Source organism: Oryx dammah, unplaced genomic scaffold (assembly GCF_014754425.2).
Source record: "Oryx dammah isolate SB20612 unplaced genomic scaffold, SCBI_Odam_1.1 HiC_scaffold_25, whole genome shotgun sequence".
NCBI lineage: Eukaryota > Metazoa > Chordata > Mammalia > Artiodactyla > Bovidae > Oryx > Oryx dammah.
In genome coordinates this window covers 72,427,985-72,557,126 of record NW_024070209.1, presented here as the reverse complement: position 1 = coordinate 72,557,126, position 129,142 = coordinate 72,427,985, and the positions used below count along the sequence as shown (strand labels likewise).

The window sequence follows — 129,142 nt, the reverse complement described above, 5'->3', positions numbered from 1 at the left end:
TTAATATGTAGTATTGGTGAAAGAAATGTTTGATCCTGTATTGAGGCCTTATTAGTCAATAAATAAAGGTACACATTTATTGACAAGATTATCTCTGCTGGACGGACATAGCAGAGGTTTTCTTATAACTAGTTTTTGGAAGGATCACCTAGAGTGATTTTAAATGCTTCCTTGTTTACCTCTCATCAACACAGAATTTTATGTCTTAAGGTGGAGCCTGTGATTGTGTCTTTGAGATTGGTATAGGGAAAGGACACAGTAGCCTCTGCTGTTAGGTTTACCTTTAAAGCAGAAGGAATTAGTAATCAGGCAAAGGTATACAAGAGTCAAATAGTTGTGGTTTTAAGTGCTGTGTTAATAGAAGAGCAGATTCAATTGGTGAGAATAGTTGGGATGGTTTTTGAAGGAGGAGGCACTGGAGTTGGGTTCTTAGATATGTGGATTGAATGAATGGGCTAAGGGGAGGGTAAGAAGGGATCACAAGCAAATTAGAAACTCGCTTTGCTTGTGTGAGAAACTAGAAATCCAGCTGGACAATGTGTTAGGGGATGGGGAGTCCCTGTGAGCCCTGCAGTGTGTTCGAGGAAAACAAATCTAGATGGGCTGGAAGCAGAGGAACAAGGATTGTAAAGGATAGATACAAGGTTGCTATTTTAATTAAAATTTGAGTTAAGATCCGACTAAAATGATAGCAGAGGGCAGGCAGAGGGCAGGCTTAATGTACGGGGGCTTATGTGAAGGAGTATTTCTTGCCTACCAGGAAATGGACTAGGTATCTGCGGCACTGTTCTAGGTTCTTTGGGTTGTCATCAACAGCCTGGTGAAGTAGTACCCACTTTACAGAATAAATTGTTTCAGGTTAAGTGATTTGCTTAAGGTTGCACAGCTACTTGGTGCTGGAATGGAATTTTGAAACCAAGCTATGGCCCAGCCTACTTTCTTCACCATATCACAGTTTCTCAGGATAATGTCCTAAGCTTTGGTTGTTACACTGATTATAATGGGGGTAATAAATATATGTTAGAGTCGGCAGAAAGAATGCCAGTGTAGCCTTAATCTTATCGAGTTAATGTAGCCATTTAGCCTGACCTTGGTACCTCTCACAAAGAACAATGCCCTTGAAAAGTGCTTAGCTCAGTTTACTGCTTTTCTTCTTTAAAACCTGTATCACTCCTTATTACCAGCTTGTCCGTTTTGTTTCCTCCACACCACCTCTTGGCTGGAAGTAAATGATAATGCAGTTGCTTTTCACAGTTATCTTAATTGGCTTTCTGGGACAATGTACTTTGAAGGGGACTTCTGTTACTGATTAATGGCTGCAGCAGTGAATGGTAGTAATGAAGTAAGTCAAAATATAGGGGAGGAAGGAAAAGGCAGCTGGGTATAGTTTATGCCAATCTCCTAGGTTGATAGATCAATATGACTCCCTAAGATTAAGAGCCACATAGGGGATATGAATGCTTCAAGTGAAAGTGTTTTGCTGGGACATTGAAGTCCTAAACTTCCAGCACCAAGACAAAAAGGTGGTGTGTTCCTGCTGCACGTAGTTAAAGAGAGAATAACAGTTATGAAGGAAAGAAAATCTGTAGCACAGAACTCAGGAACTTCTAACATTAAATGTCATTGAACTACAAAGTGGAAAAGGCTCTAATGCAAGTTAAGAGAAACCCAGATTTTTATGTTTCTTCTGACCAAGAACACAATACTTCCATGCTGAGGCCATGTCCTGCACGCATGCCCGCCCGCCCCCACACCAAAAATCAAATCTCAGTCTGATGAAACTTACCTAGATCTGACTACCAATTTTATAGGAACCCTGACAGGAATATATTAAATTACATCAGTCAACAAAATCCAGACTAGTAAATTTTACAGGACAACTGACCAGTCTTCAATTAAGTTTCACTGAGGGGGAGAGAGAGATGGCAGATTAACGAAAGATGGAAAGGAAGAACAAGCAGAACTAAACAATGTGTTTAGGGAAGTACAGACATACTATAAGGAACATTAAGAAAATGACTAAAAGGCAGGGGTATTCTTAGGGTTGGTTGGTTTAGTCGCTAAGCCATGGAGTTAAAAATCATGGAGGCACACAGCAGGGTTTGGGGGACAGTAAAATCAAATTTTGGTCATGAATGTTGTTTACAAGGGTGTTCGCCTTATTACATATCTGCATGATTGTCAACGTGGGTTTTAAAGTTTGTATTTACCTATAAAGGATGCTGTGTGTGTTTAAAATGGTACACAGTTTGCAGGAACAAGAACGAGTCAGAGGCTGTGCAGCCAAGACCAACACTCACAACCAGGCTTAGCAGAATTGGTCTACCAAGGTGCTACAGTGCCTGCTGCTGAGTATCATACTCCAAGAATTCTCACTGAAACTACAGCTGGCACCAATGCAAAATCTTTGCTCATTTCAGCCTCTGTTTCTTTGTTTCCGCAGCTTTTGCTGCAAAGCCTGATTTGGTTGATGGAACCAGAATTCCAGGCAAGTGGGGGAAAGGGAGTGTCTCTTGTCTTCAGCTTCCAGAGTGGGTGTGGTTTGGTTGTTCAGTTGTGTCCAACTCTTGCAACCCGGTGGGCTGTAGCCTGCCAGGCTCCTCTGTCCATGGGATTCTTGAGGCAAGGATACTGGAGTGGGTTGCTGTTTCCTTCTCCAGCAGATCTTTCCTACCCAGGAATCAAACCCGGGCAGGTCTCCCAAATTGCAGGCAGATGCTTTACCTACCGACTGAGCTACAAGGGTGGGCTGTAACTCAGAGGTGGGGGATTTGGGTGCTGGATGAACGAAAAGGATGATAAATGCCCTGTTTCAGTGCCATTCAAACTCTACTACATATTAGAATATGGGGGGAGTGCTTTTAAAAACACCAATGTCAAAGTTTTACCCCAGGCCAATTAACACAAGATCTCTCTGGTGAGACTGACTGACATGGTTTTTTTGTTTGACTTCCTGTGTGATCGCACGGGCGGCCAAGTTCATGAACCAACCAGTGCCTACACCCTTACAAAGTGTGGTCTTCAGGTCAGCCACCTTGGAATCACCTGGGAGCTTGTTAGAAATGGAGAATCTCAGTTCCAGGTGTGCACAAACACACACCTCACACGCTGGCTGTACTGAATTAAAATCTGCTTTAAAATAGCCCTGGGTGATAACTCATGCACGTACCAGTTTGAGAAGGGCTGTTCTTCCAAGGCCAACTCAAGTCACACCAGTAAGGCTAGTCTGGAGCAGGGAAGTGACCGCCCACTTCTTTCTGTAGCACTTTTGAGTTACATTTCCCCTGGACATGTACTGCAGACTTCCTGGGTTGTGGTTAATTGTTTCCTGTTGGCTCCTCTCCTTCCCAGACTTTAAGCTCTGGTAGGCAGGGACCTTCCTCTCCTTGGTGTCTTCACGGTACTTAGCACACGGCTGCCCACGAGGCAGGAGCTCAGGACGTGTGGTCAGTGAAGCAGTGATTTCCTTCTGCATCTTTCTCCTGTTGCACTGGCCTCCTTGTTCCCACCCCCTTTTTCAGGCATTCACATCTGTATTCCAATTTAAAGGCAACTTCAAATATAACTTTAAAAGAACTTTAAAATTCAAGCCAAGTCTATTCCTGCAACTACCTCCAGATACAGGGTAAGCTGGTTAACTCCCATGGATCTCTGTTGTCTGTAAAAGGAAGTGAAGCCCTCAGAGACGCAGTCCAGTTTAAATATCCTCTGAGTCTGTGGTTCCCTTGTGTCTATGACTGTGAAGAAACTGTAAATTAAATACAGAGTCGCTGGAGCCACCTTGTGACCCTTCCTGGGAACTGCATTTCTTCATTGTGACACCAGAAACTTCCCCCAAGCCCATCAGTCGGAGATCCATTCTCAAGAATTTATGGGAAACGCAGCCGCACAAAACTAAATTCCCTCTCTCAACCCCCAAAAAGATGGGAGTAAAGGAGTTTACAAAGTATAATTCTACAAAGACCGGAAAAAAAAAGGCAATAGATCTCTGAGAACTTAAAAATTTATTTACGCAAAAATTGACCTGTGTTTTAGGTGGGAGATAGAAAACAGCTAACTATTCTAGGGAAGAAATTACAATCTGAGTGTTGGATGTCAATAAAAAGTGAGCAGATTTTTTCTGAATCCCACAAGTTGCAGAATTTAGAGGTACTGGGGACTGCAGAGAAGATAAACGTGGCAATAGGTTAAAAATGGGGATGATTGGGACTTCCCTGCTGGTCCAGTGGTTAAGACTCTCAGCTCCCAATGCAGGGGGCCCAAGTTCGATCCCTGGTCAGGGAACTAGATCCCACATGCAGCAACTAAGACCTGGTGCAGCCAATAAATGAATAAATATTTTTTTTAAAAATGGGGATGATTACAAAGTCTGCATATGAAATAATGGGATCCTGAGGTGTCCATGCTCACCCCTCACAGCCAGGAGTTGCTACCACCCTTCCTAGAGGCTTCGTATGGGCAGAAATGCAGTGACAGAACCTCCAGACTTGAGGACACGGGGTACGGGGAAAAGGGATGAGTCACAGGGTCAAATACCAGGACTTTCGTGAACATCTGCATCTTGAGCGATGAGCTCCTCTCAGATTCTTTCCTTCCTTATCCCTTCCCTCTCCCAGAATTTTGGCAGCCAGGCCGAAAATTAGGAATGTCCTCTCTGGAAACCTGGCCCAAGAGAAAAGACACAAATGCTGTCCGTTGGAGGTTTGCCAACTAAAAGGTAGGCTCATTGCAGATATTCGATGTTGAAGGTCTCCAGTCATCAAGATAGATGGACATAGGTAAAGTTTCTAGTCTACCTAGTATATATGAGATCATTCAAACACAGAAATGTTTAGACAAATCAATAAAAATCCGCAGGCCTGACACTCAGACCTAACAGATATTTGCATTCAATCAGAATATTCAGTTCTTCACGTTGACATAAATGAGAGAATAAAACAACAACAAAACCAAAAAAGGAAATAAAGGGAAAGCAAAGCAGAATATCAAAGAAAAAGCTAAACTCTCTTTAATTAATATTCTTGGATAAGAGATGACATTGAATCCAAAAACCACAAGATGAGGATTCATAAGAAAATGAGATAGGATTCTCTAAAAACTATCAACTGAAAAGATTCAGGAGAATTAGATAAATCAAGGAAATCTCCCCAAATTAAAATATACACATAAAAAAGAGTGATAAATGGAAGCTGAAACTCTAGAAAAAGAAAATAGGAAAACGGAAGGGAAGTGATTATCAGAGAAAGGATATAAGAGAACTTCCCAGAATTGAGGGATTGTAGTCTCCAGATTGGTCTAGCAAAAAACAAAAAATTATCTGCAGTCACCATGACATTTTGAAACTCCAAGGATAAAAGAAAAAAAATTTTTAAATCCAGAAAAAATAAATAGGTCACATATAAAAGAATCAAGAACCTGAATGGATATAAATGTTCCTCAAGTAATATGGAGACCTAGAAAACAACTCTGAGTGAAAGGATATTCTATGTAGAATTCTATACTCATTCAAATTACCTGTCAAATGTAAAGTGATATACCCAAATAGGCAAACAGCTAAATGTTTCCTTCCCTTGTTTGACTTCTCAGGAACCTATTGGAAGACATACTCTGGCAAAAGGAACAAGTGCACTGGGAAAGCGGGAGACCTGAGATCCTGTGGGGCTGTGCCACTGGCCTAGGAAACAACGGATCTCAAGTGGACCCCGAGGATGTGGTTTCCAGAAACACAATGGGAGAAATAACATTGACAGGTGATGGACACTACAGAGCTGATGGTCCATGTGAAGAGTAAGGAGAGCCCTTCTACCACTTAGGGAGCAGGCTCTGAGAGCAGGGATAGAATCTGCCTGGTTTGCCACTGGATCGCCAGTGCCTGACTCTTCCTGGACCATAGTAGCTGCCCAGTAAATCATGCTAAAGGACTGAGTGAATGAATGCATACATGATAACTGATCAAGCTTCACATATGTGCTTTGAGCCAGGCAATACAGCAGACACCTAGAAATGTAGAATAATATTAAATCCACAGCCTGGGACTTCCCTGGTGATCCAGTGGCTAAGATTCTAAGCACTCAATGCAGGAGGCCCAGATTCGATTGCTGGTCACAGAACTAGGTCCCACACGCTGCAACTGGGAGTTTGAGTGCCTCAACTAAGACCTGGTGCAGCCAAATAAATATTAAATAAATGCACAGTCAAATTCTCAAAGCAAGGGCAACTAAGGGACAAATAGGTCAATTAGAAATCATATTGCAGGGCTTTAATTTACACATACCGAGAGAGGCAAAATGGCAGCTCATGATCACACAGCTGATAATAACTGAGTGGGGTTGCAGGGAGCCTGGGTAGCCCTCCTCCCAATCCAGGGTGTTTCCACTTTATCCTGGTGCCTCTCCACTTCCTTGAGAACTAGAAGAACCACGTACAGGGCTGTGACAGCATTAAAACTTCCACTGCTAGACTGTGATAAATCCAGTGAGATGCACAAGGCGGGGGTGAAACAGTCCCTTGAGTTTCCCCTTTTAAACTGGTGACAGTAATTAAAGAGAATAAAACTGACTGGAGAAGTCTGAAAGAAAATGCTGTCTAGAGAAGTGGAAAACTAGAAGAGGGGAAATCTCTTTTCATGTTTCACACCAGAGTAGGGCGAACAACTTGAAACATGCTGGAAGGTTACCCAAAAGCAAAGCGCCCTCCCTTGATTCCAGTCTCCACATCCCTCTCCAGCTCCCGTCCATTTCTCTCTTCCCCTTCTTAGCAAAATTCCCTGAACGGCTGTCTCTACTCGTCTCTGCTCCTTCTCCTTGAGTCAGTTAAGTCAACACTGCATCCCCATCCCCTGTCAGGATAGTTCTTGCTGGGGTGGGTCACAGCAGTGCCGAACCTGAGATGTTGACTCACTCATCTCACTCCTTCCTGAAACATCTTCACTTGGCTCCCAGGACACCACTTCCTCCCTCCCTCCCTTGTCCTCCTCAGACTTGCTGTGTCCTCTTCATCTTCTTGACCTCTAAGTCTTGGAGTGTCTCAGAACTCAGTTCTCGGACCACTTCTCTCTACTTTACCTACACGGATGCCCCAGTGAACTTCATCCAAGTTCATGGCTTTAGACATCCTGATGTCTTGACTCCAACAGCTTCACAACTCCAGACTCATCCAGTGGCCTGTTCAAACACCCGCTGGTGTAACTGTCCTAAAGGAAACTCGGGATTCCCCTGCCCAACCCTTCCACGGCCTTCCCCATTTCAGAAAACAACCAAGTCATAACCTCCAGTTGCTACAGCCATCCTCAAATTCTCCTTCTCTTACATCTCAAACCCAATCCATCATCAAATCCTCCTGGTTGAACCTTGAAAATATACCTAGAACCCCCCTGCCTCCCCTATCACCACAGTTCTACTGAGGCCAGCATCCGTCAGCTCCAGCAGAAAGAAGCCCTGCTTCTCCCCTGCCCATGGGCTCTTCTGAATGCTGTGGATGGTGACCTCTGAAAACATCATGCTTCTTTGCAAAATACTTCAAAGGCTCTGTATCTCACCAGAATAAAAATGCAAATCCTTAAAATCTCCCCCATTGCCCCTCTTCCCATTCTGACCATGTTCTGCCTCAGGACCTTTGCATTTGCTGTTTCTTCTGTTTGAGAAACTCATCTTCCATAAGTCAAAACAGCTTACACCATTTCTTTCTGGTCCCTGCCTGAATGTCCCCTTATCACTCATGCCTTCCCTGGCCACTCTGCACAGAACAGGAACAACTACCCCAGCCCTGGATTCCCTACCCTTTTCTCCTTGCTTTCTGTTTTCTTCCATAGTTCTTCCCAGCACATGACATGTTAGAATTTACTTGTTCAGTAGTTTATAGCCTGTCTCTCCACTGGGCTAGAAGCTCCATATAGGCAGGGACTCATCTTACTCCCTGCTGTGTCGGCAGTACGTAAGTCCCCCCCACACGAATGAGTTCCGTTCCAAGTGCGTGTTTGTAAGTCCAAGCTGTTCGTAAGTCCAACAAGGTTAATAAGGGTACCCAACTAATACAATCAGTTTTATCGTACTGTACTGTTATAGGTTTATAATACTGTTATAGGTTTTCACACAAATAATATGCAAAAAACAGACAAAAAAATGAAAGTATTTTTAATCTTACAGTACAGTGCCTTGAAAAGTACAATAGTACCAGCTACCTCACCCCTGCCTTTATGCTTGCTTCTGGACATCCTGGGTTTGAAATAAAGATACTGCACTACTGTGTTCTATATAGTACTGTACAGTACACAGAAGCTCAACCACTTGTAGAGGATGCACGCATGTGACAACGTATGCCAGACAGGTGAACTAACTTACAATTGGACATGCGGATGCACGTCCACATCTTTGAAAGTTCGCGACTTGAAGGTTCATATGTAGGGAGCTTACTGTACCTTGTGGACTTGGCACGTGGGAGACACTCAGTAAGTATTTGCTGAATGAATGAACCCGATCTCTCGTGCCCCTACTTCCTGCTGGGAAGTTCCCAGTGAGAAAAGGGGACTGCAAAGCAGACATTCTTGTGGCATTTTCTCAGGATCATGGAGGGATTCCTAGGGTCCCCGAAGATGCTAGTTTGAGCCCTCAAAGGGAAAGGACTGGACACAGTGCACCATAATTCCGTGCTATGCCACCCACTTTTTATAATCTGATTTCAGTTCATTCTGACCAAGTGAATAAATATCGAGTTGGCCAAAAAGTTCATTCAGGTTTTTCCATACCATCACATCTTATGCCTAAGTTAAAGTGCTAGTCACTCAGGTGTGCCTGGCTCTTTGTGACCCCATGGACTGTAGCCCACCACACTCCTCTGTCCATGGAATTCTCCAGGCGAGAATACTGGAGTGGGTTGCTATTTCCTTCTCCAGGGGATCTTCCCAACCCAGGGACTGAGCTGGGGTCTCCTACATTGCAGGCAGAAGACCCAGTGAAAGTGTTAGTCACTCAGTCGTGTCCAACTCTTTGTGATCCATGGACTGTCGCCCACCAGGCTCCTCTGTCCATGGAATTCCCCAGGGAAGGATACTGGAGTGGGTTGCCACTTCTTTCTCTAGGGGATCTTCCCAACCTAGGAATTAACTCAATACAAAATTTTGACCAACCCAATACAAATTCAGCAAATTATGCAACTTGTCAGAATCATACTAGCAGAGAGAAAAACTCAGGCCCTATCCCAGGTGGGTCTGATTCCCATGCCTGGAAGTCTATGTCCTAATGGAGGGCACTTTTGCTCCTTGATATCTGTTGTAAAAATACAGCAGTACTTTAGAAAATAATGGGAAATGTGTATATACTATAATATTACCACTGAATATGGGAGTCGACCTTGTACCACATAGAGGTATATTATATACAACTGATTAGAGTTTACAATTCCTTTTTTTAGAACTAATTAAATGTCTTTATTAAAATTTGAATTCCCATAATATTGTAATGAAAAGTGCTCACATAAGTAGCAAATAGAATAGACTCCGGTCATTTATAAATTAGCATTATATGAAACAAGTCTCAATAAATTTTGAAAGATTGAAATAATAAAAGCATCTTCTCTGACCACAATGGAATGAAACTAGAAATCAGTAATAGAAGGGGAACTGGAAATTTTACAAATATATGGAAATTAATGTATTCTGTTTTTAAAATTAAGGTATAACTGATATATAACATAATATTAAGTGTACAACATAATTATTCGATGTATGTATATATTGCAAAACTATTACTACAATAAATCTAGTTAACATCCTATACCAGACATAGCTGCAAGATTTTTTTTCCTTGTGAGCAGAATTTTTAGGATCTACTCTCTTAGCAACTGTTAAATATACAATACAGTATTATTAACCACAGTCATGATCATGTACATTACACCCCTGGACTTATTTTATAACGAGACGTCTGCACCTTTTGACCACCTTCACTCCTTTCACTCTACCTCCCAACCCTCTGGTTCTGGTAACCACCAATCTGTTCTCTGTATCTATGAGCTCTTTTTTCATTTGTCTTAGATTCCACTATTAAGTGAGACCACACAGTATTTCTCACTCAGCATAATGCCTTTCATGTTGAGAATTGCAGGATTTTCTCCTTTTTATGGTTGAATAATACTCCATTGTATTGTACGTGTGTATATGTCTATCATTCTCTTTGTCCATTGATGGACATTGGGGTTACTTCCATGTCTTGGCTATTGTAAATAATATTATAAGGAACATGGGGGTGTAGATACCCTTTCCAGTTAGTGTTATTGTTTCTTTCAGATAAATACTCATGGTGGAATTGCCAGATCATTTGATAGTTCTAGTTAAAATATTTTGAGGAAACTTCATACTGTTTTCCGCAGTGGCTACAGCAATTCATATTTGCACCAACACTGCTTGGGGCTTCTCTTTTCTCCATACCCTGTTAACATTTGTTATTTTTTCTTTTTGATAACAGTAATTCTAATAAGGGTGAGGTGATATCTCACTGTGATTTTTATTTGTATTTCTCTAATGATTAGTGATGTTGAACACTTTTTCATGTACCCATTGGCCACTGATATGTGTTCTTTAGAAAAATGTATATTCAGATCCTCTGCCAATTTTTAAATTGGGTTATTTGGGGTTTTTTGCTATTGAGTTACATGAGTTCTTTGTATATTTTGGATGGTAACCCTTTATCAGATATGTGATTTGCCAAGGTTTTTTCCCATTTGGTAGGCTGAATCTTCCCTTTTGTTGACGTACAGCATAGTGACTATAGTTAATAATACTGTATTATATGTTTGAAAGTTGCTAAGAGACTCCTTACTGCCAAATTCAGACTTAAATTGAAGAAAGTAGGGAAAACCACTAGACCATTCAGGTATGACCTAAATCAAATTCCTTGTGATTATACAGTGGAAGTGAGAAATAGATTTAAAGGACTAGATCTGATAGACAGACTGCCTGATAAACTATGGAGGGAGGTTCGTGACATTGTACAGGAGACAGGGATCAAGACCATTCCCATGGAAAAGAAATGCAAAAAAGTAAAATGGCTGTCTGGGGAGGCCTTACAAATAGCTGTGAAAGGAAGAGAAGTGAAAAGCAAAGGAGAAAAGGAAAGATATAAGCATCTGAATGCAGAGTTCCAAAGAATAGCACAGAGAGATAAGAAAGCCTTCCTCAGTGATTAATGCAAAGAAATAGAGGAAAAGAAGAATGGGAAAGACTAGAGAACTCTTTAAGAAAATTAGAGATACCAAAGGAACATTTCATGCAAAGATGGGCTCAATAAAGGAGAGAAATGGTATGGACCTAACAGAAGCAGAAGATATTAAGAAGAGGTGGCAAGAATACACAAAAGAACTGTGCAAAAAAGATCTTCACGACCAAGAGAATCACGATAGAGCCAGACATCCTGGAATGTGAAGTCAAGTGGGCCTTAGGAAGCATCACTACAAACAAAGCTAGTGGAGGTGATGGAATTCCAGTTGAGCTATTTCAAATCCTGGAAGATGATGCTGTGAAAGTGCTGCACTCAATAGGCCAACAAATTTGGAAAACTCAGCAGTGGCCACAGGACTGGAAAAGGTCAGTTTTCATTCCAATCCCAAAGAAAGGCAATGCCAAAGAATGCTCAAACTACTGCACAAATGCACTCATCTCCAAAATTCTCCAAGCCAGGCTTCAGCAATACGTGAACCGTGAACTTCCAGATGTTCAAGCTGGTTTTAGAAAAGGCAGAGGAACCAGAGGTCAAATTGCCAACATCTACTGGATCATGCAAAAAGGAAGAGAGTTCCAGAAAAACATCTATTTCTGCTTTACTGACTATGCCAAATCCTTTGACTATGTGGATCACAGTAAACTGTGGAAAATTCTGAAAGAGATGGGAATACCAGACCACCTGACCTGCCTCTTGAGAAACCTATATGCAGGTCAAGAAGCAACAGTTAGAACTGGACATGGAATAACAGACAGGAAAAGGAGTACATCAAGGCTGTATATTGTCACCCTGCTTATTTAACTTATATACAGAGTACATCATGAGAAACACTGGGCTGGAAGAAGCACAAGCTGGAATCAAGATTGCCGGGAGAAATATCAATAACCTCAGATATGCAGATGACACCACCCTTATGGCAGAAAGTGAAGAGGAGCTAAAAAGCCTCTTGATGAAAGTGAAAGAGGAGAGTGAAAAAGTTGGCTTAAAGCTCAACATTCAGAAAATGAAGATCATGGCATCTGGTCCCATCACTTCATGGGAAATAGATGGGGAAACAGTGTCAGACTTTATTTTTTTGGGCTCCAAAATCACTGCAGATGGCGACTGCAGCCATGAAATTAAAACACACTTACTCCTTGGAAGAAAAGTTATGACCAACCTAGACAGCATATTAAAAAGCAGAGACATTACTTTGCCAACAAAGGTCCATCTAGTCAAGGCTATGGTTTTTCCAGTGGTTATGTATGTATATGAGAGTTGGACTGTGAAGAAAGCTGAGGGCCAAAGAATTGATGCTTTGAACTGTGGTGTTGGAGAAGACTCCTGAGAGTCCCTTGCACTGCAAGGAGATCCAACCAGTCCATTCTAAAGGAGATCAGTCCTGGGTGTTCTTTGGAAGGAATGATGCTGAAGCTGAAACTCCAGTACATTGGCCACCTCATGCGAAGAGTTGACTCACTGGAAAAGACTCTGAGGCTGGGAGGGATTGGGGGCAGGAGGAGAAGGAGACGACAAAGGATGAGATGGCTGGATGGCATCACCAACTTGATGGACATGAGTTTGGGTGAACTCTGGGAGCTGGTGATGGACAGGAGGCCTGGTGTGCTGTGATTCATGGGGTTGCAAAGAGTTGGACATGACTGAGCGACTGAACTGAACTGAAGAGACTAGACCTTTAAAGTCTTCATCACAAGAAAAAAATACCCATAACTATGTATGGTGATGGATGTTAACTAGACTTATTGTGGTGATCACATAATGTATACAAATATTGAATCATCATGTTATATACCCGAAATTAATAGTGTTATGTGTCAATTATACCTCAATAAAAAAACAAAAACAAAACCATAAAACAATATCGTCTTAGCAGAAAGATAGATGTATAGACTAATGGAACAGAGTAGAGAGCCCAGAAATAAACTCTCACATACATGATCAAAAATTCAACTTACCAAGAAGGCACTGCTACCAGCTTTTCATTCACATTGTGAGTAACTGGGTGGGAGCTCTCCCACAAGTTCTGGAAACTTCTTGGCTTGACCATAAGCCCAGGGCTCTCAGTTGCTGTCTTCCATCCCTGCTGCCCAGTTGGTGGTGAGAAAACTGGCGAAAATGCCAGCAAAGCAGGTGGTAAGGGTAAATTTGTAGTTCGTGATAGGATAACCTGCCTGATTATAAAATATCAACCATGTTGTGTTGCCTTCTTCAAAATGTCAGATCTTAAGTCTGGAGAAGGAAACTCAGGTCTTTCAGAACCGTAAATATTGTCCGGGTTCTACTGCTCTGCCAAGCTCTACTGGCTCTCCTCTTCTACAGGTTCTTTAGTTGTGTATTTTACATTTAGGTCTATGAGGCTATTTTGAGTTAGTTTTTGTGAAGGGTGTAAGGTCTGGGTCTAGGTTCTTTCCTCTCGCATGTGGATGTCCTGTTGTTCTTTGTTGAAAAGACAGTTCTTTCTTTTGCCATGTAATTGCCTTTGCTCATTTGTCAAATATCAGCTGACCATATTTGCCTGTGTCTATTTCTGGGCTTTCTATTCTCTTTCACTGATCTATGTGTCTTATTGCTGGGACTGCAATTTCAGTGGAGTTATTGGACAATCTGTCTCAGCAGACAAAGGCAAAGCTGTCGGAGCCTCAGCTAATTCGTTGACTTGATTCACACAAAAGAGGTTGGGCAGTTTCTACAGTTTTGCTTCATTATTTGCTGTCGCTTGGGCCCAGATGATACCAAGGCCATCTGAAATGTTTATTCAGGCTAGTGTGGTTCTGAATGGTATGAAAGACAAGTAGTACAAAATCTCTCTATTGAATAAAGTAATTTTTAAAGGATTCTGAAGCTTTTCATGTTGTGAACATAAACATCACCATTTAAAAGCAAGAAATGAAAAGGCTAATGAAACTTCAGTTTAAAAACATCTTCGTGACTGTGAAGCTTAATTAGAAGAAATTAACAAAATTTAAAATATGGAATGATGGGACTTCCCTGGAGGTCCAGTGGTTAAGATTGAGCTTCCAATACAGGGGGTGTGGGTTTGATCCCTGGTCAAGAAATGACCATCTCACAAGCCTCTCAGCCAAGAAATCAAAAAACAGAAGCAATGTTGTAGAAAATTCAATAAAGACTTTAAAAATGGTCCACATTAAAAAAATCTTTTAAAAATATGGAATATTGAAAATAACAAAACATGTTATTTCTAACTTTTTTCTTAAGCTTAAAATACTATTTAAAATACCATATTTAGGGCTTTCTTGGTGACTCAGTGGTAAAGAATCTGTCTGCCAAGGCGGGAGACACCAGTTCGATCCCTGATCTGGGAAGATGGCACATTCATGGAGCAGTTAAGCCTGTGTCCCACAACTACTGAGCCCGAGTGCTTCAACCACTGAAGCAGTAGTGTTCAACTCTTCACTCAGTACTCGCCACAGTAGACTGAGCAACTAAGCCCGTGCGCTCTATAGCCCATGCACAGGAACAACCAAAACCTCTGCAATGAGAAGCCTGAACATTGCAGTGAAGAGCAGCTCCCGCTCACTGCAACTAGAGAAAGGCTGCACAGCAACAAAGACCCAGCACAGCCAAAAAGAAAATAAATCAAAATTTTTTAAAAAAGACTATTTGCAGTCAAATGTTTTGTTTTGTATAAACATGCATCATTATTCACTTGAAAACTAAGTGTATCCACTAAAAAAATTAAAAGTCCAAATTATAAGAGGTGTAGCTTGATTTACTGTGTTTACTATTGACCAAAATTTAAAATTCTAGCTTTCTGAAATAAATATTTCATGAGTTATTTATTCTTAGGAAGGAGCACTTCAGGAACAACCTATATAGATAAGGATTGGGTTTCAATTTCTCTTTATCCCTATAATGTTCTCTTCTTTTATGATAAAATATAAATATGCAGTAAAAATCCCCTTGAATAAGTTCCTTTCTAGGTTTCCTTGCCTAATGAACTACAGTAGGTAAATTACAAAAGCCAACCAAATTGTGGTTCTTTCCTACTTCACAGGTTTCTAAGACATTTTATAATTCACGTCACAGAAATAAAAAAGAAAATCTTCAATGAATTCTTAATTATAGAGAACTTAAGAAAATAAACACAATGTTATACCTTGACTAAGTGCTGAAAGTCAACAAATTGAGCTTATTTAAAAAATGGCCTTGGGAATGTCCCAGCCCTTTATAAGAACACATGATGACATATCCATATGATGTTTCAAGTATCAGCAGAAGACTTCCAGTCTGTCCTTTGGTCTGTACAGCCTGCTAACAGATGAATTAAAAACCAGAAGAGTATGCAGTTGATTCTTATATATTGACCTTCAACCTTCTTAAATTCATCTATTTCATTTCAAGATGGGTTTATTCAGGAGTCGGCAAGAATTACAATTTGGGGGACTTCCCTGGTGGTCCAGTGGTTAAGAATCTGCTTGCCAGTGCAGGGGACATGGGTTTGATCCCTGGTCTGCAAAGATTCCACGTGCCACGGGGCAACTAAGCCCATACACCACAACTGCTGAGCCTGTGCCCTAGAGCCCGTGCTCTACAACAAGCGAAGCCACTGCAACGAGAAGCCCATGCACCGCAGCCAGAGAAAGCCCACGTGCAGCAGTGAAGACCCAGTGCGGCCAAAACAATAAATAGATTAATTAGTTTTCTAAAAAAGAAGAATCAACAATTTGGGCTAGGCAGTCTGTAGAACCACAGGCAAGTCTGGAGAAAAAAGGAGAGAAAACTCTTCTATAGAAGAGAAGGGGGAGTTGGGAGGAGCTATTTTAAACAGAATCCACTGGAGGAAACTGGGAATTCAAAGTATAATGACTTTTCATTGGCTGAGTTGTGACAATCTCTCATTGACTAGGCTATTGCCTGGCAGGGAGAAATTCCTCCTTCCTTTGGCCAGGTAGTGAGGTAGTAACCTTCTTCCTATATTGGAGATGTAAAGGTACAGTGTCTTTCTGTTGGATCTGCAGTTGATAGTGGAATGGTAGGACGTGAGAGTTTACCCCTCTGGCCTCCCAGCTCCATTTTAAATGAGGGTTCTGTCTATTAACTTTCACAGCATGATTTCTAATGGATGTGTAGTTCTCCATGGTACATTTGCCTTAGAAATGCCTAATGAAAGCACAGCTGCCCTCAGCCACAGTTCAGAGATGAGATGAGATACAAGTAACAAAATTTATGACTACCACTTATTAAAGTGTGTATCTGAAACCATGCCAAGTGCTTTATGTACATCCTACATGAAGTGGTACTATTTTTATCCCCATTTAACAATGAGAGACAGTGGTGTACTGGTAAATGTTTTATAACCACTCTCTAAGAAAAAAGTCCTGATTCATAGCATTTTCCAACTTCCATGGTATAAATATTCCCACTATGGCCGATTTCAAGCTATCAGCAAGGCATCACTGAGCACAGAGTTGGGGAGAGATGAATAGTTGCAGACCCGTATATAGTTTTTCCACTGTACAGAAACAATAGACAAAAAATAACTGTAGCAGAATAGAAAATAGTAAAATGTAATAAAATAATGAAGTAATGAGTTTAAGTATTTATTATGGTTGTCTAGGGCTTCCCTGGTGGCTCAAAGGCTAAAGCGTCTGCCTGCAATGTGGGAGACCTGGGTTCGATCCCTGGGTCAGGGAGATCCCCTGGAGAAGGAAATGGCAACCCACTCCAGTATTCTTGCCTGGAGAATTCCATGGATGGAGGAGCCTGTTGGGCTACAGTCCACAGGGTCACAAAGAATCGGACACGACTGAGCGACTTCACTTTCCCTTTCCCTGGTGGCTCAGATGGTAAAGCAATCTGCCTGCAGTGCAGGAGACCAGGGTTCTATCTCTGGGTTGGGAATATCCCCTGGAGAAGTGAATGGTTACCCACTCTAGTATTCTTGCCTAGAGAATTCAAAGGACAGAGGAACCTGGTGGGCTACAGTTCATGTGGTTGCAACGAGTCACGACTAACACTTTGACTTTTTACTATGGTTGTCTAATGTAAGTTGTTTATTTGTAACTTTTTATAATTTAATTTTTGATCATAGCTGTGTTTAATAACCCACTTGTGAAATTTCTGTAATTTTGACAATAGGCTCTCACCACTGGAATGAGATTATTTACTTGCATAGCCACTGGACTTCAAATGTCATCCTCTCAGTTTAAGGACCATTTTGCCTTATCTGTTGATGCCCGTTGTAAGGAAGGAAGGAAGGAAGGAAGGAAGGAAGGAAAGTCGCTCAGTCGTGTCCGACTCTTTGCGACCCCATGGACTGTAGCCTGTCTTCTGTCCATGGGATTTTCCAGGCAATGGTACTGGAGTGGATTGCCATTTAAGTCACATAATTATTAGTCCATGTGGAGAATCACATAGGAATAGATTAAATGGGGGCAGTGTGTTTAATAATACAACACAATACATTCTATGGCAGTGGTGTGGTGTGCACACTGAGAAAAGATGAGTCAGTTCTATCTTGGGAAATTAGGTGTTTTAAAGGGAAGGTAACACTTAACAAAGGATCAGAATGGCTGCTGATATGAAATATAGACAACTTGACATTGTGTGTTTCCTGATGGAAGGACCACTATCTCATAGTTATGCCAAAAAAGCAAAACTCAAATAATCTGTATTTGATTTACTACCGACAATCTACTACCAATTTAGAGAAAATTAGAAGATAAAGCAACATATAAAACTATCCTATGGGACTGACTCAACAAAATCTAGACTATAAGAAAACCACAGGACCAATAGTCCTATTTCTCCCATAAATAAACTGCAAGAAAAATATGCATAGATCTTACCGGGAACTAGATTTAAATAAATTGTAAATAAATTCTCCAACCAGACAGTTGGGAAAATATGAACACCAACTAAGTATTTTATGATACTAGGAAAATATTTTTACTACTTGCAGTTAAATTTTGTTAGTTTGTTAGTAAACATTGTTAGTTTATTAGTTGCAGTGAAATTTTATGAAAAAAGTTCCTATCTTTAGAGATACATATTGAAATATTTACATAGATGAAGTGATAAGATGTCTAAGATCTTTTCAAACTTCCATGAGGATATTTATGTTCAGCTGATCTTTGATAAGGGTGCCAAGGCAATTAATTGGGAGAAAGAATAGCCTTTTCAACAAACAGCGTGGGGACAACTGGATATCCACATGCAAAAGAATGAAGCTGGAAAAAAAAAAAAGAATGAAGCTGGACTCCTACCTCATACCACACACAAGAGTTTATCCAAAATAGATCACGAACCTAATACCTAAATGTAAGAGCTAAAACTATAAAATCTGTAGAAGAAAACATGGAGTAAATCTCTGTAGCCTTCAGTTAGACAATGTTTTCTTAGATACGATGCCAAAAGCACAAGCAACAAAAGAACAAAATGGATAAACTGGACTCCATCAAAAGCAAAAACTTCTGTGCTGCCAAAAACTATCAGGTGAAAAGACAACCCACCAAATGGGAGAAAAGATTTGCAAATCATATCTCTGATAAAGGACTTATATCTAGAATGTATAAAGAATGTTTGCAACTCAGCAATAAAAAGACATTTAAATATAGGCAAAGAATTTGAATCTTCATTTCTTCAAAGAAAATATACAAATATCCAATAAGCACATGGAAAAATACCCAGCACTATTAGTCATTAAGGAAAATATATTAATAAATCAAAACCACAGTGAAATACCACTTCAAATCCACTAGTTCAGTTCAGTTCAGTTCAGTTCAGTTGCTCAGTTGTATCCAACTCTTTGCAACCCCATGAATCGCAGCACGCCAGGCCTCCCTGTCCATCACCATCTCCCGGAGTTCACTCAGACTCACGTCCATTGAGTCAGTGACGCCATCCAGCCATCTCATCCTCTGTCGTCCCCTTCTCCTCCCGCCCCCAGTCCCTCCCAGCATCAGAGTCCTTTCCAATGAGTCAACTCTTCTAGAATGGCTATTAAAAAAACAATACACATCAGCAAGAATGCAGAGAAATTGAAACTGTCATATATTGCTGGTGGGAATGTTAAACAGTACAGTCACTCTGGAAAACAGCTTGGCAATTCCTTAAATGTTAAACACAGAGTGGACTTCCCTGGCAATCCAGTGGTCAAGACTCTGTGCTCCCACGCAGGAGGCACAAGTTTAATTCCTGGTCAGGGAACTAAGATCCCACGTTTCACTCAACATGGCCAAAAAAATAAAAATAAACATAGAGTTGCCATCAGTTCAGTTCGGTTCAGTTCATTCGCTCAGTTGTGTCCAACTCTTTGCGACCCCATGAATTGCAGCATGCCAGGCCTCCCTGTCCATCACCAGCTCCCGGAGTTCACTCAAACCCATGTCCATTGAGTCAGAGATGCCATCCAGCCATCTCATCCTCTGTCGTCCCCTTCTCCTCCTGCCCCCAATCCCTCCCAGCATCAGGGTCTTTTCCAATGAGAACTCTTCGCATGAGGTGGCCAAAGTACTGGAGTTTCAGCTTCAGCATCAGTCCTTCCAATGAACACCCAAGACGTCATACGACTCAGCAATTCCACCACAAGGTAGAGAAGTGAACACATATGTCCACACAGAAACGTGTACATAAATGTTCATAGTGGTGTTATTCATGATGCCAAAAAAGTGGAAACAACTCAAATATCCATCAACTTATCAATTAATAAATAAAATGTGGTTATCCATACACTGGAATATTATTCAGCAATAACAGTAATGAAGTACTGAAACATGCTGCAACGTGGGGGAAACTTGAAACTTAATGCTAAGTGAAAGAAGCCAGTCATATTAGACCACACATTTTATTATTCCATTTGTATGAAAATGTAGAGAAACAACAAATTTATAGAGTCAGGAATTAGACTGGAAATTGTCTACAGATGGGGGAGGGCTGGGGAAAGGGACAGACTGCTAATGGTTAGCAATGTCTTTTAGGGAAGGATGATTTGTTTGAAAATTAGATCATGGTGATGGTAGCACAGTATGGTGACTATACTGAAAACACTGAGATCGTTCACTTTAAATAGATGAATTGTATAGTATGTGAATTATGTCTCAATAAAGCTATTTTTAAAAAATTCTATGAGGAGGAAAAATAAATAAGATCAGCCATGGACTGGTAAATGTTGAAGCTGGGAGAGGAGTACAGGGGGATTCATAATACTATTATCTCTAGTTTACAGTTAAAATTTTCCGGGGATTTTCCTGGGGGTTAAGATGTCACCTTCCAATGCAGGGGGTGCAATTTTGATCCCTGGCGGGGGGAACTAAGATTCTACATGCTGTACAACCAAAAAACCAAAACCTAAAACCGAGGCACTATTGTAACAAATTCAGTAAAGGATTTAAAAATGGTGCCCATCAAAAAAATCTTAAAAAATAAAATTTTCTGAAAGAAAAATTGGATACACCATTTCCTAGACTTCTCAGAGGTGCTTAGCCAGATGTTCTCTGCCCTTTTGGAGTTCATGGGCTCAGCGAAGTTCATCAGTCCTTTTAGATGGGGTGGAGTAGAGTTGTTTTACACATAACCCAAGCTGCTACTGCCCACTTTCACCATCTTTCTACTCCACTGACCACTCTGCCCACTCACGGGCAGCTTGGCCAGCCTCTGCCACAGCCTGGCCTCTGGGCCAACAGTGAGCCTCTGCCAGGGCCAGCCCCACTTCCCGGCCTCCTCCTCCAAATCCCTGACCTCCAGTATGTCCTCCTTTCTGCTTGTCACCACCCACCCTGTCGGAGGGGGAACCCGTAGCAGAGCAGCTGGGACCCCAGTGAACCAGCTCTTGCCTCCTCCCCTCAGACCTCTCTGTCCCCTACATAGACTCTCCCAGAGGTGAAACTCAGGCACAGCCTCACACATCATCCAGGCCCCTGGCTCTCACTTCCAGGCCCACTGCCCTCTCTGGCCTCTCTGTGAGTATCCTCCTCCCTCCAGGTGCTTCCCTGCGCTCCGTGCTGCCAGCTGCCTTCCAGCAGTCTCAGCCCAGGGACAGATCTGCGAGAAGCTGAGTTCCTTCCTACATGACTCTTGACCCCTAAACAAATGAAGAGATGTATATGTTTGGGCACTTTGAGGTCCCTGGAGATCTGCCAATGATTAAAAAGCACTAGAAAGGTTCTGGAACATTCTATAACAATTAGAGGGTGGGCAACCAGGTAGCAACCAGTTAGGTAGCTCTGTTTGATGTCTCACACCTGTGTGGTCTCTGATTCGGCCCCAATCCAGAATGACTTCGGTATGAAATACAAAGGGAGGAAAGAAGATCAGAGGAGGAACTGAAGACAGGCTGCAACAGCAGAGTCAGAGAGGAGGAAGGGCCAGAAGCAGAATTGCCAGGACTTGGTGACCAGTTGGATATTAGGACTAAGAAGAGTTCCAGGTGAGGGGAACCAGGTGAACGGTGGTGGCCTTAGTTAGGATAGAAAATAAAAGAGGACCAAATTCAAGTGTGATGGTTGAAATGGAATGCCTGTGAATCACTCTGGTGGGTAGCAGGGCTTAGCTGGAGACTGAGGTCTACAGCTGAAGTGAACCAGCAATGCTGTGATGTGGCATCTACATCAGAGCTCAGAAGCCTCTCTCAGGGATAGGGTGGCCCCGACCCTGCTTTACACTTGCAATCCTGGTTTATGCCTATTGTCTCTGTTAGCACTTCCTTCACTCTCAAAAGGGTCCCAGTTTGGATGACAAACTGTCTTCCAGTCAGAGCTCTGTTTTTTTCCTGCTCTGTGACCTTTGGAACAAAGCATTTCTGCTCTTGGCGTCTCCCGTTTCTTTCCTCTGCAAAAGATGGAGATTGAACAGTGACGCGAAATGTCCTTTCTGGCTGAGAAGTTGTGTCCATTTTATGTGGTGCCATCTTTCTTAGGGTTCAGGTCACCATATGTGGGATGTCAGTCATCTCTGAAGAGAAGGTTTGTGTGTATGTGTTGCAGGGTGGGTACCCAGGCTGAGGACTAGCTTCCATGGAGCCCTTTCAGCACCAGCCTGGGTCTACGCTGGAGTTATCTGGCTCACAGGACTGGTGACAATCAGTGAGAAAGGGCTGAGAACTTGGAAAGTGCTCTTTGGTGAGGGCATTTAAGTCACTTCAGTCATGTCTGACTCTGTGTGACCCCACAGATGGCAGCCCACCAGGTTCCCCCGTCCCTGGGATTCTCCAGGCAAGAACACTGGAGTGGGTTGCCATTTCCTTCTCCAATGCATAAAAGTGAAAAGTGAAAGTGAAGTCACTCAGTCCAGTCTGACTCCTAGAGACCCCATGGACTGCAGTCTACCAGGCTCCTCTGTCCATGGGATTTTTCCAGGAAAGAGTACTGGAGTGGGGTGCCATTGCCTTCTCCGTTGGTGAGGGCAGAGGGGTGGTATTAGGCTTAGGAGACTACCTGGGAAGGCAGTGGGACTTGCACTCAGTCATTTCCAACTCCTTGCAACCCCATAGACTATTCAGTCCGTGGAATTCTCCAGGCCAGAATACTGGAGTGGGTAGCTTTTCCCTTCTCCAGAGGATCTTTCCAACCCAGGGATTGAACCCAGGTCTCCCACATTGCAGGTGGATTCTTTACCAGCTGAGTCATAAGGGAAGCCCAAGAATACTGGAGTGGGTATCCTATCCCTTCTCCAGTGGATCTTCCCTACCCAAGAATCGAACCGGGTCTCCTGCATTGCAGGTGGATTCTTTACCGAGTTATCAAGGAAGCCACTTGTAGTCAAACCTGGCTTCAAATCGAGCTGCCACTTGACCTCTCTGAGTCTCAGTTTGCTCATCAGTAAAATGGGGTTAATAAGACGGCCTTGCCAGGATGTGTGAATCTGGAGGTGATACGAGTGTTGGAGGCAGCAATCACCTTGGAGGTGACACAAGTCTGGGATCGCAGCGGCTGAATTATGGGCAGAAGCTTTAGGAAGCGAAGCCAGACCCGGAGTGGGACGGGAGGCGATTCCCGGAGGCCGAGGGCTCGGACTGGCTCTGCTCGTGGCGGGGAAGCGGGGATCCCAACACGCTGGCCGGGGAAGGGGAGGCCAACCCCGCAGATGCCGCTTCGCGTCCTCGATTACCCTCCGGGCGCCCGCCTGGGGTCGCCGGTCCCCGGCTGTCACCTGGACGCTCGGGGAGGGGACGAGGGAACCGGGCGGGCGGGGAGGCGGGACTTGGAGGCCGGGAGGTGGGGCGAGGGGCGGGTGGCGGGGGCCCGCGCCCCGCGGGGAGGCCGACCACGTGACGCCCGCAGCCCCGGGCCGGGCGGCCAGGCGGGGAGCGCCGCGGCGGCCCCAGGAGGCGGCGGCGGGCACGGGAGCCCGGGCCGCACGGGACCGGTCGTCGGGGCCCCGGGACGGCGACCCCGGGGCTCCCATGCCATGGAGAAGCTGGCGGCCGGGCTGGCCGGCCTGCGCTGGAGCATGGGCGCCTTCCCGCTAGACCTCATCGTCAGCCGCTGCCGCTTGCCCACGCTCGCCTGCCTCGGGCCAGGTACCGGGGGTGCTGGGGAGAGGGGTCGCGGGGGCTCTCCCGGCAGGTGCCAGCGAGGCCGTGAGGATGCGGCCCCTGCCCTCCCGCTCCTCCGCGCGGACCTCGCTCCGTTCCCGGCGCGCCTCCCCGGAGACCCGGGGTCCAGAAACCGAGGGGATGCCTCCTCCCGGGCCCCGCGGACGGGCACAGGGACAGAAACCTGGGACAGGGACTGGAGCCGGGCCCCGGAGAGAGCTCTTCGGCCCCGCTGGACCCCGGAGCCTGGCGGAGTCACCCAGCCCGTCCCGTCGGTGCACCCCCTTCTCTCGCCGCCCTCGGACCCCCGTCCGAGCCGCGCCCCCCTCCGTCTCTTTGTCTCTGGCCTCTCACCTCGATCCTCCCGCATCCCTGGGCCTCGGACTCTTGTCTTCACACTGCCGCCGCCCCCCACCCCTACCCCAGCCCTCCTGGGACTCTTCTCGCACCCTCCTTTCGCGGCCCGGGGGTGGTGGGCAGCCTCCGCCCCCGCGGACCGGCAGGCCACCTCTGGGCCTGAAGGAGCGAGTCCTCCCTCCGGGCGCGCCCCCAAGCCCCCCACCCCCCACCCCCCACCCCCGGCCCTTCCCGCATCTTGTTCCACTTCTCCTTGGGGCCCCGGGGGCCCAGGTTGCTCTGCTGATGCTTGGGGGCCCGAGAGGGGTGCCCGGAGGCTGCCCAGAGCAAGGGGACCGTTTCAGGAAAAGGGGGCCGCTTGGCTGGGGGAGGGGCGGGAGCCGGGGCTGGCAGCCAGGCCGGGGGTTTTGTGTGTGAGAAGAATAGGGGTTTGGCCCGCGTTGGCACACTCGCTTCCCTGAATGCTAATGCGGCCCGCGGCTTCAGGCTCGTCTCCTCTTCGCTGGGGCCAGCAGCCTCTCCGCCGACCCGCGGCGGCCCGGAGTGGGTACAGAGGGTCAGCGTGTCCAGGAGTGGGCCCCGTGAAGCATCTGTGCCCGGGCCGTCGGGCAGAGGTGCCTGGCTGTCTAGTGTCTTGTTCTTGCCCATCATCAGCGTGTGATGCCGATGGCAACAGCAAAGCCGTGTGTGTGTCTGCAATGTGAATGGAATATGCTGGTCCTAGGTCGTGCCTGGCCACTTTCCCACGCATCCTCTTTGGCATCTTCCCCTCCTGGGGGCTTTTTTGAGGACAGGCAGGCCTCCTTTGGGCTCCCTTGACCCCTGGCCCCTTGTCTTGTCTCCTGCTGTGCACCCGTTACAATGGTCAGTTTATTGTCCTCCTACTGGGCTTCGGGCTCCTGGAGGTGGGCATCCTGCCTGACAAAGATTATGGAAGGACTGACTGAATGAAGGGAAGCATGGTGTAATGGCCCAGCCGTCTGTCTGTGGCAGTGGTGGCTATGGCTGTGGTCGCCTTTCGTTGTCAAAATTGTGAGTTGTGAATATGTGATCAAAAGTACGTCTTGGCCCGTGCATTAGTGTGACTGTGAGACTGAGCGGCATCACAGGGGTGACAAGCCCCTATCGCTGTGATCCAGCTGGCTGTGCTGACTCCACTGTTGGTGACCTTGATCTATGATTGGAGTGTGTCCTATGTGGCTGTGGCCTGCATTCCTTGGAAGGGCAGGCTGGGGCTTAAGAGAGCTCTAAGAGGAGGTTACGGAGTAGGAGAACTTTCTCTGCCCCAGGTTGAGGAGTTGAGGAGAAAGCCCCACACCCCCAACCAGATATACACGTACACGTGGTGAGAGCCAGGCCCTCTCTGAAGGTCCTGAACACATCTTCCCCTCCACTCCCCTCCCCGCATCAAATGCACATACTTCAGGGAGTCCCCAACCATCAGAGTAAACCATTTCCCATTTGGTTGGGTGGCAGAAATTTATTAAGTTGTGTTGGAGGGAGCGTTCCCCACCCCCACCCTACCCACCAGCTGCATCCAGGAAACGGCTCCAAGGCCTCCTGGAAGCTGGGCCAGCCTCCTGCTCTCCTGGAAACTGTTGCTGGGGTTGGAGCCTCTGGGGCCCAGGCCCCTCCTAACACCTTTGCCCCGGTTCAGCTTCCCCCAGGACTATCCTCCTCCGCTTCTAAATCCACCCCCCCACTCCTCCCCCAACTCTGGCCTTCATCACTGTGTCCCACAAACTGGGAGGTGAAGGGCTCTGGGAGGGAATGCCAAGAAGCAGCTTCTCTGAGGTGGGGCCAGGGGGTATCTGAGACCCCAAATGTTCCCTCTCCTTTGGGGTCCCTTGGATGAAGGAGCCTGTCTGTGGCAGTGGGCAAGAAGGAAAGGGCTCCCCAAGGGAGCCGTGAATCAGCTCCTCTAAGCTCCACCATTCTCCTGACCCGAGTGACCCCCGCTCTGGGCTCCAAATGCACAACCCCTTCTCAGCCCTCTGGGCCCCCAACAAGACCCTCCTTTCCTGGCCCAGGAGCTGACTCCGGGCTGAGAATTCTGCTGGTGTGAGTTGTGGTTCTGAGGTCCAGCCCAAGTGTCTGCTGCTCAGCACTGTCTTCCATCCTCCCTGCTGCCCCTCTCCCCGCCAACTGGTTTGCTGCCTCTTCTGTGAGAGCTCAGACTGCCTCTATTCAGTGCCTCAAACTGGGCCCATATCCTCTGTTCACATCTCTCCCCACTTCCCGCCCCCTGGGCCTGAGGGCTCCTGGAGGAAGGAGTCCCTGGCTCCAGCACACGCCCTGGGACAGCAGGCAGTCCAGTCGAATGGTAAATGCAGGATGGAGGCTGGGTTGGTTGCTGGGGCCCCTTCGGAAGCTTGAACCCTGAGAGACGGGGCCTGATTCAGCCCCGAGCTCACAGCTGGCAGCGCCCGTCCCTGGAGCATTGCTGGCCTGGACAGGGATCATGGGGAGCTGTCCTCGGGCGGTGTCTCGGTGAGGAGGTCACTCTGTCTCTCTGCCCCTCCTAATGTTCTCTTTTCTCTCCTCCCTTCTCTGTCCTCCTGCCCCCTCCCAGGGGAGTATGCCGAGGGCGTCAGTGAGCGAGACATCCTGCTCATTCATTCCTGCCGCCAGTGGACCACGGTGACAGCCCACACCCTGGAGGAGGGCCACTATGTCATCGGGCCCAAGATTGACATCCCCCTGCAGTACCCAGGTGTGCCCAGGGACAGATGGCACAGAGCCAGTGGGGGATGTAGGCAGGGGGATGGGTGCAGGAAGTCTTGGGCACTGGATGTTGGTGACTGGCTTTTCCTTAGAGCTGCAGGGATGTGCAAGGTCATGGCTGATGAGCGGGGGCGGGGTGGGGGTGGTGGTGACTAAGGTTAGGGTTAGAGTTAGGGTCCAGTGGTTTCAGTACTGTTCTGTGAAGCCCCGGGTTTCTGGTTGCAAACCTTTGATTCCCATTTTAAAGTAGATTTGAAACTAATGATTAAAAAAGTCCACACTCTCCTACCACTACCAGTCAAACCTTAAACTCTGACTAGAGACATTTGGTGTGTACCACAATCTGCCTCATTAACCGTTTTTGTACAGACTCTCAAAGAAAATATCTCCTGCCAGGATTCTCTCAGTATTGCGCAACCCAAAGACATAGAAACAAAGGGATGCCCAGGCTGATTATATGGCTGCATCTGCTAGCGTTAGTCCTGTTTTTCGATGTTTGTGTTAAATTTATTGTTTTCATTGATTGACTTTTTTAAAAAAAGTCCTCATTGAATTTGTTACAATATTGCTTATGTTTCATGTTTTGATTTTTTGGCACCAAGGCATGTGAGATCTAAGTTCCCCATCAGGGATCCCCCTGCATTGGAAGGCGAAGTCTTAACCACTGTGCCACCAGGGAAGTCCCCATTGATTGACTCTTAAGTGAATGCTAAAATTTAAAAACTTAATAAAATTATGCTAGAGACCAGGGCTTCCCTGGTGGCTCAGTAGTAAAGAACCCGACTGCCAGTGCAGGAGACCTAGGAGATGAGTTTGGTCCCTGGGTCGGGAAGATCCCCTGAAGAAGGAAATGGCAACTCACTCCAGTACTCTTGCCTGGGAAATCCCATGGACAGAGGAGCTTGGTGGGCTACAGTCCAGGGGGGTGCAAAGAGCTGGACACAACTTAGCAATTAAACAATAACAATGAATATTTACTTTTATCTATTTTATATGTGATACTGATGTCCTAAAGATTTTTTTTGAAGAAAGGATTCTGCTTCTAAAAAAAGAAGCCCTTTCATTTTACACAGGATGGAACAGAAGGCCTAGGAAGGGAAATGACTTGCCCAGGGTCACACAGCTAGTAAGCAGAAGAGCAAGGGCTAGCACCCAGGCATCTCGATTCTTGGCTGCCACATCAGGGATGCAGGGTTGCTGTTCCCTGAGTGAGAAGGGTGCAAGACTGGTGGCCGTCAGCCCAGAGATGCCCCTATGCAAGCCCAGGAGCCCACAGCTCCTGTGTATCAACGTGTGCTGCTTTCCAGACACTGGGCAGAGCTTTGGAACCATCACAGCCTCACAGCAACCCTCTGAGGAAGTCTTACAGAGCTCCAGGAGTTAGGAGTTAGATCAGTTCTGTGTTTAACTGCTACCCACCCCCAATGAGGGCTTTCCTGGTGGCTCAGATAGTGAGGAATCTGCCTGCAATGAGGGAGACTTGGTTTCATCCCTGGGTTGGGAAGATCCCTGGAGAAGGGAATGGCAACCTACTCTGGTATTGTTGCCTGGAGAATTCCATGGACAGAAGAGCCTGGCAGCTATAATCCATGGGGTTGCAAAGAGTCAAACATGACAGAACGATTTTTACTTTCACTCTGCAACAAAGGTTGGAATCCGTGGAGCTGGGAAGGCTCTTCACAGGTCTGCTGTTCCCCCTCTGGCCCTGCCTGGTTCTCCCCTGAGTCAGTGGGACAGGACCAAACCCTTTACAGGGCTTCTGCTTTTTACAACACCCTGTGGACTTGTATTCCTGTAGTCCCCACACCCCATTTTGAAGATGAGGAAACTCAAGTATCTTTCTGGCCTGGGGTTCTGTCCTGGGGCCCCTGGAAAGGCCTGCCCAAGCTAGAAACTTCCCAGCCTGGTTATTTGGCATTGGTCCAGGGAAAAGTCCCAGGTCATCTCATTGAGACAAAAAAGCAAAGACTGGGGGACTGGTTAAGACTCTTCTCTTCCACTGCAGTGGGCGCGGGTTGTATCCCTGGTCGGGGAATAAGATCCGCTGCCAATAAAAACCAAAACAAATCAGGGAAACCGAGATCCAGAGTCTCCTAGGGAACTGTGGGTCCACGGGGCTCCTGGCTCTTTCCCCCCATGGGTTTTGGTGGCCCCTTGACTGTGTATGGCGGTGATCATGGGGTGACAGCTGGCTAGCCGAGGTTTCGCATCCCTGACCCATCTTTCCGGTGGGCTGCTCTTGCCCCGCCTGGTTGCGGGGGCTGGGGAGGTCGAAGCCCCCTAGGAGGGGGAGAGGCCGCCGGCAGGTTAACGAGGAAGCTCTGAGTGCACAGCCCGACGCTGGTTCCTCCTAATGAATTAGTAATAGCGCGGGCTGGCGGGCGGGCGGGGGCGGAGGCTGCGGACCTTGGAGAAAGCCGCCGCGGTGGGCGGGGTGGGTGGGGGAAGGAGGGGGAAGGAGCGCTCAGGGCGGTGCCTGGCCCCGAGTAGGGTAGTGGGGCGCTGCGGGAGACCCGGGTCTCCAGGCCAAGGTTCACCGCCGGGGGAGGCAGGGAGACCGGCCTTCGGAACCCTGCGCAGCACCGCGTGAGCCAAGTTGTATGCTTCCATTTTACCGATGAGAAAACCGAAGCCTATAGCGATTAAATAATTTGTTCAAGACCATACAGGTGGCAGGTGGCACCAGGTCTGTCCGACTGTCAAGTCTGTGCATTTACCCACCATTCTTCAAGGAGTATCTGCTCTGGGTCAGCTGCTGGCAGGGAGCGTTGACAAACAAGACCCAGCTTCAGGCTGGAAGGGACGGTCAGGACCGCGATAATGTGCTTTGGGAGTCTCGGGCAGGGAGGAGGGGCAGGCCAGGGTGGGGCGGTCCCTGGAGCCGCGGGGGTCGGGGTGGGGGGAAGACCTCTTGTCTCTTGTAGGGGGAAGGCAGGAGAGGAAGCTGCCCCCAGTGGGGCCGCAGAGGGAGGAGAAGGCTTCCAGGGGCCAAAGCATCACTCCCTAGAGGTCTTCTTTCCTTCCTCCCGGCAGTGATGACCGGTGCTGGGCTCAGGCTGCGGCGGAGGGGGTGGTGCTGGCTACCATGGTTACATTGATCTTTCCTGCCACATCCTCCCCCGGCTCTAGCCCTGACTTGGCTCCAGCTCTCCCCACAGGGGGCAGTGGGCATTTCTCCCTGACTGGCTGATTGGAATTGGTGGTGGGGGTGGGGGTGGTTGTGTGTAGTTATGGGGGCGGCGACTGGATGAGGGAAGGGGGCCACTCTTGGATGGTGGCAGACCTGTGATTCCTGACCTGCTCCGTCCCCTCCCCAGGGTATCCCTGCTGCCCTCTAGGGCAGTGGCTCATCTGAGGCCTCTTCCCACCAGGGTCTCAGAGTGGTTGGAGCAGGGTGAGGGTTAGGGATGGGGTGCATTCCCTCTGGCTTTCTCTGGGCATTTCCCCCTCTCTTGATTCTCCTTTTTCCTGCTCTTAGATGTTGACGCTGCAGGCGCTGCCCAGGGCTATCTGCTCTGCACACCCTGCATTAGGACAGGTGTCTCTGTCTGGGTTCTGGTTGGGCTTTGAACCCACCACAACCCCCATGCTGTATATACAATGCTGTGTGTGTTCCTGCTAGGAGTACACTATGGGATTTCTCTAGGAAGGGGGTCCCTGATGGGTTGGGATCCTCTTTTCTTCCTCTTCCCTGAGCTATCTGGCCTGCCCCACAGCTGACACTGCCTCCTCTGGGCCGGTGGTCTGTTACTTCTGACTACACTTCCCCAAGGCCTGCCTGCCCTAGGAGCACTACCTGCAGGGCCTCATTTGGCCTCCCCAGTTTGGCCCATGCTCCTGATAGCATCTGCCTATGATGCGGGAGACCTGGGTTCGATCCCTGGGTCGGGAAAATCCCCTGGAGAAAGAAATGGCAACCCACTCCAGTACTCTTGCCTGGAGAATGCCATGGACGGAGGAGCCTGGTGGGCTACAGTCCACAGGGTTGCAAAGAGTCAGACACGACTGAGTGACTTCACTTCACCTCACTTCCTGATAGCTTACGGTGCATGGTGTCGAATTTGTGATCTCCAAAGATTTAGCTTTGGGACTAGGGACCAGGCTTGATCACTCAAGAGCTTTTGTGTAGCAGAGTTTTATTAAAGTATGAGAAGGGACAGAGAAAGCTTCTGACATAGACATCAGGAGTTATGTAAATTAGTTATTATAATAAATCAAAAGCATGTCTCAAGGTTGTAAAGATCTTACTAGACCCACTCCCATAATTTACATTTTAAGATAACAGGATTAGCCAGGTTTTCAGGAAGGAGAAACTGTCCTCAAGCAGGATACATTGTTGTCATATAATCCTTAGTACAGAGTTTAAACTGAGTTGTTTGTTGTGTAATCATCAGTTCTTAAAGGAAAAAACGTTTTATGTGACTAAGGAACATAGAGGAAAAAAAGAAGTTTGTCCTTTTCTCCTCCTTGAGATCCCCAGACCCCTCTCTCCTTGGGCACCCCCAGATTTCTTATCAACCTGCATAGGAATTGACTCTCTCACTCCCCACTGGTTCCTTACAGGGTCCCAGTTTTGGTTAACAGCTCTGCTGTCTCCATTTCTGACCAGGCTGGTAGCTGCAAGCCCTTCCTCCCTCACCATTCAGCAGTCACCGCAGTCTGATGAGGCTCCCTGCTGGAATCTGTACCCCTTGTTCTGTTTGTTTTTTGCCCTCCCCTCAGCTGATGCCCCTGCTCTTTTCCAGAACTCGTTATTGGGTTATTTACCTAAGTGTCCCTGTTATCTTTATAGAGTTCATCTTTGATCTTGGTCTTTCTTTGCTCAGAACACTCCAGTGGGTTTCATTCTTATCGAATAAAGTCCTACCATATGGCATTCAGAGCTTTTCATAGCCCAGTCGCTGTCTGCTTCACCCCGCCATCACCCCCCTCCAATCCTACTCCCCAGGCACTCACCATGTTGGCAGGCAGTTTGCTTCTGTGACCATGTGTCTTGACTCAAGCCGTTTGTACTGTGTGGAATGTTCACTCTGTAAGGTTCACTGCCAGGCAGATTTCCCCCAACTTGGTGGTCTCCTCGTCTTTTGTTGAGTCTGTTGTAGCCATCCTGCCATCCCATCACACCCTGCTATCACACACTGTATCTGGATTTGGTATCTTGAGGGCAGATCATATCTTACCCAGATCTGCCCCCCTCATTGGGCCTAGGCTAGTGTCTGGCACACAGTAGGTGCTCTATAAAATGCTTGTGGAATGAATAAATGAATGTAATAGGCAGCAACCACCAGAAACACTGCAGAAGTTAGAGTCACCTTGTCTTCTCTCAACCTATACAAGACTCTCTTCCTCCTGTGTAAGGCCTAAAAAGAGGCCGGATGCCAGCCTGGTTCACAGCCTGTCTTTGTGCTCATATAAGTGGGCACGTGGGGCTTCCCAGGTGACTCAGTAGTAAAAAATCTGCTTGCTGATGCAGGAGACACGGATTCCATCCCTGGGTCGGGAAGATCCCCTGGAGGAGGACGTGGCCACCCACTGCAGTATTCTTGCCTGGGAAATCCCATGGACAGAGGCACCTGCTGGGCTACAGTCCCTGGGGTTGCAAAAGAGGTGGGGACGACTTAGCAACTAAACAACAACAAGGTGGGCACATGAAAGGTGTGTGGCCAGTAAGGCCAGACAGTTAACACAGAGGGTTGTCAGCGTTACAGATTAGCATCATTCTTTAAAGCCTGTGTCTTCTGGGGGCATCTGCTGAGCCAGTGGAAACACAGCCTTGGACTGCAGATCGGGAAGACCTCATCTGAGGGAGGCAGCTTGCTGGGCTCAGATCTGAGGCCTCTGGGACAGTGGCGCTGGATGTTGGACCACAGCAGGGTTTGGGAACAGATCAGGAGTCAGAGTGGCTCTCCTTGGGTCTCCAAAGCCTGGAGCTGGGCCCTGGTTTGCCCATTGCATCAGTGTGGGTTAGCAATCTAAAGCTAACACGGGAGGCCAGATTCAGACAGGGCCTGCAAACATCTGCTCCAGCTTCTTCAGATGAGGATTCAAAATCCCTGAGAGGGGAAGGGATTTGTCTGGGTCATAGCAAATCAGAGTTGGGCTGGGACCAAGCTAGGCATCAGCATCCCCATTGCCACACTAATGTTGGTGTTCAAGTGTTTGGGTACCAGTTTGCCCTTGAGTTTCTCTAGGCAAGACAGCTGCTGGCCTTGTCACACAGCCACAAACTCTCCACTGGGTAAGGTAGGAATCTGTGCTCACCTACCTGCTGAGTCTTGAACCAGCTGACCAGCTTCCACTAGTGCAAACCTGCCCTTCTGCCCACTTGAGCCAGAGGGACTGGCTGAGATGAGGGGCAAAAGATGTGGGGACCATGAGGCCTCTCAGGATGCAGACTAGGCTTCCCAGCAAGCAGGCCCACCCTAGCAGCCTGCGTTCTCTCCTGTGCAGGGAAGTTCAAGCTCCTAGAGCAGGCCCGGGATGTTCGGGAGCCAGTGAGATACTTCAGCAGCGTGGAGGAGGTGGCCAGCGTCTTTCCTGATCGCATCTTTGTGATGGAAGCCATCACCTTCAGTGTCAAGGTCAGTCCTTTCTGCACTGGACATGGTGCCTCCAGGTTCCATTATCCTCAGGGGGAAGCCTGACCCTGGTTGGAGGGTTCCCATTAGGTTCTGAGAGGTAGAAATGTCACAGTGTGGCTTCTGGCAGCCCCCTGAAAGTCTTTGGCTAGGTGTATGAACTTCCTGGAACTGGGCCCAAAAACTTCCTGCAAAAGGTGGGGAAGCAGGAAGTGTGTGTGGAGGTTCATGGCTTGACTTGGGAGAACTTTCAGGGCAGCCATCCTAGCATCTACTGGTGGGGGTGGTGGCTGTGGAGACATAGAGTGCAAACAGTCCCCCACTTAATGTACAGATAGCTCTTTACTGTTTACAAACCCTTTTCTTATCCATCAATTCATTCCTCTTCAGAGTAGTCTTATTGAATAGGTGGAGGATTATTATTGCCCAATTGTAAAAAATACAAGCATTGCTGTATATTGAATATTTTCAAAGTATTTCAGTATACATAAAGTTTATTTAGGGCTTTCCTGGTGGCTCAGATAGTAATGAATCTGCCTGCAATGTGGGAGACCCAGTCCTGTCCCTGGAGAAGGAAATGACAACCCACTCCAGTATTCTTGCCTGGGAAATCCCATGGACAGAGGAGCCTGGCAGGCTACAGTTCATGGAGTCACAGAGTCAGACATGGCTGAGCGATTAACACTTTATAGTCTTATTTAATCCTTACAGCAATTCTTACAGCAAATAAAATAATTACGTTTCCAAGAGGTAACTCTGAGGCTGCACCACCGTGACCACGTGGCCTCTACAGAATGCATGTCCTCAGTCCAGTGCTCTTGATCTTGGGAAAGCCCCAGAAGGAGGGTTGCCCTCCTGGGTCCCCGGACTGGCTTTCCCTGGCTGGGGCTAAGGCCTCCCTCTGCTTCTGGGATCCCCAGGTGGTGTCAGGAGAGTTCAGCGAGGATAGCGAGGTGTACAACTTCACGCTGCACGCGGGTGACGAGCTCACTCTCATGGGGCAGGCGGAGATCCTGTGCGCCAAGACCACCAAGGAGCGCTCGCGCTTCACGACCCTGCTGCGCAAGTTGGGCCGGGCCGGAGCGCTGGCCGGGGTGGGCGGCGGCGGTAGCGGCGGCCCGGGGGGCGCGGGGGCCGCGGGTGGCGGCGGGGGCGCCAGGCCCATCAAAGGCAAGATGCCCTGCCTCATCTGCATGAACCACCGCACCAACGAGAGCCTGAGCCTGCCCTTCCAGTGCCAGGGCCGCTTCAGCACGCGCAGCCCGCTGGAGCTGCAGATGCAGGAGGGCGAGCACACGGTGCGCGCCATTATCGAGCGCGTGCGGCTCCCGGTGAACGTGCTGGTGCCCAGCCGGCCACCCCGCAACCCCTACGACCTGCACCCGGTGCGGGAGGGCCACTGCTACAAGCTGGTCAGCATCATCTCCAAGACAGTGGTGCTGGGGCTGGCGCTGCGCCGCGAGGGACCGGCGCCGCTGCACTTCCTGCTGCTCACCAACACGCCGCGCTTCGCGTTGCCGCAGGGCCTCCTGGCCGGGGACCCGCGCGTCGAGCGCCTGGTGCGCGACAGCGCCTCCTACTGCCGCGAGCGCTTCGACCCCGACGAGTACTCGACCGCCGTGCGCGAGGCGCCCGCCGAGCTGGCCGACGACTGCGCCAGCCCGCGCCGCGCGCGCCTCTGCTTGCCCGCGCCCCCGCGCGCCCTCGTGCCCGCCCGCGCCCCCGGCCCTGGCCCACCAGGCGACTGCGACCAGGAGTACGTGATCCCTGATTGGGCCGGCGGGCCGGAGCCCGCCGCGCCGCCCGCGGAGATCCCCTACGAGGAGCTGTGGACGCACCAGGCAGCCGAGGGCCTAGTCGAGGGCAGGACCCGGCCGCTCCCGGGGCCCGACCTCATCTCCTTCGGAGCCGCCGGGCCGCCCCGCCTGGAGCCCGAGGCGGCGCCGCCTCCGGTGCCTCCCAAATCCGAGGCGGTGAGTGGAGGCGGTGAAGGCGAGGAGGGTGGGAGGCCGGGCGCTGAGCTCTGTGGGCCTGGCCTTCCAGGGAGGTGGCCAGCCACGGGGCAGGGTTTGGGTTTGGAAAACTTGTTCTCCTGGGCCCCTGCCTTGGCATCTCGGTCTCCAGCTCCCGAGGTGTGCGACAGAGGGTGGCCAGAGGTGGGGAGGGGGGGAGAAAAAAAAGAGGAAAGAGACGCAGGCGCTTTTGTAGGAAGGGGTACCATGGACGGTGGCCTTGGGAGTTGGGGGACAAAGATACCAGCAGGTCCCTAGCCTCATAGAGTATGGGATAAGCCTAGAACAGCGTTACCCAGAAGGTTCCACAGAACAAAGTCTCCTTTAAATTGTCTGGTGAAAAGAAGGGTCTAAGGTGAAGAAAGTTTAGAGAATATAGTCTGATTCCCAGCTCTCCCCATCCTCACTTTGGAGCCACAGAGTATCCATTGTTTATTATTAGGCTCTGAGAAGTCCTGCAGGTCAGAAACCCATTCATCTGGGTTTAACACAGAAGTTTCCAACAGGACTTGTCCACAGACTATATACAGCACCTATTAATATCCCATGGAGTCCACTTTGAGTGCTTGACCCATAAGAAAGGGATCCAGATGGCAGATGCTTTTCCTTCCCTTCTTCTCATTACACCTTTGTCGTCTTCTTTCTCTCCTTTTCCTTGAGGAAGGAATATGTCTACTTGTTGTTTTCTCTACTTCTCCATTTCTTCTTACATTCAGGATGGATTTCGAAGGCCACAGGGGACAGTTGTGTGTGTTGTGGACTCTCAATGAGTCTGACAGGCTGGAGATGACGAGAAGGGCTGGGGTGGGTGGCTGAGTAGCAAGGCTGACTTTTGGCAAAGTGGGTCAGTCGCAGGCAACCCCCTTGCCCAGCTGCCTGGGGACAGGGGGTGGCATCATGGCCCTGTGCTTGCAGGTGAAGGAGGAGTGTCGCCTGCTCAACGCCCCTCCTGTGCCCCCGCGGGGTGGCAGTGGCCGGCTCTCGGGTAGCCCCCCAGTGCCCCCACGCTTCCCTAAGCTGCAGCCCGTCCACTCCCCCAGCTCCAGCCTCTCGTACTACTCCTCTGGCCTCCAGGATGGGTGAGCCCCTCCCTTCCTTCTCTGGGTCCTGGGCCACCTCAGGTGGATGGAAGCAGGGGAGGGGGACAGGGAGAGGGCGGGGAGGGGAGCCAGTGTGAGGAAGAGGAAGACTGCAGACCCCCGGGTTTGGAGGGTGCATATTGCTGAGCCGAACCTGAGGGAGGGGCCCTTGCGGTCTGGGGCTTCCTGCCTCAGTTGGCTGCTTACCTAAACGATGATGACTTCGTGGGAGTGTGGCTCTCTTTCCTTCCAGACTGAGATCTGCTTTAGGATGGAATACTCCTTGCCATTGAAAATTTTCTGTGTAGTTCAGTTCAGTTTTTCCTGGAGTTCAGGTTGCCAGAGGGAAGAATAGAGCAATCCCAGAGGGTCTCAGGCCTTGGGGCTGGGGGCTGGACGGGCCAGCATGGCTGAGATCTCTGTGACCTGGCGGAATGGTGGTTTGTGGTGGCACAGGTGTGTGCCTATCACGTTTCCCTCTTGCTCTGCTTACCTGTCTGCCTGTGTCTGTGTTTCTGTCTGCAGGGCGGGGTCCCGAAGTGGTAGTGGCTCGCCGTCACCCGATGCCTACTCCCTCTATTGCTACCCCTGCACCTGGGGAGACTGCAAGGTGGGCGAGTCCTCCAGCCGTCCACCCCCAGGCCCCCTGCCGTCGACTACGCAGCCCAGCCAGGCCTCCCGGGCCCTTGTGGAGCCCCTGAGTAGTCGAGCTGCCCCCCTCCTGGGCGCTGACACCCCTGCCAAGACCTACCACAGCTGCCCACCTCCATTCAAGCCCTCCCACTCCCAGAAACGCTTTGCTCCGTTTGGAGCTCTTAACCCCTTTTCCGGGCCTGCCTACCCCACGGGCCCTTCAGCGGCCTCCTCTTCCGGGCCTGCAGCTCCCTCAGGTCCCCTGGCTACCTCCAGCCCCGCTTACTCCCCAGGCCTGGGCTCTCCAGGCCAGGCCTACTCGGCAGCTTCTGCCTCCTCCTGTCCCACCTCCTCCTCCTCCTCCTCTGAGTGGCAGGAACCCTCCCTGGAGCCCTTCGACCCCTTTGAGCTGGGCCGGGGCAGTTCTCCAGAGCCTGAGCTGCTGCGCTGTCAGGAGCCCAGAGCCGTGGGGGCACCTGGGCCCGGCCTCTCGCCACTTGGACCCCCCAAGGCCTTTGAGCCTGAAGGCTTGGTGTTGCGGCAGGGCCCCACCCCACTGTCACCGGTGGCCCCGCAGGGCCCCGAGGCTGGTGGAGCACGACTCCTCACCCAGGGGCGCCTCGAAGGGCCTCCTGCCAGCCCCCGGGATGGGGCCACGGCCTGGGGAGGCCGAGAAGCCACCTCCTGGCAGCCCCCCGCTGACCTCTCTGCACTCTCCCTGGAGGAGGTCTCCCGAAGTCTGCGTTTCATCGGGCTCTCAGAAGACGTGGTCAGCTTCTTTGCCCGAGAGCGCATAGACGGCAGCATCTTCGTGCAGCTCAGTGAGGACATCCTGGCAGATGACTTCCGCCTGACCAAGCTGCAGGTCAAGAAGATCATGCAGTTCATCAAAGGCTGGCGGCCCAAAATCTGACCTTCCGGCTTGGGGCCGCTTGACTGGAATTTTGGCCCAGAAGCCCCCCGGGGGGCCAGCCCTGGCTCTGCAGGGGGACAGCCCTCCTCGGGGCAGGGCCTGCCGCCGGGAGAATCTCTGCCAGGACTGCAGCTGCTCTGCAGTCACGGAGAGTGAATCCAGGGGAGGCGTGCTGGGAAACGGTGTCCTCTCGGCCAGATGCCTGCATGCCTCTTGCCTCTGAGTGTGCAGAGTACATGGGGGAGGGGCTGAAGGCACCAGCGAACAGGGTGCCCAGGGCTGTGATTCCCACGGGGCAGCCAGAAGCTGGCTTTTGTGGTGACCTAACAACTCCCTCCGTCCTGCCGTGGAGCTCCCCAGACAGCTTGCACTCAGTCCACAGCTTGTAGGTGCAGGCCGGAGACGAGGGAAGACGACGGCCCACCACTGAAGCACAGATTCCCCAAGTGCCCGCTGTCCTCTGTGGACTCTGCCCCAAGCTGCCTCAGAGTCGGAGGGCCGATTTCTGTATCTCTGGGATGCCCTCTTTACCTGCTGTCCCCCCTGCTCTACCATGTGCTGGGTCCCTGGCCCCGAACACAGGTCTATCGCGTACAAGCCTGAGCCACCGCGCCGCAGAGCTCCACCTGTGGGCTCTGGTTCTCAGGTGATGCCTTTGGAAGGCCACAGCCCTGCCCTTGACCCACTTACCTGGTGAGGGAGGCAGTTGCTCCCCATGTTTCCAGCATTCTGGCCTCTGCCCTGATCTCGCTGCATCTAGCCCTCCGTCCTGCCTATTGGGTCCAGTCCATGACAACTCTATTTCTATGGAAGGGCAGGTGATTCTAAGGGCAGCTGCACCCTGATTCCGAGGTGGGTGGCCTTCAATCACTGCCACTGGTCTCCTGCCCCATCCCGTGACTCCTGCAACACCTGGTGTCCTTCCCTGGCTTTCTGTCGCTGGTGCAGGTGGCTTGGGAAAATCTACTTTTATCCTCTTGGAGCTGAGCCCTCCTGCACTTGTTCACCTGCATCCGAGCAGGTCTTTGTGCCCTGAAGCCTGAGCATGGCCATGTGCCGGCACTCAGAGCAGGTTGGCTGTCATGTCCAACCGCCTATCCCCTGAGCTCTTCTCTGTCTCACTTACCAGAACACACTAATTCTCCTAGTATCAGGCCCAGGAGTGTCAGCCTTCTCGTCTGCCTTATCTAGATATTTATTTCCTCTGTTTTTCTGTCTTAAGAGTAGAGAAGCCGTGCCAGCGCTCATGCCCTGAGCAGGCTGTCTCAGCACAGAGGGGAGTCAGAGCACAGAGACTGGGATGCTGAGATGTTGGGACCACTTAGTGAGTCCTCGAGGGCTAGTGAAATAAATGCTAGACCACTGAAGAGCAGTGCGGGTGGAACTGTGTTCTTTCAGAGGGCCGTGGGGAATGACTGGCATGCTGTCTGTGCCCTTGGGGAGTGGAGGACCTTGGAAATGGTTATGCACATGGCCCACCTGTTCCTCAGAGGCAGCTGATAGAGCGGCCCTCATTCCTTTCTGAAAACCCCTCACCTGTCCCAAAACTATAAGAACCTTGAATTCCCAGTAATGTTTCAGCGTAATTCAACACACCTCCCTAGGGCTGCTGGGGCTTCCCTGGTAGCTCAACTGGTAAAAAATCTGCCCGCAATGGGTCTGGAAGATCCCCTGGAGAAGGGATAGGCTACCCATACTCCGGTATTGGGCTTCCCTGGTAGCTCAGATGGTAAAGAATCCACCTATAATGCGGGAGACCTGGGCTCGAAAGATCCCCTGGAGAAGGAAATGGATCCACTCCAGTATTCTTGCCTAGGAAATCCCATCGACAGAGGAGCCTGGCGGGCTACATACAGTCCATGGGGTCAGTTGGACACGACTGAGTGACTAAGCACAGCACAGTTAGGGCTGCTGGGTGGAAAGATCCCCATGCTCCTACCCAGGTTTAATTTCCTGTCTTGTCCAAAAGCCTGCCTTGAGGCTGCTCAGACCCTTTCCCTGACACTGCCGCCCCTACTCCCGGAAGCCTGTTATTGGCCTTGGTGTAGAGGATCAGTTCTCTACCTTCTGTGGGTCACCTGAAAACTCCAACTCGGAGATGCCTTGGTGTTAAGAGTCTGGCTTCCTAGCAGCCAACTGTTGAGTGTTGGGTAGAGCTGGGGCTGAACTCCCCACTTGCTGGTCCCCACAGCAGAACTGGGACCAGGGGGGATACTGAAGTGCTCACAGCTGGAGCAGAGGTAGGAGGGATCGGTGACATCTCCAAGTCAGGATGGTGCAGCGTGATGGGACCTAAATTACAATTCTGTACATTCAGTGGATCCTTCTGCCAGACCCAGAGAGGAGCCGCAGAGCTGTTTACCTGAACTGGGCACTGTTTCTGCCAGAATACAAGTGCAGGAACTTACTCCACCAGAGGGCAGGGGGCGGGCAAGAGTGGAGGTGTCAGTCGAATGCAGGCGGTGGTAGGTGTTTGGGCATTGTCTACCTTCTGTGCTCTCGGGCAGCTGAGGTGCAGGAGGCACTGACCAGGAAAGCATTACCTCCTCTGCCTAGCACAGAGGATGAGAGGGTTGGACAGCATCACCGATTCAAAGGACAGGAACTTGGGCAAACTCCGGGAGACAGGGACAGGGAGGCCTGGCATGCTACAGTCTGTGCGGTCACAAAGAGTCGAACACGACTTAGCAACTGAACAACTGCCTAATACCAACGTTCCATAAACATTCTGAGCACGCACGTGAATGAGTTATACCAAGAAAGGAATTGGGTAAAACTGTCCACTGAGGATATACAGTTTGGGAAAAGGAGTCTCTCTCACACGCTGGCCCTCCATACCTCTCCTACTGCTTGGTTTAGCCAGGACTCTTCCCCACTGTAAGCAGAAGCCCAGCCAAAGCCTTTACATGTGCGTGCATGCATGCTAAGTCACTTCAGCTGTGTCCAACTCTTTGCGACCCTATGGATTGTAGCCCACTAGGCTCCTCTGTTCCTAAGGATTCTCCAGGCAAGAATACTGGAGTGAATTGCTGTGCCCTCCCTCCAGGAGATCTTCCAGACCCAGGGATCGAAGGCCATTCTCCATCACCGCAATTTCTCTCTTAAGGTGCTGCTTCAAGCTCCCAACACATTCCTACCCCAGAGCATAGGGCTTTATTCCAGCTTACTCTTTGAAGGAAAGGGGGTTACACCAGAAGGGCAACGTCAAAAAAGAAGGCAATGGGCAGTCAGACTGACGAAAAGTTTGATTTTTATTGTTAAGTATCTGGCTGAGTGCAAACTTGTCCTCACCGCCACTGGCCACCAGTGACCACCACTGGCCTCTTGGGAGGAGCAGGCAAAAAGGATGGCTCCAGAAACACTGCCACCCTAGGCCTCAGGGCTTATAAGTTGGTGCATACAGAGGGTTCCACCTTCCAACAGGAAGTACAAACTACATCACAGCCAGACCTAGCTGGGAGGGAGAGATGTCCTAGCTAAAGGCACTTTGATCAAGGCACATACCCAGTGCCAGAGTTTGTCTTCCTTCTGGTCACTCTGATAAATCTAGACGCCACTCTGTTGAGAAACAGTGCTGCCATGGTCGGTGTTGGTGGGCGAGCGGGCAGGGGACAGGGCCTGCTCATTGGTAGAACTTCTTGTTAGGGTTGTTGGCATGGTCCACAAGCAGCTGACACGGGGTGAACTGTTTTCCATAGGCAGCCTCGTACTTCCGGAGCCGGTCCACTATTTTCTGTGCCCCGTACAGATCCACAAAGTGGAAGGGCCCTGAATGCAGAAAGAGGGTTTTGTTGAAGGAGAAGCGAAACAAGCTCTGGGGTGAAGTAAGCTACCTTTTTAACTTGCAAGACTAACCTCCAAGACACGGGGGGAAGCCAAGCCCAAAGACCGCACCGATGTCTCCCTCTGTGGGCGTGGCCAAGACCCCTTCCTGCAGGCACAGGATGGCTTCGTTCACAAACCTGGTCACTAGGCGGTACTGGATGTCTTCGTCTGAGGAACTGCCAACAAGGAGAGACATTCAGGGAGAGGAAGAGTCAAGGGGAGGATGTAGGGGCCCTGGCACGGAATGGGAGTGAGGGCTGGTGCTACTGGAGCTTGGGTGCTAGTTGCTCAGTCATGTCTAACTCTTTGTGACCCCATGGACTGCCTGGCTCCTCTGTCCATGGGATTCGTGAGGCAAGAATACTGGAGCAGATTGCCATTTCCTTCTCCGCTGGCGCTTGGGGCCAGCCCTAATGAACTTCTGCCTCTAGAGAAGGAGCTGCCCTTGGAAAAGGACAGTGGAGAGCTGCCTGCCCTGATTAACTGGAAACGAGCACAGGCCCTGCAGGGCAGACAGTGTGTCCTGGTATCAGCAGGTACTGACTACAGGTGACAGTGAACGGTGTGCAGGTTGAGCAAGCCCAGGAGAACTTTCTAGTTGCTTTCTGGCACCCTCAGAGGGATGGCTTATCCAGATGTCTTCCCAAGGCTTGGCTGCAGTCCTTACCCTGATGTCTGGTAGAGAATGAGGTGGAATGTGGAAAGGCAGAAAGTGTTAAGAATCAGGAATGTTTTTTTTATGATCACCTATTGTGATCATAAAAAAAAAAAAAAGGACTGCGGAGGGTCCAAGAAGCTTTGGGCTGGTGAGAAACAGACTTCCACACTGATAGCCCCTCAACTGAACTTACACGTCAGGCTGAGAAGGCATCTTCAGACTTGCCAAAATACTGTCCATGTCAGAATTCAAATTCTTATTCTTCACACCCTCCTGGTAAATGTAAAAGCCCTTCCCAGACTTGCGACCTAAAAGAAGCAAGAAAAGGGAGAGTTATGATTTCTCAGAGCTCAGCACTGAGAACTCTCTTCTCTGCTAGTCTACTAGAAAGCCCTAGCCTCTCTTCCACACTCCTGAATTTGTAGATCTAGCCTACTCCAGAAATTAGTATTTGTCAGAAGAGCTGGCAGAGAAGGAAAAAAGAGCTTATGTTTCTCGGAGCTTGGAAATCTGGGTACCTGGGTGGGAAAGGCTGTGTAGGAGAGTGTTAATGTCCACACCTGCAGTACCAGGTCCTCGGACATCCAGGTCCTAGTGTTGATTTTGTTGCTACTTTTCCAAGAGAGAAAGCCACCTCTCCGGTGGGCCTCAATTACATACTCAGAGGTTTACTTTCTCCACACAGGTGGTCAGAGAACATGGAAAGCCTGGGTGCAAGGCTCCTGCAGTACTATGCGTGTAGTAGAGGCTGTGGGTGGGATGAAATGCCTGTCAATCTTGCATTGCGTGGGCAATGGCAGAGCCTCAGGAGGCCAGAGTTCCACCTTTTGTCCATAATCTACAGGCCCAGCCTAAGAAGAGGCTGTCATGAAATCATTTTTAAATTCCCTATGACAGTGGGCTCTGTTGAGAAAATACACTCTTCCACCTGGCCCTCTGTAGCTCTTGGGTTGCAGGGACCGTTACTCATGGTGCTAGTTCCGTTTCTCTGAGGCTACTCACCCAGGAAGCCCTTGGATATCATCTGCTGCAGCATTTCCAGGCTTCCACCTGCAAACCGCTCCCCAAACTCTTTGCCGAGATTTTCTGCCACATGTTTTGCGACATCCACACCAACTTCATCCACCAATGTAGCGGCGCCCACAGGGAAGCCGAAGCTCGTGGTCAGGGAGTCCAGCTTCTTAGGGCCGACTCCTTCCTGGATGGGCAGCAAACCCAGGGCCTCAGGGGAAGGCTGTCCCAGGCTCCCCTAAGGGCACCCTGTGCTGCTCCCAGAATCAGCCTGGTGTAGCACCCACTTCTCTTCTGGGCGCTGCCAGGTCAGACCGAGGACTGGGTACACACAGGGAAGCACAGAGAGGCTGGAGAGCCCCAGGAGAGAGTGTGAGCCTTTCCTAACCTATGGCCTTCAAAGGAAGTCTAGACATGAACAAGTTATTCATTTCTTGTTTGGAATCCTGAATCTCAAGAATACAGAGATTCCATGCCAGATGTGGTAAGGTTCCCTACCCTGAGGAAAGAGACATCACCGAGGAGCAGGGCTGCAGTGGCCTGTGATCCCTGAGTCTAACGGGAGCCTGGCAAGTGTGGCCACGCCCTTTCTGTCACTGACCAACCTGGACGGCTACCAGAGGGGTCTGCGTGTGGCAGAAGCAGGTACAGCACCAACCAGACCAAAACGGGTCCTGTTCTGGATGAGGATGCAGAAACAGCACATAGAGCATGTCGGGAGGCCTCGGGGTGACTGAAGCAGGGAGGACGCTAGGGGAGCAGAGCTAAAATTCTACCCATTTTCGCCCATGATGTCCCAACAGTGGGTGGAATGGAAGGGCAGCAAAAGGTCTTCCTGGAGAAGAGCCAGGAGTTAGTGTATTAGAAGGAAGTCTGCTCTTCGTCTTGACATTACCAGTCTGGAAAACTAGTTTCAGGAGTGGAAGATGCCTCCAACATTCTGAGAGTGATACCAACCTGGAGAATTCTGATGACTTCAGACATCATGGGTGTGAGGCACCTGGTGGTGTAGAAGCCAGGTCCATCCTGCAAAGGGAGAGAACACGAGCTCATGGGCCCCTCGGCTGAGGGCACTGCCTGAGTCTGAAAGCGGCCTCCCTTCCTCAGGAACCATTTCAAAATTCAAGGTGATTTATAATCTCAGTCAGAATCCTTAATATTGAACTGCACAAGCCAGAGCCGGGGGCAGCCTAGTTTGATTCCAAGAGGACAGGAGATAGTTTCACATCACCTGCAAGGTCTGGAATAGTTGGGAGAACCCACTGTGTCCCAGACCCCGAATCAGCAGTAGTCACACCACTGTCCGTACTGTAGATGACCAAGGGGAAATCATATCAAAGAAAGAAAGAAAGTGAAGTCGCTCAGTCATTTCTGACTCTGTGACACCATGGACTGTAGCCTATCAGGCTCCTCTGTCCATGGAATTTTCCAGGCAAGAGTACTGAAGTGGGTTGCCATTTCCTTTTCCAGGGGATCTTCCTGACCCAGGGACCAGAACCTGGGTCTTCTGCATTGCAGGCAGATGCTTTACCATCTGGGCCACCAGGGAAGCCCAGTCATATCAAAGGCTGATCTATTTGACCTGAAGAGTCACCAAGAAGCCTGGACATACATATAAGGAGTTTTCATGGCACTTTTCTGAATCTGCTGCTCTGATCCACAGCTCCTCACCTTAACCACAATGATGACCTTCCCTTGTCTGAGGCCGACATCTACAGCAGAGGCAGTTGTGTCCTTTGACGTCTTCTCAGTTGTGATAACCTCCAGCAGCTGCATCTTGTCCACGGGAGAGAAGTAGTGCATGCCAATGACCTGGCAAGGGGGACAAAACACTGCCATACTTAGAACTCTTGAGAGAGGAAACTTATTAGGGTTCTTTTTTTTTTTTTGCTAGGAAAGCACTGCAGAGAAAGGCTGTTGTAGTAAGGGAATACTGGCTTGATATGGTCAAATGGTTTGGTTTCATGGTTCTTTGATTAAGAGTCCAGTATGTTCATGGGCGAGCTACCCAAAATTCTCTTCCATTTGCTTCTAGGGCTTTTCACTGAGGGCAATGGATCTTATCCACAATTAATGCCAAACCCACAGCTAAAGGCCAAATTTATTGGGAAAGAATGAGTGAGGGTTCCAATTATATTAATGATGATGATGGTTTGGGTGAGAGGGTCCACTTTTTAACGGGTTGGGGGAGACAGGCAGAAGAATTACTTAATATGCTGGACTGTCAGAGATGCATCTAGATTTTACACAGATGGGTCTCACCACCAGGATACTGTCTGCCCTCCCCATTCACAGATTTTGCACATACAGGTTCAGCCAAAATACAATCCAACTGGTTGAATCTGATTCAACCAATTGGTCTGAATCCTTGGATATGAAACCTGAGGATACAGAGGGCCAACTGAATTCCCTGTGCTACACTATTTCCATAAGGGACTTGGGGTTCCAGAACAAATCCCCCAAGGACACAGAGGGATGACTGCCCTGGGTTTAAATAACATTTCTCAACACTCAAATTCCCTCAAGTGTCATTAAACCAGTGATTCTCAAAGTCCAGTACCCGGACCAGCAGCACTAGCATCGCCTGGCAATGTGAGAACTGCGAACTCTCAGGCCCTCCCCAGAGCCACTGAATGCGGTGCTCTAGGGGCAGGGCCCAGGTCTGGGTGTAAGAATCCCTCCAGGTGATTCTGGCACATGCTAAAACTTGACAACAGCCTCAATAATGACAGTTAGGCAGTCTTCCAACTAAATTGCGACAGAAGTCTATCCATCCAAATCTATCCATTAATTCATAGATTTGCCCCGTCCCCTACTTTACCTATAACTAATCTCTACCATTGACTGACTGCTTACTATCCACTGTTCATTAGCACATTTATCATTTATTCTTTACATGTAATCCATTACAACTCTGTGAACTAGTCAGTCTAATTATCTAGATGAGGAAGAAAGCTTAATCAGGAGGTTAGTATTAGTAGCTCAGGGTCAGTTAGTAAACAGCAGGGTGGGACTCCATCAAGGTGGGCCTGTCTCCACAGCCTGCCCATGTCCCATTGTGTGACGCATAGGTCACTGAAATGTCACACCAACTTATCAATCCCAAAGTTGCTTTTAACCTCTAAATTATTCTTCTACTTATGTCTAAAATACTTTAAAAAATAGGACCTGATTCAGACTACACTCCTGAGCAAAAGGAGTTCACCTTTACTATGTGTAATTTATATACAATAAAATGCACAGACCTTAAAAGTGCTCAGTTTGATAAGTTCTGATAACAGTGTATCTACCCATGCAATCACTACCCCAGGCAAAACCTATTTACATCGCTCAAAAAAGTTGTGCCAAAGGTGACCACCTCTGTCCTAGATTTCTGGGACCTGCCCAGGTAGACTACTTCCCAGGTGAAGTACTGGAGGGCCTATGTCCTGGGCACGTCGAGATGGCTGGTCGCCCTGCTTGGGGCGCCATGGCCTTACTCTTACATGAATGACATAGGCAAGCAGATGACAAAAGCTCAAGGTCTCTGGGGGGTGAGGAACGCAAAGTGTGCTGCTTGTTCCGCTCCATGGGGGAGAAAGAGAGGTTAGCATCACAGACACAACATCAGGGTCTCCTCTGCTGCCTCAGTGCTGAGGAGCTGCTATGAATGGTTATGACGTGGCCAGATCTGCCTTGACCCTGTGTCTGGTGTCTTCCCGCAGGGCCACACTCACAGCCGCTACTTCTTCCTGCAACCTCCTCCTGCTATTACTGAGCCTGCCTCTATCAGGCCCACATGACCTCTAATCTGCTGCATGCTGGGAAATAAGATGACCCTGTGTCAGCAAGCTATTAGAACAGCAATCAATAGACTTTTAGGTTTTGAGCACATGGACTTTGTATTAACAGTTATGGCTGTTTAAAGGCCTTTTATATTTCCTGCTGACTTCTGGCTGGTTCTGGTTAGCTGAGGCTAACTGCTATCCTCCGGAGAGGTGAACTGTTTTTTTCTTCTTGAATGACTGCACTTGATTTCTCTGGTAGAGAGCAGAAGCTCAAAGATAAATTTTCAGGTACTGTTTCAAACATTCACAGTGAAGTGCTTCTACATCTACCCCTCTCCTGTCCTGGGGAGAAGCTCTAAGGAAACCTATGTGTGGACACACCCCACTGCACCCCGAGATCTTCCATTTCTGGGTCCCCAGTGGGAACCAAACCCATTCCAGAGTCACCAGAAAATGCTCTGTAACTCAAGTGTTATTTTTGGAGCATCTCTTGTTTTAGAGCCTGGCTTTCAATACCCAACTATGAAAAAAGGTAGCTTTTATAGTCTAAGCCTGAATAATAATCCCATTAAGAATGCAAATCATCTATAAGGTATATTTTAGTTGTACTTTACTTGTTTCTTCATCTCACACTGGTCATGTTACTAGCTTTTCTGTGACCAGTTTCTGGGACTACATCATCACCCTCACCCACTTTATAATCCATACCTCTCCCTCCTCATGTTCTAAGCCTTCATCAGTGAGCCTGAAGCAGCAAAACATTTCAGAATTTTCCTCTGCTCAGAATTTACCTTCTCAGGTCTTTTACTGACAGTAGCAATCTCACCGATTGGAAGAGCAGATGTGTTGCTGGCAAAGACACAGTGATCTGGAATCACCTGCAGGAGAACAGCATTTAAGAATGTGTCAGGTAGGCCCGGGAGGTGAGGACAGCCAAAAGCAAAGTCAGTGAGCGACACCTGGGTTTCTGCCATCCTCATCATTGTAAGAATAAACCATAACGTGCATGCCTACTTCATGTTACCCATGTGATACTCAGAAATGGCACACCACTATAATTATATCTACAGTACAAGAATACTATTAACTTAGCTTTACTGAACTGGAGAATAGTCTCTAATGTAGACTGTCTCAGCATTCTGCCCACTATCTTGACTTATTCACACTTTTATTCAGATGGTTGGATGAAAAACATGGAAGGCACACCTGTCAAACTTGTGCAAATCTGGGCAGGCAGAATCCTAACATCAGAGCTGAGATTCAAGGTTCAAGATACATTTGATACACTGAAACAATGGGTATAAAAAAGACCAATTATAATGAGGATAAAGATAAAGGACTGTATTAGGATTTTATGAAAAAGAAAGAGGAAAAAAATTAGGCATCTAATGGGCAAAACCTGGCTTGGCAGTAAACTTGTGTATAGAGCCCATGATCTTATTTATTTTTTATTATTTTTATTTGGTTGCACTGGGTCTTAGTTGCGGAATGTGGGATCTAGTTCCGTGACAAGGGACTGAACCTGGGCCGCCTGCATTAGGAGTGTGGAGTCTTAGCTGCTGGACCACCGGGGAAGTTCCCCATGATCTAATTTAATCAAAAGAATAATGTAAGTCAAAAGTAGAGCCTGATGGGCAGAAAGCTAACATAGGCTCAAGCTGTGTCATTAGTGGTATAGTGTCTAATGTTGGTGGTAAAATTCTCTATGAAGAGCAAACCAATGTCTCCAAAGATGGCTGGCAACAATATGTTCCTCCTGGTACAAGTGTGTCTCTGTGCATCCAGAAGGGGAGTCTCCTTCCCCTCCCCTGAAGCCTGGCCTGGCCTGTGATGCGCTTTTACCAATGGAAAGCAGCAGAAGTGACTCTGCCAGTTGCAGGGCTCGCCTAGTAAAGCCCAATGGCTTCTGCTCTGCTCTCTTGGACGCCGGCAGCCATGCTGCAGAGAAGTTCTGGTTCAGCCACTAAGTGAGGACAGGCCATGGGGAGAGGGAGGGGCCCCAATAAGCTTTCTGCTGAATGCGGTCTCGCGAGTGTCCCCACTGGGAAGCCACCTGGAATTAAGGGCCAGCCGCCTCTTGGAGCCCTACCCTAACTGCAGAACTGTGAAAAGGTCACGGTGATTTGTGGGGGTCTGTGGTGGTTTCTCACACGCCAAGAGAATGCTGAGACATGATGAAGACAACAGAAGAAATGACCGGGACAGTGAGGGGTCTGGAGATACGGATTATGAAGATATCAAAGGAGGGAGTTTCTTTAGCTCTGTCGAGAGGAAAGAAGTGAAGTTTTGAATCCCTGAAGAATACTCGGTGGACTCAGCTTTACTGTTTGCCTATAAAGAAAGCAGAGCCCAGGATCTGAGGCTCTTCTAAAGGTCTTGCACCTGAAATTCTTTGATGTTCTAAAGATAGCTCTGTTCTGGACCTTGCTCTTTTCTACTCTTTCTGAAGAACTTCTTTGAGTATCTCCTACCTTAGATGATTTCACTAGCTTCACTAAAGAGGTAAAGGCCAGTGATTTACTACATAAATATCCACAACATACATGACATCTTGGACTTTACGTTTGGCAATCATCTTCCTACTCTTTTCTTACTATTGGCTAAAAGTTCATGACTCCCTGAACTCCCTCCCTGCCAGGAGCCAGCGTGAGGAACCCCGCCTGTGGCAAAGGTCATGAGGAAGGAGGCTTGGCATACACAAAGGTGGGATCGAGCCTCAGGGGTCCCCCTGGAAATTCTTGAGCATCTACCCCCAAAACCAGAGTCTGCCTGCTTTACTGTGTTATGCTTTCCACCTACTCTTCTGACATTAACAGGGGGCTGTCCCCCCACCACCTTTTTCTGGAAAAAGTTAATTTAGAGCTTTTAGATAATAAGTGTCCTGGGCATAACAAGAGTGTTTCAACCCAAAAACCCCTCTGATGGCTTTCTAGCCTGCCTGCCGGACTCTTACAGCTGCGCATATGATTGTTTGCAGCCTCCCAACCATGAGAGGCACAGGAAGCTTAAAACATCCTAGGAATGTAGGGGCTTCTGAGGAGTCAAAATCATTAGAATAGGACTGATTAAGGGTTTCATTTGTTGAGCCAATACTTGCTGCCACATTTTCATATCTTTTATTTGTAGACATAGTTGGCATGTAGAAAAAACAGGTAGTAGACCTGGTATTAGCAACATTAGATCTTTGAGTTAAGTACTTTCTTTGTTATAACCCACTGCACCTTTGTTCTACAGGAATGTAACTTTATTTAGTACTTTGAGGGTGATGCAGATTAAAGAAAAAACACTTCTAGGGAGAGTTTTCTGGTTGATAGACATTTATCTAGGAAAAGAGCCATAAAAATGTTAACAGGCCTCCTGGCCAAAAGATGATGTAAAACCACCTGGGGCCTTTTGTATACGGGAAGGTATGCAAAAAGAAAGCCTGGTCTCAATAAGGGTCAGGACTGCTGCCCCTGCATAACTCTGCATATTCCATTATTTCTTTATGTACAACTTGGGGTATATAAGCTGCTTTTGAAAATAAAGTTGTGGGTCTGGCACCGATGCTTGGCTCCCCCGTGTCGTTCTTTTCTCCCTTTTCTGGCTGAATTCCCATCTGGAGCATGGAGGCTCACCACGTCTACTTATTTGCCCTGGCTTCTAAGACCCATGCGAGAGGGAGCCCAAGGTGGGGCGCCCTCCGCTATTCAAGCGGGCACTGGTGGCCTACGTAGATGGTGCAAGTTCCTTGTCTTGGAACTTTATTGGTTTTCCACGTAAACCAAGTTATTCAGCTTCTTTTCTCTACTTATTTTCCTACACTATTTCTTTCTAATCTCTCTCCATATCTTTAATTAAGCAATTAATTCCTCAGACGCCGACGCCATCTCCGCTTCAAATTCCCTGGATCCACCGGTGCTGGACCCCAGCACTTCCCTTTCTTATCTCTGTCTGCTGCCTTTTCCCCGGTGCCTTCCCTCTGTGGCCTGCATGGACACAGGAAACCCCTTCGCTTTTCTCTCTCGTTCCTTTCTCTTCTCCCTTAAGCTTTACACTTTGGCTTGAAGTACTGTATTGATTTGTTTACAGCCTGTATGTCTCCTGATCTTATCCCTCTTTCTTCTTTTCCGTGATCACTGGCTTCCCAACTGCTAACCCTAACAAACTTCTCTACACACAGATCCTCCCAAGCCCTGATTTTCTGGAAGCAAACACCATCATCCCATCAGGTGGCAAATGCTCTTTCAGTGGTGAATGGCTGTGTCTACTTTTGCTGCCCCTCAGCCTTCCCTCCAGTGCCTGCTGGAGTGCCCCCAAAGCCCCAGAAACACTGGATATACATCTCTGGGGCAGGGCCACCTCAGGACAGAGGGGACACGTACCGACCCTGCTCTTCTGAATATTCTCCTGCAGCTGAATCTCCAATGCACTCTGTCTAAAGAGAAGACTTTGGAATATGTGTTTCACAAGTGGAATCGGTCCCAGCTGGAGCTGCTGCTCTTTGGTTTCTAAACCCGCGGTCTTGAGTAGAGCGGACACTGTCCTCAAGTGGCAGGAGTCCTAGGAGCACAGCCCACTACTTGAGACACCTGGCATGTTGCCAAGTCAGTGCTGCTTTATGTACACCATTTACAGACCTCCACTCTGTTTACTTCACTGTAGGCTAGTCCAGGCCCTGGTTCCACCTCTCGCCTGGAGTACTGCCACATCTTCTTTCCTCCTCCTTCATACCACCTGGTTTAAGTATTTGTTTTGTTCATGTCATCCCATCTCAAGAGTTGACTGTGCACAGCATGTGGACTCAAGACCAAAGCAGAATTTTCCACTAAATGAGCATCTGAATCCTGCCTGGATAGTGTTTCTTCCCTATTTCCTCTGCTGCCTAGACCTGAATTAGTTGAGCTGTAGCTTGCAGCCAACCCAAAATGCGAAGACGTTGGGCTACAGTCCATGAGGTTATCTGTGTATGTCTGGGTGACTGAACTCCCACGTCAGCCTAACGAACTCTGTGCTTCAGTTAATAAGATACTTGTGTGTCTTCTCTGAGGACTTTGATTTGATCTTTACACACAGTGTGCACAGGTTCATGTAAAAACTTATGTCTGGGGGGACACAGCTTTGAGGGGCACCTCAAAACTGCTGTGGAGCCTGCTGTATTCCCTTTTGCTTGGCAAAGAAAATAAAGCTACTTTACCTTCTCCCATCCACCCCCTGCAAAGAAACAAACAAAACCCCTTATGTTTGGGCCCTAAGAACAGAACCACGAGTTTCCTGTCATTCTTTTAAAGAACCCCGTGTCCGTGTTCTCCACTCACTGCACAAGGAGTCAGCACCACAGGCCCTGTACTCACCGCTTCTGCCTCCTTCAACACTCTGTGCTTAAGGCTGAGGTCCTCAAAAACGGCTTCAATCACCATGTCGGCCTTTTCAAAACCCCGGTAATCAAGCTGCCCGATCAAGTTGCTGAACATGGCATCCCTTTCAAATGATGTTAGTGTTTTCTTCTTCACTTTATCATTCAGTCTGGAAACAAAACAAAACACATCTCTAGTTGGAGTGGGAGAACAGGAAACTAATATTTACTGAGTGTCCATGGGCCAGAAAGTGTACTGTGTATTTTCTACCAATTCAGCAAGGTTAGCTATGCCCCTCCCATTTTGAGGGGGCTGAGCTGCTCAAAGAAGCTCAGACGGACTTGTTAAGGGAGGGTACTAAGATTCAGACAGGTTGACCCTCACATCCACAGTCTTCCTACTACAAGATGCCTCTAATGCCCAGCCTGCATAAAACAGCTAAATCTGCCAAGAGGAGTAAACATGAACACCAGAATGGCAAACAAAAAAGCAACTTGAGTCACTCTCTACCTATGACAGTGGAGACAGCCAACACGGGTCTGAGACCACATGAGTTTATACTTGCTTCCATATCATTTTGTTATTCTGTAACTGTGATCTACTGGAGGACAGAGACCCTGCATTATGTCTTATATTCTTAATCCATTTCCTGGTCAGTACCTAGTAGCACAGTATATTGATTACATAAAACATTAACTCAACATTTCTTCTTCCCCAGAGAGCTAAACAAGATTCCTGCTACTCAGACACTGAACTGATTGTTTTTATTGCCAAGGAAAACAGGCTCTCTTAGGTTTCACTCTGACCACACTTTCAGAATAAATGACCTAGAGTTTTCCTCTGAATTAAGAATGAAGCTGCAATCCATTCATTAGTTTCCTTAACCAACAGAAAAAGCCATGTGGTAAGTTCAAAGTAGTAGTCAAAGTCTTAAAGTATGGATTCAAATATCCTGGTTTCTGGCAGCTATGTTGGCAGTCAACAAATAAGATGCCTCTGAATGTTCAAAGCATTATTAATTGCTCTAATTCTGATGCCTAATGGAACTATTCCTAAGGGAGGACTGGAGATGTGTATGTCCCGAGTCAACAGTGCGGTAAGAGGCACTCACCAGAGCCTGATGTTTCTAAGGCCAAAAGGGAAACTCAGGACAGCTGGATCCAAAAGAGATCAAGGAGAAAAGGTTACTCTAGAGCAGCAATTTCTCATTTGGGTGACAGAATGAAACGCTGTTTGGGAACACTTGCATGCTGGCCTCAGGGCCAAGCACGTGCCATTTTTGGGCTCTGAATCTCTTTACTACAGCACCTTGCTATCTTGACATTAAGATAGTGGCTATCTGCCAACATGATTAAACCTGCGAGGTGGTGTATGGTATTATGGCAGCAATATATGAGCCTCTCTGCAGAAAAGGGGTAAAAACATGTGTAAGCTACGTAATTCATTTAAGAAACAAAAAGCTCACTCAGCTAAAAGTCACATGTAAGACAGTCAAAGAGCAGCCAGCCTCAGACAGTCCATTACACTGGAGCAGAGAAATGAGCTGAAACCGATTCCCAGTTTTGCCAAGTTTGCTGTTCCACTCTTCCCCTCTGCATTATGAGCCTGGGGGTGGGGTATGAGAAGGGGGAGGGGCAAGAGGGAGAATAATATTCCCCTTTTATTAATTCAGAGGGAAGATGGAGACACAGTCCATAAGATCCAGACACTATGGAGCCAAATCCGTTAACTGCTTCTCCATGGTCATGCCAGGCAAGAAATACGAGCCTCACGAGTGCAGATCCCAGCCCTATCTTCAGGATGCAATTACACGTTTCCTCATACCCCAAATCTCAGTTCTCTCCATAAACACACAGTCATGCTGTTTCAGTATTCTGAAACAATACACCAATTAAAATTCACAAATAGGACAATTTCTAGTCTGATACCAAAGCATAACGTACATATTTAAAAACATCTAATACATAAGGTTTTCTCTTCTGCACTCAAAGACTATAGACCCCAATGATATTAATGATTTATAATAACATTGTCTGCAACAACAGCAAAAATTTTAAAAAAGTGAAAGAAGGAATTAGTGTTTCTCAAAATCAAAGAAATAAGACTTAAATATGGAGTATCCAGTACAGATCATGTTCAGGAAAAAGGAAACTGTGATGGCGAAAATCAAAACACATTCTACTCTCCCAGCAAAGGCAGAGAGAGCAGGCTCACCCTTTGAACACCTGCTGCTGTCCTCGACCCAGCGCGGGCAGGGTAGTGTCCTTAAGTATGGTCTGTAGGCCCTTATCCACGGAGACTTGAGCAATGCCGGCTCCCATCAGCCCTGCACCAAGAACGGCAAGCTGCCTGAAAGGAAAGGATGAAATGACTTTTGATAAAAGCTCTTAATTGAGTAAAAAGTGGGATTGCCCAGGTTGTCATCCAATAAACCAACTAAAGCAGGGACAACAATAAAGTATTTAAAACCATTTGTATCTACAAAGACACCTTTCATAAATGACAGATTTTTAAAGTTAAACGCAAAAATCCAGTAGGTCTAAAAGAATTGGTTTACCTAAAAAGAATTATACTGATTTTCAATCATTCCCGAGATGACTGAAAACAAAACAAAACAACCCAGATTATGCTTAAATTCACGAGTACTTTCCTTCAAACAAAGGCCAACTTGCAGTGATGGGCACAAAGACTAATTCTCTTTTCAACTACTTACTTGTTAGTGATTTTGTCATTTTCCAATCATCTTTCATTTCTCCTGAAATCTGTGCCTTTATCATGCTTTACTTGGATTGGTTCAAAAGCCTTCCCTCAAACACCTCCATACATGTGTCTGCCTTTTCCAGCCCTGAATTCCTCTTGAACTTATCAGAACTGTTTGGCTTATACCACAGTATTCTGGAATGGCTTTCATGTATATTATTTTTGTCTCCTCACTAAATTCTAAGCTTTCTGAGGGACAGAGTTCATGTCTGATGACTCTTTAGTTTTCCATAGTTCTGGAACAATATGCCATTTTCCCATTAGTAACTAAAAAAATTTTCAGAACAACTTCCTTCATAAGAGAAGCCCAAGTTTACAGCACTGCAGATCTAAATTAGACCTGCCTCATTCCTAACAATTCTGATATTCAAAAATCTTATTCAAGACCTGAAAAAAAACCTAATTTCAACTCCAGGGAACATCTTTCAAATGCAGTTTTGTGATAATACACATATTTTACATGATGAGTGTTAAGTAACTGGAGAACATGAGAAAAATAGGGTAGAAAAATATAAAGAATAGGAGCTGAAAAACTTGTTCATATATTTACTGCATTGAAATTAAAAAATTTTCTTGAGAAATGACCCCACAAAAATTAAGACAACCACAGAAGAGGAAGAAATTTGCAACATGCATAGCAGACAAAAGATTGCTGCTACTAGGGAACTATAAAGAACACACGTATCAATAACAATAACCCAATAAAATGGGCCAGGGTTTATACAAAGCAATTCACAAAAGAAGACAGATTGCCAATAAAATGCCCAATCTCCCTAATAATCTGGGAAACGCAAATTAAAACCAGACACTCTCCCCACTAGGTTGGCAAAAGTTTAAAAAGTAAATATGAAGGTAAGGATGTAAAAAAACTGGTTCTTTCATGTGTAGGCGATAGAAGTATGATGGTGGTGGTTTAGTCGCTAAGTATACTTTGCCCTATAGAGGAGGTCAAATGTATTAAAACCAAAAACTGTATCCTCTATGATCCAGTAATTCTACTATCTACTCCAGGGAAATGGACTTATGCATAAGATGATATGCTACCATGAAGAGTCATGTAATGTTTACAATAATGAAAAAATTGGGAACAACCACCAGTCCATCAGTAGGTGATGAAAAGGAACAAGTTAACTGGCATGTAACGATCATACAAAGTCTCTCTCCCAAGTTGTACCACCGACTAAAAAGAGCAAGTTACAGGATCCATAGTGATAGATCCCCTTTCTATTGTTAATAAAACATTCAAATCATAAACACAAAACAGATTCATCTAGTATTTTAAAAGTTTTTTAAAAAAGGATAGTAAGAATGCATTCTTCATATAAAAAATTATTTTTTGAAAAGAGAAAATAGGTAAGGAATTCAAATTACTCCTGGAGGCAAAGAGGAAGAGGCCTAGAGAAACAGAAGTGGAACTATGACTGACAACTAGGGAAGCAGGAAGGGAGATGCCCTTTCTTCAATTTATTAAATTTTCGGTTCAACCTAGTCTGCCTTGCATACCTTATAATTTATTCTTCATTTCTAACATGATATTATCTTTTCCTTCAATTTATTCCCCCAAGTTAGGTCAACTCTTACATCATCCTGTTTTTTTGTCTGTTTAGTTCTGAGTTTTTAAATTTTTGATTCAAAATAATTCTTTTTCTTATCTGCAAATATTTACTTAAGGTCACAGAATTCAAGTCTGAGAGCATTCTGCTACAGTTTTCTTTTGCACTGTGGAGGTTGTGGGGCAGTTTTCATAAGCTTAAGTATTTTGATTCTCATTTGTTTCTTTTTCCATGGGTTTCATATGCATGTTGCCTGTCTTTTCTGTGTACTGGTACACAGTAACAGCTTCTCTGGGTGATATCATATATATTATAACAGTAAGAGTTACACGCAGACCAGAATAGGAGTTTGGAGTGGCTAACTAGGTCTCTTAAAAGTAAGTATTTATAATTTAAAATTTAATGGTAAATTTTTATAGGATGTGTGAAGAAGTACAGATTAAAGCGGCTATCATCATTCCACTGCAACATGGAAGTAACTGCTCTCAGCCACTGAATGTGAGATACTTGCCAACCTTGGTGGTTCACAGGCAGATTGATACAGATTGATAACAGATTGATACCGATCACCATCTATGCTGGACAAGCAGTGAAGATTGTATTTCACATTCTAATTTGGAAATCAGTCCTCTTGGCAAGAATCTGTCTCACCTGGACTTCTTACTGATTTCCTCTTCTGCTTTAGATTTGAATCTCATTAAAGGTGAGAGAAGGTTGTAAAGGAGAAGGAAGTAACATTAGCTGCTTTCACAAACCCCTTTGTGTAATTCAGCTAGACAGTGTTTCTCAATCTTGGCACTACCAGCATTTTGGACTGGTTACTTTGTTTTGTGGCTCTCCTATGTACTGCAGGATGTTGAGCAACATTCCTGGTAACTGACCACCAGATGCCAGTTCCATCCCTTCCCTCTCCAGTTGTGACACCTAAAAATGTCTCCTGACACTGTCAAATGTCCCCTGGTGGCACATGTTGCCCAGGTTGAGAACCACTGAGCAAGAGGGTGAGTTTAGAGACATTATTAAACTTCAGATGCTGGCAACATGTGCCCAGGTTAAGAACCACTGAGCAAAAGGGTGAGTTTAGGGACATTATTAAACTTCAGATGCTGAAGAGCTATTTAGGCAGCATAACATTGAAAGCCTCGCTAAAGAGAATAGATAGGAAACAGGTAAGGGGACTCATATTTAGGCTGCAAGCGAAACAAAGGACAAGGCTTTAGTGGCTAGAATAAGGCTTTATGGTTTTGTTTTGTTTTTTGCTGTGCTGAGGCCTGTGGAATCTTAGTTCCCCAACCAAGGACTGAACCCAGGCACCTGGCAGTGGAAGCTTGGAGTCCTAATCACTGGACCACTAGGGAATTTCTAAGGCTTTATGTTTTTTAATGAGGGAAAAGTATGAATTCCCAGAGATGGTCTCTCAAGTCACAGGGATAGACAAGGTCATCAATCAGAACGCAGTGTGTGTATTTGGTTTAGGAAGGGGGAACCTAAACCAGATTTCTAGGGGACATCAGTGGTGACACAAGAATGCCTCTATAGGAGCCAGTAGAGAAGTCCAGAGAGCTTCCCAGGTGGCTTAGTGGTAAAGAATCCACCTGCTAATGCAGAAGACATGGGTTCGACCCCTCGGTTGGGAAGATCCCCTGGAGAAAGCAATGGCAACCCACTCCAGTATTCTTGCCTAGGGAATCCCATGGACAGAAGAGCCTGGCGGGCTACAGTTCATGGCGTCACAAAAGGGTCAGACATGACTGAGGGACTAAACAACAACATAAAGGTCTGGAGAAAACTCAGCACAAGCACAACTCTGAAAGCCACGAAGTCCATGGTAGCATAGGGGTCTATATCAATCAGGGCAAAAGCTGTTTAGGGCAAGACTGAGGCATCAATGAGCTTAGCATGTGCTGAAATCCACAGGGGCTTCTTAGGCAGAGTTGAACTTACTTAACCTCCTTCTGCGGAGCTCCAAATTTATTCTTCTTGCATTGGGTTTGACCACGGTAAAGTCCCATCAAGGCTTTTGATTCTTTGGTCATTGCGAGCTCTCCAAATCTCTGGAAAGTAAAGAGGAAGAAGAAAAGGTAGAGCTTCCCAGTCTTGGAGACATGGATTCCTTTGGGTCAGTTCCTCTACAGAGTAGGGGCAACATGTGCAAAGCCTCAGGTCCTGAGCTGCAGAAGTCGGTCACCTCCTGCTGAGGGTCTTTCTCTCACTCTCCTCATCTGTACTTCTGATGATTGCTTTGCAAGGTTTTGGATATAACTGAGCTCTCAAGATTCTCTACATCAGAGGTTGTGGCAACTTTTTTCACAGAACTAGAGCGGACCAATTATCTCAACCACCACTCTCATAGATTGGGAAGATGAGGCTCAGAGAAATTAAGTGACCTTGCTCAAAGCTACCCTGCCTCAAAGTGGCAGAAAGTGAACTTGAACCCAGGTATTATGACTCCCAACTTCAGTTCTCTTTCCAAGGTAGTAGGCTGCCCCATGTGATATCTACCACTTTAAATGTATCTTAACATTTACAGAGAACAAGTTTTAAGTTAGTGGATAAGAGCATGAGATTTAGAATCTGTATCTGAAAGAACTGGGTTTAAAGCCTGGCCCTGCCATTTCCCAGTTGTGAAGCTTTCCTCATCATTAAAATGGGAAAAACAATACCTATTTTACAGTATTGTTGTGGGGAGTCAATGAGAGCACTCATAAAATGACTGGGTTTTAGCTATTACCATCATCAACATTACTAGAATTTACTGGTTCAATTACATGGTTAGAAATAGCATTTCAAAGAAGGAATCACTGCTAATAATGCTGCCTTCATGTCTGAATAAAACATGAAACAATGTTCTGCTAGTCTTGTAAAGTAGGTTCTATTCAGTAAGTCAGTGATTTTTCAAACTACAGGCAGAAATCCATCAGTGGACATGAATTTAGTGCATTGTAATAAGTAGAACAGACAGAAAATACTGAGTACAGTGTACAGGCTAATTATTTTGTGAAATATGCTTCAATCTTTGTGTACATATGTGTATGTGTTGTTGTACTTGGTGATAATGTAAAGGAATTCATCAGAGTGCACCGTGGTAAGCAACCCAGGATAAAGAATGTTTTCTCTGGAATTTGTCCTGAGTTCTTCAGATACCTTTTGTGTTACTGAAGAGCAATCATCCAAAGAATAGCAAGGAGAGATAAGAAAGCCCTACTCAGCAATCAATGCAAAGAAATAGAGGAAAATGATAGAATGGGAAAAGACTAGAGATCTCTTCAAGAAAATTAGAGATACCAAGGGAACATTTCATGCAAAGATGGGTTCAAGAAAGGACAGAAATGGTATGGACCTAACAGAAGCAGAAGATATTAAGAAGAGGTGGCAAGAATACACAGAAGAACTGTACAAAAAAGATCTTCACGACCCAGATAATCACGATGGTGTGATCACACACTCACCTAGAGCCAGACATCCTGGAATGTGAAGTCAAGTGGGCCTTAGGAAAGTGAAAGTGAAGTTGCTCAGTCGTGTCTGACTCTTTGTGACCCCATGGACTGTAACCTATCAGGCTCCTCAGTCCATGGAATTTTCCAGGCAAGAGTACTGGAGTGGGTTGCCATTTCCTTCTCCACAGGATCTTCCCGACCCAAGGATCAAACCTGGGTCTCCCACATTGCGGGCAGATGCTTTACCATCTGGAAAATTCTGAAGGAGATGGGAATACCAGACCACCTGACCTTCCTCTTGAGAAACCTGTATGCAGGTCAGGAAGCAACAGTTAGAACTGGACACGGAACTGTAACAGACTGGTTCAAAATAGGAAAAGGAGGACATCAAGGCTGTATGTTGTCACTCTGCTTATTTAACTTATATGCAGAATACATCATGAGAAACGCTGGGCTGGAGGAAGCACAAGCTGGAATCAAGATTGCCAGAAGAAGTATCAATAACCTCAGATATGCAGATGAACCACCCTTACAGCAGAAAGTGAAGAAGAACTAAAGAGCATCTTGATGAAAGTGAAAGAGGAGAGTGAAAAAGTTGGCTTAAAGCTCAACATTCAGAAAACTAAGATCATGGCATCCGGTCCCATCACTTCCTGGGAAATAGATGGGGAAACAGTGGCAACAGTGGCTGACTTTACTTTTTTGGGCTCCAAAATCACTGCAGATGGTGACTGCAGCCATGAAATTAAAAGATGCTTACTCCTTGGAAGGAAAGTTATGACCAACCTAGACAGCATATTAAAAAGCAGAGACATTCCTTTGTCAACAAAGGTCCGTCTAGTCAAGGCTATGGTTTTTCCAGTAGTCATGTATGGATGTGAGAGTTGGACTATAAAGAAAGCTGAGTGACGAAGAATTGATGCTTTTGAACTGTGGTGTTGGAGAAGACTTTTTTTTTTTTGAGAAGACTCTTGAGAGTCCGTTGGACTGCAAGGAGATCCAGCCAGTCCATCCTAAAGGAGACTGGTCCTGGGTGTTCATTGGAAGGACTGATGTTGAAGCTGAAACTCCAATACTTTGACCACCTGATGCGAAGAGCTGACTCATTTGAAAAGACCCTGATGCTGGGAAAGATTGAGGGCAGGAGGAGAAGGGGATGAGAGAGGATGAGATGGTTGGAGGCATCACCGACTCACTGGACATGAGTTTGGGTAGACTCTGGGAGTTGGTGATAGACACGGAGGCCTGGTGTGCTGTGGTTCATGGGGTCGCAAAGAGTCAGATATGACTGAGCGACTGAACTGAACTGAATCATCCTTCAGTGATTGCTTAAAACTTCAAAACAATCGAATCCACTAAAATCTATAATCCACCAACTTGTTAGGAAGTGGAATGGGTGAGGTTGGTTCCTGAGTCACTCTGTTTTCTTGTTTTAGTGGGTGCAAAAAATTTCCCTTCTAGTTTACCAAAGGGAGGCTGGGATTGAGTTTCATCTGTAGGCCTAACAAGTAAGAATCATATTTCCCTACCAGTGTATTCATTATGTCACAGTGAAACCAGCCCATCTACAGAACAAAACGTCGCAACGATTCCTTTTGAAAGGATTATAACTCTGTCTGTGCTTTTCCTAGTTATCCCCTAGTTATTGAGCAAAAGTGAAAAGTGAAAGTCACTCAGTCATGCTCAACTCTTGGCAACCCATGGACTGTATAGTCCATGGAATTCTCCAGGCCAGAATACTGGAGTGGGTAGCCTTTCCCTTATCCAGGGGATCTTCCCAACCCAGGGACTGAACTCAGGTCTCCCGCACTGCAGGCAGATCCTTTACCAGCTGACCACAAGGGAAGTAAGGGAAGCCGTTACTGAGAGCAAGTTCAAATATTGGACTGGCCAAAAAGTTTGTTGGGGTTTTCTCATCTTTTTTAAATGGTTTTAATTTCTTTATATATATATATAATTTATTTTTGGCTGTGCTAGGTCTTTGTTGCAGCACATGGGCTCTCTCTAGTTGCAGTGAGTAGGAGTACTCTCTTGTTGGAGTGCTTGGGGTCCTCACTGCGGGGCTTCTCTTGTTGTGGAGCACAGGCTCTAGGGTATGTGGGTTTCAGCAGTTGCGGCTCATGGGTTCTATAGTGCGTGGGCTCAGCTGCCCCACGGCTTGTGGAATCCTTCTGACTAGGGACTGAACTTGTGTCCTCTGCATCGGCAGGTGGACTCCTAACCACTGGACCACCAGGGAAGTCCTTCCATAACATCTTAACAGAAAAACTGAAATGATTTTTTTTGTCCCAACCCAACATCTAGGGACTACTATGGTTTTCTCAGCATCTACTGGCTCAGTGAGATTAATGTTTTCTACTGGCTCAACCATCAGAAGAAAACATTTTTTTTTTAATTAGACTTTGAATAGTTTTTCTTTTTTCAGTTTTACACACAGCATTTTAGATTTTGGTTTTCCTGTCTCCAATAATAAAACACTGAAAGGAAATAATTTTACCTGAGATTCAGAGAGATAGCCAGCATTACTCCCTTGCTCGATTCCAGTCTTCACTACCTAAAAAACATAGAGAGCACTTGTTCCTTGTTGGAATGGACTGTTGAGATGTACAGTAATGCTGAAAAAAGACTGCTAGTGTTGTTAGTCTTCAAAAAGTAAGTCAGAAGTCTAAACTGAACTGAGAAAGAGAAGAGGATTGAGTGCCTTATTACTTAAGACACTTAATTCTCCATCTCTGAGGCTACTGCTAAACACAGCATAAAATGGGAGGAAATAAAATAGAAGGAAAGAGAATTAAAGTCAGAACATGAAAAGCATACGGAGGTTCCACAGCTCAAATCCTACCTCATCCTTTGAATCCTGTTACTTTGTCAGAGAAAGAGTTGCTGTCACCCCTTTCTGAGTTCAACAATAAGTTTACTGTTTCCTCTTCACTCCCTTCCCTCCTCCTCAAATTATTTGTCCAGCTCCTCTCCTGTTTTTCAAATAAGAGCAGGTCTCCTAAGTTCCACTTTCAGCTCTTTCTCCCTCTATTCATCCGTCCTCAGTAACATCATTTAGTTTACCACGTTAATCGTGATCTCCGTGAAATCCAACTTAACATTTGGGGTTAAGTACTATCCTAAGTACAAAGGCAAGTATAAAAGAAATAACTGTGTACTCGATCACCATAATTTATTGATGATTAAAAAAATAATAAGTAAATCTATATCCTGAACTGACTTCTCTGTCTTAACTTCCTGAAATATCTAACCTCAACACTTCTAAAACTGAACTCTTCTCTTTGGCAAGTCTCTTACTACCCCCGTATTTTCGCTTTTACTATTCTATCTCAGGATCTTATTCAGACTTCAAGTCTGAATTACCAGCATAGTTTCCTAGTTCATTGTTCTTCTTTGTCTATTTCTAATTCATTTTTACTCACCACCATGAAGATGGTTCTCTATGACCTATATAGGACAAAGGTCAAATTTCTTACTTAATCATTATCTTCTAAAATATAGCTTCAGTCTGCCTGCCTGAAGATGTTTCATAATTCTTCCACAAAAACTGATCTCATTCAATGTTTCTTAAAGAGCCTCATGCTTTCCAACTTCTGTAACTTTATTCAAAATGCCCATCCCTACCTGGCACTATTTTCTTTTCATCTACTCTCTGCCTGTTTTTCAGGGCTCAAGTCAAATTCCATGAGGCCCTACCTAATTCTCTGGCTCATAGGAATCGTTCCCTTCTCAGTGAATTTAGCAATTTTCCTCTATCCTGATTATCTGGCATTAACCCCCTGCAGTTGCATACCACCCTTCATCGTGACATCTGCCTTACCACATATATGTGTTCAATCTCCCCAACCCAGACTATCAGGTGAATGAGGGTAGGGGACCATATTTAATAACTAATGTATTTTGGTGTCTTTGGCTCAAAATATATTTGCTGACCAGTTCAGTCTCCAATTCTGAAGTCTTTGATCATATGCTCTTTAAAGCTTAGACTTTCCAGATTGAAGATTTTATAAGTTTTAAAGTCTACCTTTAGACAGAAGTTTCTTCAACTCTGTGATGATTTTAAGTATCCTCTCTTAGCTTTTCCAGAGCTTCTCTATATCATTACATCTTTTTCATAACTGTGGCATTGGAGAGTCTATGAGATATTTTAGGTAATGACCATAGTTTTGACTAAGGACAAAATACAGCCATTAATTTTGTTTCAACTATCTCTTAATTAATGCCTGATATTTTACTGGCCTTATTATACTGATAACACATAGGTTCCATTCCTGGTTTATAACAGGTCGTTTTAAGCTCATCAACTAAAAAGTATGCTGGCACTAATTTCCCCCAAATATCCATTTCTGTAAATCCTCATAGCTTGCTATGCTCATGTGTTATTTTAGTTAAGTGTTTTGACAGCAGCATGAAGAACTTTAGTGCTGGCATGCATGGTGCAGAATGGCAATCAAGAGTACTGCTCTAAACAGAGGGAAGAAACATGAGAGGTGTTGGAGGATGGGGTAAAGACTCACATCAATTATTTTCAGGGGTGCAGGATAAAGGCCTTTGGTCTGCTTTCGTACTTTTTCTTCCACCTTTTTGTAAATCTGTTGTCTGACAAATGGAATACTCAAGGCGTATGACGTCAATTCTGTAAGGTAAAATGCTATTAGCTTCTTACTGGTAAGAGCTCAGCCTCCTTTATTAGTTTGTTCTGTAAAACTCCACAAAAATGCAGTGATTCTAGCTCTCTGAAAGAACTGCTCTTTACTCTGATATACACAATCTAAATTGCAACCTAAGCACTTCTTTAAACTTAGGTTGATAAGTATTAAAGCTGAGTGTTGGGTACATGGTATTTATTACACAATTATATTATTCCATTTTGGTATTACTTTAAATTTTCCAAAATAAAAAGTTTTTTCTGAAAATGTCTTTAACCAATGCAAGGTCCAGGACTAGAGCTTTGAGCAGAGTTATTGCACCCTCTAAGGCTGAGTTTACTCTTAAGAGTAAACAATGCACTTATCTTTTCCTTATTCAAATTTATAGCAAGTCAAATTAAATTCCCTGGAAAGAAGCTGTGACTTTGTTCTTTAAAAATGACACTCACTTTCTACCAATCCCTTGTCTCTCTTTGGAGTGATCTTTTTATCAGCTAGTCCTTTGGCAAAAGTAATTGCAACTTCTTCTAGGTATTCAATTGTCCGTTCCTCTGGAGGTTTTACTCCTGGTCCTGTAAACATGAACACAACAGACTGGAATGTCAGTCAGGCTTGGCGCAGTCCCAGGTGGGCAAAACCCCAGGAAAACCAAAGCCAAAGACTCGTACCCATTTTCAGCACAGTTTTCTAAGTCAAACTAGAAACTGGTGGGTGGCAGTATGGACTCAAAAAGAGAAGTCACACTGAGCAAAGGTGCAACAACCTACTCCAGGGAGAAAACAAATCTTAAGCCCCATAAATCTGGCTTCCACTTCTGAGTAGGATGTATTACGTCTCATGAGACCTGTATTCTCGCTGCAAAACTGGAAAAAAGTCAATTGCAAAATCACATTTGTAAAGATACTAGAGAGCTGTGGAAGCAACAAAGGTTATATAAATAGAATTCCAGAGAGGGAAGAGCCTGTCAGAGGTGAACTGCGAACATTCTCTTTTCTGCAGGCACGTGATGCTTTTGGGCATGGGCTGAGGACTGGATGTGGCTCAGGCAGAAGGATGCTACTGAGAGAACGTGAAATGATCAGAGCTTTTGGTGGTCACATACAATAGGTCAGAACTAGAAAAAATCAAACGCAAAGCTAGTTTTCCCCTATGGAACATCTGTGAAGTTCTAAGGTGGTGCAAGAGGCTGGAAGCTAGAGTGTAACCTCTCATAGTGTCATAATGTTTAGCATAGCAGTACTTCTACAGAGAAAGGAACTTGCCAAAAACATCAACTGATTTTTCTCTTGAGGCCTTTGCCTGACACCAAACTTACTGAATGGAGGAAAATAAAGAGATAGACTCAAAAACCCCAAAGGCTGTTTTTACAGCCTTTGAAAACACACACCCACCAGGCTCTCAATCAAAAGCTTGTAAGAGCCACACTTAAAAACTCTGCCCTATTTTCAGCCTCTGTGGAGGAGACAAAAAATGAACTAAGTTGCTAACTTCCGAATAACAAAAGTGCACAGGGTCCATGGAAGTCATAATGCTGGAATTATGGAAGAATACAGGAGATCAGTTGCTATAGAAAAGAAGCACTTCAGAGATCTACAGAGGGGCCCCTTGAAACTCTGGCCAAGTTATCATTCTGCACATGCATGAGAGGAAACTATCTGAGGTCAGGGAGAGAGCCATCTTAAAGGCATGAAAAAAAAGTAAGAAAAAAATGACCTATAGCTAGGAGACAAACTGACTGATAGAAACAGATGCAGAAATGGAAAGACAGAATAAGCAGATACAAAAAGGTTAGAAAGGTTACTATAAATTCATGCTGTATGTTCAAGAAGATAGAGGAAAACAGAAACATAATAAGGGAAAATTGAAGATTTAACAGTGAATCAAATGTTCCTTCTAAATATGAGAAAAAACAATGCTGAAACAAAAAATACAGGTGATTGGATTAACAGCAAATTATATAGTGAAGAAGAAAAAATCAGGAAACTTGAATATATGGCAAAGAAATATAAACAGACTGAAAAATAAAAACAGAGCTTCTGACATATGTGAGGTTGAGGTCTCAGTAAAAAGATAGGGAAGTGAGGAGACAAAAGATCTATACTCTAAAAACTATAAGATGCTAATGAAAGAAACTGAAGATGATACAAACTGATGGGAAGATATACCATTTTCTTGGATTGGATGAATCAGTATTGTCAAAAAGACTATACTACCCAAGGCAATCTACAGATTCAATGCAATCCCTATCAAATTACCAATGGCTTTTTTCAGAGAACTAGAAGAAAGAAATCTTAAAATTTGCATGGGGACACAAAAGACCCCAATAGTCAAAGCAATCTTGAGAAAGAAAAACAGAGCTAGAGGAATCAGGCCCCTGACTTCAGACTATACTACAAACTACAGTCATCAAAACAGTATGGTACTGGCACAAAAACAGAAATATAGATCAATGGAACAGGACAGAGGGCCCAGAAGTAAATCTGCACACTTATGGTCAAGAAATCTATGACAAAGAAGGCAAATCTACAATGGAGGAAAGAGAAAGAGAGCTTCTTCAATAAGTGGTGCTGGAAAAACTGGACAGTTACATGTAAAAGTATGAAATTAGAATATTTTCTAATACCATACACAAAAATAAACTCAAAATGGATTAAAGACCTAAATGTAAGGCCAGGAACTATAAAACTCTTAGAGAAAAACAGAACTCTCTGACATAAATTGCAGGAAGATCCTCTTTGACTCACCTCTTTGAGTAATGGAAATAAAAAACAAAAGCAAATGAATGGGATCTAATAAAACTTAAAAGCTTTTGCACAGTGAAGGAAATGATTAATATAAACAAGATGAAATGACAACCTTCAGAATGGGAGAAAATAACTGAATACAAAGCAACTGACAAGAAATTAATCTCTAGAATGTACAAGCAGCTCATGTAGGGGCTTCTCTGACAGCTCAGTGAAGAATCTGCCTGCAAAAAAGGAGACCCTGGTTTGATTCCTAGGTCAGGAAGATCCACTGGAGAAGGGATAGGCTACCCACTCCAGTATTCCTGGGCTTCCCTGGTGGCTCAACTGGTAAAGAATCCACTTGCAATGTGGGAGACCTGGGTTCAATCCCTGGGTTGGGAGGATCCTCTGGAGAAAGGAACAGCTTACCCACTCCAGTATTCTGGCCTGCAGAATTCCATGAGGTTGCAAAGAGTCGGACACGACTGAGCGGCTTTCACTTTCACCTTCATACAACTCAATATCAGAAAAGTAAACAACCCAGTCAAAAAGTGGGTGGACGATCTAAATAAGCATTTCTCCAAAGAAGACATACAGCAGATGGCCAATACACACAGGAAAAGATGCTCAATATTGCTCATCAGTAGAGAAATGCAATGACTCATTTTTTAAGTATATGAATTTCACTTTAACCAATATTCAAGATATTAACACTTTTAAGAAAATATATAACTTCATAAGGCTCAATTCTGAGTCATGTTAACACTTACCCAGTGGTTCCACCAGTTGATCAACCAGTCCCATTTTCTTTGCTCTGTCTGCACGAATGCCTCTTCCAGTCAGCATCATGTCAAAAGCAGCAGGTATACCCACCTAACAGGCAAGCAAGGATTCGAGTAGAAGGTGAAAAATATCAGAGTGACAATTACAATTTACAAATCATACAATTGAGCAAAATAATTATTAAAATAAGAAAAGTCAAACCAGATTTTCATACTATATATATCAAATAATGAAATTTTATACACTGATATACATTCAGGTGACTTTTAGTTTTAGAAACCTCCACTTGAAAGTGAAAATGTCTATATATCTTGTTTTAATTCAGTATGTAGGATTTATGTCTTATGGATGGATAAAGTGGAGAAAAAAACTCATGTTTTCTAAAATTGTACAATTACGTCATTTTGAGTTTCTTCTCTATCATTTGTATAATATTTAAAATTCCTACACTGGAATTAGTAGAGACTTTGAGAAACTTCATCGTTTTCAAAATGTCTTTAGAAAGGATCTCAGACTTGGGATTTCCCTGGTGGTCCAGTGGTTAAGACTCTGTACTCTCAACCTATGCAGGGGGCCCAGGTTCGATCCCTGGTAGGGGATGGAAATGACCCCCGCTTCCAACAATAACAAAAGAAACTCGGCTATATTTTTTACACATATATAGGCATATTCATTCTTTCAATAAATCCTCTTGACAATTTCTATGCAGAAATACACACTATTTAATATCAGAATGAATACCATAAGCTTTCCCATTTTTCTGTGTCCAATTCATATCAACTTCTCTCCAAAGAGCATTTCTGTGGAGTGAGTGCTGTTTTCCTGAAGAATCTATAGTGCCAGAAGCTATGAGGTTCAGGTGGTCCTCAGGTTTGATGTTAAGATTGCTCTGCAGCCTCCAGGTCTCACTGTCCTTCCCCTTCTTAATAATTCAAAAGCCGGATGGGCCCTTTTTGGTTTTATAGAATACAATGAGATCATCCAGGGACTTCCCTGGTGGTCCAGTGTTAAGACTGCACTTCCACTGTCGAGGGTTTGATCCCTGGTCAGGGAAATAAGATTCTACATGCTGTGCAGCCAAAAAAAAAAGGTCTGTCTCTTACAGTTATCATGAGATAAGATCCAAGGATCTGAAAAGCTGATAAGATCGTACTGTGCAGAAAAGGAACAAATTAAACTGTAAGTTTCAGAAAGCAAGACATGTATGTTATTTATCTCTTCCCTTCTTTAGGGACTAACAAAGGCCCATGATCAATCATCTTGATTAAGGAATTAAAAAAATAAACAGACATTAATCTCATATATTCATATTTTATTTGGTTTCTAAATTTTACCATGAATACACATACAATACCTTCTGTACAAGAGGAAATAGATCAAATGGATATATAGGACTGAGGATATCAAGTTCACACTGAGATTTTAAACTCACCATCTTGGGCAGCCTTTGTGTGGCTCCTGCTCCTGGTAAGATTCCCAGCAAGACCTCAGGGGAACCCAATACTGTTTTCTTATCTTTTGTTGCTATTCTGTATTGGCATGAAATGGCAAGCTTCAAACAAATGAAGGAAAATTAGAATGTTAAAAAAATGTAGTTTTATAGCATCTTAGGATATGTGAGGGTCTAAAAATTACTTATAAAGCAGGAATGTGCCCACAGAATAAACTGAAATTTCTTAGGCTGGCATTTGATGCTTTCTAGAATTTACCTTTCTGGCTTTCCTTCATTTCTCTTTCCTAAGTTATTAAACTCTTTTAGGGCTGCAGATCCCCTTGAAAATCTGCTGCAAAGTATGGAAATTTTCAATAGAAAAATGCACATACAATTATATAGGTATCTCAGGTTTAGAAGCCCTATATCACTTTCATGCATTGGAGAAGGAAATGGCACCCCACTCCAGTGTTCTTGTCTGGAGAATCCCAGGGACGGGGAGCCTGGTGGGCTGCCATCTATGGGGTCGCACAGAGTCGTACACGACTGAAGTGACTTAGCAACAGCAGCAGCATACCCTATAAAGACTCTTCAGTCAAGCAGGCCTACTTATGGTATCCTAGTTAGGCTTTGTTATCCTTGTTTTTGCTCACATCATGCCACATGTGGAATGTTTTGCCACTGTTTTCTGGTTAATCAAATTCTGCTTATCTTTTAGAACTATATACAGCTTTCCTTGGGAGAAGGCAATGGCAACCCACTCCAGTACTCTTGCCTGGAAAATCCCATGGACAGAGAAGCCTGGTGGACTGCAATCCATGGGGTAGCGAAGAGTCAGACATGACTGAGCAGCTTCACTTTCACTTTTCACTTTCATGCATTGGAGAAGGAAATGGCAACCCACTCTAGTGTTCCTGCCTGGCGACTCTCAGGGATGGAGGAGCCTGGTGGGCTGCCGTCTATGGGGTCGCACAGAGTTGGACACAACTGATGTGACTTAGCAGCAGCAGCACAGCTTTCCTTAATTCATGTGTGAAAGCGGCTAGTATAGAACCCAGCACATGATAAATGTCCAAAAAATGTTCTTTCCCCCGCCCCTCCTTCTTTTCTATCTGTTCCAGTCTGGTAAGTATCTCTTCTCTCTGACCTTATGTTATTTGTCATCTTTACTACACACAGAACTATACGCTATATGCTGTCTCAACTAAAGTAGCTCAAGAGCACGAACTGCACTTCTGAATTTTTGCCTTGCAAACTTGAACAAGGTTTTTTAGAACTGAAAGGGAACTTAGGGATCTAGTTCAACTCTTTTCAATTTATAAATGAAAACGTGCCACTCTGATTTGCTTGCTCAGTGCCATGAGACTAAGACTAAAAACCTATCCAGAAGTTTAATGACTCAGAAAAAGCTGACTCGCCGTCAAGAGCTTTTCTTAAGGCAAAACAGTGGCCCAAAGGTTTGCAGCTGGTGGATCCCAACAATGAGCTGGCCTGCGGTTTGATGACTCTGGAAGAAATCTGTACCTCAAGTCCTCCTCCTAAGCAGGATCCATTGATGGCAGCCACAACAGGCTTTGTGGACTTCTCAAGTTTCTCAAACATTTTCTGTGCTTCTTGTGATATTTGTGTTACTTCTTGAGAGGTCGTACAAGCATTTAACATGCTGCAGTAAACATGAAAACAGAGAACAGAAAAAAAAAAACAAAGATAAAACTATAACTCACGTTGTTTAGTACTTCATCCACCATAACCTTATTGTACCATGTATCAATATTTGGTAGTGAGTCTTCAAATACTCAGAAGTTTAAAAAGAATGATTTTGTCTCAGATAGCACTAATATCAGTGACATCATCTCTCTATAAAATTCAGGGAACATGAACAAAACATGGTGAATAATTTATATCTGCTTTGATAGCAAATCATTAGATTACAAATAATCTTCTGGTAAATATTCTCATGATCAGATTTAACATTTTAATTATCAGTAGCTTTTAGACTGAGCATCAGTGGAAATGATAGAGAAAAAAACTTCTCTTACAACAATGTTTCCTCAACATCCTTTAATTTCAGTTTTCTTCATTTGCTACTTAACTGTTTCTGAACACATTTAAGCTGTGGGTTTTTAATTTTTGATCAAAGATAACTCATTTCCTGTCATTTTGTGTGCTGGGAGTGGCTCAGCTAGCCTCCAGAAGCTGAAAGTATTTTCCTAAGGATTTAGGTGGCTACTATTAGGTACATCAATCTCTTGCTTGGCTGGAATAACCAAGCCAAAAGAAAAAGTCCTTGATGTAGATAACTTTGCTTTTTTCAAAAAATAAACAGAATTTTTTATAAATTTCTAATTACTGTACATAAACAAAGAAGAGTACACAATATTCAGTTCAGTTGTGTCCGACTCTTTGCAACCCCATGAACCACAGCACACCAGGCCTCCCTGTCGATCACCAACTCCCAGAGTCTACCCAAACTCATGTCCATTGAGTCGGTGATGCCATCCAACCATCTCATCCTCTGTCGTCCCCTTTTCCTCCTGCCCTCAATCTTTCCCAGCATTAGGGTCTTTTCAAATGAGTCGGCTCTTTGCATCAGACGGCCAAAGTATGGAAGTTTAAGCTTCAGTATCAGTCCTTCCAATGAACACCCAGGACTGATCTCCTTTAGGATGGACTGGTTGGATCTCCTTGCAGTCCAAGGGACTCTCAAGAGTTCTCCAATACCACAGTTCAAAAGCATCAATTCTTCAGTGCTCGGCTTTCTTTATAGTCCAACCCTCACATCCATATGTGACTACTGGAAAAACCATAGCCTTGACTAGACGGACCTTTGTTGACAAAGGAATGTCTCTGCTTTTTAATATGCTGTCTAGGTTGGTCATAACTTTCCTTTCAAGGAGTAAGCATCTTAATTTCATGGCTGCAATCACCATCTGCAGTGATTTTGGAGCCCAAAAAAGTAGTCAGCCACTGTTTCCCCATCTATTTGCCATGAAGTGATGGGACTGGATGCCATGATCTTAGTTTTCTGAATGTTGAGCTTTAAGCCAACTTTTTCACTCTCCTCTTTCACTTTCATCAAGAGGCTCTTTAGATCTTCTTCACTTTCTGCCATAAGGGTGGTGTCATTTGCATATCTGAGGTGATTGATATTTCTCCTGGCAATCTTGATTCCAGCTTGTGCTTCCTCCAGCCCAGTGTTTCTCATGATGTATTCTGCATATAAGTTAAATGATCAGGGTGACAATATACAGCCTTGACGTCCTCCTTTTCCTATTTGGAACCAGTCTGTTGTTCCATGTCCAGTTCTAACTGTTGCTTCCTGACCTGCATACAGGTTTCTCAAGGGGCAGGTCAGGTGGTCTGGTATTCCCATCTCCTTCAATAATTTTCCACAGATTATTGTGATCCACACAGTCAAAGGCTTTGGCATAGTCAATAAAGCAGAAGTAGATGTTTTTCTGGAACTCTCTTGCTTTTTCGATGATCTAGCAGATGTTGGCAATTTGATCTCTGGTTCCTCTGCCTTTTCTAAAACCAGCTTGAACATCTGGAAGTTCATGGTTCATGTATTGCTGAAGCCTGGCTCGGAGACTTTTGAGCATTAGTTTACTAGCGTGTGAGATGAGTGCAATTGTGTGGTAGTTTGAGCATTCTTTGGCATTGCCTTTCTTTGGGATTGGAATGAAAACTGACCTTTTCCAGTCCTGTGGCCACTGCTGTGTTTTCCAGATTTGCTGACCTATTGAGTGCAGCACTTTCATAGCATCATCTTTTAGGATGTGAAATAGCTCAACTGGAATTCCATTACCTCCACTAGCTTTGTTTGTAGTGATGCTTCCTAAGGCCCACTTGACTTCACATTCCAGGATGTCTGGCTCTAGGTGAGTGATCACACTATTGTGATTATTTGGGTCATGAAGATCTTTTTTGCACAGTTCCTCTGTGTATTCTTGCCACCTCTTCTTAATATCTTCTGCTTCTGTTAGGTCCACACCATTTCTGTCCTTTATTGAGCCCATCTTTGCATGAAATGTTCCCTTGGTATCTCTAATTTTCTTGAAGAGATCTCTAGTCTTTCCCATTCTATTGTTTTCCTCTATTTCTTTGCACTGATCACTGAGTAGGGCTTTCTTATCTCTCTGTGCTATTCTTTGGAACTCTGCATTCAAATGAGTATATCTTTCCTTTTCTCCTTTGCGTTTGCTTCTCTTGTTTTCACAGCTATTTGTACGGCCTCCTCAGACAGCCATTTTGCTTTTCTGCATTTCTTTTTCTTGGGGATGGTCTTGATCCCTGTCTCCTGTACAATGTCATGAACCTCTGTCCATAGTTCATCAGGCACTCTGTCTATCAGATCTAGTCCCTTAAATCTATTTCTCACTTACACTGTATAATCATAAGGAATTTGACTTAGGTCATACCTGAATGGTCTAGTGGTTTTCCCCACTTTCTTCAATTTAAATCTGAATTTGGCAATAAGGAGTTCATGATCTGAGCCACAGTCAGCTCCCGGTCTTGTTTTTGCTGACTGTATAGAGCTTCTCCATCTATGGCCGCAAATATAGTCAATTTGTTTTTAGTGTTGGCCATCTGGTGATGTCCATGTGTAGAGTCTTCTCTTGTGTTGCTGAGAGAGGGTGTTTGCTATGACCAGTGCGTTGTCTTGGGAAAACTTTATTAGCCTTTGCCCTGCTTCATTCTGTACTCCAAGGCCAAATTTGCCTGTTACTCCAGGTGTTTCTTGACTTCCTACTTTTGCGTTCCAGTCTCCTATAATGAAAAGGACATCTTTTTTGGGTGTTAGTTCTAAAAGGTCTTGTAGGTCTTCATAGAACCGTTCAACTTCAGCTTCTTCAGCGTTACTGGTCAGGGCACAGACTTGGATTTCCGTGATATTGAACGATTTGCATTGGAAACGAACAGAGATCATTCTGTTGTTTTTGAGATTGCATCCAAGTACTGCATTTCAGATTCTTTTGTTGACTATAATGGCTACTCCATTTCTTCTAAGGGATTCCTGACCACAATAGTAGATATAATTGCACCAAGTCATTCAAGGCCCTCAGGAAAATTCATGGAGTACAGAATGAAGCAGGGCAAAGGCTAATGAAGTAGTTTGCCATTCCTTTCTCCAGCAGACCACATTCTGTCAGACCTCTCCGCCATGACCGGTCCATCTTAGGTGGCCCCACACAGCATGGCTTAGTTTCATTGAGTTAGACAAGGCTGTGGTCCATGTGATCAGATTGGCTTGTTTTCTGTGATTGTGGTTTCAGTCTGTCTGCTCTCTGATGCCCTCTCTTAGCGCCTACTGTCTTACTTGGGTTTCTCTTACCTTGGAGGTGGGGTATCTTCACAGCTGCTCTAGCAAAGCGCAGCTGCTGCTTCTTACCTTGGATGTGGGGTATCTCCTCATAGCCACATTGAACAAGTTTAAAAATATACAAGTACCTTAAATACAAATTACTAAGCCAATAATGCTGGCTATGATTGCCTAAACTGCAAAGAATCACAAAACAAATACCTATTTTTTATAGAATTAACAACTGTCAACATTTTAACCCGTTAAACAAACATTAAGATATCATCTCTCCTTATTTTTGCTTTAAAGTGCAAAAAAGTTATTATACATATGTTATATCATGAAAAAAAAGAAATAAAATATTAGCTGTATTGGTAAAGTACTCTCTGACCTCCTCAAGTTCTATCAGCTACTTCATTTACCCTGAAATATCCATTATCATATACTTGCAGTACAATCTTCAGACCAACTATGTATTTGTATTCATAAATAATACAGATAAGTATTTTATGTATATAAACTATATACTGTACCAAATATTCTGCAAGTTGCTTTGTTTTTTTACTTTAACATATTTTTGAGTTCTAACATTATGCTGTAGATCTAGTTAGATCCTTTGAATTGTTTTTGTAGCATTTTATCTTAAGAATATTCCACATTTATTTATCTATTTCCCTCATGACTGAGATTTAGTTTGTTTCAAATTCTTCACTATTGTAAATTATACAGGACTGAACATCCTTATGCATGTATGGGTCCTTAAAAACAAAGGATGGGATTTCAGCATACATACCTAGAAGAGGTATCTCTTAATTATATGATACATGTATTTTCAGTTTTACTAAATTTTATCAAATTGTTCTCCAAGGTGGCTATACCAATTTTCAGTCCTGCTAGTAACACTCAACTTTCTCATTTTCCCAAGTCTTTGCTAACATAATATTTTCAAACTTTTAAATGTTTGCTGGTCAGACAGAAAAAAAAGGCATCTCATTGTTAGTTTGGTTTTATAGTAATTTTTTTATTCTGCTCAAATACTGCTCCTTGAAGTACTTTCAATTTCCTTAAAGAAAGGCTGGATTCAGTCTTATAAGGTTTAAGCAACAAGCCTCTCTTTCTTTATCAACTTTATTTATATTCATGAAAATAACACAAAAAGTAACTTTCAGAGAAAATTTACTTCTACTTTCTTTTCAAATGAGAAACGATAAGGCCTAAAAAACATACCATTAGCCAAGATAAAAGGTGATTTCAAATTTTCTGAAACTTACTTCAGATCAGCACCTGCAATGAAGCAGCCTGGCTTTGTTGAGATAAGGACGGCACTTCTGATCTGACTGCTAGACCAGACTTCATTCATTACTTCCATGAACTCTGAATGCAGTTCTTGACTTAGAGTATTCACCTGCCGAAGGGAAATACACATAAATCTAACAGTTTAAATTTGAAGTAGTAGACATACAAATCACCACCCAAAGCTATTTTGATTACAGGAAATATATTTACCCAGGAAAAATATACTGTTAAAAGAAACAGGGAAATAAACAAACCAACAAGCCAGCAGCTGTTTATTCAGGTGCTTTGGCCAGTGCCTCCCTCTAAAAATAGTTCTCCTTAAAGGAGGAACTCATATTCCTAAGAGTTTGAATCATATGCAGGCTATAAAGTAAGTCTACATTTATCAGCATGGAAAAAAATTTGTATAATGTTAAGGGAAAAAAAGAATCAAAATTAGACGAATAGTATGATCTTAATTTTTAGAATACTGTTTGTTGAAACTAAATGTTAAAAGTGGTTATTTTGGGGTTTGGAGTGTGAATGATTGTTATTTTCCTCTTAATTGCTTTCAAATGTCCGACCATAGGCATTTGTTATTTTTGTGTTCAGGAAAAATGCTTAACTTAGAAAATACTGAAAAAATACCGTAAGTCTGAATCACTGCTCAGTAAGTGCCAACTTCACTCTAGGGAGGGGGACTGGCTCTTACTTTCCTTAATTTGTGTTAGTTGTTAATTGCTTGCATCTAGGTCCTCCTACTTCATTTAGGTCTCTGGTAACAAAATTTCTGAAACAGGAGATCTTTACAGCAACTTTAGGCGGCGGGGGGAAAGCATGAGCTCCTCAAACATAGCTTTTCTTGGCAAAAGACTGGATTAATGCTGCATATTTTGTTGAAGTTGCCAAAAACAAATGAAGCCCCACTTTGAGGTGAATTTGATTTCTGATAACGTGAACTGCACCAAGTCATTCAAGGCCCTCAGGAACCTTAATTTAACTCAGTCAACTTACTACGAGTAATGACTCATGTCAGGCAGGTTAAGAAAGTTGACATAAGAACCTCACAGTTAAGAAGGTCAATTTTAATTCTTATAAACAAAGCTTGCACTTGGCTTTTTATCTACTAAACCATTTTATAACTCTACAGTGTAACAGAAGGCATGTATTAATCCTTGATGTTAATCTGACACCTCCACAGTGAACTAGAAAGACTTCTTAAACAAGGATGTCTGCTGCAGAAAACCATCCTGTGGGCAAGTTCTCAAACTCTATCAAAACTGTAAACTCATGAGACAAGATTAGCGCCAAATTGGTGGATTTACTTCTCTGCCATTCAGGAAAGCATTAATGAATGCAGTGAGTAGAAACTGCAGTAAATTAAATTAGGTACCTTTGAATTGGGTGAGTTAATTCGAATAACTGCCACATCCCCTTTGACTCCATAGTTAATATGGGTTCTGGCTAAAAAGAGAAGTAAAACTTATTTGTAAACATATTTATGGCTAAATAAGTATAAAAAGCAATGAAAGCACATCAGTGAGAAATCAAACTTACTCAGCAAAGCAGAGGACCTTGTAAAACTGCGGCAAATATAACCTGTAAGAAAAATGTATTTCACAATTAGTTATTTTCAAAACAGAATTTCTATTTGTTGTTTGTTGTTCAGGTGCTAAGTCGTGTCCAACTCTGTGACCCCCATGGACTGCAGCATGCCAGGCTCCTCTGTCCTCCACTATCCCCTAGAGTTTGTTCAAATTCATGAAATTCATGAATTTCTATAATACCTGCTACATATAACAAAGCTAGAGTTTACAACAACAAGAAAACCAAACTTAGAACAAAGTGTTCCAGATCATTATTGTGACTATTACTGTATCTTTTTTGTTTCAATTATCAGGTCATATGATTATCTGGATACTAAATGTGGTAGTTGGAAGAATGGCCTCTCAAGGATGTCCACGTGCCCAGAAATTGAGTATGTTAGGTTACATGGCAAATGGAGATAAAGGATGCAAATGGAATGAAGGTGGCTAATTAGCTGACCTTAATACAGGGAGATTAGCCTGGATTATTCAGCTATACAGTATAATTATAAAGGAGCAGAAAAAGGCAAAGAACCAGAAGATGGCAGCATGAGAACGCACTCTACTGGGTATGAAGAAGTCAAAAAATGCAGGCAGCCTCTGGAAGCTAGAAAAAGCAAGGAAACGAATTCTCCCTTAGAGTGTCCAGAATGAACTCAGCCCTGCCAATACCTCTGATTTCAGCCCAGTAAGACTCATTTCTGATGTCCGTAACTGTAAGATCATAAATTTGTATTAAGGCAATAAAAAATCTATTGATACAAAGCAATCTGTAATGTCAGTTCCAAATGTATCTCAAGCACATTCTCCAGCCAGGTCCTCTTGCATTTTTATGGAGAGATGGACTTCCCAGTGTCATGAAAAGTAAAATCGAGGCGCATCAGAGACTCTGCGTGTCTCTCCATCCTGCAGTTCTTTAAAGGAGGGGACAAGAAGGCACAGAAAGAAGCAGCTTTGTACTGCCTTAAAGGCCAAATGACGTGCTAGTAAAGAAAGAAAATTGTAGATGGCGCCAGAACCACAGTGGGGTGATCACCAGTCCTGTCTGCATTTTTTTCTTTAGGCAACCCACATGAGTACTCACAGGGCAAAGACAAAGGACCTGAGAGTCCCAAGCCTTGGGTTCAACCATCAAGTTTACCATTCACTTGCTGTATGGCCATGTATAAGTCTCTTAGAGCATTTCAGTGTTCTTACAAAGATAGAAGTGATGTAATGATTGTAACAGTACCTGTATATCAAAGTGCTACACTAAAGTAAATTAAGATAGGAGAAGCCAGCCATTTCCTCAATCTCCAGTGCCTGTATTTCACTAAGGATAAACTTCCTTTTGTTTTTCCATTATTTGCGATCTGTATCATCTGTATTTATCACTCTTCCTCCTTTATATCTGTATCAGTTCAGTTCAGTCGCTCAGTCGTGTCTGACTCTTTGCAACCCCATGAACTGCAACACACCAGGCCTCCCTGTCCATCACCAGCTCCCTGAGTTCACCCAAACCCGTGTCCATTGAGTTGGTGATACCATCCAACCATCTCATCCTCTGTCGTCCCCTTCTCCTCCTGCCTTCAATCTTTCCCAGCGTCAGGGTCTTTTCAAATGAGTCAGCTCTTCTCATCAGGTGGCCAAAGTATTGGAGTTTCAGCTTCAACATCAGTCCCTCCAATGAACACCCAGGACTGATCTTTAGGATGGACTGGTTGGATCTCCTTGCAGTCCAAGGGACTTTCAAGAGTCTTCTCCAACACCACAGTATCACAGTTTCACAAAGCCTTATTTTGAGATTCTGTCTACAACAGTCTTTCCCTTCCCTGTCCCAGTTTTTATCTTTATTACTCACTGTTTGGTTCTCTAATCACTGAATCTGTAGCAGCTGTTTCCCCCAAGTAAACTGCAGTCTCCTCCAACATCATCTCGGAGTCATTCACTGCACAACTACAGTCTAGTGCAGTCTATCAGAACTGCTTTAAGCACCCAGAGTGAGCAGCAAGATAAAAGTCCCTGTCTCTGTGGAGGAGGTGAAAATAGGTTTGGCATGAAAAGAGTTTGCCAATAAAGTAAACATTCTGTGGGAGGGGAGCCAGGTAATAAGCAATTACAACTAGAACAGGGTAAACTGAATTAGTGAGTGTGAACTGATTAGGAATGCAGAGTGGGAGAGATGAGGTGGAAAGATAGACAAAAAACAAGAAACATAAATATGTTAGAAGATATGCACCTAAGAAAAAAAAGAAAATAGAGCAGGTGGAGGGACACGGGTTGTAATTCTGAAGACTAAATATTGGAGACAGCAGGTTTGTGCTCACTAACTTATAAATCATGAACTCTCACCCACTAACCTGCCTTTGTGCCATCCCCTCCACACCCATAGAGACATACACAAAACCTCCTCTAAATCAAGAGACAAAAAAAGAGAAAAATCAGCAAATATACAATCATATCTGAATTGGAAAACAATTCCAAATCACAATAAACTAAATCAAGCTGAAATACAGGGTAGCTTTGCTTTTGGAATACAGCCTTACTCACTAACCTAACTAGGAGAGCTTACTTCAGAGCAGCTGGGTGAACTTTCACCCATATTTCCCATGCCAGCAAAACAGAGAGAACCCTTTACTCTACTTTTTAATCATTTTAACTCAAGAAGATACCTACAAGACCTAAGACTATAGCAGTGGAGAGAGCTGGATTATGCTAATACATATTTCAAATATGAACATGTTATTATGGTTGTAACAATCAACAGTTTTTCTCAATATCTAGTCCTGGTGAAGGGACAGGATTATGTAAGTAAGAGTCAAATTTAAATAAACACCATCTGCTAAGATATCTGCCTTCAATTCATTACCTGAGAAATTATTCTACTACTTATGTAATTAGGAATTTGGATTAGAATAGGAGTGGGGGGCAGAGAATAAGAGTGGGAATTAAGATATTTTGATCAAGATGTGATCTTCATTTGATAGTGATACTCAGAATTATAGCACTCATGCAGGAATGGGTTAAAACTTCAAGAAGTACAAATCACTGTGAAGAATTTTAATAATCTATCATTAAATATCATAGTCTCATTAAAAGTCTGGCACTACCTAGGCACCGACTTTTAATTAGTGTTAGTCTTTTCAGTCTAAATGGCAATCCAGGTGTGCAGGTAATTTTAAATTCACTTTCTAGGCCTTTTTTTCCCAAAATTTATACATTGTTACTAAAAGGGGCTGCTGCTGCTGCTAAGTTGCTTTAGTCCTGTCAGACTCTGTCTGACTCCATGGACTGCAGCCTACCAGGCTCCTCTGTCCATGGGATTTTCCAGGCAAGAGTGCTGGAGTGGCAATAACTAATAAGTCATATTTTCTTTAAGAAAATTTAAATTAATTTTTATTAGAGTATAGTTGATTTATCAACACAATATTGTCTTAGTTTCTGTTGTACAACAAAGTAAATCAGTTATACAAATACATGTATCCACTCTGTTTTAGATTCTATTCTCATATAGGTCACTACAGAGTACTGAGTTCCCTGAGCTTTATAGCAGGTTCTTATTAGTTATCTGTTTTACATATAGTAGCATGTGTATGTCAGTACCAATCCCCCAATTTATCCCTCCCCTCAGCCGTATTTTCTTATAGGTTAAAACAGAATGCAAAATATAGATACACATATGTGTATCTATATTTCCATACAAAAAATACAGAAAAACTAAGCTTGTAACTATCACACATGTAAAATGTAAAAATTACTTTAAAAAAGTCTCAGATATATAAAATCATAGTTCTTCAGGGCAGGGAAGAGCTAATAACAGCTCATATTTATTAATAATAATAGCACTTACTCCATGAAAAACTGCTTTACACCTATACGCCCTTTAAAGCTCACAAGGTGGTATTATTCCCCATTTCACAAATGAGAAAACAGACATAGAAATGACTTGCCCAAGGTCACCAAAGGGTAAGGTCACCAGTGGGTAAAAGGCAGAGCCAGATTGAAACTGAGAAGTCACATTCCAAAACTAATGTTTTTAATTGCATTACCTTAAAATCAATGAAAGAGAAGTTCAAAAATATACATCTGATAATTTTAAAGTGTTAAACCAAAAATGTGGAAAACAATCAAACTGTCAGGTAACATGACCAAATACTAACAGTAGGTATGTGAGTAGTAAGAGAAAGGGGTGATTATTTTTTGCTTAATCCTTTCCCACAGTCTTTGCAACATTTCCATTTTCTGTAGTGTTATGACAGGTATGCACACACATACAGAGCAGTCCCGTGGAGACTAAAAACATTGGTCGAAATAACAAAGCAGAAAAGGTTCAAACATTCAAAATTAGTTCCTTAGAGTAAAGGCATGCCTCTAAAAACAGCATACAGTGATTCAGAAGGAGGAAGGCATTTTATAAATTATATTTCTAATTAAGTAACCGGTATTAAGTACAACATGCGATTAAAAGTCACATTTCACCTTACAGATTTGAGACAGAAGGAAAATGCTTAATTTTCCACAAGCACCCACTTTAACTCTTTCACTGCCAGTTTGAAGAGAAAAAAGAGAAAAAGACAATACAGCTAATGCAAGCTAACTGGGTATAGTCAGAAACAAGGATAGAAATAGTTGGTAAAATTATCTAACATCTTGTTCCTTAAGATACAAGGTATCTGCGTTTTTTTTTTTAAGTCCTTCTGGAAAGTTGCAGAATCTGCCTCTTGAAATTCTACATATTACCGAGCTGCAAGAGTTGAGCTTCCTGTTGAAGTGCGCTACTGCTAAGTCACTTCAGTCGTGTCCGACTCTGTGCGACCTCATAGACGGCAGTCCACCAGGCTCCCCTATCCCCGGGATTCTCCAGGCAAGAATACTGGAGTGGGTTGCCATTTCCTTCTCCATTGCAGAAAAGTGAAAAGTGAAAGTGAAGTCGCTCAGTTAGTCCGACTCCTAGCGACCCCATGGACTGCAGCCTACCAGGTTCCTCCATCCAGTGTGGTAATAGGTAAAAAGGTTGTGGGGAAAGGCGTAGGGAATGGCAGCCATCTGCAAGGCTGGTTAATTTCATACAAGTAAATAAGATGCTCCCCGTTACAGTCAAGGTGCAGTGAAGCACAAAGATGTGACAGATTGGACTGTCCTTGTCCTCTTAGTCCTACCAATCCAGTAGGGACAGGTTCAAGGCCATCATTAAAGAAAGTAAGAGGAGACCTACGGAAAATGCCAGACCGGGTGGACAAGACTCACAGATGTTAGGGGTTACGAAGCCTGAAATCGCTGCAGGACTCAAAACGAGAGAAAATGTCAGTCGCTGCGCCAGGGAATGAGATCGGGTCTCATAGCAGCATCACTCCCCCTCATCCAGGGCCGCGGCAGGGAGGCGGCAGCCATGGGGAGACGCGGCTCCCGGGTCTCCGCAGGAGCTCTGCCCCGGGGCGGTGGGGTGCCTTCAACCAGGCCTCACCTGAGCAGCGGAGCGTCCTGGAGGCAGTAAAGCGGCTGAGGCTGCCAATTGCTCGAGAGGCCACCATCTTGAGTGGGAGCGGACGAAAGTGGAAAGCCCTTCAAATGCGGGCAGCCGAGTAGAGGACTTTTCTTCTCGCAGCCTGGCACTGGCCAGGCGCCCGGCGTACTGCCTGACTGAAAACCCGCGACTGAAACCCCGATGGCGAGTTGCCGCCGGCTCCTTAACCTTGCCCTTCGCCTCCGGCTAACGCCCCGTTAGCCGAAAAAAAGGGACACTTCCTCCGCAGGGAAGGAAGAAAACGCAGAGAGGACAGCCTTCCGGATTTTCCAGTCAGGCAGCCGGCGGGCAGGCAGGGAGGCCTGTGAGGCCCGCGAAGGGTCCTTTCCAGGGAGGCCCCGCCTCTTGGTACCCGTCGGGTCCTGTCTTTCGGGCCGGAGCCTTGCCTGCAGCTGGAGACTCAGCCGACGAGACCTAAGGTGAGAAGGGGCGTGCGCTCGGCTACCGCCTGCCCTTTCTCCGGCGGGGTCCGCAGTTTCCCGCCTGCTACGCCTGTGCCCGCGGCCGCCTGGCCTCCACTCCCTGGAGTTCGAGGGAGCGGAAGGAAGTTTCTCAATCCGGGTCTCCGGTACCCGTGCAGTTTGGGCAGTAATTTGGCCTAGCGTTCTGACTGTAGCTCCGAGTAACGATGTCGCCTATGCCTTTTAATTTATCACCGCAAGTTAACGAACTTGTGTGTGTCGGTTTACAGCGCTGTCTTGTGTTCCAGTGGTGTTGTATCCCCTATTTTGCCTGTAGGCAGGTCGGCGGCTATTGAGAATCGGAACAGGGCCAGGAGTTTACCCCTTTCATTCTTCCGAGGGTGGATCACGGTTGTGTGGCTTTTTTGGAACTCGATTGTCGGAGGAACTGAGGCATTCCTGTGTCCGACTCCGACAGCCAAGGCTCAAGATCATTTTCTAATCCAGAAGGGAACCGAAGATCATCTGGTCTTTCATCTCCTTCACTGCATCGGTGAAGCCCAAGAATCAGAGTCAGTTTACCCATGGCCACAGGTGGTAGCCTGTGTCTACTAACTTCTAGTCAAGAGCTCTGCACTGCATGATAGCTGTTTTTGTGCTGGAGAGAGACGCTTGAGCCCTGGCATAAATTAATTGATTCCAAAAAGTGATGTTGAGGACCCTCTAGGTCGTTTCACCGCCATCTCATTTAATCCTCACGATCCCCAAATTGTTACTTACGTTTTATAGGTAAAATTTGGGGGGTATGGAGATTTATATAAATTATTTGCTAGGTGGCAGAGCCAGATTCAGGCATAAATTTGTGCCACTTTTCACCAGCTTGTCCGTTCCTCAGGAGAGGGAGAAGGAAGAGGCAGGGGGAAATGGCCGGGAAGTTGAGACTGAATTGAGGAGTATGGGAAGAAGAGAGGTTTCTGTTTAAAGCTCAAGTCAAATAGTGAGTCTTCCATCCATGTGAGCACGTTAAGCAGAATCTGGATGAGCAGTGACCTCTTAATTTGCAAGAAAGGATTCTTGATGATCACCAAAGGCCCTCCAACTTATAAGGTTTTTACAGTTCAAAGCTTGTCCTGCCCATGCAATGCTTTTTCTTCATTTAATTCAGTGTAGTACTTATTGTTTAGATCAGGAATGGCAAACTTTTTCTATAAAGGGCCAGATAGTAAATAGTTTAGGCTTTATAACCCACATTGATCTCTGCCATATATTCTTTGTTTTATTTTGCTCTACAACTCTTTAAAAATGTGCAATCTATTATTAGCTAGAGGCCCGTGGGTTGTAGTTTGCCAGCCTCTGATTTAGGTCACTGTTTGACTCTGACTTTTTTGTTTCTTGTACTCTGAGCAAAATCATAAGCTCCATCAAGGACAGAAATGTTATTTTTCTCACTGTGGCTTTCATAAAGGGGAACTAAAGACCTTTATACCATCACCTATTGATACAATAGCAAGCACAAGTATAACTATGGAGTATGGGTTTTAACCCTTTGTTTTCTATGTTACAAATGTTTTTTCTGAATCTATTGTTAGCCTTTTAACTTTATTTTAGTATCTTTTATTGTGTAGATATTTTAAATGCTTATTTAATCAGATTTTTTAGTTACTTTCCATTATGGCCTCTGGGTTTTATCCCATATTTTGGAAACCTTTCCCCATCTAAGATTATAAAAATATTCTCTGATATTTTCTTGTAGCAGGTTAAGAAGTGTATATTTAGATTAATACATCTGTAATTTGTGCTTACAGTGTGAGCTATGGATCTAATTTTTTTTCCAAGTGGTTAGACATTTCCCCAGCAAATCTATTGAGTAAAGTCATCTTTCTCCCACTTATTTGAAATGTTTTCTTTATTATATACTAAGTTCTCATACACATGAGTATGCTTCTGAACTTACTACATCCTGTTCTGTTGATTCAGTTCAGTTCAGTCGCTCAGTTGTGTCTGACTCTTTGCAACCTCATGGACTGCAGCACGCTTCCCTGTCCATCACCAATTCCCGGGGCTCACTCAAACTCATGTCCATCGAATTGGTGATGCCATCCAACAATCTCATCCTCTGTCGTCCCCTTCTCCTCCTGCCTTTAATCTTTCCTTGCATCAGGGTCTTTTCCAATGAGTCAGTTCTTTGCATTAGGTGGCCAAAGTATTGGAGTTTCAGCTTCAGGATCAGTCCTTCCAATGAATATTCAGGACTGATTTCCTTGAGGATCAGCACTGTTTAATTCCTGGTGCTTTGTAGAAAGTTTTGATATCTGTTCGAGCAAGGTCTCCCTTTTTTTTTCAATCAACATTTTCTTGACTGTTTTCGTGAATTTTATTTCGAAATAAACTTTACTTATGGAGACTTGAATTCCAGACTCAGGTGGCATCAAATGTTGCTTCTGGATAAAGTGGTCCTCATCTCACGGGCCAGTTTGTGTCTTCCTGGCCAGAGTCGTTGAATATATATAAGCTGGTGAGCCTAGAGGTTGGACTCCTCTTTTCAATCCATATATTTGGTAAATGTGATTTTTTTTTTCTTTTTGGAAGCCACAGGACATCTCTTTTTAGTCTATGAAGACCTAAGAGAAATTAAACAAGGCTTTTATATTAGCTATTGCTGTATAGAGCTGGACCACAAAGAAGGCTGAGTGCCAAAGAATTAATGCTTTCAAATTGCGGTGCTAGAGAAGACTCCTGAGAGTTCCTTGGACTGTGGGGAGATCAAACCAGTCAATCCTAAAGGAAATCAACCCTGAATATTCATTGGAAGGAATTTTCATTGGATGCTGAAGCTCTAATACTTTGGCCATCTAATAGGAAGAGCTCATTCATTGAAAAAGAGCCTGATGCTGGGAAAGATAGAAGGCAAAAGAAGAAGGAGGTGGCAGAGGATGAGATGAGATTAGATAACATCCTCGACTCAACAGACATGATTTGAGCAAACTCTTGAGACGTAGTGAAGGATGGGGAAGAATGGCATGCTGCAGTCCATGGGATTTCAAAGAGTTGGACATGACTTAGTGACTGAACAACAAACAACAATTGTTGTGTAACAAATTACTCCAAAATTTAGTAGCTTAAAACAGTAAAAATTTGTTATCTCATACAGTTTCTGAGGGCCAGAAATCTGGAGTGACTTGGCTGGGTTGTTCTGGCTTAGAGCTTCTCATGAGGTTGCAGTCAGAATGTTGTCCAGGCCTGTAGTCATCTGAAAACTTATCTGTGCTCGAGGATCCACTTCCAAGCTCACTCACATGACTGTTGACAGGAGGCGTCATCCTCCTGCCTCATCATGAGAGCCTCTCCGTGGGGCTGTTCCTGATGTGCCAGCTGCCTTCTCCTGGAGCGAGTGATCTGAGAGACCAAGATGAGAACTGCAGGATTTCTTACAGCCGAATCTAAAAAGTGACGTCCCATCGCTTCTGATGTATTCTTTGTTTACACAGACCAACCATGTAAATAAAAATTCAGAGAAGTGGAATTACTGGTCAGAAGTTAGGTGTAGCTGTAATTTTTTGAAAGTTAATTGCCAAATTGCCCTCCATAGGAATGTACCTGTGGAGGTGCAGCAGTTTATACTCACTCAGCAGCAGTATATGAGAGAGCCTGTTTGTGCAGCCTCTACCACACAGTGACTGTCAGACCTCTAAGTCAAATAGTATACCTCTGTGCGGCTGTAATTTGTATTTCTTTTATGAGTTGGATTGAACATGTATCTAAGAGCCATTTGTGTTTCCATTTCCATGAACACTTTTTTCATATCCTTTGCCCTTTTTTTTCTTACTGTTTCATAGGAACTCATTATGGGGAATTTAGGAAAATGTTTTAATATATTTTAAATATGTTTTAATATGTAGGAGTTTTGTATTTTTATTATTTTTAAATAATATCAAGCTTAAAAAGTAGCAAGTGTAGTGTATGAACTTTTTTTCTTATATCAGGTAAGAAGTGATACTGTACTATCTTTGAATACTTTAGTGTGTATCCCCTTCAAATACAAATATTCCACAAGGCATTGTACATCATCACAATACAACCATCAAAATCAGGAAAGTCACATTGGTGGCTTCCTGATCCTGTCCAACAGTCTCTACCCCTTTGACCCTAGAGAAAAACATAAACTCTGGAGCTAGCATGCGTGCGTGCTCAGTTGCTTCAGTGTGTCCAACTCTTTGTGATCCTATGGACTGTAGCCCACCAGGCTCCTCTGTCATGGGATTCTCCAGGTGAGAATACTGCTGGAGCTAGACTGTCTGGCTTCAAATCATAGCTCTGTCTGTATGCTTCAGTTTTTCATCTCTTAAAAAAGTACAATAATCATGCTTACTTCACAGGTCCTTGTAAGAATTAGATTAATGATTAGATTAGTGGTTTGCATACTGTGAAAGCTATGTCAACATAGCTATAATATTAGGGGAAAGGTAGTTGGTAATAGAGTAAATTTTTAAGTATTTTATAGTAACCATGGGTGAGATATCAGAGATCATAGCCTACAGTATAAAGTACAGGTTGTTCAAATAAGCCAGAAAGTCTTTTTGTTTTATTTTTCAGATTTCAGAATGACTTCCCTCTTGACTTACACTTTTAAAAATCTTCCCAATACATCAAAATGGGCCCTCAGATTTTGTAAGTTTCATTTGTTCTTTCTTTTTAAGATTAGATTTGAATGTGTAAGCATCTTGTGCAAACATGGAATTGTATTGCTTTTTGTAAACACTTGATTTTATCTTCCAGGTGTGAGACCTCTGAGCAGTACCTCCCAGGTACAAGCTGCCGCAGGTATAGTAATTTGTAAAAAATAAAAATAGTTCTGATTTAAAAGTTAGATTATAGAATCTAGATTTGTGAATTTTGAATAAAAACCAGAACTAATTTGCTAACTCTCCCCTTTTTATGATCAATAAGAACATCACTGTTGCCTTCAAATTAAAATAATACAGGACCAATCAGTAATGATAGTACATGGTGTAAGGTGGGCTTGAGGATGTTGGCTGGAGGCTTCTTTCTGGGATCTGGAGCCTATGGAGTCACTGAGGTTCTGTGAACTTCCTGGTTAGTTTGCTCAGCTACTGGCTGTCAGTCCTAAAGATGCATGTGTGCTGAGTCACTCACATCCAACTCTTTGTGACTTCACAGGTTGTAGCTCACCAGGCTCCTCTGTTCATGGGATTGTCCCAGGCAAGAATACTGGAGTGGGTTGCCATTTCCTCCTCCAGGGGCTCTTCCTAACCCAGGGATCTAACCCGTGTCTCCTGCATTGGCGGGTGGATTCTTTCCTGCTAAGCCACCAGGGAAGCCCCAGTCCTAAAGATGATTAGTCTCCAGATAGTCTAGAGACTGTTGTGGAGCCAAAAGTTAACTTTTTACACTTCCAGTGACAGGCTTCTGTTACTGAGTATCTTCTTAGTCCATGTGCAAGAGGATGCATACCTGAAATAGGTGTGACTGTGGGACTAGTTAATAAAAGAAGGTTGTTTAGTCAATATGAAATGAAAAAAGAAGGAATTTGTTGATACTCTATGGTCTTTTAGACCCTTGGTAAACCCAACAGATTAGACTTCTTCACTGTTGAATACATACTTTTGCAGAACCTGCTGTAGTTTTGTATATTCACTTGCCTGGGTCCTATATTGATCTATGACTTATGATTTTGGTCTTATTATGGTATTTCTACTTGGATAATAACTTAATAGGAAAAAATACCAAGATTCAGAAGAACTCTGCTTTGATTCAGTTCTACTTCTTTCTGGGCAGTTTGACCTAGAACTGATCATGTCATTTTCCTGCTTTATAGTTTTTTTATTTAACAAATAATAATTTTAGCCATGTTAACCTCAAGTAGTTATTAAGATACCTCAAACACTTCGAAATCTGTAAATTCAGTGGAAGTACAAGATGATATTTTTATATTGCTTTACATATAGTATATTCCCAGGGGTCTGTTACTTAATCTCACCTAGAAAAATTTCATGTTGTCATATAAAAAATATATTTTCTTTGGCTTTTAAACTCTAGCTAGAATATAGATATGTATTAACCTCACAAAGAATAAGAATAATTCCTTTCCATCTCATTTCACCTTTCACCTAATTCTAATGTTCACTCAGAAATTCCTATTGCAGTCACACAGATCTGTTTCTTGCCAGCTGGGAGAAAGTCACGTTGAATACCACATTAAATACCATTTTTCTGGCATTTAGAATATTCATCTTTATATTGCTCTTAAACAGTTTTTGTGTTTCTCTCTCCCCAACTGTACTGTAAACCTTTGTGAGACTTAAGTCTTGTCATGTTATTAGTGTTAAACACTGTCCTACAAGTGGTTTGTTTTAACATTGATGTTGATAGTGGTACAAGAGGGCACATGGTAAGACAAAGGAATGTGATCAGCTGATTTGATGGGAGGAAAAGGGAATGTACTCGTGCTGAACAGGCTTTAGTTTGCAGTAGGGCAGCAGAGGGCATAAAGAGGGAACTTGGGTTTTACTTTCCATATTTTAGTATTATTTATTTTTTTCTTTTTTAACCACCACTCATGTTTTATTTTTTAAATTAAAACATTAGAGAAAGGTTGCTCTTGAGATGTTGCAAAACAGCTACACAAATTGAGTCAGACAGAATCAGGAAGCATGCTAGGTTTTTGTCAAATTGCAGTAGTCACCAACCAGATGCCTTTATTTCTACATAGAAAAGCAAGAGTATTAAGCTATATGAAGAATAAAACACTATCAGTCATTCTAACTTTTAGTATTAAGGGCAGACTTAATTTGTTGCTTTCAGTGAATTGGATTGTCAAGCACTTGATAAAAACAATTTATTAATGGCATAAGCGATATTATCATTAGGTATAATCTCTATATTTGCCTTAAATTTTATTTGGAAACTTGTAAATGGTCATAATTTCTTAATCCTTTTTTTTTTTTTAGTTGTAGTGGTTTGGTAAATGACTAATGCAATTTGGCATGAAGTGATAAAATTCCTCTTAGAATGTCTATCTTTTAAAATATAAAAACTTAACTGACTTCTTGTATTTTAATTAATTTGTCTCTGAACTTTATCTTAAAGCTTCTCAGACTAAATCGAAAAAAACCCTAGCCAAACCCAACATAAGGAATATTGTGGTAGTGGATGGTGTTCGCACGCCATTTTTGCTATCAGGCACTTCGTGAGTATGAAATGATTCTGTTACTTGTTACTACTTTTTTTCTTTTTTTTCTCCAGCTGTATTGAAGTATGATAAACAAATAAAAACTGCATATATTTAGGTTATACAATGTGATTTTTTTTTTTAAGGTATACAATGTGATGATTCAATGTATATTGTTGTTCAGTTACTAAGCTGTCTCCGACTCTTTGCAACACCATGGACTGCAACACGCTGGGCTTCCCTGTCCTTTACTATCTCCTGGAGTTTGCTCATGCTCACGTCCTTTGAGTCAGTGATACCATCCAACCATCTTATTCTCTGTTGCTCCCTTCTCCTGCCCTGAGTCTTTCTCAGCATCAGGATCTTTTCCAATGAGTTGGCTCTTTGCATCAGGTGGCCAAAGTTTTGGAGCTTCAGCTTCAACTCAGTTATTCCAATGAATCGTCAAGGTTGATTTCATTTAGGATTGACTGGTTTGATCTCCTTGCTGTCCAAGGAACTGTCAAGAGTCTTCTCCAGCACCACAGTTTGAATACATCAAATCTTTGGTGCTCAGCCTTCTTTATGATTCAACTTTCACACCTGTACATGACTACTTGAAAAACCATACCTTTGACTATATGGATCTTTGTGGGCATAGGTCCATATAGTGTGTGATGTCTCTGCTTTTTAATACACTGTCGAGGTTTGTCATAGCTTTTCTTCCCAAGAGCAAGCTTCTTTTAATTTCATGGCTGCAGTCACCATCCGAGTGGTTTTGGAGCTCAAGAAAGTAAAGTCTGTCACTGTTTTCATTTTTTTCCCCATCTGTTTGCATGAAGTGATGGGACTGGATGCCACAATCTTAATTTTTTAAATGCTGAAGTTTAAGCCAGCTTTTTCACTCTTGCACCTTCATCAAGAGGCTATTTAGTTCCTTTTTGCTTTCTGCCATTAGGGTGGTGTCCTCTGCATATCTGAGGTTGTTAATATTTCTCAAGGTAATCTTGATGCCAGCCTGTGATTCATCCAGCCCAGCACTTCACATGATATAACTTATATACTCTGCATATAAGTTAAATAAGGAGAGTGACAATGTACAGCCTTGATGTACTCCTTTCTCAATTTTGAACCAATCTGTTGTTCCACATCTGGTTCTGTTGCTTTTTGACCTACATTTAATGTATATATACATTGTGAAATGATTACCACAATCAAGTCAATTATTCCTTCTTTTAAGGTGTTTTCAAAAGGAACCTTTGTGAATTAACCCAGTAGGCAATACTGTTGCTGAAAGTGTTAGTCACTTAGTCATGTCCAACTCTTTGCGACCATGTGGACTGCAGCCCGCCAGGCTCCTCTGTCCGTGGAATTCTCCAGGCAAGAATACTGGAGTGGGTTGCCATTCCCTTCTCCTGGGATTTTCCCAACCCAGGCATTGAACCTAGGTCTCCTGGATTGCAGGGAGATACTTTACCATCTGAACCACCAAGGAAGCCCCTAATAATATTGCTAGTCAACTAATATATAACCAATATTTTCATGAAATTAATATAGAATAAGTCAAGTCAGTAGTGAAATAGAGTGGCAGAATCTGTTTTTCATCCTTTCCCATCAGCTAGTCTAGTGTAGTGTTCGACTGAACTAGCTATATTTTGAAAACCTAGTGTGGGGCTAGGGAGCTTGCTTCCAACCGATGCCCTTTCCTCATCTGGGGAGAAGTACATTGTTTCTGTGCCTCTTCAGAAGTTTAAATACTGAGGCCATGGGCATCTTGAAGGGGCTTTAATCTGCTGCTTTGGCTTTCTGAAAGTTATCAGAATTGGACTTGATGGACTGGTCCAAATCCTGGTACAGCACAACCCCAGATGTATGGAATAACAATGGTTCTAGACCAACCCTCAAGTCCCCCAGAACCTAACTACTGTTCCCCTAGACTTCCTTTCTCCTTTTCTGTTCCCAGCTGAGGCCCAGTCTTTCTAAAAGTTGATGATGGACTTTGGGAACTAAGTGAAAATTAAATGAAACATTAGTTGTATTCTGTTAAGATTGTTTTGATGTTCATGTTTTGAACTAGCAGTCACTAACTTAAAAACAAGCTAAGAAAAGTTGAGTATCTGCTAAAAATAATGAGACCTTTCTATACTAATATGAAAAAATCTTGAAGATATGTTAGGTGTAAAAAGCAAAGTTTAGAGCATTGTGTATAATGCCACCATTTATGGAAGATACGGACTTGTGTGTGCATGTGTGTATGTATATGTCTGTGCACGCATGCATGCATGTACATACAGAAACAAGAAACGTTCATTTTTTAATAGTGGTTTAGGACCTAGAGAATATCTTCTTAGGTAAGTAAATGGTGAAGATTCTTCACTTTCTCTTCTCAATATAATAACTTTCTTGTATGAACACAGCAGTAGTAAGAGTAAGAAGCTTTAGCAGCAGAGTGGATCCTTGTTGTACTTAGCAGCAGCAGGGTAGGAAAAGAAACTTCCATCAAGAGAAGAAAATTATTGACTAGAAAGGCCATTTTTTGGTAAAGGCTGTTTGTATACTGTGTAGAAGTTTGATTCCAACTGTTTTACTAGCTGTTAAAAAAATATGAATATGCTCAAAGATATCATTTACACATTTCCTTTGATAGTTGGTATCAAACTATCAAAGGTGAAATTTGAGATATTCAGCACATTGGTATAGGCTATATTCCTTTTGTTATTTTTTATTATTATGTTTTAATTTAGAATCCTAATTGAGGAAGAAGATAAAGTTCATGAGTAATTTAGTAGCACAGAGAAGAAGGTTGAGTAATGGTAGGCAAATATAGTTAATAGAGAAGAAGGAATAAAAATTTTAAGGTACTATTCATGTGCAAAACAAAAATGACTAAAAATAATACACAGAGAAGAATTTATAAAGAAGACAAATAGTTAAATCATATTATTAATCTTATGATTGAGGTAACAAATGAGTCTTCTAAGATAGAAAATAATTTTCTAGATGGAAAAAGATCTTTTTCTGTTTAATTTGAAGAAGCTTTGCTTTCAACTTGTGTCACTTGAAAGACCTATAGGTATTTTGGAAGTATTTTGGAAGCACTCTTAGGAATATACTCCAGCAGTGGCATGTGGGAATCTTTCAGCATCCTGTCTAAGAGGGAGTTATAGGAGCATGAGAAGAAAAATTGTAAAATGATAGATAATTGTTGTTTAGACATTTTAAAATTGATACACTTTTGCCCAAGTTACTCTGCTCTATAGGGAACTGGTTTTCCCTATAAAAGATTTTTAAAATCACTGATGGTTCTTCTAGTGATTCACAGTAAAAATAAAAACATTTCTGAATTTTCAGGTTTTAATTTTCAGGAATTTAAAAAATAAATATTCTTATTTAATCCAGATGCATCTGGAACATTTCATAGTTCCAGAAAGTAAAGAAATGCTTAAAAAAGGGGGCATGTCAAAAAAACACAGGGCCAACCTAAAATAACTTCCAATGACAAAAATTAGGAAAATTTGATTAATAAAATAAATTACAATAGTATAATGTTATACTATAACTCAAAACATGAGATATCTATGAATCCAATCTGATATAAATAAATGATTGAATAAAGAAAAGAGAAAAGACAAGTCTTTCTTGAAGAGTTTCAATTAATAAATACAGAAGGAATGAGGAAAATAGATAAATCATCACAAGAATAGCTGCTGCAACCAGGATCTAGGAATGAATGCTAAAATTAGTGGGTGAGAAAGGTTAAGAAGGAACAAGATATTGGCATAGTCTCAATTCTCTCCCTCGAAATATTTATTAACTACTGTGAGGATTTTAACATGTGTCCACAAATTCTTTGTTACTTTTTCCACTAGGAAGTGGAACTTAATTCTTCCCTTGAGTAGGGGCCAGAAGTGACTCTCTTCTAATAAATTGGTTTCAGAAAGGGAAAAACAATGAAGCAAACTGGCAGACACTGCTTCAACTAAGTGATCAAGTTAATATCACTAGAAAGAAGTTGTGTTGCTATCACGTTCACTCTGATAAGAAGCAGAGGGTATTTTACCTCTGTGATACTCTTCCCTGATGTCCATAACCCCAGTCTTCCAAGTGTCAAGGTCAAGGACGATAAGGAAAGGCTAAGAAACTGTCACACATTGGAGGAGATTAAGGAAGCATGACAAGTAAATGAATGGATTGGAACCTGGAATAGACCAGTCACAGGGAATTAGTGGAAAAACCGATGAGGTCAGATCAAGCTTAGTAGTATTGTGCTGGTGTTATTGTGCTGGTGTTAACTTCTTAGTTTTGACAAGTGCATCATGTTTACATAAGATTAGCATTAGAGGAAGCAGGGTGAGGGGTATGGAGGAACTCTGTTCTATCTTTCCAATTCTTTGTAAAACCTGAGATAACTTTAAATCAAAGTTTTCTTTAAAAGTCCTAATATATCCCTCATGTCTCTTTAGACATCACAAAATAACTAATGAATTTTTTAAAAATAAAAGGGAACTTAAAACAGTGGGGTTTAGTTTTAAAGAATATTTGCCATTATGTCATGCTGAACAGTAAGACAGTGGGCAGGATTTTTGTTCAGTTTTTAGCTTAAAAGGAGTCAGGACTTGTCAGAGTTTTAAGGATGACAAAGACCAAAGTCACACTGTTTCTTTGTTTGGAATGATGTTAAGTGCTTTTATATTAATAGCAGCTTATGGTTAGCTTATTTCTTTAGATATTTCAAATAGAATGAAAAACATTTTTTTATTAAAGCTTTTGGTAGCACAAGCTGGAATCAAGATTGCCGGGAGAAATATCAATAACCTCAGATACGCAGATGACACCACCCTTATGGCAGAAAGTGAAGAGGAACTAAAAAGCCTCTTGATGAAAGTGAAAGAGGAGAATGAAAAAGTTGGCTTAAAGCTCACATTCAGAAAACAAAGATCATGGCATCTGGTCCCATCACTTCATGAGAAATAGATGGGGAAACAGTGGAAACAGTATCAGACTTTATTTTGGGGGGCTCCAAAATCACTTGCAGATGGTGACTGCAGCCATAAAATTAAAAGACCCTTACTCCTTGGAAGGAAAGTTATGACCAATCTAGATAGCATATTTAAAAGTAGAGACATTACTTTGCCAACAAAGGTCCGTCTAGTCAAGGATATGGTTTTTCCAGTAGTCATGTATGGATGTGAAAGTTGGACTGTGAAGAAAGGTGAGTGCCGAAGAATTGATGTTTTTGAACTGTGGTATTGAGAAGACTCTTGAGAGTCCCTTGGACTGCAAGGAGATCCAACCAGTCCATTCTAAAGGAGATCAGTCCTGGGTGTTCTTTGGAAAGACTGATGCTAAAGCTGAAACTCCAATACTTTGGCAACCTCATGTGAAGAGTTGACTCACTGGAAAAGACTCTGATGCTGGGAGGGATCGGGGGCAGGAGGAGAAGGGGACGACAGAGGATGAGATGGCTGAATGGCATCACTGACTTGACGGACATGAGTTTGGGTGAACTCTGGGAGTTGGTGATGGACAGGGAGGCCTGGCGTGCTGCAATTCATGGGGTTGCAAAGAGTCGGACATGACTGAGTGACTGAATTGAACTGAGGTTTTTGGTTAAATTACTTATTTTCTTCCTCCAGATATAAAGACCTGATGCCACATGATTTAGCTAGAGCAGCACTTTTGTAAGTAAATGCAGTTGCATTTTAGATCTTATTTACACTTGAAATAGCATGTCTAATAGAATTCCCATAGCTAAGATATGTTAACTTTATACAGTGAGAAAAAACACTCAGTAGATTTTATAAGATTCATCTAGTCTTCATTTTAGCCATGTGTGCTACACAAATTCAAGCAGGTGATGAATGTCAGTGATCTTTATTTTGCAGGCTTGACAATCTCTTGGCATGATAGTATTCCTTAACATACTCTAGCTAGCTGCAGATTATAAATAGTGTAGGACTAGATTGATCAGGCTAAAAGCCAATACATATATTTGATGATTACCTCAGAAACTTCATTACTGTATGAGGATAGCTGAACAGATTATGCAAATACAGGTGCAGAACCTGTGTATACAGAAGACCAACTGTACTATGCCATTTTTGCCTAATGGACGTGAGCATCCTCAGAATTTTGTATCCCTGGTGGGGTGGGGGTGGAGGTGTGTATTGATCAAGAAAGAAGCCTAAAATGAGACATGAAGATTCCTCATTTAGCTTTAGTAATTGTTACCATTTTGCCATGTGTGCTGTGCTTAGTTGCTCAGTCATGTCCATCTCTTTGAGACCCCATGGACTGTAGCCCATCAGGACCCTCTGTCCATGGGGGTTCTCCAGGCAAGAATACTGGAGTGGGTTGCCTTGCTTTCCTCCAGGGGATCTTCTTGACCCAGGGATTGAACCCAGGTCTCCTGGCCCAATTTTATTTTTTCCCCAGACCAGGATCCGATCAGAATTCATATTATTATGCAAATGAATGTATATCTTTAGTCTCTTTTAATTTAGGACATCCCCCCAAACCACCCCCCATGATAGTGACTTTTTGAAAGGTCCAGGTCAGCTGTTTTGTAGAATGTCCCACATTCTGGATGTATCTTTGTAGTAATATTTAACTTCCCTCGGTGAATTTCCTGTAAACTGAAAGTTAATCTCTAAGCTTGATTAGATTCCGGTTAAACATTTTTGGTAAGAATGCTTCATAGGTAAAGCAATGGGTATTGCGTCATGTCAGGAGACACATGATCTGTAATGGTAAATCGAACCCTTTAGTCAGAGTGGTCAAACCACCAGATCTTTTGGTGATAAATGTGCCTTTTTTTTTTTTTTTTTTTTGCAATTAGTAAATCATCTGTAAGGTGATATCTTAACACCATTTTCCCCAGCAACCTTTGACCAAGTGGCTTTAGCATTCATTGATAATTTTTGCCTGGATTAGTTATTACGTTACAGATTATAAAATTTCAACTTTACTTATTCTTTTATTCCTCCTATATTCATTAGTTGGTATTTTTATGTAAAGAGTAGCTTTCTTTTTCAAAAAAATGATGTGTTTATATTGATATTTCAAATTTAAATTTAACATATTTGGGATTTTACTTCATCTCTTTAATTTTCTATTTGTTTCTCTTTTCTTTTTGACTGAAAACTTTGGTTTATGTATCTGTTTTATCCTATTCCAAGTTATTTTTTTTCTTTCATTTTTTATTGGAGTGTTGTTGGTTTACAGTATTAGTTTCAGGTACAACAGAGTGATTCAAAATTTTTATAGATTATATTCCAAATTATTGATGATTCTTCCTATTTAACTTCTTATTGCCAATTGAGCATCAAAAGTTGACTTTTTAAATCAGTCTTTAATTTATTTGATAGTGTGCCACATGCTTGTCAAGTTAAGGAAAAGATACAGTCTCTACTTTCTTAAATTCAAAGTTAACCTTTTAACCAGAATTAACTATAATGTTTTATGTGATGATCTGTGGCACTGTCTTGAATGTATGAAATGTTTCTTTGCTTTTAACTTATGCTTGCAGGGGTTTGTTGCATCGGACCAGTGTCCCAAAGGATGTTGTTGATTATATCATCTTTGGCACAGTTATACAGGAAGTGAAAACAAGCAATGTGGCTAGAGAGGTGAGTCAAACTTTATATTGTTTGAAGAGATTGATAGGAGAAGAAATTTGAATTTTAGTTAATAGAATTTACTCTTTAAAAGCTATTAAAATTCACTAAAGTTATATTTAATTTAAAATGTGATTTTACTACTTGAATTATTTTATATTTTAAAAAATTATAAATCAAATGATGTACACTATACTAGTATATGTTTATGCTATATTATAAATCAAATCAATTATTTGAGCTGGTTTTGGATATGTTTGTGCTTATTTTAGGAAAACAGATTTGGGCAAAGCATGGCTGATGTGACTTTTTTGTAATCTGAGATATAGTGACCACCAATCAACTTAAAATTTCCATTTTACAGAGAACTTATTTCATACCCTTGGTTTTTGCTGGAGGGAGTTGTGCTTATTCATTTGTTCCCTTTGACTAGTGGACACATAGGGCATTTGTTTTTTTTTCTTAACTATTTCATAGGAGTTTACCTTTACCCCAGTTGGCAACGCTCCATGTACTGTTTATTGAGCAACTGACATAGTGAGAGGCCTTGGCACTTCTGCAGCATGTCCCACAGTCATTTCGTAATGAAGACTCCAAAAATGTTTTCTGAGCTTTGTTTCCATTAGCAAGTGGCTATTTGGATAAATTGGCTCCAAAGCACATTTCAGTGTGCTAAGCATTTTCTGTCTTTCTAGTTTGTGCTTGCGTTCAGTATAGTTGGGAGGGCCGTAACGTTCACCACTGCCAGCCAAGAAAAAGGAAAAGGAGTAGGGACTGGAAGGACGTGTCTGTCCCATCTTTTTACTCATCAGTAAATGTTCAAACTGCTGAAGGCCTGGTGTTACTCAAGTCCGCAATAATCAACTGCTGTATGTTGTAAGGGAGGCAGGAAGGGATTAAGAACAGGAACAGGTTTTTTCCCCACCTCCTAAATTTTTGGAGTTTCCTTGATCTTCATACTTCTAAATGTATCAAATATGATAATTTCATGAATATATCAAATTATTAATAATACATTTTCAATTCTTATATTCTAGAAAAAAACCCAAAGTGACTCTTACAAGAGCACTTAAAAGTAAATGTTGAATCTGTTTCCATTTTCTCTATATATCTATTCTTGACATATCTAGATATGTATATCTAGCCTTGTTTTTTTCTAAATTTTTTTTCTGGAAATTTTATATCCATGTGCAAATCTCAGCTATTGATTGATATGCGGTAGATTCCTCTCCTGGCCCTGTACTAATAATACTACAGGCTGAACTCAGGGAATATAAGAATGTCTTTTTAAAGTCATTTTGCAACCTGAAGGCTGCTGTGACTTCCAGCAAGAAAACTTTCAGAACCTCTTGTCTGTGGTAACAGTGTAATAATAAAATCCTGAAAGGCTTCTGATGCTCAGTTCCCATGAACCTGACTTTATTGAAAGCCTCAGCTTATTTCCCTGCTCTCCAATTTACCTAAGAGACATCTTCCTCCTTTCCCTTCATTACACCATCTAGAGCCTAAGCTTGCCTTGAGATCTATTCAAACTTTAAATAGATGCACAGAGACAAGGTTCACCAGCAACTACTTCTACTTAAAGTTCCTTCAGTCCTGAGAGTCACTTGGGGCCAAGGGTGTGACACTTGCTAGAAAGGATTGCATGAGGATCAGGCCATTACGACCTGAGTGCCCTTTACCCTTGCCTCACTGGGAAGCTCTTCTCCCCTTCCCAGTGGAGACTTGCCTTTCTCTTCCTTTTGGGTTGGTTTACATCAAGAGGCTGATGTGCAGTTGCCAGTAGGTACTTTTCAGCAAAGTGAAGTATAAAGCTGAAAATCAGTTAAGAAACTGAACCCTCTAATCTCGGCTTTGGAAGCATGTTAATCTTACCAAATGATAGGAAATCTTGTATTCTGAGGATCGTTAAATAGTTTTAGAAAAAATTAATTCCCTTAATAGGAACCATAATTTCATAGTAAGTGGTGGTGGTCGGGGACATGAGGTATTGAGAGCTTTGTTTTTAAAGTGAAACTTTAATATTATAAAAATAAGTATTGAATATTTTATTTTTGTACCTATGCATCAGTTCTTTACATGAACAAAAATAGAATCAGGCATTCATTGTTTTCTTTGGGCAGTGTAATTAACTCAATAAATAGTATAATAAAATAATAGACATCCTTATTTCCATTTTTGCAAGATTAATGGAGGGCCTCAGTTTTTCTCAAAGTCCTTCAAATTAATTCTCTTTTGAAACACCTCTTATGTCATCTTCCTGACCAGTTTCCTTGTTTCCAGCTGTTAACTGGTCCAGTCCTTATTTTTCAGACTCACTTGTGGCCAAGGCATATTTCCAAAATTTTTCCATTCACTTGAACTCTTGGATACTTGGCATGTTTTCCAACTCGGCTTTGCTTTGTATTGACAGTGCGCTGTCTGAAATATCAGGCAGTCAGTAAAAGTAGAGACGAACGTAGAGCAAGCCAGGGACCTGTGTGGGAATCTGTTGATGAATGGTCAATTCTTTAGAAATTATTTTCATGTCTGACGACTTTGCTTTACTTCTAAGCCTTGTAACTGCAGGAACACAGGTCATGAGAATCTCACCCCATGATATATTTCATCATTCCACCAACCATATGTAGCAGGTTTGCTTTAGGTCTATTTGAAAATTTAAATGAGTTAAAATCAAATTATATATTAATGTTCTTAGAAATGCTGGGAAAAGCATTGCTAAGAAAGGAGGTGAACTGCCAGAGGACTGTAGGCTTGTATACCACACTAGAAAATCATTGCAAGGAATTTGGCAGTGCTTGTTGATTAACGACTAGATAAAAAATTCATAAACCATTTCCATTATGGACTCAGTTGTATTTTAAATATTCCTCTGTGAGATATTATCTCCTTTCCTGATTTACCATACAGTGAAGTACTGCTCACAGCACCACTCACATATTGACATATTGCACTTCCTTTATAAGTGATCATTGCGTTCACTGTATTTCCTGAAGGCTGCCCTTGGAGCCGGCTTCTCTGACAAGACTCCTGCTCACACTGTCACCATGGCTTGCATCTCTTCCAACCAAGCCATGACCACAGGTATGGTTTGTTTGGGGTTTTTTTTTGACAGCAGAAGGTACATGTTGGTTCTCCTTTATCTTTTTTATGATCATTAAACATTATTCTTAACAGAAATAAATGATCTCTGAATTTGTGTGTTTCAGAAAATAAGGTACCATTTACATTTTTTTATTTTTGACAGTAGTTCCCCACCTTTTTCTTGCCCTCCATACCTGAGGACCACAACCATTTGTATAATTTCTTCATCAGTAGTGTGGCTGGCTATCACAGGGATTATTAAATGGAGGAGGTGCTTCTGGATTTGAGGCAGGAGGAGTTTATCACCTGCTAGGTTTTAAGTTTAGGTGATTCTAGCATGATACTCCCCCATGAAGATGGTGGTCCTCCTCCCTCCATCATCATCATAGCGATAAATCACTGACTTGGATGGTACAGCTCTTTGCTCTACTTTTCCCCCACATCTTGGCCTTTTTATAATAATTTACAAATTCTCACAACAAACTTAGCAAATCTGTGGAACATTTTGTAGTACCAGCCCTTACTGTGAAAAGACAGGAAACCTGAAAGATACAGTGGTCATGTGCTCTCTAAGTGACATCAATGCCAAGTGGCCAGCCCACCATAAAGGTGGCAGGGAATAAGCTGGAGGCCGAAATGGGGGCAGTCTCCACTCTGCACAGCATGTGACTACTTCCAGTTAGAGCAACATAATGCTTGCCCGTGGCCAGAGGGCAGGGGCTGCCTTATATCTAAAAGCCATACTTTATCTAGCTTGTAGTAGAAACCGAAATTCTCTTTATAGGATAAAGAGTTGTTACCAAAACTGAAGCTGGGAACATATGAAATATGCCACATGTTCTGCTTTAGATATGATTTGTTTGAGAATTGGTCCAGTGGATACTTCTGAAGGTTGACGTCCCTGTAGCCTGAATGAAACTTGTTTTTCTCTAGTGCATTGAATGTATTTTGAGTCATTCAAAAAAATTATCCTAATCCCTCTGAAAAGATAAAAACCAGAATTACACATGTTGTACAATGCTAATAACTGTTGTACAATTTTTAAGTCCAGCCTAAATTTAAGGAAAAAAAAAAAAAGAAGCTTAAATTACCAGTGGTCTGTTAATTTATGCAAAAGATACTCATGTGCATATGACCTGTGCCTGTGCCCTATAGCTGTCGGCCTGATTGCCTCTGGCCAATGTGATGTGGTCGTGGCAGGTGGTGTAGAGTTGATGTCTGACATCCCTATTCGCCATTCAAGGAAAATGAGGAAAATGATGCTGGATCTCAATAAGGCCAAGACTCTGGCTCAGCGACTCTCTGTAATCTCTAAATTCAGATTGAATTTCCTATCGCCAGAGGTAAGACTCCTGAATGCTAACATAAAGACTTGTGTTGCCAAAGCATCCCACTGCAGAGATTTAGTGTTAGATAAGATGGCATGGGTTCAGTTATGTTCTAATAGCTGTGAATTCTGTTAGTTATAAGATAAGGTTAATTATTAGGTCAAGACAGAGAAAAAAATAGCAGAAGATTTGAATTTGTAAGCCCTTTTTAGAGATCCCTTGCGCACAAAGAACTTCCCTTGTCCTGATCTTGATTGATCGTAGACTTTAACTTTCCCAGATAGCCCTAGGTGTGGTATAGCACCTGTTATATAACAGTGTACCTGGTCCCGATTATCTCCTTTCCCAGCTTCCTGCAGTGAGTGAGTTCTCCACCAGTGAGACCATGGGCCACTCTGCAGACCGATTGGCTGCTGCCTTTGCTATTTCTCGGGAGGAGCAGGATGAATACGCACTGCGCTCTCACAGTCTGGCCAAAAGGGCACAGGATGAAGGACTCCTTTCTGATGTTGTGCCCTTCAAAGTACCAGGTAAAACAGTTCGCTCAGCTTTTCTTGATATTGTTAGAGAGTTCTGAATTTCTTCTAAAACTCCAAAAACCCTAAGTGACTTTTCAATGAATATTTCCAAAATACTTAGCTTTTATTCTTAAACATTGACCCAGGTTTCAGTTATTGTTGTAACATATGTAAGCATTTTAAAGAGATGTTTTACAAATCTCCTTTAGGTCTGGCAGATATATTTTAGTTCTTATGTGCATGCCTGTTTTTAAAGTTCTGTATTTATAAGACTTCTGTAAAGAAGAGCCAAATGTAAATAAATATCTTAAGAAAATAAGTTATCCTTTTTAATGTTAAATCATTTAGATTATTTCCCAAATGTCTTAAGAGTTTGCTTTCATATTTGGTAATATCTTGATAACTAATATCTTTTTAGTGAATAGTTATGGTTTATATTTTATTTGTTCTTGTAATTTTAAAGCATATTTCTCTGTAGAAGATATATAATGCTTATTGAGCTTAGAGTTAAAATTTTCATATTTTTATAGGAAGAGATACAGTTACACAAGATAATGGCATTCGTCCTTCCTCTTTGGATCAGATGGCCAAACTAAAACCTGCATTCATCAAGCCCTATGGCACAGTGACAGCTGCAAATTCTTCTTTCCTGGTAACTATGTGTGCTATTTAATGGCAACCCACTCCAGTGTTCTTGCCTGGAGAATCCCAGGGCTGGGGGAGCCTGGTATCTATGGGGTTGCACAGAGTCAGACACTACTGAAGCGACTTAGCAGCAGCAGCAGCAGTGATCTTTTATATTTGTGTATTCTCAATAGGAAAACCTAAAATAAATGTACTTGTGTGTATTACGAATAGAGACTTAAAAACATACTTACTCAGACTTCCCTGGTGGCAATGTGGATAAGAATCCACCTGCCAATGCAGGGGACACAGGTTCAATCTGTGGTTTGGGAAGATTCCACAGGCTGCGGAGCAACTAAACCTACGCACCACAACTATTGAGCCAGAGCCCTAGAGCCCCCCAGCCGCAACTGCTGAATGGGAGTCATTTCCTAGGCAGGTTGGTAAGTCCAGGGGTCCCCAAGGAAAGAGGGGTCTGGAATTCTGAAGGAGGAAGAAAGGACAAACTTTTTTTTTTTCCTCTACATTCCTTAGGATTATATAACAATAATGTATCCTGCCTGAGGACAGTCTCTGGATTAAACTTTCTGGCTAATCCTGTTATCTTAAAGTAAATTATGGGAGTAGGTCTGCTGAGGTCTTTACAACCTCCAGACATTCTTTTGATTCATTGTAATGACTAATTGGAGAGTATATACTCCATTGCTAACACTCACTTTCTGCCCCCTTCTGATGCCTATGTCAGAAGCTTTCTCTATCTCCTTTATAGTTTAATAAAACTTTAGTACGCAAAAGCTCTGAGCAATCAAGCCTCGTCTCTGGCCCCAGATTGAATTCTTCTCCTCTGGAGGCCAAGAATCCTGGCGTCTTTTCGTGGTTCAGCAACAACTTTTAATGAGCCCACCTGCCTCAGCTACTGTTGGCCACAGCTACTGTTGGCCACAGCCCACATGCCTAGAGCCTGTGCTCCACAACAAAGAGAGCCACCACAATGAGAAGCCTGCCCACCACAACTAGGGAGTAGCCCCCACTTGCCACAACTAGAGAAAGCCCTTACACAGCAACAAAGACCCAACACAGCCAAAAATAAATAAAATATACTTACCTGTTACAAAGACTATTAAAATAGAATCAGTTTTTAAAGCCATAAAAGTCACCTGATCCAGTCACCATTCTGACACAAAAACACTGTTCTCAAAAAAAAAAAAAAAAGCTGTTCTCTTCAGTCACTTCAGTAGTCAAAAAATTTTGCCTGCCTGTGCTGGGCACTGGAGATAAAAAGAATAGTTAATTGTAGTGAGAAAGTTCTGTGATGACTGTAAGCATTGACTCTTGGAGAAGACACATAATTGGGTGAGTAAGAGAGTCTTCTTAGAGGAGGTAATACTTGATCAGTGAATCTTGAAGGGAGAGTACAAGCCAATTCAAGAAGTGTATAAAAGGCTTTCTAGGCAAAGGGAATGACAGATGCAACTTTGAGAGTTAGGAGAGCAAAGGGCCTCTTTGGAGAAAAGCCTGGTCGGAACACAGGATATGAATTTAGGGAGTCGTTTACGACTTGGAGGACAGGGAAACCTGGCATGCTGCAGTCCATGGGGTCACAGAGAGTCAGATACAACTTAGCAACTGAGCAACATAAGACTTGAAAAGTAGGCAGAGAGAATGACAAGATACTTTTTCTAGTTCTGATTGTTAGAAAATTATGTTTTATGCTGACCCCCAAATTACTTTCCTATAAGCATCATGGAGTAAATCTACTCGCATCTTTGGTTGTTATTTTACTTATATGCAGGTAGCTTCATGTCCTTGCTTGGGTTTTTTTTTCTTTCCTCCTCTGTTAAATGTCCTTCTTGATTCTGCTTCTGCTTGTGAGATGTGATTTCCCTCCTACTACCTTGGGTGCAGTCTTCAGGATATAGTTAATCTGGTCAGTGTTTCTCTCCTACCCAGACATACAGTCTAGAAAGAAACACAGGCAAATGTTTGACTTATTTGACCTAGATAAATGACAATTTAATGCCTGCTCTTGAGCTTAGGAAAGAATACCTGAGGTGATTTTAACGGGATGGTGTACCACCTGGTAAAGCCTGAGCAGTGAAGGACTGGTTAGGTGGTTATTTCTAAAACCAAATTGGATGATAGGTTCATATGGCATCAGTTACACTCTTGGCAGATCTGAACCCCCTTGAATACTTGTGAGGTGTGCAGAAGGTTCAGGTTTATTCATCAAAATCAGAAACACAAGTCATTAGAGGTAATACATCACAGATACATGGGTTTTCAGAGATGCTGTTAATGCACCGTATTCATTGTAGTTTTTCACAATTGCACATTGAATATAGTAATGTGATGTTATTATGTATAGTCACCTGTGTTTCCAGACTTTATGGCCACCTTATTGGTAGTGGCTGCATAGCCTCTTCAGAGTTAACTGAGTTACAAAAATATGGTCTGAAATTATGGTAGAGATTGTTTTAATTTTGTCAATTCTAGAGAGTAGTTTCTTTTCCTTTGGAATTTTTGTGGATTTTTTTTTTTTTTTTAGCTTTTTCTTTTGAAACAGTAGTAAAGGGCTTTTGTGAGTAGTACTAATTTGTCCCTCACTTCTTCTTCTTGGTTTGCTTGTTATAGAGTCTTTAAATTGAAGAAAATAATGTACAAGCCACAGGCAGGAAACAGCTGAGAAGCAGTCTAAAAAATATAAAAATAAATCAGTAAAGAAGAGATTTGGGGGAGGATTAATTCACAAAATTCCTCATATTCTGTGCCCAAAGCAAAAAACTTCTAGCTTATTATGAATACATATTGAGTTACCAATTCTCGTCATTCATTTTGATAATTATGATACTTTTTGAATAGACTTTTCTACCCTCATCTGCCAAAAATGGGTCAGTGTGTGTGTAAAATTGTGACTTACTGATGGATAAAATGGAAAGATTTTGTTACAGAGAGCCACTCTGTAAGTGTGATGTGTTGGTAAATTGAGGAACAGAGCATAGAAGACGGCTGAAGAAATAGCACCAGGTAGGCTGCAGTTATTTAACATTTTTGTTCCAATTAATATTTCAGACTGATGGTGCGTCTGCAGTGCTGATTATGGCAGAGGAAAAAGCTCTGGCCATGGGTTATAAGCCGAAGGCATATCTGAGGTAAAGTAAGTATTCAAGTAAGTTTCCTCTGGTTTCTTTACTTTAGTACAGAGCTTACCCTTCTGTTTTTTACCTAGGGATTTCATGTACGTGTCCCAGGATCCAAAAGATCAGCTTTTACTTGGGTAGGTAGCAATGTATATTCTTGGATTATTCTAGAAAATATTGGTTACCCATGTTTATTACATAGATTTTAAAAGTATATAAAGCACTGAGTTCATAATTGTTTTGTAAGTTGGGTTTTTAAAATAATCTTTATGTTGTGTTATCATTTTATAACTTTTCTACTTTTTCCTATGCTTTTCTACTACAATTATCACTTATATTCAACTTTATATCCTTTTTTACATTAAGATGTCATAAGCATTTTTTTATACTGCTACTTACTCTGCAACACAATCAGAATAGCTTTTTATGAAAGCCTCCTAATGTTTAGATAGACTCCTCTCCCTTCCTCACAAGGCTGTACCCTCACTAACCTCCATCATGTCATTTAACTAGCCATGCCTCTTATGCTCTGCCATTTGAGCTCTGTGCTCTTCTGGCTCTTCACATTATTAACTTGCCCTTCTCTTTTATTGTCTACTTGCTTATTATCTCTTTCTTTGAGTCTAGAATATCAACTGCAGAGGGCATAGGCTGTGTCTGTTCAGTTTACTGTTGTATCAACAACACTTTGTTTGTACAGTAGAATCAGTGAATGAGTAGAGGACCTTCTAATAACTGTAAAATTCAGTTTGGGGAATATGAAAGAGTTCATATTGACTTATTAATGATATCATTAATCATATGAAATGAAAGTTTTAATATCATATCACTGAATTTTTTCTTTTCAGACCAACATATGCTACTCCAAAAGTTCTGGAAAAGGCAGGATTAACAATGAATGATATTGATGCTTTTGAATTTCATGAAGCTTTCTCAGTAAGTCACTTTAAAGACACGTATCAAAGGACTATAATCATTTAATATGTGTGAAACAAGTAGAGCTTTATGTTTGAAGTACTGACTTAACACTACTGGGAGGAAATCCAGGGCTACACCCACAGTGTTGAAAAACATATCTTTTGAAGCTATCTCTTTGAGACCCTTCAGAAGTATCAGGTTGTTTCTTTAGAAAATATTCACGGAAAACTGATTTAAAAATTTGCTTAGCGCTAAAGTTAGACAAACTCATGCATGAAAGAAAGTCTTGAGGGATTTTACTACAAGAAGGTCCTTATTGATTTATTTTCCTTTCTAGGGTCAGATTTTGGCTAATTTGAAGGCCATGGATTCTGATTGGTTTGCACAAAACTACATGGGTAGAAAAGCCAAGGTAAGTTTCTGATTAAAAATATGCTTGAGGAAAAAAAAGATAGGCTTGAGGGATTTTCCTGGCAGTCCAGTGGTTAAGGCTCCATGCTTCCATTGCATGGGGTGTGGGTTCTATCCCTGGTGGGGGAATTAAGATCCTGCATGCCACACAGTGTGGCCCCCCTATCCCCCGCCCACTGCCCCTGCAAAGCAAACCTTTGAATTTCCAAAGCACTATAATATTTGGAACTTTAATACCTGCTAATAAAAATATGAAGAGGAAGGCTGCTGCTTCTTAGGAAAATTTTTTTGTGTTATTTCATGTATTTATTTCTTAGTTGAAAAATAGCTCCTGGAAATTCTTCGGAAAAAATAAAAGCAAAAATTCAAATTGTCTTTTGTTCATCCACTCTGATGTCAGATGAAAAATAAACAGGGCCCTTGGCTTTCAGAATTGATTTGGAATTTTTTTTGTAGTAAAAATAGTATATGGTGGGTCTTTAAGAAAGTTATTTCCCTCTATTGCTATTACTTCCTGTTACTCAGAGCCTGGCCTGATTTTTAAGTAAATTCACCTTTTTATTTGTGTTTATTTTTGTGGGAGCCAGGTTGGATTGCCTCCTTTGGAGAAGTTTAACAACTGGGGTGGATCACTGTCCCTGGGGCACCCGTTTGGAGCCACTGGCTGTCGGTTGGTCATGGCAGCTGCCAACAGGTTACGGAAGGAAGGAGGCCAGTATGGTCTAGTTGCCGCCTGTGCAGCTGGAGGGCAGGTAGGTCACAGAAGCTTAATAGCTTCCAGAAGTTATTTTCTTAGAAACAAACTCATCCAAGAATGTTTGATTTATCTTAATTCGAAACAGTCTTAAAGTGATTTTTCTGATGACACAACTGGAAAAAAAAGCCCATTTTTGAGGGCCGGGGAGTACAACTTCAATCCTGAGAGTACTTTGAACAAAAGAAGCTATTTAAATCCAAATTTTTTCCCCCTAAAATAATGTTTACAGGTTTTATTTATGTGCTCATTATGGAAATTATGGAAAATACAGAAAGTATGTAGAAAATAAGACTAGAGTCACTTCCCCTCATCAGATACTATCATTAATCATACTTTGATATATTTTCTTCTTTAATAATAAAATTTTATTCATTTATTTAGTCACCTTGAGACCTTATCTATAAAATCTCTCCAAGAGGAAAACTGTGTTTCTTGAGAAGTGAACTGTACAATGGAGAATTAATTTACCTCTGGATAACTTATTGCTATTTAGCTGGGGAAAATTTTGTTTTCTACAGATTTTTTCTATCTGTTTTACTTGTGTTACCAACAAAACTTCCTACCTGTAGCATTTCACTGTGGGACTACAATCCAAAGGAAGGCTGGCTGTAATCTTTTTTTTTTTTTTAACCCTGCTGGAAACAGATTTGATTTTTCACCAAATAATAGAATCTATTTGTTGCTAACCAAGATGAATAAGATATGTAAAAGTATAAACATCTAGCATTTAAAAGCCTTTATTTATGGCTTTTCCTCCGAGACTTTGAAAAAGCAAGGGGTCAGTTATTTTTAGGTTAGAATCTTTTAGACTTCATGATCGGAAGTATTTTCTAAACTGGGTAACTTCGTTTATGGAAAACCATGGTTGGTCAGGACTGGAGCCATCCTTCTTATCTTTCTATGCCAAGATTCACTGGGGGAGATAACTGGTGCACAATGTTGTACATAGTCCATAGTCCACACCAGTCAGTGTCCCTTGGTTTTGAGTGTTTGTTCCCTAGTTTTTTAATCTAGCACATAGAGGATTAGTAACCTAATAGTAGATGGTTTTGTAAATGAACAAAGAATAATATCCAATGTTATTACTTTCCTCCAGAAGTTTAAGTGTAGTGAAGAAGGAGATGATGCATTCTAGACACTAGATTCAGCTTGGCATTGTTTCATCAAGAGCCAAGTGAGTGCTGTATAGACATGATTAGATCAGAGGAGGAGTCCGCCATTGGATCTAGAGCAGGATTTCTCCGCTTTGGCAGTAGTAACACTTTGGGCTAGGTAATTCTTTGTTTGGCTGGCAGGATTATGCTGTGTGTTATAGAGTGTTTAGCATGGTCTCTGTCCACTAGATAACAGTAGCTAACAACCCCCCTCATTACCCCCTCTCCCTGTCTCACCATATACACACAGTTGGGACAACCAAAAATATCTCCAGACATTGCTAAATGTCCTCTGGGGAGGGTGGGGAGCAAAATCACTGCAGTTGGGAATCACTGACATAGAATAGTATAATAGATTTGGAACATGAAAATAACACAGCTTAAATAAAACAGGAGAAGGAATATTCTAACTTATTATGTATCCTTCTAGGACAACCCCAAGTCAGTCAGACCTTTCCACCCCTGTTCTTTTGTTTGCTTGTGCCTGTATCAAGGGTATTTAACAGTTTGTTTTGAACTACAGTGTATACTAGATTGAGGATAGAGACCATGTAGCAAAACCTTGTACCCACGCAGTGTTTAACTCGGTGCCTTATAAATAATAGTTCCTTAATAAATATTGTGGGGATTGAATTGAATTTAGAAGTAGGGAGATTAGTTAAAACTGTTAACTGGATTGATAACAGTCCAGAAGAAAGAATGATTATGATTATCAGATAGGATTTAGACTCGTGACATCATACATTTCTATACTAGGGTTAAAGTAGGGAGGTAACTGTACTGTGCCTAGTGCTTGGGAAGGGGTTTTCTGCCTTTTGACTATTGTGGGACCGCAGCTCATCATCTCCACATGGATAGCATAGTAAAGAAGAGACCAGGCTTTGGAATCATCTGGTTTCAAGTCCTGACCCTGTTATTTGATAGCTTTCTGGATTTGGGTGAGTAATGTAACATTTTTACATTTTTAAATAAAAAGCCCCCATTTTTCTCATCTTTCTCACAAGAAAGAAAGCTGTTGTCAAATTCACTGTATCATGTTTATTTTTATACAGCTAAAAAAAGCCACTGTGGCTTATTTTAATAGCAGCCACTTATGGAGCATCTACTAGAAATCAGACTCTACTAGGCAGACTTTGATACACATGTGTATGCATGTATGTGTGTGTGTATGTGTGTGTGTGGTGTATGTACACACACACATTGTATGTTATCACTTAATTTAATGCTCACAAAAATACTTTGATGTCGGCACCGTGAGCCCCATTTTATAGAGGAAGTTGAGGTTCAGAGTGGCTAATAACTTTCCCAAGATCACACAGTGTTTGAATGGCAGAGTCAGGATTGAGTTCCAAAGCCTGTACTTTTCTGTGGTTCTCTGCTGCCTCCATACTGGCTGGATTCATGCCTTTCATTGCTCTAACTGGACTTCTTTTTTCTTTTACAGGGCCATGCTATGATAGTGGAAGCTTATCCAAAATAATAGATCCAGAAGAGGTGACCTGGAGTTTCTGTGCAGCACTCGGCCTAGGCAATGCCATTTCAATGCACTATTCAATGACATCTCTAGATCCCAGCTCCTCTTAGGAAAGCAAAATTTGTGGCCTTTTGTTCAATACTTTGCAATTAAGCCTTTCCAGTGTTCTGAGCTTTCTAAGACTCACAGCTTACTACTCTTTCAGGGATTCCTTAGTTACCAGAATCTCTCACATTGATAAGTTCAAGCAATTGTGTTTGGTCTCTGTTTTCATTAAGGACTGAATTAGTGGCTACAGTTTTGGAAAGAGACTAGGTGAGATTTGGGATCACCTTTGTAACATTTGCAAATTATAACTCATTCCTATTTGTGACCTAACGATAAACATTTTCTATAAAACACAAAACCAGTGTGCCTAAATTAACTTAATTATGGGGAAATAATTCAGAATCTAAGCATCACTGAAAATTTACAGTAAATGTTTAGATGTATAAATACCTTGTTAAAAGTGTTTCATGTCCAACTCTGTGACCCCATGGACTGTAGCCTGCCAGGCTCCTCTGTCCATGAAATTCTCCAGGCAAGAATACTGGGGTGGGTTGCCATTCCCTTCTCCAGAGGATCTTCCTGATGCAGGGATCTAACCCACATCTACATTGCATGCAGATTCTTTACCATCCGACCCAATAGGAAAGCCCATGTTGGTTAACCTTAATAAAGTAGAAAAGTTTGAGAACCATTTGTCTTGTTTTATTAGAGGTAAGAGGTGGTTCTCTTGTTTCAGGGACAGATTTTGCCTTGGACTGCTCATTTGTAACTTCTAACCATTTTGGTCCACCATGAGGCCGCTAGGAACATAAAATCCTACTTTAGAATAACACCATTTTTTCCCCATTGCCCATTTGAAGTAAATTTATTTTATTTCTGTTTGCCAGGTGTAAAGAAGTTTTAAAAATTTGGTCCACATACTAAAAATCCTTTCAGTTTTTTGACAACCAAACTGCATTGAATAACATGTGTGCTCGTACCTTGAAGCAAAGTCTCAGCTGCAACCATTTATGTGAATGTCGTTTAGATGTTTGAAAGTTACTGGCAATCAGAATCATTCTCTAGTTCAGGGACAGTTTGGGCAAGGGATTAAGTGCTAACCTCTTAAAAGGTTATTTGAGGATCCCAGCATCATTTCCCCATGATTTCATTCTACATAACGTGAATTTTTAATGCTGTAAATCAGTGTATTTACAAATCACAAGTATTTACTCTAGATAAGTGAAATATAAAAGGTAAACTTTTTTCAGTTTAGGGAAAAATACTGCCATTGCGATGGGTACTTTTTTTTAAACAAGACAGTAAAAGTGTTAACATAAAAGAGAAGATGTAAAGTTGGCTTAAGATGAAATAAGTATGTTTGTTCTTTATATGATAGAGTAGCAAGACAAGCCACAAATGTGATGAAGATACAGATACAACTTAACAAAGAATGTGCATATATATATATATATCTTACAAAGGTATATTATACATGTGATAGAGATATCTCTTTTATATCTTTGTCATATACATAGGATAGATATCTTACAAAATATATATGATATAGATATATTTTACAAAGGATCTGGGATGTATACAGAATTCCTGTAAATGAGTAAGAAGAGAAATAGCATGGTAAAAACTGGTAAAAGATATTAACAGGTATTTTTTTTAGAAAATAATACACAAATGGAGAATAAACATAAAAAGATGCTCATATGCTCCTTAGTCGTCAAGAAAAACAAAACTAAGATCATGATGAGGTATTAGTTTATGCCTACTAGACTGGCAAAAATGAACAGGACTGAGAACACTAAGCGTTAGTGAGAATATGGACAATAGGGACTTTTTATACCTGCTGGTAAGAATGCAAATTGCTACAACCATTGTAGAAAACAGTCTTGCATTATCTTGTACATTTGAATATGACACATGTCTTATAATCCAGCATGTCCGCTCTTAGGTGTATTTCGTGAAGAAACTTGCACACGAGTTATCAGGAGACATGTACAAGAGTGTCGATAGCAGCATTGCTCTTTAATAGCAAAATATTATAAATAACTAATGTTCATCCACAGCAAAATTTCAAAAACAAGCAAAACTAAGTATACTCCTAGGATGCTTACATATGAGATGAAAATATTTTCCAAAACAAGAAAAAAAAAGAAGTCTTATTGAAGAATTCCAAATAATATGTGTAGACCCTATACTCCAGCAGGTGGAGCGTGCCCTTCCCCAGGTGAGTGTAGGCTGGACTTAGTGACTCAACTCCAAAAAATAAAGTTTGAAGATGGAAAACCAGGCAACCTTACAGTGGAGAAACCTAGCAGACACTAGCTTAACTAAGAGCCCAGGGTTATCATCATAGTGCTGGCATGTGGATATCACGGACCTGATGGTATGATGTAATCAAAAGGGCCCTTCTCCTTAGTGGTATTCTTTCCGAGTACCCATGACCTAGTTGAATCTTTAGACAACATCAGACTAAATTGAGGGACATTCTACAAAATTCTTGCCAATACGCAAAACTATCAAGGTCATGAAAAACTGTTAAAGACCAGAGATCTGACAACTAAAGGTAATGTAGTATCTGGGTGAACACTAATAAACTGATGAAATTTGAATGAAATCTGGAGTTAATAGTTTAAAAAGGAACCCAGATAAAGGAACACATATATGGTGAAATTATTTTTGAGAAGAGTGCCAAGACTAGTGCGATAAGGACAGTATTTTCAACAAATGGTGTTGGGAAAATTGTATATACACATGCAAAATAATGAAGTTGGACCCCTGCCTTACACTATACAAAATGAACTCAAAACAGATCAAAGACACAAACATAAGAACTAAAATGATAAAACTCTTAAGAAAGAAACGGGGAAAGCTACATGATACTGGGTCTGGCAGTGATTCTTGGATATGACACCAAAAGCACAGGAAAGAAAGAAAAATTGGAGTTCATAAAAAAACATTGGTACATCAGAGGACATGTTGAAAATAACCTATGAAATGGGGGAAAATATAAATCACATCTGATAAGGGTTATTAATTCAGAGTATATAAAGAACTACAACTCAACATCTAGAAAACCCAGTTTAAAAATTGGCAAATGATTTGAATAGACGTTTCTCTAGAGAAGATATACAGTGAACAATGAGCACATGAAAAGATATTTTGCATCACTAGTCATTGGAGAAGTGCAAATCAAACTGTGACTTCACAGCCAAATGAATGGCTACTTAAAAAAAAACAGCCCTGAAAATAACAAGTGTTGATGAGGATATGGAGAAATTGAAACCTTTGTGTACTACTGATGGGAATTTAAAATTGTGCAGATGGAATGGAAAATAGTATAGCAGTTCCTCAAAAAGTTAAAGGTAGAATTATCATATGACCTAGCAGTTTCTAGTATATATCCAAAAGAATTGAAAGCAGGGTCTCGGAAATATTTATACGCCCATGTTCATAACAGCCTTATGCACAATTACTAAAACTCGAAAACAACTTGTGTTTATTGATGGACCAATGGATGAATAAAAGGAAGGCAATCCTGTCACATGTTACAACATGGATAAACCTTGAGGATATGCTAAGTGAAACAAGCCAGTTACAGAAGACAAATACTGTATGATTCCACTTGTATCAGGTATTTAAATATTCAGAACAAATTCTTAAGGACAGTAGAATGGTGGTTGCCAGAGCTTGGATGGGTGACGAGTTGTTTAGTGGGTACAGAGTTTCTGTTTTGAAAAAAGAAAAGAATTCTGAAGGTTGGTTGCACAGCAGTGTGAATGTACTTAATGTTACTGAACTGTATATTTTAAAATGGTTAAAGTGATACATTTTATGTGTATTTTATCACAGTTAAAAAAAATTTTTTTTTAAGGTAAGGGAAAACATTCAGAACGGAGGTTACCTCTAGGTAGGGGCCAGTGGAACTGGATTGGAAAGGAGCACATAGGTTAAAGCTATGTACCGGTTCAAAATATTTTATACATACAAGAGATACCCGCGTTACTTTCATTTGCATGACGGCTACAAAAACCCATCCTTGGCTGTCGTGATTACAGTTGTCTCCTTGATGTTTGTTCTTAAATAGCTGAAACTGGTTATATTCTTTGTAAAGATCCCAACTTAAAGTGTCTTTTTATGTAAAACTTTAATTACACTCTCTGTTCTACCTGATAACCAATTGCGAGTGGAGCCTTTATTTGCCCTTATTTTCTTTCATTCAGACTTCGGAAGTTTGGCTCCCCTACCCTTTCCCCACGGCTCTCCCCTGCCCTCAGCTGTTTGCTTCCAACAGTCTCTGCTTCCATCTTTCCTGAGAGAATTTTAATTCTCTGCCTGGCTCCTCCCCGTGTCCTTTCTCAGTTTTGTGTATTTCTTCAGGCCTCTCAAGTTTTGGTCTCTGTTGAGGAGTAAAAGGTGGTATTAGGGTCTCCTGGGCTTTCTCAGATTTTAATGGGTGACTCAGAGGCTTTCTGCCTGTATCACTGTGGTTTTCTGGGGACTCTGAACCTGTATATTGTGTTTCTTCAAAGAAGAGTGATCATTGATTGAGAGGAAATGGGAGAATGGGGGGACTGGAGGACAAAAATAGTAGACAGTACTATTCTGAAAATAGATTATTGTGAAAGAGAAAAAACATTCAGACATGTTGGCAGTGTTTGTACTCAATATCATACTCAACTAGAAGCCCTTTTCCCTTTCACACTTAAAGGAATATCAGTGATATTGATTCCCAAAGCAGAACTCCAGATAGAAAGTTCAGAGCTTTCCCAGGAACACCTAATGTAGTCTATCCTTCTGTACAAACTTAAATTCCAGGATTTATTTTGTGTGTGTTTCCTTGCTTGTCAAGATTCTATTTTTATTATTTATTTTTTTTTTATTAAATTTATTTATTTATTTTTAATTTTTACTTTACAATTCTGTATTGGTTTTGGCATAGATTGACATGAATCCACAAGATTCTATTTTTAAATATGCAAAATGGTCAGGAAAACTTATTGAAAATCTTTTTTTCTAATGTAAAAGTACATGCTCATTATAAAAAAATAATTCAATATACTGTAGAAGAAGAAAATGAAGAATCAAGTAGAGATACCCATTCTTTATATTTTGGTATCTCTTTTTAATGCATACATATTTATATGGAATGTAATTGCCTAGTATAGTGTTCTGGAACGCTTTTATATTACTTAGATATGTAGCCTAAATATTGTTTCATTTTGGTAGGTGTAGCTATGAGTCATCATTTTTAGTGACCACATAGCAATTCCTTGGGGTGGATATATCCTAATTGGTTTCACCAAGTGCCTCTTTTATAAGGGTGTAAACAGAGTATACATCCTTTGCACATTTATCTGTGTACTTGTTTACTTATTTCTTTAAGCCTTCTTATTAGAAATACAATTGCTGCTAAATCTCGCCTTCTTGGATTTACCTCCAGAGCATTCTTTTTATTCCACTTTTTTTTTTTTAAATGATGAAAGCCAAGTAAGCAAAGGTTTAATGTCATTTCATTTAACCGTTCTAAAGTGTGCTGTTAGCAGCAGAGCGTGCCTTGAGTATGTGTAATCATTTGAGGAGGAAGATGAGATGTATGTTCGGAAGCATGCTCAGAAAAGGAATCTGCTGCTTCTATATTACTTGAATTTTAAAAAATTATAATTAAAAAAATTAAGACTGTAAATGTTAATAATGTAAAAGTGGAATTGAGACATGATTCTGTTGTCAGGGAAACCGGCAAGGCAGAGCCCCCACTGATTCCAGTACTGCTACCTCCTGCTCATGAATGTCTTCTATCAATGACTTTTTATATACATACATATGTATGAAACTTACATATAGTAATGTGTTTTATAAAGCTTAAAGAAAGAGAGACCTATTAACTTCACTTTTTCCTATATTTTGAAAAGAAACCAAATTCTATCCTTTGCCTCCAATGTTTGGAAGATCAGCGTTCCTTTCAATTAAGCCATCTTTTTTTTTTTTTTAAGCCATCCTTTCTTTGTAACTATAGGGAAGAAATAATTAGACAAGAAATCACTGAATAGTTCAAATAAAACCATTTTTATCAAATATGTCTGTAACATAAACTGTTGAGTTAAAAACCTGGTTGAGATAGTTTTGCTTGTAATTACTTTGGTGATCATTTTTACAGCAAAGGCAGGCTTATTCATTAGGTAGCTTCTGCTAGTTTTTCATGCTTTTCTTGCTTGGATAGTTTAGGGGTGGAAACATGACTACAAGAGAAACGAGTGTGACTAATGGGAAACAGGGCTACCTTTCCCACGGGCTGAGCTCTGGGAGGGGGAAAGGGTTCAGGTCATTGGCCAGGACCCATCCCTGGATTCAAGGACATACCTTCGGCCTCCTTGAAGGAACACCAGCTCTGCCTGTGGGTCACTCAGAATTTCTGTCTTCCCCACCAAGGAGCTCTCCCTGAAGCCTCTGCAGGCCCCCCTCCCCTCTGCACTCCAGGCCCACCAACAGCAGTTCCTTCAAAACAATGGTTTTTCAGGATGATTAAAATTTTGATTGTGTGAAAAGGAATATTCAGAGTGAACTGAGTCAAGGGTTGGTGGTGGTGACACCTCCTCCTCCTTTCTGGGAAAGCAATAGGAGATGCTATCCACATCTGAGGCCTCCACCTTCTTCAGCCCATCTAGAAACGTCCACTTGAAGAAGTCTGTTTTCCACAATTGGTTTGGGACAGGTATACAAAGAGGAGTTTTCCTTTTAGAGCTTTGCTGGAAAGCCCTTTGTGCACTCAGCCTCACCACATGCTATGCCTGCTGCCCCTAAGAACGCTTCATTTTCACCTGGCATCTTTACTTCTTCCTTTGCTGTGTTCTGAGATGTAGGTTTCATTTGTGGCCTAGGAAAGGGTGAAGTGAAGTCACACAGTCATGTCCAATTCTTTGCAGCCCCATGAACTGTAGCCTACCAGCCTGGGATTTTCCAGGCAAAGGTACTGGAGTGGGTTGCCATTTCCTTCTCCAGGGGATATTCCCAACCCAGGGGTCAAACCCAGGTCTCCCATATTGCAGGCAGAAGCTTTACCATCTGAGCCACCAGGGAAGCCTGAAGGGGTGGAAAGGCCCAATTCCAGAGCGATTATTATTGCCATCTCTCCTTTGATGGATTGTATCCATTTCTACATTTTCACTTGCCTTCCTGCCTGGGCAGCAGAAATCTTAGGAACTTTGCTCCCAGCTGCAGTGACTCCCATGCATACCTATCCTACTTTTCAAATGCCAACTGGAGGCAGATTTTCAGAGAGGGGGAACAAGGGACAATCCAGAGTTACCAGGAGTCCAGGATACAATCAGGAGCCCGGAACCTGAATCTGTCCTCTGCCTGGGCTGCTTTCTCCGCTGTCGGAGAGCTGGCCCTAAATCCCCAGTCTTCTCTTGGATTCTAGCTGTGCCTGTCTCCTCCAAAGGCTGTGGAACATCTACTTCTGACCTGCTCTCAGGGGTCAAAGTAAAACCTGAAGCCAGCAACTCACCAAGGAGATGGTGGATCTGGGGGGTTGGCTGCAGCAGAAGCGTTTGCGTAAAGCCTCTTGGACCTGCAGGAGAGGTGAATGCTGTTATACACGGCCTTCCAGTGCAAGTCAGGCATGGGGAGACGAGCAGACTCACCTTCTTGTCCATGAGGCAACCAAACAGTAAGATGAAGACACCCTGAAAAGAGGGATATGGGGATCCGTTAGTCAAGGAGGAAGGAATCAACTGAAATCAACTCATTGCCCTTCCTCTTCCTTCAACCTCTGTCCTTTCGCCTAATTCCCATCCTGAGGCTTCCCATCTCAGTTCTGAGCATTAACATCACTTGATGCATAGGATTCATTTCAGATGCTTTTCTTACTATTACGAGGAAGATGAATATCAAAAGATAGGATACTGGCAATTCCCTGACTTCAATAGCAATTTCAGATATTTTACAGATAAGAAAACCAAAGTTCAAAGAAGTCTGTCCAAAGTTACCTAGCAGTCTGTGGAGGAACTGGGATACAGACTTAAGCCTTTTAAAATTCCTGCATCTGTGTTTTTCTGCTCTACCGTGATACCTCCTTGAGAAGGGACTGGCAGGGACCTAGGCTGTCTAACAGGGGAAAGAGCATGGCTGCCACTGTGTCACCCACCTGGGAGGCGTTGAGAACTGTGAAGAGGTAGTGAGGGACTATGGAGACTTCCTCTAGCAGAGTGGCCAGCCCCAGCCCCAGGTGAGGCCGAAATAGGTGTAAGAACGAGCAAAGCTTTGATCACCCCCAAGAGGGCTTGGCGCTTCTCCACCTGGGGAAGGTGGAGGGAGGACAGGGAGGGTCTCAGCAGCTTCAGCACAGCCATGGTGAGTACCAGCCCATTCACGCCCACGATGGCCAGCACTGGACCCACGAAGGTGTAGAGTGCTCCTCCCTTCTTGTCTAGCCAGCATGCCCCCTCACTCAGGTATTGCCCTCGGTGTAAGTAGAGGCCTACGGTGATACCTGCTAAACCCATTGGGCACAGGTAGCCAAGGAGCACCATCAGGGAGAGTACTCGGAGCTTGGACAGCTGATGGAAGACAAAGAGAAGCTGGTGGGCCAATATCAGGGCCTGAGCCAGCATCCAGAAGAAGGTGGCCAGGTAGAGGAAGTGACAGAGGAAGGCAGCAGCCAGGCAGAGTGGGCTGCGGGGGCCTGCAGGGAGGAGTGGAGCTCCTAGGAAGCAGGTGTTTGCGGCCAGCAGGCAGAGGACCATGTTGAGCAGGGCCGAGTGGCGTAGGTAGGCAACCTTGTTCCGTATCACAAACCTCCACACCAGCCTGTACACGCCCAGGCACAGGAGCAGTGCTAGAATGGAGGCTCCCAAGCCCACTTGACTCAGCAGCTCCAGGGTGGGGTTGTTTGGAGCCGTGTGTCCAGACATGAGGATGGAGAAGGCAGTGAGGTGCCGGCAGATACACTGAGTGGTGGGGCTGGCACTGGCTGCCTGCACCTGGCACCCTGCATCAGACCAGCCTCCCTTGCCCTGGAAGAGATCGTGGTCCCAGAAGACACAGTGGGGACTGCCATCTGTGTCCCCAAAGTCCATGATGACCTCTCCCTCCTTGAAGACCTGGCCACCTGCCATGATGGAGATGGCGAGGACCAGACCAGGAGTGGCATAGAGGGAGTCCCCCAGCCCTTGACCATAATTTGAGGGCAGAAGGTGGTCCAGTTCCTGCAGCACCAGGCTAGTAATACTGACATTGGTTCCATTATGGCGCAGGGGTGCCAGTGAGTGCCTGGGAATCCATGCCTGCAGCGGAGGCTGAGTAGGGAAGGAGACTCTGTAGTTAGCTGGAAATGTGGGCTCGAGGAGCTGGCTCTGCAGCTGCACGTTGGGCAAGACGAAGGAGAAGGGCTGGTCCTGTGGGCACAGGCTGTGTGCCAGAGTCTCCACTGCCAGCAGGAGACTGGAGCCCACCGAAGGCATTTGCCTCTGGGCTAGGGTCCACAGAGAGCTGGAGTTCATGCCAAGGACCTTGTCTGTGGTTTTCAGGACAGCCTGCAGCACCCAATAGAGAGATGAGGCCTGGCTGCCAGAGCCCACAGCATTGAGCTGGGGTGCTGGGAACCATAGACCCCAACCCATCCTTCCAAGTCTAGCTCAGGTCCCAAGGATGGGGAGAAAGAGGGAGAGGAAGACAGGCCTATGAAGAGAGCCTTTCTAATTGGGAAGGGTGGGGGGTTGTTCAGCCAACTGCTGGGGTGCCTTCAATATGTGGCTCCTGAGGAACACCCCCCGGCCTCTGTATGACAACCCCCCTCCCCCTTCCATCCCTTGGGGACTCTAATGTCCTAAGGGGGCCCCTCCAGGTCTGTAAAGCTGGGAGTGGTGCCCAGTGGTAGAGGGCACACGCTCTGAAGTAGAGGACGGCCTGCATGTCTGCAGCCACACGTGATGCATGTTCCAGACACGAGGGCTGTGCTGGGTCATTGTCCCTGATTATTCCTTTGGCTGCAGCTTAGGGGTCACCACCTGGTGCCTATTCTGAGAGCTGGTTTAGGTGGGTCCCGCAAAGCCAAGTGCGTTTGAGTATCTTCATGCAGGTACCTTGTGTGTGGGCCTGGGGGGATTCAGATCAAGTCCACATGTCTGCACACACACGAACACCTCTGAACTCCTGTCTCCACACCCCTTCCTGTTTTCCCCAGCCTCCCATGTGTTCCCAGCATCAGGCCTTCTCCACACTCCACGGCCTTGGCATATACAGGAGGAGAAAGGGATCAGGAGAGCAGACACCTGGACTCTAGAAAGGTCTGCCATCTGACAGCCCATGGCGATGTCAGAGGGACAGAAATGCCTGGGGGAAGAGCTTCCTGCCCATACTACCCATCTGGCCCCTGCTGTGAGTCAGAGATCTCACCTCCAGGGCGCTGCAGTTGAGCTGTGTTCCGGTGTCTGCCACCAGCTTGGCCGGGACTGTCATGGTGCCCACCAGGGCCAGTAAGTCGGAGGGGGAGGTCACTGCCTCTACCTGCTCCTGCAGCTGAGCCAGGATCTGTGACACCTCTTCCTCAGGCCAGCCCTGGCCTGCCTGTAGCAGCTTGAGACAGATAAGACAGCAGGAGGGGAGTGGGTGAGCCGTCAAGAAGGAGGGGCCACCTCATTCCCAGACCAGCACCTCCTTTCTTTCTCCCCACACCCCATCCCAGGGGAGCAGGAAGCAGAGAGGGGAAAAAGCCATGTGGGAGGAATTCACACCAAGGTTTGTGGAGCAGATACCTGAGGGCATGAAGGTTTGGGACTACACCAACACTGGGTAGTAGGGTCTCAACACCTACTTCCTGGCTCTGCTAGGGCTCCAGTTCAGAGAAGCTGAATAACCTTCCTGCTGGGCCTCGGGGGGAAAGGACTCTAAAGCTGGGTCCTGAGTGAGGAAGGGATAGATCATGGAGGATGGGGCACGTGGGCAGCAGGGTCAGAAGCTTTACCTGGGCTCTGAGGAGCAGAGCCAGGAGCCCCATGTCTGTGCAGTTGCTGTGGATGGGTCCCCAGACCTCATCAGGCCCACAGGGCCTCTTTACCGTGCCCGTCCTGTCCCCAGGACACGGGGCCTGTGCCACATGGCCAGCCTTGGTGACGTTCCAGGCAACAGTTGAAGAGTCCTCAGGGCAGGTGGTGTCTCCATCTGAAATGACATCAGGGAGGGCTTAGCAGTGCATTCAAGCCCAAGCCTTTCCTTGAGCAGAAACCCCTGCAGGCTTTGGAGTCTGGTTGTGTTGCCCAGATCAGGGAGACACCCAGGGGGAACTTTCCAGGGTGGGCAGTGAGAGGATAGCCAGCCGGATCCCAGGCCCCACATACCCTGGATGATGGTGACAGAGACGGTGACCCTGAGAGGGCTCAGACCCGGGCTCTGCAGCTCACAAATGTACGTGGTGTTGGCTGTAGGGCAGTGCTGAACAGCCAGCATGAAGCACTGGGAGTCCAGCGTGTTGAATACGGAGGCTGAGGGGGACATGAGAAGGGAATGGTCTCCGGAACAGGGACACGCCTAAACCCCTTGGGGTCTTTCTAGCAATTTCAGAAGCAGATGAAACAGTGGAGAAAAGCTGAGGGGTATGTGGGCAGCAGACTACTGCAGGCTGAGCTGAGATTTGGGGCCGGGAGACCCTGGTGGTGTGTTGGGGGTGTCTTATAAGCTCCAGGCCCTGAAGCCGCAGTGGACTCATTTGTAAAATGGGACCCTCATCAGAGGAAGCTTGCACAATAGCATTGGGTGGGTTCCAGGAGATAGTGTGGATGACAGCATGATGTGAAAGTTGTCTACACACATGTGGTTATTGTTGAACAGACCTGGGGTCAAAACAGTATTGTTTTGGAGTTCCAGTACTGGACCTGGAACTCCCAGGTTGAACTGCAGCCTGTTTCCTGGGAGCTGAAGCCCCAGCTGCCTGGAGGCAACTAGCTGCCCCTTCTCCCTGGACCCCCGAGACAGTCGGCCCCCTTCCATACCTTGCCCGCCCTCTCTGGGGCTCCAGGAAGCCGTGTAGCCCAGATGTGCGCTGGGGATGCAGCAGCTCAGCTGGAAGCCGGGGGAGGCGGCACAGGAGACGGAGAGCTGCTCTGGGAACCCAGTCACATCTGTAGCCTGCAGGGGCACCCTCACCACCTGGTGCAGCTCCCACCTGAATCCCTGGGCCTCGAAGCGGCATATGTACTCACCTGCAGACACACACCTGCTGCACCTCCCAGCTGCTCAGCCCCCACCTGTACTGCAGGGTCCCTCCTGCCTCCCCAGCCACTCCCTAGGTCTGCCCTCTCGATCCAGCCTGAGCTAAACCCCAGCAGGAAAGATCTCTGTCTCAAGGACTGCTGGGAGGAAGAGGAGATCCTGATGCTTTGTCACGAGCCTGTTGCCATGCATCCTAAGATGAACCTCCCTGTCTCCAGGAGATGCTCTTCCTGCACCACCCGCTGCCATCTCGGCATCATGAAGAAAAGCCCGCATCTGTCCTCAGTTGAAATTGAGACCACAGTTTCGGCGTTTTCTCATCAAAATTCTTCACATCCATGGGCCTGTTAGCCTTCGTTTCCCCAGAATGAATAAATGGACAGAAGGAAAATGAAGAGGAGGAAAGACAAGAAGGAAGGAGAAGAGAGGGAGGAGGAGGAGGAGTCAGAAGGGAGCAGAGGAAGAGGAGGGAAGAAAGAAGGGGAGGAGCGAGAAGGCAGGAGAGGAGGAGGGAGCGACAGGCGGGCTACCTGCCCATCTATGGGAGATGTTGATGATGCTAAGGACAGTCCGGCCCCGGCTGGAGGTCAAGGACACACAGGCCCCTGCCTGCAGGAGGACGGGGCTGGGGCTTCCTGTGGGCCACAGGAACCAGTTCAGTTCGGTGGTCTCCTGGTTCATGAGGAGGGTCAGGTTCAGCGTGTTGCCAGGCATTTGCAGCCAGGAGTCAAGGCTCAGGGTCGCGGGGACTGCAGGAGGCAGGAGACAGAACCCCCAGAACAGGAACTTGTGGCCCTGGAGCCTCACCCTCCTCCCCCATTTTCTGAAGCCCATCTCTCCTCACTCCTTCCCCACCCAACACTAATTGTCCTGTTTTGTCCCTGGAGGAGTGTGGCTGCTGCAGTCTAGCCTGGAAGACCCTATCTGTCAGTAGGAACCACACAGGGAAGCTTTTTGACCTAGGACTTCCCCCTCCACCAGAAAGGAAACTTTCCTTGTCCACCTGTCTCCAGAGCCCTGTTGTTGTTAGTTTCACTATTCCTGTCCCAAGCGCAGGGCCTGTGATCTGCTGTGATACCTGGCATTTTCTCTCACCCAGAGGAGCCACTGGGCTTGGACCAGCTGGCAGAGATACAGCCGTCAGAGAGGAAAAAACACAGAGAGGGTTTTGTTCACTTGGGGCTATTGGTTTCCAAGTTCCCAGCCGTTCTCACCGGGTGGCAGCAGCTGGCAGTACCCGGCTTCAGTAGGGCTCAGGACAAGACAGCCACACGGCCGGTGCTTGATGGGGGTTTGACAGGGCTGGTGATGGCTGCAGACGCTGGCGTTCCACTGGTACCCAGAGAGGCAAGCACAGTAGCTGCACCCGTCGTGGGTGACATTGCACTCTGTGACAGAAGGAAGGGAAATGAGAAGTGAGCAGGGTGTCCGGGAATGCCCGATGCCTGCTGTCTGCGAGGCCCTAGACTGGGTTTCTGGAGCAATCCAGAAACAATCAGACAATCCAGATAATCCAAAGTCACTGCTTTCCCAGCCAGGGTTCAAAGCAGCAGAGCGTGCTGGGGCAAAGGCATCCGAGGTGGGAGCGGAGAAGCCCCGGCTCAGCATCATCTGCCCCTTGGGCCTCTGCCAAAGTTTAGAAGATGGGTACACGGAGCAGGAAGGGAAGGTCTGTCCGATGGGAGGTGGGGAAGAAGCTGGGTATGCAGACCCTCCAAGAAATAGGGAGGGGCTCCCCGCAGTATCTCAGACCAGGGCTCTGTGGGAGGGCTGGGCTGTCACACCCTGAGCCCCTCTCCCACCTGAGCAGCTAAGAGCCACTGAAAGGCCGGGGGTCAGGAGAGGTTCTTCTCCACCTGTTGTGAGGTTGAGGCCAATGAGAGTCACTGGGGCTGAGGAAGCCGAGGCAGCCGGGATAGTCAGTGGCTGGGAGAGTGCCGCCGGCCAGGGCTCATTGGAGAAGTCTAGCTGTACGTAGACGGAGACCAGGACCAGTTCTGCAGGAGAGGGGAGAGCTGGAGGGAAAGGAGCAGCTTCTGCGGACCTGACACTAGCTGTCCCCTCCAGGAACCCGAAGACGTCCCACCTTCCTCCTCCCACAGCCCCTGCAGACAGGTCCATGCAGACAGGACCCAGGAAGGTGGTCTCCACTCACCCATCACACATGCCACTTCATGTCACCCTCCCTACAACCCCCCTTACACAGGTGAGACTCTCCAGGAGGAAAAGGTTTTGTCAAGACCTCACAGCTAGAGAGCTGCATTGACGCCTGTGACCACTGCCAGACCATCTCTCTCTGACCCGCACAGCTCCCCACCTCGGCGGTGCCTCTCCCAGACCTTCCTTTCTGCCTCGTTCCCTGCTCCCCACCTTCCGATTCGTCCACTCACCAAATGCTCCACTTTCGGGGTCCGGCTGTGGCCCTGATCCCCCTCGAGCCTGACTCTGTCCCTGGAACAGAGCACAGGGAGACTCTGGGGAGAGCTGAACCCTGCCTTTCTCTGGGGACACCTTCTTCTCTAAGCCGCTGGGGGAGCAGCCTGGCTAATCTGCTGTGATATGGTTTCTCGGAGGTCCTCTTGTTGACTGGAATCAAGCGGGCAGAGCAGGAGGGGAAAGCTAGCTTCTGGTAGGAGGTGCCTGACTGCAGCCCCAGGGATCCCTCCCAGGCTGGCAAGGCCCGCCTGAACCCAGGAACCAGGCACACCCTGGGGAGTCAACAAGCTTTGCTTAATTCCTTCCAGAATGCACCCATCCCTGGGTCTGTGAGTCTGTGTGTGTGCACTAAGTCCCTCCACAACTTTTTGCGACCCCATGGACTGTAGCCCTCCAGGCTCCTTTGTCCATGAGGATTCTCCAGACAAGAATACTGGAGTGGGTTGCTGTGCCCTCCTCCAGGGGATCTTCCCAACCCAGGGATTGAACCCAGGTCTCCCGCATTGCAGGCAGATTCTTTATCAGCTGAGCCACCAGGGAAGCGCAAGAATATTGGAGTGGAGTGGGTAGCCTATTCCTTCTCCAGAGGATCTTCCGTACCCAGGAATCGAACCGGGGTCTCCTGCATTGCAGGCGGATTCTTTACCAACTGAGCTATCAGGGAAGCTTGGGGATTATTCCCTCCATAGCAATTGCCATGAGGGTGAGCAGAAGCATTATGTAGGTCTCTGGTGTGTGTAAATATTTCCTCACCCACACCTTCCTCTCTCAAAATTGCATGTGTGTGAGGAGGTCAGTCTAGAAACAGATATGCTCTAGATGAGTACGTGGCTAGAGACAGATGGATATCCACCTGGGAGAACACACCAATCATAAAGTGCCAGACTAGACACTGCTGACTTTCCTCAGATTCTCTCCTGCTCTATGCCAATGGTTCCCAAATTTGGCCAGCTTTTATTTTCATTTTTAAGTGACAAGCTTGACTGGAAGAGCCTTTACCTAAAGTGCAGCAGGCATCAGTGGTGTTCACAGGAATTCAAATAAAGAAACAAAAGGTATCCTTACACTTTGAAAAATTAGGCTAAATTCTCATTAAAAAAAAAAATCCTCTTTAAAAAAATATGTTACAGGGGCTTCCCTGGTGGTCCAGTAGTTAAGACTCTGTGCTCCCAGTTCTGGGAGCCTGGGTTCAATCCTTGGTCAGGGAACTGGATCCCACATGCCGCCAACTAAGATTTGCTGGCTCAGGCAAATAAATATATATATATATATATATATTTTAAAGCATGACTTCCTCTCCCTCCAGCCCTCTCCCATCCACCCATCCATTCATCCTACACCGTGCTGCCTCTCACACCCAGAGGCCCCTACTGTCATCTCTGCAGACCTTCTCATGGTCCTCCCCTAGGCTTACTCACAGGCTGGGATGCTCGGGCAGCTGGTGGCTCCACCAGAGGGAGAGTCATGGCCAGGAGCAGCACAGGGGCAGCTGAGCAGACCATGGCTCAGTGAAGCTGTCCTCAAGAGCCCACCTGCTGCCGCATGATACAAATGTCTTCAGAGGAGAGCTGGCAGGGCTGTGCACAGATGGAATGGGAGAGAAGAGAGGAAGGGAGCCAGGCTGAGTTTACAGAGGAAGTGTTACAGCCCATGCTACAGTCAAATGGGCAGCCAGGTCACTGTGGGGGCCCCTGGAGCTCACAGGCTCCAGTGAGAGTGGTCTGCCCAGGTTCCCTGCTGGAGTCTGGGCCCAGGACTCAGTGAGCAGGAGAGGAGCTGGGGGCTCTAGGCTACAACACCAGCCATGTGTCCATCAGCCAGGTTCCATCACATCTCCAAGGGTCTGGAAAATCTGGATTTTTCTGCAGCTCCCAGGAAGCTGGGTCATTGATCAAAAAGGCAAGATTAGAAAAGACAAACATCAGAGCTGATGGCTATGCTGAAATAATTTCTAGTTAGACTGGACTCTTAAATGTAACAAAGAATCTGGGAAGATACCTGGAGAAATTATCGAGGAGTTTCATAAAATAATTTCATAGTGAGGAAGGCTTTTCTAAGTGTGACACAAAACCCAGAAGCCAGAGAGGAAATAATAAATTAGAAAGCATACAAAGTTTTAAATTTGGGATGAAAAGACTGTTGGGGTAAAAAGGCAAAAGATAACATATTTGTAAGACTATGACTGTAAGGCTAATCTTCTAAAAATGTTGTCTATTTACTTATTTATTTTCGGCTGCACTAGGTCTTCACTGTTGCGAGCAG

At 43.9% G+C, this 129,142-nt stretch overlaps 4 protein-coding genes and 1 non-coding gene across 9 annotated transcripts; 3 read left to right on the top strand and 2 right to left on the bottom strand.

Moving 5' to 3' along the window:
• The first annotated feature begins 23,544 nt into the window (after positions 1–23,544).
• On the top strand, positions 23,545–39,374 carry GAREM2 (GRB2 associated regulator of MAPK1 subtype 2). 2 transcript variants are annotated; one of them, XR_005718354.1, is made up of 7 exons: positions 23,545–23,691; positions 26,636–26,776; positions 33,238–33,368; positions 34,286–35,338; positions 36,293–36,456; positions 36,982–38,854; positions 38,951–39,374. XR_005718354.1 is itself a non-coding variant. In XM_040224471.1 (6 exons), exons 1-6 carry the CDS (start codon positions 23,580–23,582, stop codon positions 38,000–38,002), a joined length of 2,622 nt encoding a protein of 873 aa, XP_040080405.1. In that variant the 5' UTR covers positions 23,545–23,579; the 3' UTR covers positions 38,003–39,374. The 2 variants fall into 2 exon arrangements, 1 of the variants encoding a protein (XP_040080405.1); XM_040224471.1 differs by having other exon boundaries at positions 36,982–39,374.
• A 1,858-nt stretch (positions 39,375–41,232) lies between these two features.
• On the bottom strand, positions 41,233–83,875 carry HADHA (hydroxyacyl-CoA dehydrogenase trifunctional multienzyme complex subunit alpha). The gene is made up of 20 exons (XM_040224464.1): positions 83,546–83,875; positions 78,074–78,115; positions 77,910–77,980; positions 76,513–76,646; positions 71,464–71,602; positions 69,940–70,059; positions 68,495–68,597; positions 65,448–65,570; positions 64,867–64,985; positions 62,847–62,903; positions 58,857–58,966; positions 54,814–54,948; positions 52,597–52,768; positions 48,055–48,141; positions 45,168–45,308; positions 44,454–44,522; positions 43,488–43,683; positions 42,679–42,793; positions 41,858–42,003; positions 41,233–41,770 (listed from the first exon to the last, which is right to left on the bottom strand). The coding sequence occupies exons 1-20, from the start codon at positions 83,610–83,612 to the stop codon at positions 41,625–41,627; spliced, it is 2,292 nt and encodes a 763-aa protein (XP_040080398.1). The 5' UTR covers positions 83,613–83,875; the 3' UTR covers positions 41,233–41,624.
• TRNAE-CUC lies at positions 69,031–69,107 on the top strand. The gene is given in 2 exon segments: positions 69,031–69,067; positions 69,072–69,107. It is a non-coding gene; the product is annotated as a tRNA-Glu (tRNA).
• Positions 83,876–83,932: 57 nt separating the features above from the next.
• HADHB (hydroxyacyl-CoA dehydrogenase trifunctional multienzyme complex subunit beta) lies at positions 83,933–112,934 on the top strand. Of its 4 annotated transcripts, XM_040224469.1 has the most exons (17): positions 83,935–84,024; positions 85,812–85,873; positions 88,600–88,674; positions 88,783–88,827; positions 91,114–91,213; positions 96,811–96,855; positions 98,703–98,802; positions 101,787–101,874; positions 103,030–103,217; positions 103,552–103,732; positions 104,251–104,372; positions 107,414–107,493; positions 107,571–107,618; positions 108,330–108,417; positions 108,737–108,811; positions 109,398–109,562; positions 112,166–112,934. In XM_040224469.1, exons 3-17 carry the CDS (start codon positions 88,608–88,610, stop codon positions 112,199–112,201), a joined length of 1,428 nt encoding a protein of 475 aa, XP_040080403.1. In that variant the 5' UTR covers positions 83,935–84,024; positions 85,812–85,873; positions 88,600–88,607; the 3' UTR covers positions 112,202–112,934. The 4 variants fall into 4 exon arrangements, with proteins under 4 accessions (XP_040080399.1, XP_040080402.1, XP_040080403.1 ...); XM_040224468.1 differs by lacking the exon at positions 85,812–85,873 and having other exon boundaries at positions 83,934–84,024; XM_040224466.1 differs by lacking the exon at positions 112,166–112,934 and having other exon boundaries at positions 109,398–111,690.
• A 5,293-nt stretch (positions 112,935–118,227) lies between these two features.
• ADGRF3 (adhesion G protein-coupled receptor F3) lies at positions 118,228–128,865 on the bottom strand. The gene is given in 15 exon segments (XM_040224470.1): positions 118,228–119,111; positions 119,745–119,807; positions 119,881–119,922; positions 120,384–120,462; positions 120,464–121,770; positions 122,633–122,812; positions 123,201–123,397; positions 123,574–123,717; positions 124,225–124,434; positions 124,975–125,219; positions 125,652–125,832; positions 126,301–126,441; positions 126,835–126,895; positions 128,299–128,457; positions 128,680–128,865. Coding segments are annotated over 14 exon segments (2,994 nt in total). The 5' UTR covers positions 128,383–128,457; positions 128,680–128,865; the 3' UTR covers positions 118,228–119,051.
• Positions 128,866–129,142: the final 277 nt, after the last annotated feature.

Coding starts and splice junctions, on each gene's coding strand:
- GAREM2 (XM_040224471.1), top strand. CDS start 23,580: ATGGAGAAGCTGGCGGCCGGGCTGGCCGGCCTGCGCTGGAGCATGGGC. Junction 23,692..26,635: donor GCTCGCCTGCCTCGGGCCAG/GTACCGGGGGTG, acceptor GCCCCCTCCCAG/GGGAGTATGCCGAGGGCGTC. Junction 26,777..33,237: donor CATCCCCCTGCAGTACCCAG/GTGTGCCCAGGG, acceptor TCTCCTGTGCAG/GGAAGTTCAAGCTCCTAGAG.
- HADHA (XM_040224464.1), bottom strand. CDS start 83,612: ATGGTGGCCTCTCGAGCAATTGGCAGCCTCAGCCGCTTTACTGCCTCC. Junction 77,981..78,073: donor AAGGTCCTCTGCTTTGCTGA/GTAAGTTTGATT, acceptor TTCTCTTTTTAG/CCAGAACCCATATTAACTAT. Junction 70,060..71,463: donor GCTTAGGAGGAGGACTTGAG/GTACAGATTTCT, acceptor ATTTGTTTGAAG/CTTGCCATTTCATGCCAATA.
- HADHB (XM_040224465.1), top strand. CDS start 88,608: ATGACTTCCCTCTTGACTTACACTTTTAAAAATCTTCCCAATACATCA. Junction 91,214..96,810: donor TTTTTGCTATCAGGCACTTC/GTGAGTATGAAA, acceptor TTCTTCCTCCAG/ATATAAAGACCTGATGCCAC. Junction 98,803..101,786: donor CAAGCAATGTGGCTAGAGAG/GTGAGTCAAACT, acceptor TATTTCCTGAAG/GCTGCCCTTGGAGCCGGCTT.